Source organism: Schistocerca gregaria, chromosome 2 (assembly GCF_023897955.1).
Source record: "Schistocerca gregaria isolate iqSchGreg1 chromosome 2, iqSchGreg1.2, whole genome shotgun sequence".
Classification (NCBI taxonomy): domain Eukaryota; kingdom Metazoa; phylum Arthropoda; class Insecta; order Orthoptera; family Acrididae; genus Schistocerca; species Schistocerca gregaria.
In genome coordinates, this window is record NC_064921.1 from 6,938,297 (window position 1) to 7,082,475 (window position 144,179).

A 144,179-nucleotide genomic window follows, 5' to 3' on the forward strand; every position below is an offset into this window, starting at 1 on the left:
CACCTCCTATAATTGCAAATACTGCTCCTATAGATAATACATAATGAAAGTGGGCTACTACATAATATGTATCATGTAATACAATATCAAGTGATGAATTTGCTAATACTAATCCTGTTAATCCACCAATTGTAAATAGGAAAATAAATCCTAGAGCTCATAATAATGGTGGATTGAACTTGAATTTAGTTCCATATAATGTAGCTAATCATCTAAATACCTTAATTCCTTTAGGTACAGCAATAATTATTGTTGCTGATGTAAAATATGCTCGTGTGTCAACATCCATTCCTACTGTAAATATATGATGTGCTCATACAATAAATCCTATTAGTCCAATTGATAGTATAGCATAAATTATACCTAATGTTCCAAATGATTCAATTTTTCCTCTTTCTTGACATACAATATGTGAAATAATTCCAAACCCCGGTAGAATTAAAATATAAACTTCTGGGTGTCCAAAGAATCAAAATAGATGTTGATATAGAATTGGGTCACCCCCTCCTGCAGGGTCAAAGAATGATGTATTTAAATTTCGATCTGTTAATAATATAGTAATAGCTCCTGCTAAAACTGGAAGTGAAAGAAGGAGAAGTAATGCTGTAATAGCTACAGATCATACAAATAAAGGTGTTTGATCTAAAGTTATACTTTCTGATCGTATATTAATTGCTGTTGTAATGAAATTCACTGCACCAAGAATAGATGATACACCTGCTAAGTGCAGTGAAAAAATAGCTAGATCTACAGATGCACCCCCGTGTGCAATAGCTCCTGCTAGAGGAGGGTAAACTGTTCATCCTGTACCAGCACCATTATCTACTATAGAAGATGTAAGAAGAAGGGTTAGTGAAGGTGGTAGTAATCAAAAACTTATATTATTTATTCGTGGAAATGCTATATCTGGTGCACCAATTATTAGTGGAACAAGTCAATTACCAAATCCACCAATTATAATAGGTATTACTATAAAGAAAATTATTACGAATGCGTGAGCTGTAATAATAACATTATAAATCTGGTCATCCCCAATTAGAGATCCGGGTTGGCCAAGTTCAGCACGAATAAGTATTCTTATTGATGTTCCTACTATTCCTGCTCATGCTCCAAATATGAAGTATAAAGTACCAATGTCCTTATGGTTTGTTGAGAATAATCATTTTTGCGGTAAGATGGCTGAATTTTAGGTGGTAGACTGTAAATCTACTTATGAGATGTTTTCTCTCTTATCATATTTAGGTCTTATATTCAATTATGATTCTAGACTGCAATTCTAGAGGTGTAAAATTTTACTAAGGCCTAAAAGATTATTCTTTTAATTATAACTTTGAAGGTTATTAGTTTGATTAACTTAAGTCCTTAGTATAATGAAATTAAGGTTGATGTTGAAATCAATCCTATTGTTGAAATTATTACTGTTATAGGAAGAATGATTCTTGATTTTTGGGACTTTATCTTTATAGATCACGAATTTTCTGTGTATGATATAATTAGAGCTGAGAATCTAATACGTATATAGTAGTAGAGTGTAATTGTAGTTAATACAACTATAATAGTTATAATAGTTGTTATATTGTTTTCTATTAATGATTGTATTACAATTCATTTTGGTAAGAATCCAAGGAATGGTGGTAGTCCACCTAAAGATAATAAAGATAAGAATATTATGAATTTAATTTCGGTTTTTATATTTCTGGCTGAATAAATTTGATTTATGAAAAATAAATTTATTTGCTTAAATAATAAAACTATAATTAATCTTAATAGTGAGTAAATAATGAAGTATAGTTCTCAGATGTTTTCTCTGACTGTTAATGATCTAATTATTCAACCTAGATGTCTGATTGATGAATATGCTAAAAGTTGTCGTAAGGATGTTTGATTTAAACCTCCTATTGCCCCAATAATAATTCTTAAGATAATAATTGTTCAAATAAAAGTTCTTAATTGAATACAATAAGATAAGTCCATTATTGGGGCGATTTTTTGTCATGTTATTAATGTTAAACAATTATTTCATCTTGATGCTCCTATAACTTCTGGAAATCAGAAATGGAAAGGTGCAGCTCCAATCTTTAATAATAGTCTAGATCTAATTATTATTGATGGGATAAATTCTGTTTCCCATCCCATGGGATATTTTATTTGAATCAGCAAAATTGAAAATAATAATATTGTCGATGCTATTGCTTGGACAATAAAATATTTAATTGATGATTCATTTATTATTATATTTTTATTTCTTGTTAGGAGCGGAATAAATGAAAGTAAGTTGATCTCAAGTCCTATTCAAACCCCAAATCAGGAATTTGATGAAATGGACAGGATCGTTCCTATCATTAATGTTGATAGGAAGAGAAGTTTTGTAGAGTTGTTGGTCATTAAAAAGGAGAGGATTGATACCTCTATAAATGGGGTATGAACCCATTAGCTTGTTTAGCTTACCTTTTTACATTAAGGTGTATGATGCACGTTAGTTTTTGATACCAAAGGAGGTAGTTTAATTCTATCTTATGTAATTTTAATGAAGGTAATTTTATTTACTTTATTTACCCTATCAAGGTAACCCTTTAATCAGGCACTTCATTTATTTAATATATAAATCGAAAGATTTTTTTTGAAATTCTTTTATGTATTATTTTGTTTAATTAGGATTAATTTATCCTGCTCATTTTATTTTTTTTATATATATATATAATAAATAATTTATATTAATATATTACATTTAATTGAAATTAAAGTATTATAAGTTCATCTTACCATTATCAATTGATTATTTTAATGCAATTATTTACCTAGGATTATAGCTACTTATGTTTTTAGCTTAAAATAGGTTATTATAATATAATATATATAATAATATGTAATATAATTTTTAATATTATTATAATTGGATATAATAAATAAAATTATTAATTTAAATATAAAATATTATAATTAATATAAATAATTCTAATAATTATAATAATATAATTATGTAAATTATCTATAATTAGATTATTTAACTAATATATATGAAAGTTAACTTAATATAAAAAAAGAATTCATATTAATAACATATTATATTAAATTACATAATTGTATAAAATATATTTATTATATTATTTAATCTTTCTTTATTTATTAGTGAAAAGAAAGGTTAAATAAGAAAGAATATAATACATTTATTGCTATACATGTTCCATATTAATCTTTAATTATATATAATACAGAAGTTGTTGTGGTCATACATAGGGGCGTTTCTTTTTTTTGTTAATGTTTGTGGTTTTTTTCTTTTTTTTTCTTTAAATATTTGAATCTTTTATTTTTTCCTGAATTAATAGATTTAAAATTTTCTTATTTTTTATTTTTAAAAGTTTTATTCTTGCTTGTTTATTCACTTTTTCTTTGTATTATATATAAGTTTTGTTAGACTAAATGTTCTTTTTGCAGTAATTTGATTTAATTATCAAGTGATTTTGGATTTAGCAATTGATTTAGTATCGGCATAATTCGTGCCAGCAGCCGCGGTTATACGATTGATACAAGTGAATATTATTGGTTAAAACAGTTGTTTATATTATTAGGGTTGAAATATAAATTTGTAAGGTGAAATGTTAAAATTTATTTGTGGCCCTTTTTATGAATCTGTGAAATTTAAATAATAAACTAGGATTAGATACCCTATTATTTTAAATGTTAATTATATTTACCAGGGTACTATTAGTTAAGGTCTTTAAACCCAAAGAATTTGGCGGTATCTCATTCCATTCAGAGGAACCTACCCCATGATTGATAATACACGATTTACTCTACTTAATTTATTTGTTTGTATATCTCCGTTATCAGAGAATCTTTTTAGAGTTATAATTCTCAAGATTTATAATTATAAAATATTTCAGGTCAAGGTGCAGCTTATAGTTAAGAGGAGGTGGGTTACAATAGATTTTTGTTTATAACGGATTTGATAGTGAAATACTGTTAATGAAGGTGGATTTGATAGTAATTTAATTTATTTAATTTAACTGATATTGGCTCTGAGATGTGTACACATCGCCCATCGCTCTCATTATTGATTATTCTATTTTATTTTAAAGTAGCTTCAATTTAGATGAGATAAGTCGTAACGTAGTAGATGTACTGGAAAGTGTATCTAGGAAGAGTTTCAAGATATAACTTATTAGTAAAGTGTTTCATTTACACTGAAAATTTTTCTGTGCAAATCAGGATATCTTGATTATTTATTTTATTATATTTATTTTTTGGTTATTTAATTATTTAATATAAATAATTTTATTGTATTTTTGTCTTAGTATATTTTATACAATTGATTTTTTAAATTATAGTTTATTGGTAATGTAAGTGTTTTATGAAATATTATTTTACATTTTTTTAAGTAGATTTTATTTATTGTACCTTTTGTATCAGGGTTTATCAAAATTTTAGTATTTATTTTACTTGTCTCGATTTGGGTTGATTTATAAATAACTTATAGTTAATGTATCATAATTATTATTAAATTATTTATAGAAATGAGATGTTAATCGTTTCCCAAGATATCTAGTTTCTTAAGAAAAAATTTAATTTTTTAAAGTTATTTGTTTTTATTTAATTTTTTAAGTAAAAATATTAACTTATTTATTCTTTAAGGGATAAGCTTTGAAGTTAATAACCTATAATTTATTTTATAGAAATATAATAGTAAGCTTTAAACCAGCTATCTTTAAGATTACGTTTTAGTTCATTATTTTTTATTTTGATTTTATAAATATTTTAGGTTTTTTATTAAGATTATTAATTTAATTTTAAAATTTTTGTAATAATGATAGAATTAGTATATTTATTTGTATGAAATTTTTACCTTGTGAACTTATTATAAGGAACTAGGCAAAATTGATTTCCGCCTGTTTATCAAAAACATGTCCTCTTGTTTATATTTTGAGGTCTGGCCTGCTCACTGAGCGTATTTTTAAAGAGCCGCGGTATTTTGACCGTGCAAAGGTAGCATAATCATTAGTCTCTTAATTAGTGGCTGGAATGAATGGCTTGACGAGAAATCAACTGTCTCTTAATAAATTTTTGAATTTAACTTTTGAGTCAAAAGGCTTAAATTCTTCTTTAGGACGAGAAGACCCTATAGAGCTTGACATTTTACTTTTATATAGTTTTTTGTTTGTCTTTCTATATTTAATGATGATGTTTTGTTGGGGTGACATGAAGAATAGATAAACTCTTCATTATTATATCATTTATTTATGTTTGTTATTTTGATCCATAATTTATGATCATAAGATTAAGTTACCTTAGGGATAACAGCGTAATTGTTTTTGAGAGCTCATATCGACAAAGCAGATTGCGACCTCGATGTTGGATTAAGAAAAATTTTGGGTGCAGGAGCCCAATGATTAGGTCTGTTCGACCTTTAAATTCTTACATGATCTGAGTTCAGACCGGCGTGAGCCAGGTCGGTTTCTATCCTTAGATTGTTAATCCATATTAGTACGAAAGGACCATATGGTTAAAATATTTTTTGTTATATTGATTAATATTAATTTATTTACTATTTTGACAGATTAATGTGTTGAATTTAGAATTCATTTATGTAGATTTTTTCTACAAATAGTATTGATACTTTATGATTTATTTATATTTATTTTGAATTTTCTTTTATTGGTTATTTGTGTTTTAATTAGTGTTGCCTTTTTAACTTTATTAGAGCGTAAGGTTTTAGGTTATATTCAGATTCGAAAGGGTCCAAATAAGGTAGGTTTTGTTGGAATTCCTCAGCCATTTAGAGATGCTATTAAGTTAATTTGTAAGGAGCAGCCAATTCCTATTATATCTAATTACCTACTTTATTATTTTTCCCCTGTTTTTAATTTAATGATTTCTTTAGCCGTTTGAGTAATTTTTCCTTATTTAACTTATATGTGTTCTTTTTCTTATGGATTTTTATTTTTTTTATGTTGTACTAGATTAGGTGTTTATACTGTTATAATTGCTGGTTGATCTTCTAATTCAAATTATTCATTATTAGGTTCTCTTCGTTCTGTTGCTCAAACAATTTCTTATGAAGTTAGTTTAGCTTTAATTTTATTGTCTTTAATTATTTTAATTGGTAGTTTTAATATGTTTGATTTTATAAACTATCAGCTTTATTGTGATTTATTATTATTTCTTTTCCTTTAGCTTTAGCTTGTTTTGCTTCTTGCTTAGCTGAAACTAATCGTACTCCTTTTGATTTTGCTGAAGGGGAATCTGAGTTAGTTTCAGGATTTAATATTGAGTATGGTGCGGGTGGTTTTACTTTAATTTTTTTAGCTGAATATACTATAATTGTCTTCATAAGAATGTTATTGGCTTTAATTTTTTTGGGCGGTGATTTTTATTCTTTTATATTTTTTATTAAGCTTGCTATTATATCTTTTGGTTTTATTTGGGTTCGTGGAACATTACCACGGTTCCGTTATGATAAATTAATGTACTTAGCTTGAAAAAGTTTTTTACCTTTATCTTTGAATTTTTTTATTTTCTATGTTGGTTTAAAGATTTTATTTATCTCATTTGTTTAGTGAAATTTTTTGAGAAAAGTTAATAGAAGAGTTAAACTTCTAATTTTATGTTTTCAAAACATATGCTTTTCCTAAGCTAATTAACTTTATTCCTTAATTAATTTATCTCATGCGTTTGCGACATGGACATTAATTAAGAAATATGTGAAGTAAATAATTGTTAAGATATGACCTGTTATAATATAAGGTTCTTCAACAGGTCGTTTACCAATTCACGTTAGTAAGCATACAACAACTACTATAATTCAGAATAAAATTTGATTGATAGGGTAAAATTGAATGCCTCGGAATGGTGTTTTATTATAAAATGGTAAAATTATTAAGATTCCAATTGATAAAAATAATGCAATAACACCTCCTAACTTATTAGGGATAGATCGTAGAATTGCATATGCAAATAGGAAATATCATTCTGGTTGAATGTGAACTGGTGTTACTAATGGGTTGGCAGGTACAAAGTTATCTGGATCTCCTAATAGGTAAGGATTAATTAAACATAGTATAATTAATAATGATGTTATTATTACAAATGTAATAGAATCCTTAAAGGTAAAGTATGGATGGAATGGAATTTTTTCAATATCTCCATTTAGTCCAAGAGGATTATTAGATCCTGTTTGGTGAAGAAAAAATAAATGAATTGCTGCTATAGCAGCAATAATAAATGGTAATACAAAATGGAATGTGAAGAATCGATTTAATGTTGCATTATCAACAGCGAATCCTCCTCATACTCATTGGACTAAATCTGTTCCTAAGTATGGGATTGCTGATAATAAATTAGTAATTACTGTTGCACCTCAAAAAGATATTTGGCCTCAGGGTAAGACATATCCTATAAATGCAGTTGCTGTAACTAAAAATAAAATCACTGTACCAATTATTCAGGTATGTATATATATATAAGATCCATAGTAAATTCCCCGTCCTACATGTAAGTAAATACAAATAAAAAATATAGATGCTCCATTTGCGTGTAAGGTTCGGATAATTCAACCATTATTTACGTCTCGGCAGATGTGTACTACACTACTGAATGCTATTTCAATATTTGATGTATAATGTATAGCTAAAAATAGTCCAGTTACGATTTGAATTACCAAACATAACCCTAATAGGGATCCAAAATTTCATCAAAATGAAATATTTGTTGGGGCAGGTAAGTCAATTAAAGAGTTATTAATAATTTTAATTAAAGGATGTCTTAATCGTAAGGATTTATTCATTAGTAATTATCTTATTTTACGAATAGGTCCCTGATTAATATTGGTGATTTTAACAACTGCTAGTAGTGCTAAAAATAAATAAATTATTATTATTATTGTAATAATGAATGTTGGTCTATTATATAATTTTTCTAAAGATATTGTTATTTCTTGATAATTGATTGAATTATCAATATTTATAGTTTCGGTGTTTTTGAAAAAGTCTATAAATATAGATATATCTAGAATAATTAATATTAATATGATAAATACTCACATTATTAATGTAATAATTATAGTGATTGATTTAGGCTGAAATATTTCGTTTGATGCAATTCTTGTAATGTAAATAAATAATACTAGTATACCACCAAGAAATGTTAAAAATAAAATATATGATAATCAATATCTTTCTATTATTGTTCCTGTTATTAATCCAACTAGGAAGGTTTGAAGGATAATAAAAAGCATTATTGATATTGGGTGTCTTAATTTAATAAAATTAATATTTATTACATTTGATAATTATATAATTATTATTTTGATCATTTCAGGGGTTAGTTTATTTAAAATACCAGTTTTGGGGACCGATGTTGGAAGCTTTTCCACCTCTGAAGTTTTAAAAGTGGGGGCTGGACTTATTTCCGGTTTACAAGACCGGCGTTTTTTTTAAACTATTAAAACTAATGTTTATATTCTCTATTTTTACTTCTTTATTGATTTATTTTGCTGGTGTTTATGTTTTTTCTTCTAAACGTAAACATTTATTAATGGTTCTTTTGAGATTAGAATATATTGTTCTTTCTTTATTTATGTTAGTTATTGTTTTTCTTATTGAGTTTGATTATGATTATTTTTTTCCTGTTATTTTTTTAGTTTTTTCTGTTTGTGAGGGTGCTTTAGGTCTTTCTATTTTAGTTTCAATAATTCGTTCTCATGGTAATGATTTTTTTAATTCTTTTGGTTTATCTTTATGTTAAAGTATTTATTTATAACTATTTTTTTGATCCCTCTTTGTTTATTAAATAATTGTTGATGGTTGGTTCATTCTTTAATGTTTCTGTCGGGTTTTGTTTTTATAATTTGTGTTTATTCATATGCTGATTTGAATATAATTAGATATTATTTTGGTATTGATTATTTTTCTTTTAGTTTAATTTTACTTAGTTTTTGGATTTGTTCTTTAATAATCACTGCTAGAGGTTCAGTTTATTTAAGTTCATATCATTCTAATTTTTTTGTTTTTATGGTTTTGATTTTAATAATTATGCTTTATTGTTCATTTGCTAGATTAAGTCTTCTTTCTTTTTATATTTTTTTTGAGGCTAGATTAGTTCCTACTTTACTTTTAATTTTGGGTTGGGGTTATCAACCTGAGCGTTTGCAGGCTGGTGTTTATTTAATTTTTTATACTTTGGTTGCTAGATTACCTTTATTATTAGTTTTATTTAAGGTTTATGACTTTTCTAATACTTTATATTTTCCTTTATTGGTTGATTTTGGTTCTTATTATTTTATGTTTTATGTATTTATAATTTTGGCTTTTTTAGTAAAGATACCTATGTTTTTGGTTCATTTATGACTTCCTAAGGCTCATGTAGAGGCCCCTATTTCAGGTAGAATAATTCTTGCTGGTGTTTTATTAAAGTTAGGTGGTTATGGTATTTTTCGTGTTATAAAGGTTATTTCTTATTTGGGTTTAAAGTTAAGTTATTTTTGATTGTCTTTAGGTTTATCTGGGGGTGTTATTGTAAGATTTATTTGTTTTCGTCAGGTTGATTTAAAGTCTTTAATTGCATATTCTTCTGTTGCTCATATAAGAATGGTTATTGGTGGATTGATGACTATGAATTGATGAGGTTGTGTAGGTTCTCTTTCTCTAATGGTTGGTCATGGTTTATGTTCTTCTGGTTTATTTTGTTTATCTAATATTATTTATGAACGTTTAGGTAGACGAAGATTATTAATTAACAAGGGTATAATTAATTTGATGCCAAGAATGGCTTTATGATGATTTCTTTTAAGATCATCAAATATGGCTGCTCCTCCTTCTTTAAATTTGGTAGGTGAAATTAGATTATTAAATAGAATTATATCTTGATCTTCTTTTAGAATCTTTGCTTTGATTTTTTTATCTTTTTTTAGAGCTGTTTATACTTTGTATATATATTCTTATTCTCAGCATGGGAATTATTATTCTGGTGTTTATACTTGTTCTCTTGGTTATTTTCGTGAATATCATCTTTTACTTTTACATTGATTGCCTTTAAATATTCTCTGTTTAAAGGGTGAATATTTCTTTGTTTAGTTTGCTTAAGTATTTTAATTAAAAATATTGTTTTGTGGAATCAATGATATGAAGTTTTTCATCTTAGGCCGTGAATTTATTTTCTATTTGTTCTTTGAGTTTTTTTTCTTTGTTTATTTCGAGAACTATAATTTTTATTTTAGGTATTTATTATTTAATAATTGATTATAGAGTTTTTGTTGAGTGAGAGCTTTTCAATTTAAATGGTTCTATAGTTGTTATAACTTTAATTTTGGATTGAATATCTCTTATTTTTATATCTTTTGTTATATATATTTCTTCTTTGGTTATTTATTATAGAGAGGATTATATATCTGGTGAAAAGAATATAAATCGTTTTATTATTATTGTTTTAATATTTATTCTTTCTATAGGTTTTTTAATTATTAGTCCTAATTTAATTAGAATTTTATTAGGTTGAGATGGTTTAGGTTTAGTTTCTTATTGTTTAGTTATTTATTATCAAAATGTAAAATCTTATAGTGCTGGTATATTAACTGCACTTTCTAATCGTATTGGTGATGTTGCTATTTTAATTTCTATTGCATGAATGTTAAATTTTGGTGGTTGAAATTATATTTATTATTATGATTTTATTTCTAATTCTTTCGAAATAAAGCTCATTACTATATTAATTGTTTTAGCAGCTATAACTAAGAGAGCTCAGATTCCGTTCTCTTCATGACTTCCTGCTGCTATAGCAGCTCCTACTCCTGTTTCTGCTTTAGTTCATTCTTCTACTCTTGTTACTGCTGGTGTTTATTTATTAATTCGTTTTAGACCAATATTGGATACTTATAATTGTGGTTGATTTTTACTTTTAATTGGTTGTATACCTATATTTATGGCTGGATTGGGCGCTAATTTTGAGTTTCATTTAAAGAAGATTATTGCTCTTTCTACTTTAAGACAACTTGGTTTAATAATAAGAATTTTGGCTATAGGTTATCCAAAGCTTGCATTTTTTCATTTATTGGCTCATGCTTTATTTAAGGCATTATTATTTATATGTGCAGGTTCAATAATTCATAATTTGAAGGATTCTCAGGATATTCGTTTTATAGGATCAATTGTTAATTTCATACCTTTAACTTCAGTTTGTTTTAATGTTTCTAGTTTATCTTTGTGTGGAATACCTTTTTTAGCGGGATTTTATTCAAAGGATTTAATTCTTGAGATGGTTTGTTTAAGATGAATTAATTGTTTAATTTTTTTTCTTTATTTTTTTTCTACTGGTTTAACTGCTTCTTATTCTTTTCGTTTGTTTTATTATTCAATATCTGGTGATAATAACTTTTATTCTAGATTTTCTTTTGATGATAAGGGTTATTATATTTCATTTGGAATAATTGGTCTATTGTTTGTTGCTGTTTTTGGTGGTAGTCTTTTATCTTGATTAATTTTTCCTATTCCTCATGTGATTGCTTTACCTTATTATTTAAAGTTTTTAACTATTACAGTTGTTATTTTAGGTGCTTATTTAGGTTATCTTATTTCTAATTTTGATTTTTCTCATAATTTATTTTCTTTAAGTATACTTTCTTTTGTTAGATTTGCTGGTTCTATATGATTTATACCTTTTCTTTCAACTAAGTTTATTAGATATATTCCTTTAAAAATAGGTTATTATTCATCTAAGTCATTTGATTATGGTTGAGGTGAATTACTTGGTGGTCAAGGTTTATATAGATTATTTATTTATTTAATTGGTTATATTCAAGGTTGATATGATTCTAATTTCAAGATTTATCTTTTAACTTTTATTTTTTGAATATTTATTTTGGTAATATTGTTTTTCGTTTACTTAAATAGCTTATAATTAGAGCGTGACACTGAAGATGTTAAGGAAGTATTTTTACTTTTAAGTATTTATAAATATAGATATATTATTTTTACAGTGAAAATGTAATGTTTTATTTAAACTATATAAATTTTAGAAATGTTAACGGAGTTTAACCGCTAATATAAAAAGTTAGCAGCTTTCATATTGGCTTTACATTACCTTAATTGGAACTATTATAGTTCAATTATATTATTAACAGTAATACGCCTCTTTTTGGCTTCAATTAATAAGAATAAGGGTAGTACATACCAATCTTCCAGGTCGAAACTGACTGCAATTTTTCGCTTCTTATTCTATTTAAGGTTGATTGATAATATCAATACTTTTTGAATGCAACCAAAATGTTATATTTAACTACAACCCTTTATTCTGCTCATTGTAATGCTCCTTGGTTTCATTCATGGTATAGTCCTCCTAATAGAACTAGAATAAAAAATATTGTTGATACTGTTCAGATTATAATGTCTGAAGTTTTAAAAATAATTACAATTGGTAGAATTAGTGCAATTTCTACATCAAAAATTAAAAAGATTACTGCGATTAGGAAGAATCGTATTGACAATGGTATTCGTGCTGATCTTTTTGGATCAAACCCACATTCAAATGGTGATCTTTTTTCTCGATCATTAATTAATTTTTTTGATAGTGTTGTTGCCAGGATTATAACAATTATTGGAATAATAAATCTAATGAAAACTCTTGTTGATAGAATTAGAATTGTTTTTCTTGATTTATATCAAGATTTCTGATTGGAAGTCAAATGTACTATTTATACTAGAGAAACAATTATCTACCTCATCAATAAATAGAGATATATAAGAATAATCATACTACGTCTACGAAGTGTCAGTATCATGCTGCTGCTTCAAATCCAAAGTGATGTCTTGGTGAAAATTGATTTATTGAGTGTCGAAGTAGACATGTTGATAAAAAGATTGTTCCAATAATTACGTGTAAACCATGGAATCCTGTTGCAACAAAGAATGTTGATCCAAAAACTGCATCTGCAATGGTAAAAGGTGCTTCTCAATATTCATATGCTTGAAGTATTGTAAAGTATAGTCCTAATAACACTGTGAAGAATAATCCTTGTAGTGCTTGAGTACGATTAGATTCCATTAAACTATGATGTGCTCATGTTACTGTTACTCCTGATGCTAAAAGAATAGCTGTATTATGTAATGGAATTTGTATAGGGTTAAAGGGTTGAATTCCTATTGGAGGTCATAGTATTCCTAGTTCAATTGTTGGTGCTAATCTTCTTCTAAAGAATGCTCTAAAAAAAGAAACGAAAAATAATACCTCTGATGCAATAAATAAAATTATTCCTCATCGTAATCCAATTGATACAAATCCTGTATGTAATCCTTGATATGTTCCTTCTCGTACTACATCTCGTCATCATTGAATTATAGTTAGTAGGGTAATTCCAAATCCAATTATGAATAAGTTAATATTAAATAGGTGGAATCATTTTGCTAGTCCTGATACTAGGACTATTGCTCCAATTGCTCCTGTTAATGGTCAAGGTCTATAGTCTACTAAGTGGAATGGGTGGTTTGAGTGAGTTGTTAACATAGGTTTAATATACTTCTCTAGAATATAGAGTTCTTAGAATTGAGAAAACATAGGCTTGAATTATTGCTACTGCTGATTCTAGAATTAATAGAAGTATTTGTCCAATAATTAGTAATGAGATTAAGTTTATTGCTATAGATGGTCCTGTGTTTCCTAATAAGGTTAATAATAAGTGTCCTGCAATTATATTTGCTGCCAACCGTACTGCTAATGTACCTGGTCGAATAACATTACTAATTGTTTCAATTAGTACTATAAATGATATTAATGCAGGCGGTGTACCTTGTGGTACAAGGTGTGTAAATATATGATTAGTATGGTTAATTCATCCAAATAATATAAATCTTAGCCATATAGGTAGGGCAATTGCAAATGTTAATGCTAAATGTCTTGTTCTAGTAAAAATATAAGGGAATAATCCTATAAAATTGTTAAATAATATTATAATAAAAATTGAGATGAAAATGAATGTTGTTCCATTAAATGATTTTGGTCCAAGAAGTGTTTTAAATTCATTATGTAAGGTTAAATTTAGTTTATTTCAGATAATGTTAATTCGTGATGGTGTAAGTCAAAATAGTGATGGGATTAATAATAGTCCTAGAAATGTTCTAGTTCAATTTAATGATAAATTAAAGATGTTAGTTGATGGGTCAAATGTTGAGAATAGATTTGTTATCATTTTCACTTTAAGTTTTTTATTTCAATTGTTCCTTTTTCTGCTCTTTTAATAAGGTTAGGTTTAAATGAGAAGAAGTTTATTTGATCAAACAAGATTAATGTAGCTGAAAATATAATGAATAGTGAGAATCATATAAGAGGGGATATTTGAGGGATTTGGATATAATTTCCCCATCAGAAGTAGTCGTTAATTTACTATTATTTGGTTTAAGAGACCATTACTTACTTTCAGTCATCTGATGAATTTCAAGGTGTACTAATTTTTTTTAGTTACTTTAGATTGACACTCTAATGTTATTTATTTTAACTAACTCCTTAAATTATCTTAGATAATCACTTAATAAATAAATTTACTGAAGTTCTTTCAATTACAATTGGTATAAATCTGTGGTTTGCTCCACAGATTTCTGAGCATTGTCCAAAGAATAATCCAGGTCGATTTATTGTGAATGTTCCTTGATTTAACCGACCTGGCGTTGCATCAATTTTAACCCCTAATGCAGGAACTGCTCATGAGTGTAGAACATCTGATGCTCTTGTTAATACTCGTACTTCTGTATTTATTGGTAGGATTGTTCGGTTATCTACATCTAGTAGTCGGAATCCATCATTTTCTAGGTCTTGTTCTGGTGTTATATAAGTGTCAAATTCTACGTCTATGAAGTCTGAATATTCATATCTTCAATATCATTGTCGTCCAATGGTTTTAATTGTAATTATTGCATCTACTGAATCATCAAGTAAATATAATAGTCGTAATGATGGAAGGGCAATAAAAATTAATGTAATTGCTGGTAAAGCTGTTCAGATTGTTTCAATTAAATGTCCATGAAGTATATTACGGTTAGTATAGGCAATAAATAATATATAACTTAGGGCATAACCTACAATTACTGTAATTAATAATAATACGACCATAGTATGATCATGAAAGAATGATAATTGCTCCATTAATGGTGAAGCTCCATCTTGAAGAGATAAATTTGATCATGTTGCCATTAATAAATATATTCTAATAAAAGGTCAAACCTTTATTTGTAGAGCTTAAATCTACTGCACTAATCTGCCATATTAGAATCTAGAGATTAATGGTAATTCTGAGTAACTATGTTCTGCAGGAGGGTTATTTTGTAGTCATTCTGTTGATCTTCTTATGTTAGCTCTAAATATAGTTGCTCGGTTTGTAATCATTCTTTCTCATATAATTACAATGAATATAATGATTCCTACAATAGAAATTGTAGACCCAATTCTTGATACTACGTTTCATGATGTATATGCGTCTGGGTAGTCAGAGTATCGTCGAGGTATTCCTGCTAATCCTAGGAAGTGTTGAGGAAAGAATGTTAAATTTACTCCAATGAATATAATTGTAAATTGGATTTTTAATCATGTATTATTTATAGTTAATCCTGTAAATAGTGGATATCATTGAATGACACCTCCTATAATTGCAAATACTGCTCCTATAGATAATACATAATGAAAGTGGGCTACTACATAATATGTATCATGTAATACAATATCAAGTGATGAATTTGCTAATACTAATCCTGTTAATCCACCAATTGTAAATAGGAAAATAAATCCTAGAGCTCATAATAATGGTGGATTGAACTTGAATTTAGTTCCATATAATGTAGCTAATCATCTAAATACCTTAAGTCCTGTAGGTACAGCAATAATTATTGTTGCTGATGTAAAATATGCTCGTGTGTCAACATCCATTCCTACTGTAAATATATGATGTGCTCATACAATAAATCCTATTAGTCCAATTGATAGTATAGCATAAATTATACCTAATGTTCCAAATGATTCAATTTTTCCTCTTTCTTGACATACAATATGTGAAATAATTCCGAACCCTGGTAGAATTAAAATATAAACTTCTGGGTGTCCAAAGAATCAAAATAGATGTTGATATAGAATTGGGTCACCCCCTCCTGCAGGGTCAAAGAATGATGTATTTAAATTTCGATCTGTTAATAATATAGTAATAGCTCCTGCTAAAACTGGAAGTGAAAGAAGGAGAAGTAATGCTGTAATAGCTACAGATCATACAAATAAAGGTGTTTGATCTAAAGTTATACTTTCTGATCGTATATTAATTGCTGTTGTAATGAAATTCACTGCACCAAGAATAGATGATACACCTGCTAAGTGCAGTGAAAAAATAGCTAGATCTACAGATGCACCCCCGTGTGCAATAGCTCCTGCTAGAGGAGGGTAAACTGTTCATCCTGTACCAGCACCATTATCTACTATAGAAGATGTAAGAAGAAGGGTTAGTGAAGGTGGTAGTAATCAAAAACTTATTTTATTTATTCGTGGAAATGCTATATCTGGTGCACCAATTATTAGTGGAACAAGTCAATTACCAAATCCACCAATTATAATAGGTATTACTATAAAGAAAATTATTACGAATGCGTGAGCTGTAATAATAACATTATAAATCTGGTCATCCCCAATTAGAGATCCGGGTTGGCCAAGTTCAGCACGAATAAGTATTCTTATTGATGTTCCTACTATTCCTGCTCATGCTCCAAATATGAAGTATAAAGTACCAATGTCCTTATGGTTTGTTGAGAATAATCATTTTTGCGGTAAGATGGCTGAATTTTAGGTGGTAGACTGTAAATCTACTTATGAGATGTTTTCTCTCTTATCATATTTAGGTCTTATATTCAATTATGATTCTAGACTGCAATTCTAGAGGTGTAAAATTTTACTAAGGCCTAAAAGATTATTCTTTTAATTATAACTTTGAAGGTTATTAGTTTGATTAACTTAAGTCCTTAGTATAATGAAATTAAGGTTGATGTTGAAATCAATCCTATTGTTGAAATTATTACTGTTATAGGAAGAATGATTCTTGATTTTTGGGACTTTATCTTTATAGATCACGAATTTTCTGTGTATGATATAATTAGAGCTGAGAATCTAATACGTATATAGTAGTAGTGTGTAATTGTAGTTAATACAACTATAATAGTTATAATAGTTGTTATATTGTTTTCTATTAATGATTGTATTACAATTCATTTTGGTAAGAATCCAAGGAATGGTGGTAGTCCACCTAAAGATAATAAAGATAAGAATATTATGAATTTAATTTCGGTTTTTATATTTCTGGCTGAATAAATTTGATTTATGAAAAATAAATTTATTTGCTTAAATAATAAAACTATAATTAATCTTAATAGTGAGTAAATAATGAAGTATAGTTCTCAGATGTTTTCTCTGACTGTTAATGATCTAATTATTCAACCTAGATGTCTGATTGATGAATATGCTAAAAGTTGTCGTAAGGATGTTAGATTTAAACCTCCTATTGCCCCAATAATAATTCTTAAGATAATAATTGTTCAAATAAAAGTTCTTAATTGAATACAATAAGATAAGACCATTATTGGGGCGATTTTTTGTCATGTTATTAATGTTAAACAATTATTTCATCTTGATGCTCCTATAACTTCTGGAAATCAGAAATGGAAAGGTGCAGCTCCAATCTTTAATAATAGTCTAGATCTAATTATTATTGATGGGATAAATTCTGTTTCCCATCCCATGGGATATTTTATTTGAATCAGCAAAATTGAAAATAATAATATTGTCGATGCTATTGCTTGGGCAGTAAAATATTTAATTGATGATTCATTTATTATTATATTTTTATTTCTTGTTAGGAGCGGAATAAATGAAAGTAAGTTGATCTCAAGTCCTATTCAAACCCCAAATCAGGAATTTGATGAAATGGACAGGATCGTTCCTATCATTAATGTTGATAGGAAGAGAAGTTTTGTAGAGTTGTTGGTCATAAAAAAGGAGAGGATTGATACCTCTATAAATGGGGTATGAACCCATTAGCTTGTTTAGCTTACCTTTTTACATTAAGGTGTATGATGCACATTAGTTTTTGATACTAAAGGAGGTAGTTTAATTCTATCTTATGTAATTTTAATGAAGGTAATTTTATTTACTTTATTTACCCTATCAAGGTAACCCTTTAATCAGGCACTTCATTTATTTAATATATAAATCGAAAGTTTTTTTTGAAATTCTTTTATGTATTATTTTGTTTAATTAGGATTAATTTATCCTGCTCATTTTATTTTTTTTATATATATATATAATAAATAATTTATATTAATATATTACATTTAATTGAAATTAAAGTATTATAAGATCATCTTACCATTATCAATTGATTATTTTAATGCAATTATTTACCTAGGATTATAGCTACTTATGTTTTTAGCTTAAAATAGGTTATTATAATATAATATATATAATAATATGTAATTTAATATTGAATATTATTATAATTGGATATAATAAATAAAATTATTAATTTAAATATAAAATATTATAATTAATATAAATAATTATACTAATTATAATAATATAATTATGTAAATTATCTATAATTAGATTATTTAACTAATATATATGAAAGTTAACTTAATATAAAAAAAAGAATTCATATTAATAACATATTATATTAAATTACATAATTGTATAAAATATATTTATTATATTATTTAATCTTTCTTTTTTTGAAATATTTGTTATGGCAGGTAAGTCAATTAAAGAGTTATTAATAATTTTAATTAAAGGATGTCTTAATCTTAAGGGTTTATTCATTAGTAATTATCTTATTTTACGAATAGGTCCCTGATTAATATTGGTGATTTTAACAACTGCTAGTAGTGCTAAAAATAAATAAATTATTATTATTATTGTAATAATCAATGTTGGTCTATTATATAATTTTTCTAAAGATATTGTTATTTCTTGATAATTGATTGAATTATCAATATTTATAGTTTCGGTGTTTTTGAAAAAGTCTATAAATATAGATATATCTAGAATAATTAATATTAATATGATAAATACTCACATTATTAATGTAATAATTATAGTGATTGATTTAGGCTGAAATATTTCGTTTGATGCAATTCTTGTAATGTAAATAAATAATACTAGTATACCACCAAGAAATGTTAAAAATAAAATATATGATAATCAATATCTTTCTATTATTGTTCCTGTTATTAATCCAACTAGGAAGGTTTGAAGGATAATAAAAAGCATTATTGGTATTGGGTGTCTTAATTTAATAAAATTAATATTTATTACATTTGATAATGATATAATTATTATTTTGATCATTTCAGGGGTTAGTTTATTTAAAATACCGGTTTTGGGGAGCTTTGGAAGCTTTTCCACCTCTGAAGTTTTAAAAGTGGGGGCTGGACTTATTTCCGGTTTACAAGACCGGCGTTTTTTTTAAACTATTAAAACTAATGTTTATATTCTCTATTTTTACTTCTTTATTGATTTATTTTGCTGGTGTTTATGTTTTTTCTTCTAAACGTAAACATTTATTAATGGTTCTTTTGAGATTAGAATATATTGTTCATTCTTTATTTATGTTAGTTATTGTTTTTCTTATTGAGTTTGATTATGATTATTTTTTTCCTGTTATTTTTTTAGTTTTTTCTGTTTGTGAGGGTGCTTTAGGTCTTTCTATTTTAGTTTCAATAATTCGTTCTCATGGTAATGATTTTTTTAATTCTTTTGGTTTATCTTTATGTTAAAGTATTTATTTATAACTATTTTTTTGATCCCTCTTTGTTTATTAAATAATTGTTGATGGTTGGTTCATTCTTTAATGTTTCTGTCGGGTTTTGTTTTTATAATTTGTGTTTATTCATATGCTGATTTGAATATAATTAGATATTATTTTGGTATTGATTATTTTTCTTTTAGTTTAATTTTACTTAGTTTTTGGATTTGTTCTTTAATAATCACTGCTAGAGGTTCAGTTTATTTAAGTTCATATCATTCTAATTTTTTGTTTTTATGGTTTTGATTTTAATAATTATGCTTTATTGTTCATTTGCTAGATTAAGTCTTCTTTCTTTTTATATTTTTTTTGAGGCTAGATTAGTTCTTACTTTACTTTTAATTTTGGGTTGGGGTTATCAACCTGAGCGTTTGCAGGCTGGTGTTTTTTTAATTTTTTATACTTTGGTTGCTAGATTACCTTTATTATTAGTTTTATTTAAGGTTTATGATTTTTCTAATACTTTATATTTTCCTTTATTGGTTGATTTTGGTTCTTATTATTTTATGTTTTATGTATTTATAATTTTGGCTTTTTTAGTTAAGATACCTATGTTTTTGGTTCATTTATGACTTCCTAAGGCTCATGTAGAGGCCCCTATTTCAGGTAGAATAATTCTTGCTGGTGTTTTATTAAAGTTAGGTGGTTATGGTATTTTTCGTGTTATAAAGGTTATTTCTTATTTGGGTTTAAAGTTTAATTATTTTTGATTGTCTTTAGGTTTATCTGGGGGTGTTATTGTAAGATTTATTTGTTTTCGTCAGGTTGATTTAAAGTCTTTAATTGCATATTCTTCTGTTGCTCATATAAGAATGGTTATTGGTGGATTGATGACTATGAATTGATGAGGTTGTGTAGGTTCTCTTTCTCTAATGGTTGGTCATGGTTTATGTTCTTCTGGTTTATTTTGTTTATCTAATATTATTTATGAACGTTTAGGTAGACGAAGATTATTAATAAACAAGGGTATAATTAATTTGATGCCAAGAATGGCTTTATGATGATTTCTTTTAAGATCATCAAATATGGCTGCTCCTCCTTCTTTAAATTTGGTAGGTGAAATTAGATTATTAAATAGAATTATATCTTGATCTTCTTTTAGATTCTTTGCTTTGATTTTTTTATCTTTTTTTAGAGCTGTTTATACTTTGTATATATATTCTTATTCTCAGCATGGGAATTATTATTCTGGTGTTTATACTTGTTCTCTTGGTTATTTTCGTGAATATCATCTTTACTTTTACATTGATTGCCTTTAAATATTCTCTGTTTAAAGGGTGAATATTTCTTTGTTTAGTTTGCTTAAGTATTTTAATTAAAAATATTGTTTTGTGGAATCAATGATATGAAGTTTTTCATCTTAGGCCGTGAATTTATTTTCTATTTGTTCTTTGAGTTTTTTTTCTTTGTTTATTTCGAGAACTATAATTTTTATTTTAGGTATTTATTATTTAATAATTGATTATAGAGTTTTTGTTGAGTGAGAGCTTTTCAATTTAAATGGTTCTATAGTTGTTATAACTTTAATTTTGGATTGAATATCTCTTATTTTTATATCTTTTGTTATATATATTTCTTCTTTGGTTATTTATTATAGAGAGGATTATATATCTGGTGAAAAGAATATAAATCGTTTTATTATTATTGTTTTAATATTTATTCTTTCTATAGGTTTTTTAATTATTAGTCCTAATTTAATTAGAATTTTACTAGGTTGAGATGGTTTAGGTTTAGTTTCTTATTGTTTAGTTATTTATTATCAAAATGTAAAATCTTATAGTGCTGGTATATTAACTGCACTTTCTAATCGTATTGGTGATGTTGCTATTTTAATTTCTATTGCATGAATGTTAAATTTTGGTGGTTGAAATTATATTTATTATTATGATTTTATTTCTAATTCTTTTGAAATAAAGCTCATTACTATATTAATTGTTTTAGCAGCTATAACTAAGAGAGCTCAGATTCCTTTCTCTTCATGACTTCCTGCTGCTATAGCAGCTCCTACTCCTGTTTCTGCTTTAGTTCATTCTTCTACTCTTGTTACTGCTGGTGTTTATTTATTAATTCGTTTTAGACCAATATTGGATACTTATAATTGTGGTTGATTTTTACTTTTAATTGGTTGTATAACTATATTTATGGCTGGATTGGGCGCTAATTTTGAGTTTCATTTAAAGAAGATTATTGCTCTTTCTACTTTAAGACAACTTGGTTTAATAATAAGAATTTTGGCTATAGGTTATCCAAAGCTTGCATTTTTTCATTTATTGGCTCATGCTTTATTTAAGGCATTATTATTTATATGTGCAGGTTCAATAATTCATAATTTGAAGGATTCTCAGGATATTCGTTTTATAGGATCAATTGTTAATTTCATACCTTTAACTTCAGTTTGTTTTAATGTTTCTAGTTTATCTTTGTGTGGAATACCTTTTTTAGCGGGATTTTATTCAAAGGATTTAATTCTTGAGATGGTTTGTTTAAGATGAATTAATTGTTTAATTTTTTTTCTTTATTTTTTTTCTACTGGTTTAACTGCTTCTTATTCTTTTCGTTTGTTTTATTATTCAATATCTGGTGATAATAATTTTTATTCTAGATTTTCTTTTGATGATAAGGGTTATTATATTTCATTTGGAATAATTGGTCTATTGTTTGTTGCTGTTTTTGGTGGTAGTCTTTTATCTTGATTAATTTTTCCTATTCCTCATGTGATTGCTTTACCTTATTATTTAAAGTTTTTAACTATTACAGTTGTTATTTTAGGTGCTTATTTAGGTTATCTTATTTCTAATTTTGATTTTTCTCATAATTTATTTTCTTTAAGTATACTTTCTTTTGTTAGATTTGCTGGTTCTATATGATTTATACCTTTTCTTTCAACTAAGTTTATTAGATATATTCCTTTAAAAATAGGTTATTATTCATCTAAGTCATTTGATTATGGTTGAGGTGAATTACTTGGTGGTCAAGGTTTATATAGATTATTTATTTATTTAATTGGTTATATTCAAGGTTGATATGATTCTAATTTCAAGATTTATCTTTTACTTTTATTTTTTGAATATTTATTTTGGTAATATTGTTTTTCGTTTACTTAAATAGCTTATAATTAGAGCGTGACACTGAAGATGTTAAGGAAGTATTTTTACTTTTAAGTATTTATAAATATAGATATATTATTTTTACAGTGAAAATGTAATGTTTTATTTAAACTATATAAATTTTAGAAATGTTAACGGAGTTTAACCGCTAATATAAAAAGTTAGCAGCTTTCATATTGGCTTTACATTACCTTAATTGGAACTATTATAGTTCAATTATATTATTAACAGTAATACGCCTCTTTTTGGCTTCAATTAATAAGAATAAGGGTAGTACATACCAATCTTCCAGGTCGAAACTGACTGCAATATTTCGCTTCTTATTCTATTTAAGGTTGATTGATAATATCAATACTTTTTGAATGCAACCCAAATGTTATATTTAACTACAACCCTTTATTCTGCTCATTGTAATGCTCCTTGGTTTCATTCATGGTATAGTCCTCCTAATAGAACTAGAATAAAAAATATTGTTGATACTGTTCAGATTATAATGTCTGAAGTTTTAAAAATAATTACAATTGGTAGAATTAGTGCAATTTCTACATCAAAAATTAAAAAGATTACTGCGATTAGGAAGAATCGTATTGACAATGGTATTCGTGCTGATCTTTTTGGATCAAACCCACATTCAAATGGTGATCTTTTTTCTCGATCATTAATTAATTTTTTTGATAGTGTTGTTGCCAGGATTATAACAATTATTGGAATAATAAATCTAATGAAAACTCTTGTTGATAGAATTAGAATTTTTTTCTTGATTTATATCAAGCTTTCTGATTGGAAGTCAAATGTACTATTTATACTAGAGAAACAATTATCTACCTCATCAATAAATAGAGATATATAAGAATAATCATACTACGTCTACGAAGTGTCAGTATCATGCTGCTTCTTCAAATCCAAAGTGATGTCTTGGTGAAAATTGATTTATTGAGTGTCGAAGTAGACATGTTGATAAAAAGATTGTTCCAATAATTACGTGTAAACCATGGAATCCTGTTGCAACAAAGAATGTTGATCCATAAACTGCATCTGCAATGGTAAAAGGTGCTTCTCAATATTCATATGCTTGAAGTATTGTAAAGTATAGTCCTAAAAACACTGTGAAGAATAATCCTTGTAGTGCTTGAGTATGATTAGATTCCATTAAACTATGATGTGCTCATGTTACTGTTACTCCTGATGCTAAAAGAATAGCTGTATTAAGTAATGGAATTTGTATAGGGTTAAAGGGTTGAATTCCTATTGGAGGTCATAGTATTCCTAGTTCAATTGTTGGTGCTAATCTTCTTCTAAAGAATGCTCAAAAAAAAGAAACGAAAAATAATACCTCTGATGCAATAAATAAAATTATTCCTCATCGTAATCCAATTGATACAAATCCTGTATGTAATCCTTGATATGTTCCTTCTCGTACTACATCTCGTCATCATTGAATTATAGTTAGTAGGGTAATTCCAAATCCAATTATGAATAAGTTAATATTAAATAGGTGGAATCATTTTGCTAGTCCTGATACTAGGACTATTGCTCCAATTGCTCCTGTTAATGGTCAAGGTCTATAGTCTACTAAGTGGAATGGGTGGTTTGAGTGAGTTGTTAACATAGGTTTAAAATACTTCTCTAGAAAATAGAGTTCTTAGAATTGAGAAAACATAGGCTTGAATTATTGCTACTGCTGATTCTAGAATTAATAGAAGTATTTGTCCAATAATTAGTAATGAGATTAAGTTTATTGCTATAGATGGTCCTGTGTTTCCTAATAAGGTTAATAATAAGTGTCCTGCAATTATATTTGCTGCCAACCGTACTGCTAATGTACCTGGTCGAATAACATTACTAATTGTTTCAATTTGTACTATAAATGATATTAATGCAGGCGGTGTACCTTGTGGTACAAGGTGTGTGAATATATGATTAGTATGGTTAATTCATCCAAATAATATAAATCTTAGCCATATAGGTAGGGCAATTGCAAATGTTAATGCTAAATGTCTTGTTCTAGTAAAAATATAAGGGAATAATCCTATGAAATTGTTAAATAATATTATAATAAAAATTGAGATGAAAATGAATGTTGTTCCATTAAATGATTTTGGTCCAAGAAGTGTTTTAAATTCATTATGTAAGGTTAAATTTAGTTTATTTCAGATAATGTTAATTCGTGATGGTGTAAGTCAAAATAGTGATGGGATTAATAATAGTCCTAGAAATGTTCTAGTTCAATTTAATGATAAATTAAAGATGTTAGTTGATGGGTCAAATGTTGAGAATAGATTTGTTATCATTTTCAATTTAAGTTTTTTATTTCAATTGTTCCTTTTTCTGCTCTTTTAATAAGGTTAGGTTTAAATGAGAAGAAGTTTATTTGATTAAACAAGATTAATGTAGCTGAAAATATAATGAATAGTGAGAATCATATAAGAGGGGATATTTGAGGGATTTGGATATAATTTCCCCATCAGAAGTAGTCGTTAATTTACTATTATTTGGTTTAAGAGACCATTACTTACTTTCAGTCATCTGATGAATTTCAAGGTGTACTAATTTTTTTTAGTTACTTTAGATTGACACTCTAATGTTATTTATTTTAACTAACTCCTTAAATTATCTTAGATAATCACTTAATAAATAAATTTACTGAAGTTCTTTCAATTACAATTGGTATAAATCTGTGGTTTGCTCCACAGATTTCTGAGCATTGTCCAAAGAATAATCCAGGTCGATTTATTGTGAATGTTCCTTGATTTAACCGACCTGGCGTTGCATCAATTTTAACCCCTAATGCAGGAACTGCTCATGAGTGTAGAACATCTGATGCTCTTGTTAATACTCGTACTTCTGTATTTATTGGTAGGATTGTTCGGTTATCTACATCTAGTAGTCGGAATCCATCATTTTCTAGGTCTTGTTCTGGTGTTATATAAGTGTCAAATTCTACGTCTATGAAGTCTGAATATTCATATCTTCAATATCATTGTCGTCCAATGGTTTTAATTGTAATTATTGCATCTACTGAATCATCAAGTAAATATAATAGTCGTAATGATGGAAGGGCAATAAAAATTAATGTAATTGCTGGTAAAGCTGTTCAGATTGTTTCAATTAAATGTCCATGAAGTATATTACGGTTAGTATAGGCAATAAATAATATATAACTTAGGGCATAACCTACAATTACTGTAATTAATAATAATACGACCATAGTATGATTATGAAAGAATGATAATTGCTCCATTAATGGTGAAGCTCCATCTTGAAGAGATAAATTTGATCATGTTGCCATTAATAAATATATTCTAATAAAAGGTCAAACCTTTATTTGTAGAGCTTAAATCTACTGCACTAATCTGCCATATTAGAATCTAGAGATTAATGGTAATTCTGAGTAACTATGTTCTGCAGGAGGGTTATTTTGTAGTCATTCTGTTGATCTTCTTATGTTAGCTCTAAATATAGTTGCTCGGTTTGTAATCATTCTTTCTCATATAATTACAATGAATATAATGATTCCTACAATAGAAATTGTAGACCCAATTCTTGATACTACGTTTCATGATGTATATGCGTCTGGGTAGTCAGAGTATCGTCGAGGTATTCCTGCTAATCCTAGGAAGTGTTGAGGAAAGAATGTTAAATTTACTCCAATGAATATAATTGTAAATTGGATTTTTAATCATGTATTATTTATAGTTAATCCTGTAAATAGTGGATATCATTGAATGACACCTCCTATAATTGCAAATACTGCTCCTATAGATAATACATAATGAAAGTGGGCTACTACATAATATGTATCATGTAATACAATATCAAGTGATGAATTTGCTAATACTAATCCTGTTAATCCACCAATTGTAAATAGGAAAATAAATCCTAGAGCTCATAATAATGGTGGATTGAACTTGAATTTAGTTCCATATAATGTAGCTAATCATCTAAATACCTTAAGTCCTGTAGGTACAGCAATAATTATTGTTGCTGATGTAAAATATGCTCGTGTGTCAACATCCATTCCTACTGTAAATATATGATGTGCTCATACAATAAATCCTATTAGTCCAATTGATAGTATAGCATAAATTATACCTAATGTTCCAAATGATTCAATTTTTCCTCTTTCTTGACATACAATATGTGAAATAATTCCGAACCCTGGTAGAATTAAAATATAAACTTCTGGGTGTCCAAAGAATCAAAATAGATGTTGATATAGAATTGGGTCACCCCCTCCTGCAGGGTCAAAGAATGATGTATTTAAATTTCGATCTGTTAATAATATAGTAATAGCTCCTGCTAAAACTGGAAGTGAAAGAAGGAGAAGTAATGCTGTAATAGCTACAGATCATACAAATAAAGGTGTTTGATCTAAAGTTATACTTTCTGATCGTATATTAATTGCTGTTGTAATGAAATTCACTGCACCAAGAATAGATGATACACCTGCTAAGTGCAGTGAAAAAATAGCTAGATCTACAGATGCACCCCCGTGTGCAATAGCTCCTGCTAGAGGAGGGTAAACTGTTCATCCTGTACCAGCACCATTATCTACTATAGAAGATGTAAGAAGAAGGGTTAGTGAAGGTGGTAGTAATCAAAAACTTATATTATTTATTCGTGGAAATGCTATATCTGGTGCACCAATTATTAGTGGAACAAGTCAATTACCAAATCCACCAATTATAATAGGTATTACTATAAAGAAAATTATTACGAATGCGTGAGCTGTAATAATAACATTATAAATCTGGTCATCCCCAATTAGAGATCCGGGTTGGCCAAGTTCAGCACGAATAAGTATTCTTATTGATGTTCCTACTATTCCTGCTCATGCTCCAAATATGAAGTATAAAGTACCAATGTCCTTATGGTTTGTTGAGAATAATCATTTTTGCGGTAAGATGGCTGAATTTTAGGTGGTAGACTGTAAATCTACTTATGAGATGTTTTCTCTCTTATCATATTTAGGTCTTATATTCAATTATGATTCTAGACTGCAATTCTAGAGGTGTAAAATTTTACTAAGGCCTAAAAGATTATTCTTTTAATTATAACTTTGAAGGTTATTAGTTTGATTAACTTAAGTCCTTAGTATAATGAAATTAAGGTTGATGTTGAAATCAATCCTATTGTTGAAATTATTACTGTTATAGGAAGAATGATTCTTGATTTTTGGGACTTTATCTTTATAGATCACGAATTTTCTGTGTATGATATAATTAGAGCTGAGAATCTAATACGTATATAGTAGTAGAGTGTAATTGTAGTTAATACAACTATAATAGTTATAATAGTTGTTATATTGTTTTCTATTAATGATTGTATTACAATTCATTTTGGTAAGAATCCAAGGAATGGTGGTAGTCCACCTAAAGATAATAAAGATAAGAATATTATGAATTTATTTCGGTTTTTATATTTTTGGCTGAATAAATTTGATTTATGAAAAATAAATTTATTTGCTTAAATAATAAAACTATAATTAATCTTAATAGTGAGTAAATAATGAAGTATAGTTCTCAGATGTTTTCTCTGACTGTTAATGATCTAATTATTCAACCTAGATGTCTGATTGATGAATATGCTAAAAGTTGTCGTAAGGATGTTTGATTTAAACCTCCTATTGCCCCAATAATAATAATTAAGATAATAATTGTTCAAATAAAAGTTCTTAATTGAATACAATAAGATAATTCCATTATTGGGGCGATTTTTTGTCATGTTATTAATGTTAAACAATTATTTCATCTTGATGCTCCTATAACTTCTGGAAATCAGAAATGGAAAGGTGCAGCTCCAATCTTTAATAATAGTCTAGATCTAATTATTATTGATGGGATAAATTCTGTTTACCATCCCATGGGATATTTTATTTGAATCAGCAAAATTGAAAATAATAATATTGTCGATGCTATTGCTTGGACAATAAAATATTTAATTGATGATTCATTTATTATTATATTTTTATTTCTTGTTAGGAGCGGAATAAATGAAAGTAAGTTGATCTCAAGTCCTATTCAAACCCCAAATCAGGAATTTGATGAAATGGACAGGATCGTTCCTATCATTAATGTTGATAGGAAGAGAAGTTTTGTAGAGTTGTTGGTCATTAAAAAGGAGAGGATTGATACCTCTATAAATGGGGTATGAACCCATTAGCTTGTTTAGCTTACCTTTTTACATTAAGGTGTATGATGCACGTTAGTTTTTGATACTAAAGGAGGTAGATTAATTCTATCTTATGTAATTTTAATGAAGGTAATTTTATTTACTTTATTTACCCTATCAAGGTAACCCTTTAATCAGGCACTTCATTTATTTAATATATAAATCGAAAGTTTTTTTTTGAAATTCTTTTATGTATTATTTTGTTTAATTAGGATTAATTTATCCTGCTCATTTTATTTTTTTTATATATATATATAATAAATAATTTATATTAATATATTACATTTAATTGAAATTAAAGTATTATAAGATCATCTTATCATTATCAATTGATTATTTTAATGCAATTATTTACCTAGGATTATAGCTACTTATGTTTTTAGCTTAAAATAGGTTATTATAATATAATATATATAATAATATGTAATTTAATATTTAATATTATTATAATTGGATATAATAAATAAAATTATTAATTTAAATATAAAATATTATAATTAATAAAATAATTATAATAATTATAATAATATAATTATGTAAATTATCTATAATTAGATTATTTAACTAATATATATGAAAGTTAACTTAATATAAAAAAAGAATTCATATTAATAACATATTATATTAAATTACATAATTGTATAAAATATATTTATTATATTATTTAAACTTTCTTTATTTATTAGTGAAAAGAAAGATAAAATAAGAAAGAATATAATACATTTATTGCTATACATGTTCCAAATTAATCTTTAATTATATATAATAGAGAAGTTGTTGTGGTCATACATAGGGGCGTTTCTTTTTTTTTGTTAATGTTTGTGGTTTTCTTCTTTTTTTTTCTTTAAATATTTGAATCTTTTATTTTTTCCTGAATTAATAGATTTAAAATTATCTTATTTTTTATTTTTAAAAGTTTTATTCTTGCTTGTTTATTCACTTTTTCTTTGTATTATATGTAAGTTTTGTTAGACTAAATGTTCTTTTTGCAGTAATTTGATTTAATTATCAAGTGATTTTGGATTTAGCAATTGATTTAGTATTGGCATAATTCGTGCCAGCAGTTCACGGTTATACGATTGATACAAGTGAATATTATTGGTTGTTTATATTATTAGGGTTGAAATATAAATTTGTAAGGTGAAATGTTAAAATTTATTTGTGGCCCTTTTTATGAATCTGTGAAATTTAAATAATAAACTAGGATTAGATACCCTATTATTTTAAATGTTAATTATATTTACCAGGGTACTATTAGTTAAGGTCTTTAAACCCAAAGAATTTGGTGGTATCTCATTCCATTCAGAGGAACCTACCCCATGATTGATAATACACGATTTACTCTACTTAATTTATTTGTTTGTATATCTCCGTTATCAGAGAATCTTTTTAGAGTTATAATTCTCAAGATTTATAATTATAAAATATTTCAGGTCAAGGTGCAGCTTATAGTTAAGAGGAGGTGGGTTACAATAGATTTTTGTTTATAACGGATTTGATAGTGAAATACTGTTAATGAAGGTGGATTTGATAGTAATTTAATTTATTTAATTTAACTGTTATTGGCTCTGAGACGTGTACACATCGCCCGTCGCTCTCATTATTGATTATTCTATTTTATTTTAAAGTAGCTTCAATTTAGATGAGATAAGTCGTAACATAGTAGATGTACTGGAAAGTGTATCTAGGAAGAGTTTCAAGATATAACTTATTAGAAAAGTGTTTCATTTACACTGAAAATTTTTCTGTGCAAATCAGGATATCTTGATTATTTATTTTATTATATTTATTTTTTGGTTATTTAATTATTTAATATAAATAATTTTATTGTATTTTTGTCTTAGTATATTTTATAGAATTGATTTTTTAAATTATAGTTTATTGGTAATGTAAGTGTTTTATGAAATATTATTTTACATTTTTTTAAGTAGATTTTATTTATTGTACCTTTTGTATCAGGGTTTATCAAAATTTTAGTATTTATTTTACTTGTCTCGATTTGGGTTGATTTATAAATAATTTATAGTTAATGTATCATAATTATTATTAAATTATTTATAGAAATGAGATGTTAATCGTTTCCCAAGATATCTAGTTTCTTAAGAAATAATTTAATTTTTTAAAGTTATTTGTTTTTATTTAATTTTTTAAGTAAAAATATTAACTTATTTATTCTTTAAGGGATAAGCTTTGAAGTTAATAACCTATAATTTATTTTATAGAAATATAATAGTAAGCTTTAAACCAGCTATCTTTAAGATTACGTTTTAGTTCATTATTTTTTATTTTGATTTTATAAATATTTTAGGTTTTTTATTAAGATTATTAATTTAATTTTAAAATTTTTGTAATAATGTTGAATTAGTATATTTATTTGTATGAAATTTTTACCCTGTGAACTTATTATAAGGAACTAGGCAAAATTGATTTCCGCCTGTTTATCAAAAACATGTCCTCTTGTTTATATTTTGAGGTCTGGCCTGCTCACTGAGCGTATTTTTAAAGAGCCGCGGTATTTTGACCGTGCAAAGGTAGCATAATCATTAGTCTCTTAATTAGTGGCTGGAATGAATGGCTTGACGAGAAATCAACTGTCTCTTAATAAATTTTTGAATTTAACTTTTGAGTCAAAAGGCTTAAATTCTTCTTTAGGACGAGAAGACCCTATAGAGCTTGACATTTTACTTTTATATAGTTTTTTGTTTGTCTTTCTATATTTAATGATGATGTTTTGTTGGGGTGACATGAAGAATAGATAAACTCTTCATTATTATATCATTTATTTATGTTTGTTATTTTGATCCATAATTTATGATCATAAGATTAAGTTACCTTAGGGATAACAGCGTAATTGTTTTTGAGAGCTCATATCGACAAAGCAGATTGCGACCTCGATGTTGGATTAAGAAAAATTTTGGGTGCAGGAGCCCAATGATTAGGTCTGTTCGACCTTTAAATTCTTACATGATCTGAGTTCAGACCGGCGTGAGCCAGGTCGGTTTCTATCCTTAGATTGTTAATCCATATTAGTACGAAAGGACCATATGGTTAAAATATTTTTTGTTATATTGATTAATATTAATTTATTTACTATTTTGACAGATTAATGTGTTGAATTTAGAATTCATTTATGTAGATTTTTTCTACAAATAGTATTGATACTTTATGATTTATTTATATTTATTTTGAATTTTCTTTTATTGGTTATTTGTGTTTTAATTAGTGTTGCCTTTTTAACTTTATTAGAGCGTAAGGTTTTAGGTTATATTCAGATTCGAAAGGGTCCAAATAAGGTAGGTTTTGTTGGAATTCCTCAGCCATTTAGAGATGCTATTAAGTTAATTTGTAAGGAGCAGCCAATTCCTATTATATCTAATTACCTACTTTATTATTTTCCCCTGTTTTTAATTTAATGATTTCTTTAGCCGTTTGAGTAATTTTTCCATATTTAACTTATATGTGTTCTTTTTCTTATGGATTTTTATTTTTTTTATGTTGTACTAGATTAGGTGTTTATACTGTTATAATTGCTGGTTGATCTTCTAATTCAAATTATTCATTATTAGGTTCTCTTCGTTCTGTTGCTCAAACAATTTCTTATGAAGTTAGTTTAGCTTTAATTTTATTGTCTTTAATTATTTTAATTGGTAGTTTTAATATGTTTGATTTTATAAACTATCAGCTTTTTGTTGATTTATTATTATTTCTTTTCCTTTAGCTTTAGCTTGTTTTGCTTCTTGCTTAGCTGAAACTAATCGTACTCCTTTTGATTTTGCTGAAGGGGAATCTGAGTTAGTTTCAGGATTTAATATTGAGTATGGTGCGGGTGGTTTTACTTTAATTTTTTTAGCTGAATATACTAGAATTGTCTTCATAAGAATGTTATTGGCTTTAATTTTTTTGGGCGGTGATTTTTATTCTTTTATATTTTTTATTAAGCTTGCTATTATATCTTTTGGTTTTATTTGGGTTCGTGGAACATTACCATGGTTCCGTTATGATAAATTAATGTACTTAGCTTGAAAAAGTTTTTTACCTTTATCTTTGAATTTTTTTATTTTCTTTGTTGGTTTAAAGATTTTATTTATCTCATTTGTTTAGTGAAATTTTTTGAGAAAAGTTAATAGAAGAGTTAAACTTCTAATTTTATGTTTTCAAAACATATGCTTTTCCTAAGCTAATTAACTTTATTCCTTAATTAATTTATCTCATGCGTTTGCGACATGGACATTAATTAAGAAATATGTGAAGTAAATAATTGTTAAGATTTGACCTGTTATAATATAAGGTTCTTCAACAGGTCGTTTACCAATTCACGTTAGTAAGCATACAACAACTACTATAATTCAGAATAAAATTTGATTAATAGGTTAAAATTGAATGCCTCGGAATGGTGTTTTATTATAAAATGGTAAAATTATTAAGATTCTAATTGATAAAAATAATGCAATAACACCTCCTAACTTATTAGGGATAGATCGTAGAATTGCATATGCAAATAGGAAATATCATTCTGGTTGAATGTGAACTGGTGTTACTAATGGGTTGGCAGGTACAAAGTTATCTGGATCTCCTAATAGGTAAGGATTTATTAAACATAGTATAATTAATAATGATGTTATTATTACAAATGTAATAGAATCCTTAAAGGTAAAGTATGGATGGAATGGAATTTTTTCAATATCTCCATTTAGTCCAAGAGGATTATTAGATCCTGTTTGGTGAAGAAAAAATAAATGAATTGCTGCTATAGCAGCAATAATAAATGGTAATACAAAATGGAATGTGAAGAATCGATTTAATGTTGCATTATCAACAGCGAATCCTCCTCATACTCATTGGACTAAATCTGTTCCTAAGTATGGGATTGCTGATAATAAATTAGTAATTACTGTTGTACCTCAAAAAGATATTTGGCCTCAGGGTAAGACATATCCTATAAATGCAGTTGCTATAACTAAAAATAAAATCACTGTACCAATTATTCAGGTATGTATATATATATATATAAGATCCATAGTAAATTCCCCGTCCTACATATAAGTAAATACAAATAAAAAATATAGATGCTCCATTTGCGTGTAAGGTTCGGATAATTCAACCATTATTTACGTCTCGGCAGATGTGTACTACACTACTGAATGCTATTTCAATATTTGATGTATAATGTATAGCTAAAAATAGTCCAGTTACGATTTGAATTACCAAACATAACCCTAATAGGGATCCAAAATTTCATCAAAATGAAATATTTGTTGGGGCAGGTAAGTCAATTAAAGAGTTATTAATAATTTTAATTAAGGATGTCTTAATCGTAAGGGTTTATTCATTAGTAATTATCTTATTTTACGAATAGGTCCCTGATTAATATTGGTGATTTTAACAACTGCTAGTAGAGCTAAAAATAAATAAATTATTATTATTATTGTAATAATGAATGTAGGTCTATTATATAATTTTTCTAAAGATATTGTTATTTCTTGATAATTGATTGAATTATCAATATTTATAGTTTCGGTGTTTTTGAAAAAGTCTATAAATATAGATATATCTAGAATAATTAATATTAATATGATAAATACTCACATTATTAATGTAATAATTATAGTGATTGATTTAGGCTGAAATATTTCGTTTGATGCAATTCTTGTAATGTAAATAAATAATACTAGTATACCACCAAGAAATGTTAAAAATAAAATATATGATAATCAATATCTTTCTATTATTGTTCCTGTTATTAATCCAACTAGGAAGGTTTGAAGGATAATAAAAAGCATTATTGATATTGGGTGTCTTAATTTAATAAAATTAATATTTATTACATTTGATAATGATATAATTATTATTTTGATCATTTCAGGGGTTAGTTTATTTAAAATACCGGTTTTGGGGACCGATGATGGAAGCTTTTCCACCTCTGAAGTTTTAAAAGTGGGGGCTGGACTTATTTCCGGTTTACAAGACCGGCGTTTTTTTTAAACTATTAAAACTAATGTTTATATTCTCTATTTTTACTTCTTTATTGATTTATTTTGCTGGTGTTTATGTTTTTTCTTCTAAACGTAAACATTTATTAATGGTTCTTTTGAGATTAGAATATATTGTTCTTTCTTTATTTATGTTAGTTATTGTTTTTCTTATCGAGTTTGATAATGATTATTTTTTTCCTGTTATTTTTTTAGTTTTTTCTGTTTGTGAGGGTGCTTTAGGTCTTTCTATTTTAGTTTCAATAATTCGTTCTCATGGTAATGATTTTTTTAATTCTTTTGGTTTATCTTTATGTTAAAGTATTTATTTATAACTATTTTTTTGATCCCTCTTTGTTTATTAAATAATTGTTGATGGTTGGTTCATTCTTTAATGTTTCTGTCGGGTTTTGTTTTTATAATTTGTGTTTATTCATATGCTGATTTGAATATAATTAGATATTATTTTGGTATTGATTATTTTTCTTTTAGTTTAATTTTACTTAGTTTTTGGATTTGTTCTTTAATAATCACTGTAGAGGTTCAGTTTATTTAAGTTCATATCATTCTAATTTTTTTGTTTTTATGGTTTTGATTTTAATAATTATGCTTTATTGTTCATTTGCTAGATTAAGTCTTCTTTCTTTTTATATTTTTTTTTTGAGGCTAGATTAGTTCCTACTTTACTTTTAATTTTGGGTTGGGGTTATCAACCTGAGCGTTTGCAGGCTGGTGTTTATTTAATTTTTTATACTTTGGTTGCTAGATTACCTTTATTATTAGTTTTATTTAAGGTTTATGATTTTTCTAATACTTTATATTTTCCTTTATTGGTTGATTTTGGTTCTTATTATTTTATGTTTTATGTATTTATAATTTTGGCTTTTTTAGTTAAGATACCTATGTTTTTGGTTCATTTATGACTTCCTAAGGCTCATGTAGAGGCCCCTATTTCAGGTAGAATAATTCTTGCTGGTGTTTTATTAAAGTTAGGTGGTTATGGTATTTTTCGTGTTATAAAGGTTATTTCTTATTTGGGTTTAAAGTTTAATTATTTTTGATTGTCTTTAGGTTTATCTGGGGGTGTTATTGTAAGATTTATTTGTTTTCGTCAGGTTGATTTAAAGTCTTTAATTGCATATTCTTCTGTTGCTCATATAAGAATGGTTATTGGTGGATTGATGACTATGAATTGATGAGGTTGTGTAGGTTCTCTTTCTCTAATGGTTGGTCATGGTTTATGTTCTTCTGGTTTATTTTGTTTATCTAATATTATTTATGAACGTTTAGGTAGACGAAGATTATTAATTAACAAGGGTATAATTAATTTGATGCCAAGAATGGCTTTATGATGATTTCTTTTAAGATCATCAAATATGGCTGCTCCTCCTTCTTTAAATTTGGTAGGTGAAATTAGATTATTAAATAGAATTATATCTTGATCTTCTTTTAGATTCTTTGCTTTGATTTTTTTATCTTTTTTTAGAGCTGTTTATACTTTGTATATATATTCTTATTCTCAGCATGGGAATTATTATTCTGGTGTTTATACTTGTTCTTTTGGTTATTTTCGTGAATATCATCTTTTACTTTTACATTGATTGCCTTTAAATATTCTCTGTTTAAAGGGTGAATATTTCTTTGTTTAGTTTGCTTAAGTATTTTAATTAAAAATATTGTTTTGTGGAATCAATGATATGAAGTTTTTCATCTTAGGCCGTGAATTTATTTTCTATTTGTTCTTTGAGTTTTTTTCTTTGTTTATTTCGAGAACTATAATTTTTATTTTAGGTATTTATTATTTAATAATTGATTATAGAGTTTTTGTTGAGTGAGAGCTTTTCAATTTAAATGGTTCTATAGTTGTTATAACTTTAATTTTGGATTGAATATCTCTTATTTTTATATCTTTTGTTATATATATTTCTTCTTTGGTTATTTATTATAGAGAGGATTATATATCTGGTGAAAAGAATATAAATCGTTTTATTATTATTGTTTTAATATTTATTCTTTCTATAGGTTTTTTAATTATTAGTCCTAATTTAATTAGAATTTTATTAGGTTGAGATGGTTTAGGTTTAGTTTCTTATTGTTTAGTTATTTATTATCAAAATGTAAAATCTTATAGTGCTGGTATATTAACTGCATTTTCTAATCGTATTGGTGATGTTGCTATTTTAATTTCTATTGCATGAATGTTAAATTTTGGTGGTTGAAATTATATTTATTATTATGATTTTATTTCTAATTCTTTTGAAATAAAGCTCATTACTATATTAATTGTTTTAGCAGCTATAACTAAGAGAGCTCAGATTCCGTTCTCTTCATGACTTCCTGCTGCTATAGCAGCTCCTACTCCTGTTTCTGCTTTAGTTCATTCTTCTACTCTTGTTACTGCTGGTGTTTATTTATTAATTCGTTTTAGACCAATATTGGATACTTATAATTGTGGTTGATTTTTACTTTTAATTGGTTGTATAACTATATTTATGGCTCGATTGGGCGCTAATTTTGAGTTTGATTTAAAGAAGATTATTGCTCTTTCTACTTTAAGACAACTTGGTTTAATAATAAGAATTTTGGCTATAGGTTATCCAAAGCTTGCATTTTTTCATTTATCGGCTCATGCTTTATTTAAGGCATTATTATTTATATGTGCAGGTTCAATAATTCATAATTTGAAGGATTCTCAGGATATTCGTTTTATAGGATCAATTGTTAATTTCATACCTTTAACTTCAGTTTGTTTTAATGTTTCTAGTTTATCTTTGTGTGGAATACCTTTTTTAGCGGGATTTTATTCAAAGGATTTAATTCTTGAGATGGTTTGTTTAAGATGAATTAATTGTTTAATTTTTTTTCTTTATTTTTTTTCTACTGGTTTAACTGCTTCTTATTCTTTTCGTTTGTTTTATTATTCAATATCTGGTGATAATAATTTTTATTCTAGATTTTCTTTTGATGATAAGGGTTATTATATTTCATTTGGAATAATTGGTCTATTGTTTGTTGCTGTTTTTGGTGGTAGTCTTTTATCTTGATTAATTTTTCCTATTCCTCATGTGATTGCTTTACCTTATTATTTAAAGTTTTTAACTATTACAGTTGTTATTTTAGGTGCTTATTTAGGTTATCTTATTTCTAATTTTGATTTTTCTCATAATTTATTTTCTTTAAGTATACTTTCTTTTGTTAGATTTGCTGGTTCTATATGATTTATACCTTTTCTTTCAACTAAGTTTATTAGATATATTCCTTTAAAAATAGGTTATTATTCATCTAAGTCATTTGATTATGGTTGAGGTGAATTACTTGGTGGTCAAGGTTTATATAGATTATTTATTTATTTAATTGGTTATATTCAAGGTTGATATGATTCTAATTTCAAGATTTATCTTTTAACTTTTATTTTTTGAATATTTATTTTGGTAATATTGTTTTTCGTTTACTTAAATAGCTTATAATTAGAGTGTGACACTGAAGATGTTAAGGAAGTATTTTTACTTTTAAGTATTTATAAATATAGATATATTATTTTTACAGTGAAAATGTAATGTTTTATTTAAACTATATAAATTTTAGAAATGTTAACGGAGTTTAACCGCTAATATAAAAAGTTAGCAGCTTTCATATTGGCTTTACATTTCCTTAATTGGAACTATTATAGTTCAATTATATTATTAACAGTAATACGCCTCTTTTTGGCTTCAATTAATAAGAATAAGGGTAGTACATACCAATCTTCCAGGTCGAAACTGACTGCAATATTTCGCTTCTTATTCTATTTAAGGTTGATTGATAATATCAATACTTTTTGAATGCAACCCAAATGTTATATTTAACTACAACCCTTCATTCTGCTCATTGTAATGCTCCTTGGTTTCATTCATGGTATAGTCCTCCTAATAGAACTAGAATAAAAAATATTGTTGATACTGTTCAGATTATAATGTCTGAAGTTTTAAAAATAATTACAATTGGTAGAATTAGTGCAATTTCTACATCAAAAATTAAAAAGATTACTGCGATTAGGAAGAATCGTATTGACAATGGTATTCGTGCTGATCTTTTTGGATCAAACCCACATTCAAATGGTGATCTTTTTTCTCGATCATTAATTAATTTTTTTGATAGTGTTGTTGCCAGGATTATAACAATTATTGGAATAATAAATCTAATGAAAACTCTTGTTGATAGAATTAGAATTGTTTTTCTTGATTTATATCAAGCTTTCTGATTGGAAGTCAAATGTACTATTTATACTAGAAAAACAATTATCTACCTCATCAATAAATAGAGATATATAAGAATAATCATACTACGTCTACGAAGTGTCAGTATCATGCTGCTGCTTCAAATCCAAAGTGATGTCTTGGTGAAAATTGATTTATTGAGTGTCGAAGTAGACATGTTGATAAAAAGATTGTTCCAATAATTACGTGTAAACCATGGAATCCTGTTGCAACAAAGAATGTTGATCCATAAACTGCATCTGCAATGGTAAAAGGTGCTTCTCAATATTCATATGCTTGAAGTATTGTAAAGTATAGTCCTAATAACACTGTGAAGAATAATCCTTGTAGTGCTTGAGTATGATTAGATTCCATTAAACTATGATGTGCTCATGTTACTGTTACTCCTGATGCTAAAAGAATAGCTGTATTAAGTAATGGAATTTGTATAGGGTTAAAGGGTTGAATTCCTATTGGAGGTCATAGTATTCCTAGTTCAATTGTTGGTGCTAATCTTCTTCTAAAGAATGCTCAAAAAAAAAGAAACGAAAAATAATACCTCTGATGCAATAAATAAAATTATTCCTCATCGTAATCCAATTGATACAAATCCTGTATGTAATCCTTGATATGTTCCTTCTCGTACTACATCTCGTCATCATTGAATTATAGTTAGTAGGGTAATTCCAAATCCAATTATGAATAAGTTAATATTAAATAGGTGGAATCATTTTGCTAGTCCTGATACTAGGACTATTGCTCCAATTGCTCCTGTTAATGGTCAAGGTCTATAGTCTACTAAGTGGAATGGGTGGTTTGAGTGAGTTGTTAACATAGGTTTAATATACTTCTCTAGAATATAGAGTTCTTAGAATTGAGAAAACATAGGCTTGAATTATTGCTACTGCTGATTCTAGAATTAATAGAAGTATTTGTCCAATAATTAGTAATGAGATTAAGTTTATTGCTATAGATGGTCCTGTGTTTCCTAATAAGGTTAATAATAAGTGTCCTGCAATTATATTTGCTGCCAACCGTACTGCTAATGTACCTGGTCGAATAACATTACTAATTGTTTCAATTAGTACTATAAATGATATTAATGCAGGCGGTGTACCTTGTGGTACAAGGTGTGTAAATATATGATTAGTATGGTTAATTCATCCAAATAATATAAATCTTAGCCATATAGGTAGGGCAATTGCAAATGTTAATGCTAAATGTCTTGTTCTAGTAAAAATATAAGGGAATAATCCTATGAAATTGTTAAATAATATTATAATAAAAGTTGAGACGAAAATGAATGTGGTTCCATTAAATGATTTTGGTCCAAGAAGTGTTTTAAATTCATTATGTAAGGTTAAATTTAGTTTATTTCAGATAATGTTAATTCGTGATGGTGTAAGTCAAAATAGTGATGGGATTAATAATAGTCCTAGAAATGTTCTAGTTCAATTTAATGATAAATTAAAGATGTTAGTTGATGGGTCAAATGTTGAGAATAGATTTGCTATCATTTTCAATTTAAGTTTCTTATTTCAATTGTTCCTTTTTCTGCTCTTTTAATAAGGTTAGGTTTAAATGAGAAGAAGTTTATTTGATTAAACAAGATTAATGTAGCTGAAAATATAATGAATAGTGAGAATCATATAAGAGGGGATATTTGAGGGATTTGGATATAATTTCCCCATCAGAAGTAGTCGTTAATTTACTATTATTTGGTTTAAGAGACCATTACTTACTTTCAGTCATCTGATGAATTTCAAGGTGTACTAATTTTTTTAGTTACTTTAGATTGACACTCTAATGTTATTTATTTTAACTAACTCCTTAAATTATCTTAGATAATCACTTAATAAATAAATTTACTGAAGTTCTTTCAATTACAATTGGTATAAATCTGTGGTTTGCTCCACAGATTTCTGAGCATTGTCCAAAGAATAATCCAGGTCGATTTATTGTGAATGTTCCTTGATTTAACCGACCTGGCGTTGCATCAATTTTAACCCCTAATGCAGGAACTGCTCATGAGTGTAGAACATCTGATGCTCTTGTTAATACTCGTACTTCTGTATTTATTGGTAGGATTGTTCGGTTATCTACATCTAGTAGTCGGAATCCATCATTTTCTAGGTCTTGTTCTGGTGTTATATAAGTGTCAAATTCTACGTCTATGAAGTCTGAATATTCATATCTTCAATATCATTGTCGTCCAATGGTTTTAATTGTAATTATTGCATCTACTGAATCATCAAGTAAATATAATAGTCGTAATGATGGAAGGGCAATAAAAATTAATGTAATTGCTGGTAAAGCTGTTCAGATTGTTTCAATTAAATGTCCATGAAGTATATTACGGTTAGTATAGGCAATAAATAATATATAACTTAGGGCATAACCTACAATTACTGTAATTAATAATAATACGACCATAGTATGATCATGAAAGAATGATAATTGCTCCATTAATGGTGAAGCTCCATCTTGAAGAGATAAATTTGATCATGTTGCCATTAATAAATATTTTCTAATAAAAGGTCAAACCTTTATTTGTAGAGCTTAAATCTACTGCACTAATCTGCCATATTAGAATCTAGAGATTAATGGTAATTCTGAGTAACTATGTTCTGCAGGAGGGTTATTTTGTAGTCATTCTGTTGATCTTCTTATGTTAGCTCTAAATATAATTGCTCGGTTTGTAATCATTCTTTCTCATATAATTACAATGAATATAATGATTCCTACAATAGAAATTGTAGACCCAATTCTTGATACTACGTTTCATGATGTATATGCGTCTGGGTAGTCAGAGTATCGTCGAGGTATTCCTGCTAATCCTAGGAAGTGTTGAGGAAAGAATGTTAAATTTACTCCAATGAATATAATTGTAAATTGGATTTTTAATCATGTATTATTTATAGTTAATCCTGTAAATAGTGGATATCATTGAATGACACCTCCTATAATTGCAAATACTGCTCCTATAGATAATACATAATGAAAGTGGGCTACTACATAATATGTATCATGTAATACAATATCAAGTGATGAATTTTCTAATACTAATCCTGTTAATCCACCTATTGTAAATAGGAAAATAAATCCTAGAGCTCATAATAATGGTGGATTGAACTTGAATTTAGTTCCATATAATGTAGCTAATCATCTAAATACCTTAATTCCTGTAGGTACAGCAATAATTATTGTTGCTGATGTAAAATATGCTCGTGTGTCAACATCCATTCCTACTGTAAATATATGATGTGCTCATACAATAAATCCTATTAGTCCAATTGATAGTATAGCATAAATTATACCTAATGTTCCAAATGATTCAATTTTTCCTCTTTCTTGACATACAATATGTGAAATAATTCCGAACCCCGGTAGAATTAAAATATAAACTTCTGGGTGTCCAAAGAATCAAAATAGATGTTGATATAGAATTGGGTCACCCCCTCCTGCAGGGTCAAAGAATGATGTATTTAAATTTCGATCTGTTAATAATATAGTAATAGCTCCTGCTAAAACTGGAAGTGAAAGAAGGAGAAGTAATGCTGTAATAGCTACAGATCATACAAATAAAGGTGTTTGATCTAATGTTATACTTTCTGATCGTATATTAATTGCTGTTGTAATGAAATTCACTGCACCAAGAATAGATGATACACCTGCTAAGTGCAGTGAAAAAATAGCTAGATCTACAGATGCACCCCCGTGTGCAATAGCTCCTGCTAGAGGAGGGTAAACTGTTCATCCTGTACCAGCACCATTATCTACTATAGAAGATGTAAGAAGAAGGGTTAGTGAAGGTGGTAGTAATCAAAAACTTATATTATTTATTCGTGGAAATGCTATATCTGGTGCACCAATTATTAGTGGAACAAGTCAATTACCAAATCCACCAATTATAATAGGTATTACTATAAAGAAAATTATTACGAATGTGTGAGCTGTAATAATAACATTATAAATCTGGTCATCCCCAATTAGAGATCCGGGTTGGCCAAGTTCAGCACGAATAAGTATTCTTATTGATGTTCCTACTATTCCTGCTCATGCTCCAAATATGAAGTATAAAGTACCAATGTCCTTATGGTTTGTTGAGAATAATCATTTTTGCGGTAAGATGGCTGAATTTTAGGTGGTAGACTGTAAATCTACTTATGAGATGTTTTCTCTCTTATCATATTTAGGTCTTATATTCAATTATGATTCTAGACTGCAATTCTAGAGGTGTAAAATTTTACTAAGCCCTAAAAGATTATTCTTTTAATTATAACTTTGAAGGTTATTAGTTTGATTAACTTAAGTCCTTAGTATAATGAAATTAAGGTTGATGTTGAAATCAATCCTATTGTTGAAATTATTACTGTTATAGGAAGAATGATTCTTGATTTTTGGGACTTTATCTTTATAGATCACGAATTTTCTGTGTATGATATAATTAGAGCTGAGAATCTAATACGTATATAGTAGTAGAGTGTAATTGTAGTTAATACAACTATAATAGTTATAATAGTTGTTATATTGTTTTCTATTAATGATTTATTACAATTCATTTTGGTAAGAATCTAAAAGAAGATCAAGATATAATTCTATTTAATAATCTAATTTCACCTACCAAATTTAAAGAAGGAGGAGCAGCCATATTTGATGATCTTAAAAGAAATCATCATAAAGCCATTCTTGGCATCAAATTAATTATACCCTTGTTAATTAATAATCTTCGTCTACCTAAACGTTCATAAATAATATTAGATAAACAAAATAAACCAGAAGAACATAAACCATGACCAACCATTAGAGAAAGAGAACCTACACAACCTCATCAATTCATAGTCATCAATCCACCAATAACCATTCTTATATGAGCAACAGAAGAATATGCAATTAAAGACTTTAAATCAACCTGACGAAAACAAATAAATCTTACAATAACACCCCCAGATAAACCTAAAGACAATCAAAAATAATTAAACTTTAAACCCAAATAAGAAATAACCTTTATAACACGAAAAATACCATAACCACCTAACTTTAATAAAACACCAGCAAGAATTATTCTACCTGAAATAGGGGCCTCTACATGAGCCTTAGGAAGTTATAAATGAACCAAAATCATAGGTATCTTAACTAAAAAAGCCAAAATTATAAATACATAAAACATAAAATAATAAGAACCAAAATCAACCAATAAAGGAAAATATAAAGTATTAGAAAAATCATAAACCTTAAATAAAACTAATAATAAAGGTAATCTAGCAACCAAAGTATAAAAAATTAAATAAACACCAGCCTGCAAACGCTCAGGTTGATAACCCCAACCCAAAATTAAAAGTAAAGTAGGAACTAATCTAGCCTAAAAAAAAATATAAAAAGAAAGAAGACTTAATCTAGCAAATGAACAATAAAGCATAATTATTAAAATCAAAACCATAAAAACAAAAAAATTAGAATGATATGAACTTAAATAAACTGAACCTCTAGCAGTGATTATTAAAGAACAAATCCAAAAACTAAGTAAAATTAAACTAAAAGAAAAATAATCAATACCAAAATAATATCTAATTATATTCAAATCAGCATATGAATAAACACAAATTATAAAAACAAAACCCGACAGAAACATTAAAGAATGAACCAACCATCAACAATTATTTAATAAACAAAGAGGGATCAAAAAAATAGTTATAAATAAATACTTTAACATAAAGATAAACCAAAAGAATTAAAAAAATCATTACCATGAGAACGAATTATTGAAACTAAAATAGAAAGACCTAAAGCACCCTCACAAACAGAAAAAACTAAAAAAATAACAGGAAAAAAATAATCATAATCAAACTCAATAAGAAAAACAATAACTAACATAAATAAAGAAAGAACAATATATTCTAATCTCAAAAGAACCATTAATAAATGTTTACGTTTAGAAGAAAAAACATAAACACCAGCAAAATAAATCAATAAAGAAGTAAAAATAGAGAATATAAACATTAGTTTTAATAGTTTAAAAAAAACGCCGGTCTTGTAAACCGGAAATAAGTCCAGCCCCCACTTTTAAAACTTCAGAGGTGGAAAAGCTTCCATCATCGGTCCCCAAAACCGGTATTTTAAATAAACTAACCCCTGAAATGGTCAAAATAATAATTATATCATTATCAAATGTAATAAATATTAATTTTATTAAATTAAGACACCCAATATCAATAATGCTTTTTATTATCCTTCAAACCTTCCTAGTTGGATTAATAACAGGAACAATAATAGAAAGATATTGATTATCATATATTTTATTTTTAACATTTCTTGGTGGTATACTAGTATTATTTATTTACATTACAAGAATTGCATCAAACGAAATATTTCAGCCTAAATCAATCACTATAATTATTACATTAATAATGTGAGTATTTATCATATTAATATTAATTATTCTAGATTTATCTATATTTATAGACTTTTTCAAAAACACCGAAACTATAAATATTGATAATTCAATCAATTATCAAGAAATAACAATATCTTTAGAAAAATTATATAATAGACCAACATTCATTATTACAATAATAATAATAATTTATTTATTTTTAGCACTACTAGCAGTTGTTAAAATCACCAATATTAATCAGGGACCTATTCGTAAAATAAGATAATTACTAATGAATAAACCCTTACGATTAAGACATCCTTTAATTAAAATTATTAATAACTCTTTAATTGACTTACCTGCCCCAACAAATATTTCATTTTGATGAAATTTTGGATCCCTACTAAGGTTATGTTTGGTAATTCAAATCGTAACTGGACTATTTTTAGCTATACATTATACATCAAATATTGAAATAGCATTCAGTAGTGTAGTACACATCTGCCGAGACGTAAATAATGGTTGAATTATCCGAACCTTACACGCAAATGGAGCATCTATATTTTTTATTTGTATTTACTTACATGTAGGACGGGGAATTTACTATGGATCTTATATATATATATATATACATAACTGAATAATTGGTACAGTGATTTTATTTTTAGTTATAGCAACTGCATTTATAGGATATGTCTTACCCTGAGGCCAAATATCTTTTTGAGGTGCAACAGTAATTACTAATTTATTATCAGCAATCCCATACTTAGGAACAGATTTAGTCCAATGAGTATGAGGAGGATTCGCTGTTGATAATGCAACATTAAATCGATTCTTCACATTCCATTTTGTATTACCATTTATTATTGCTGCTATAGCAGCAATTCATTTATTTTTTCTTCACCAAACAGGATCTAATAATCCTCTTGGACTAAATGGAGATATTGAAAAAATTCCATTCCATCCATACTTTACCTTTAAGGATTCTATTACATTTGTAATAATAACATCATTGTTAATTATACTATGTTTAATTAATCCTTACCTATTAGGAGATCCAGATAACTTTGTACCTGCCAACCCATTAGTAACACCAGTTCACATTCAACCAGAATGATATTTCCTATTTGCATATGCAATTCTACGATCTATCCCTAATAAGTTAGGAGGTGTTATTGCATTATTTTTATCAATTAGAATCTTAATAATTTTACCATTTTATAATAAAACACCATTCCGAGGCATTCAATTTTACCCTATTAATCAAATTTTATTCTGAATTATAGTAGTTGTTGTATGCTTACTAACGTGAATTGGTAAACGACCTGTTGAAGAACCTTATATTATAACAGGTCAAATCTTAACAATTATTTACTTCACATATTTCTTAATTAATGTCCATGTCGCAAACACATGAGATAAATTAATTAAGGAATAAAGTTAATTAGCTTAGGAAAAGCATATGTTTTGAAAACATAAAATTAGAAGTTTACCTCTTCTATTAACTTTTCTCCAAAAATTTCACTAAACAAATGAGATAAATAAAATCTTTAAACCAACAAAGAAAATAAAAAAATTCAAAGATAAAGGTAAAAAACTTTTTCAAGCTAAGTACATTAATTTATCATAACGGAACCGTGGTAATGTTCCACGAACCCATTTAAAACCAAAAGATATAATAGCAAGCTTAATAAAAAATATAAAAGAATAAAAATCACCGCCCAAAAAAATTAAAGCCAATAACATTCTTATGAAGGCAATTCTAGTATATTCAGCTAAAAAAATTAAAGTAAAACCACCCGCACCATACTCAATATTAAATCCTGAAACTAACTCAGATTCCCCTTCAGCAAAATCAAAAGGAGTACGATTAGTTTCAGCTAAGCAAGAAGCAAAACAAGCTAAAGCTAAAGGAAAAGAAATAATAATAAATCAACAAAAAGCTGATAGTTTATAAAATCAAACATATTAAAACTACCAATTAAAATAATTAAAGACAATAAAATTAAAGCTAAACTAACTTCATAAGAAATTGTTTGAGCAACAGAACGAAGAGAACCTAATAATGAATAATTTGAATTAGAAGATCAACCAGCAATTATAACAGTATAAACACCTAATCTAGTACAACATAAAAAAAATAAAAATCCATAAGAAAAAGAACACATATAAGTTAAATAAGGAAAAATTACTCAAACGGCTAAAGAAATCATTAAATTAAAAACAGGGGAAAAATAATAAAGTAGGTAATTAGATATAATAGGAATTGGCTGCTCCTTACAAATTAACTTAATAGCATCTCTAAATGGCTGAGGAATTCCAACAAAACCTACCTTATTTGGACCCTTTCGAATCTGAATATAACCTAAAACCTTACGCTCTAATAAAGTTAAAAAGGCAACACTAATTAAAACACAAATAACCAATAAAAGAAAATTCAAAATAAATATAAATAAATCATAAAGTATCAATACTATTTGTAGAAAAAATCTACATAAATGAATTCTAAATTCAACACATTAATCTGTCAAAATAGTAAATAAATTAATATTAATCAATATAACAAAAAATATTTTAACCATATGGTCCTTTCGTACTAATATGGATTAACAATCTTAGGATAGAAACCGACCTGGCTCACGCCGGTCTGAACTCAGATCATGTAAGAATTTAAAGGTCGAACAGACCTAATCATTGGGCTCCTGCACCCAAAATTTTTCTTAATCCAACATCGAGGTCGCAATCTGCTTTGTCGATATGAGCTCTCAAAAACAATTACGCTGTTATCCCTAAGGTAACTTAATCTTATGATCATAAATTATGGATCAAAATAACAAACATAAATAAATGATATAATAATGAAGAGTTTATCTATTCTTCATGTCACCCCAACAAAACATCATCATTAAATATAGAAAGACAAACAAAAAACTATATAAAAGTAAAATGTCAAGCTCTATAGGGTCTTCTCGTCCTAAAGAAGAATTTAAGCCTTTTGACTCAAAAGTTAAATTCAAAAATTTATTAAGAGACAGTTGATTTCACGTCAAGCCATTCATTCCAGCCACTAATTAAGAGACTAATGATTATGCTACCTTTGCACGGTCAAAATACTGCGGCTCTTTAAAAATACGCTCAGTGAGCAGGCCAGACCTCAAAATATAAACAAGAGGACATGTTTTTGATAAACAGGCGGAAATCAATTTTGCCTAGTTCCTTATAATAAGTTCACAAGGTAAAAATTTCATACAAATAAATATACTAATTCTATCATTATTACAATAATTTTAAAATTAAATTAATAATCTTAATAAAAAACCTAAAATATTTATAAAATCAAAATAAAAAATAATGAACTAAAACGTAATCTTAAAGATAGCTGGTTTAAAGCTTACTATTATATTTCTATAAAATAAATTATAGGTTATTAACTTCAAAGCTTATCCCTTAAAGAATAAATAAGTTAATATTTTTACTTAAAAAATTAAATAAAAACAAATAACTTTAAAAAATTAAATTTTTTCTTAAGAAACTAGATATCTTGGGAAACGATTAACATCTCATTTCTATAAATAATTTAATAATAATTATGATACATTAACTATAAATTATTTATAAATCAACCCAAATCGAGACAAGTAAAATAAATACTAAAATTTTGATAAACCCTGATACAAAAGGTACAATAAATAAAATCTACTTAAAAAAATTTAAAATAATATTTCATAAAACACTTACATTACCAATAAACTATAATTTAAAAAATCAATTCTATAAAATATACTAAGACAAAAATACAATAAAATTATTTATATTAAATAATTAAATAAACAAAAAATAAATATAATAAAATAAATAATCAAGATATCCTGATTTGCACAGAAAAATTTTCAGTGTAAATGAAACACTTTACTAATAAGTTATATCTTGAAACTCTTCCTAGATACACTTTCCAGTACATCTACTATGTTATGACTTATCTCATCTAAATTGAAGCTACTTTAAAATAAAATAGAATAATCAATAATGAGAGCGACGGGCGATGTGTACACATCTCAGAGCCAATATCAGTTAAATTAAATAAATTAAATTACTATCAAATCCACCTTCATTAACAGTATTTCACTATCAAATCCGTTATAAACAAAAATCTATTGTAACCCACCTCCTCTTAACTATAAGCTGCACCTTGACCTGAAATATTTTATAATTATAAATCTTGAGAATTATAACTCTAAAAAGATTCTCTGATAACGGAGATATACAAACAAATAAATTAAGTAGAGTAAATCGTGTTTTATCAATCATGGGGTAGGTTCCTCTGAATGGAATGAGATTCCGCCAAATTCTTTGTGTTTAAAGACCTTAACTAATAGTACCCTGGTAAATATAATTTACATTTAAAATAATAGGGTATCTAATCCTAGTTTATTATTTAAATTTCACAGATTCATAAAAAGGGCCACAAATAAATTTTAACATTTCACCTTACAAATGTATATTTCAACCCTAATAATATAAACAACTGTTTTAACCAATAATATTCACTTGTATCAATCGTATAACCGCGGCTGCTGGCACGAATTATGCCGATACTAAATCAATTGCTAAATCCAAAATCACTTGATAATTAAATCAAATTAATGCAAAAAGAACATTTAGTCTAACAAAACCTACATATAATACAAAGAAAAAGTGAATAAACAAGCAAGAATAAAACTTTTAAAAATAAAAAATAAGAAAATTTTAAATCTATTAATTCAGGAAAAAATAAAAGATTCAAATATTTAAAGAAAAAAAAAGAAAAAAACCACAAACATTAACAAAAAAAACAGAAACGCCCCTATGTATGACCACAACAACTTCTCTATTATATATAATTAAAGATTAATATGGAACATGTATAGCAATAAATGTATTATATTCTTTCTTATTTAATCTTTCTTTTCACTAATAAATAATCGTAATCCAATTGATACAAATTATAATTATATACCATTTATATACCTATTATAATTGGTGGATTTGGTAATTGACTTGTTCCACTAATAATTGGTGCACCAGATATAGCATTTCCACGAATAAATAATATAAGTTTTTGATTACTACCACCTTCACTAACCCTTCTTCTTACATCTTCTATAGTAGATAATGGTGCTGGTACAGGATGAACAGTTTACCCTCCTCTAGCAGGAGCTATTGCACACGGGGGTGCATCTGTAGATCTAGCTATTTTTTCACTGCACTTAGCAGGTGTATCATCTATTCTTGGTGCAGTGAATTTCATTACAACAGCAATTAATATACGATCAGAAAGTATAACTTTAGATCAAACACCTTTATTTGTATGATCTGTAGCTATTACAGCATTACTTCTCCTTCTTTCACTTCCAGTTTTAGCAGGAGCTATTACTATATTATTAACAGATCGAAATTTAAATACATCATTCTTTGACCCTGCAGGAGGGGGTGACCCAATTCTATATCAACATCTATTTTGATTCTTTGGACACCCAGAAGTTTATATTTTAATTCTACCAGGGTTCGGAATTATTTCACATATTGTATGTCAAGAAAGAGGAAAAATTGAATCATTTGGAACATTAGGTATAATTTGTGCTATACTATCAATTGGACTAATAGGATTTATTGTATGAGCACATCATATATTTACAGTAGGAATGGATGTTGACACACGAGCATATTTTACATCAGCAACAATAATTATTGCTGTACCTACAGGAATTAAGGTATTTAGATGATTAGCTACATTATATGGAACTAAATTCAAGTTCAATCCACCATTATTATGAGCTCTAGGATTTATTTTCCTATTTACAATTGCTGGATTAACAGGATTAGTATTAGCAAATTCATCACTTGATATTGTATTACATGATACATATTATGTAGTAGCCCACTTTCATTATGTATTATCTATAGGAGCAGTATTTGCAATTATAGGAGGTGTCATTCAATGATATCCACTATTTACAGGATTAACTATAAATAATACATGATTAAAAATCCAATTTACAATTATATTCATTGGAGTAAATTTAACATTCTTTCCTCAACACTTCCTAGGATTAGCAGGAATACCTTGACGATACTCTGACTACCCAGACGCATATACATCATGAAACGTAGTATCAAGAATTGGGTCTACAATTTCTATTGTAGGAATCATTATATTCATTGTAATTATATGAGAAAGAATGATTACAAACCGAGCAATTATATTTAGAGCTAACATAAGAAGATCAACAGAATGACTACAAAATAACCCTCCTGCAGAACATAGTTACTCAGAATTACCATTAATCTCTAGATTCTAATATGGCAGATTAGTGCAGTAGATTTAAGCTCTACAAATAAAGGTTTGACCTTTTATTAGAAAATATTTATTAATGGCAACATGATCAAATTTATCTCTTCAAGATGGAGCTTCACCATTAATGGAGCAATTATCATTCTTTCATGATAATACTATGGTCATATTATTATTAATTACAGTAATTGTAGGTTATGCCCTAAGTTGTATATTATTTATTGCCTATACTAACCGTAATATACTTCATGGACATTTAATTGAAACAATCTGAACAGCTTTACCAGCAATTACATTAATTTTTATTGCCCTTCCATCATTACGACTATTATATTTACTTGATGATTCAGTAGATGCAATAATTACAATTAAAACCATTGGACGACAATGATATTGAAGATATGAATATTCAGACTTCATAGACGTAGAATTTGACACTTATATAACACCAGAACAAGACCTAGAAAATGATGGATTCCGACTACTAGATGTAGATAACCGAACAATCCTACCAATAAATACAGAAGTACGAGTATTAACAAGAGCATCAGATGTTCTACACTCATGAGCAGTTCCTGCATTAGGGGTTAAAATTGATGCAACGCCAGGTCGGTTAAATCAAGGAACATTCACAATAAATCGACCTGGATTATTCTTTGGACAATGCTCAGAAATCTGTGGAGCAAACCACAGATTTATACCAATTGTAATTGAAAGAACTTCAGTAAATTTATTTATTAAGTGATTATCTAAGATAATTTAAGGAGTTAGTTGAAATAAATAACATTAGAGTGTCAATCTAAAGTAACTAAAAAAAATTAGTACACCTTGAAATTCATCAGATGACTGAAAGTAAGTAATGGTCTCTTAAACCAAATTATAGTAAATTAACGACTACTTCTGATGGGGAAATTATATCCAAATCCCTCAAATATCCCCTCTTATATGATTCTCACTATTCATTATATTTTCAGCTACATTAATCTTGTTTAATCAAATAAACTTCTTCTCATTTAAACCTAACCTTATTAAAAGAGCAGAAAAAGGAACAATTGAAATAAAAAACTTAAATTGAAAATGATAACAAATCTATTCTCAACATTTGACCCATCAACTAACATCTTTAATTTATCATTAAATTGAACTAGAACATTTCTAGGACTATTATTAATCCCATCACTATTTTGACTTACACCATCACGAATTAACATTATCTGAAATAAACTAAATTTAACCTTACCTAATGAATTTAAAACACTTCTTGGACCAAAATCATTTAATGGAACAACATTCATTTTCATCTCAATTTTTATTATAATATTATTTAACTATTTCATAGGATTATTCCCTTATATTTTTACTAGAACAAGACATTTAGCATTAACATTTGCAATTGCCCTACCTATATGGCTAAGATTTATATTATTTGGATGAATTAACCATACTAATCATATATTTACACACCTTGTACCACAAGGTACACCGCCTGCATTAATATCATTTATAGTACTAATTGAAACAATTAGTAATGTTATTCGACCAGGTACATTAGCAGTACGGTTGGCAGCAAATATAATTGCAGGACACTTATTATTAACCTTATTAGGAAACACAGGACCATCTATAGCAATAAACTTAATCTCATTACTAATTATTGGACAAATACTTCTATTAATTCTAGAATCAGCAGTAGCAATAATTCAAGCCTATGTTTTCTCAATTCTAAGAACTCTATATTCTAGAGAAGTATATTAAACCTATGTTAACAACTCACTCAAACCACCCATTCCACTTAGTAGACTATAGACCTTGACCATTAACAGGAGCAATTGGAGCAATAGTCCTAGTATCAGGACTAGCAAAATGATTCCACCTATTTAATATTAACTTATTCATAATTGGATTTGGATTTACCCTACTAACTATAATTCAATGATGATGAGATGTAGTACGAGAAGGAACATATCAAGGATTACATACAGGATTTGTATCAATTGGATTACGATGAGGAATAATTTTATTTATTGCATCAGAGGTATTATTTTTCGTTTCTTTTTTTTGAGCATTCTTTAGAAGAAGATTAGCACCAACAATTGAACTAGGAATACTATGACCTTCAATAGGAATTCAACCCTTTAACCCTATACAAATTCCATTACTTAATACAGCTATTCTTTTAGCATCAGGAGTAACAGTAACATGAGCACATCATAGTTTAATGGAATCTAATCATACTCAAGCACTACAAGGATTATTCTTCACAGTGTTATTAGGACTATACTTTACAATACTTCAAGCATATGAATATTGAGAAGCACCTTTTACCATTGCAGATGCAGTTTATGGATCAACATTCTTTGTTGCAACAGGATTCCATGGTTTACACGTAATTATTGGAACAATCTTTTTATCAACATGTCTACTTCGACACTCAATAAATCAATTTTCACCAAGACATCACTTTGGATTTGAAGCAGCAGCATGATACTGACACTTCGTAGACGTAGTATGATTATTCTTATATATCTCTATTTATTGATGAGGTAGATAATTGTTTTTCTAGTATAAATAGTACATTTGACTTCCAATCAGAAAGCTTGATATAAATCAAGAAAAACAATTCTAATTCTATCAACAAGAGTTTTCATTAGATTTATTATTCCAATAATTGTTATAATCCTGGCAACAACACTATCAAAAAAATTAATTAATGATCGAGAAAAAAGATCACCATTTGAATGTGGGTTTGATCCAAAAAGATCAGCACGAATACCATTCTCAATATGATTCTTCCTAATCGCAGTAATCTTTTTAATTTTTGATGTAGAAATTGCACTAATTCTACCAATTGTAATTATTTTTAAAACTTCAGACATTATAATCTGAACAGTATCAACAATATTTTTTATTCTAGTTCTATTAGGAGGACTATACCATGAATGAAACCAAGGAGCATTACAATGAGCAGAATAAAGGGTTGTAGTTAAATATAACATTTGGGTTGCATTCAAAAAGTATTGATATTATCAATCAACCTTAAATAGAATAAGAAGCGAAATATTGCAGTCAGTTTCGACCTGGAAGATTGGTATGTACTACCCTTATTCTTATTAATTGAAGCCAAAAAGAGACGTATTACTGTTAATAATATAATTGAACTATAATAGTTCCAATTAAGGAAATGTAAAGCCAATATGAAAGCTGCTAACTTTTTATATTAGCGGTTAAACTCCGTTAACATTTCTAAAATTTATATAGTTTAAATAAAACATTACATTTTCACTGTAAAAATAATATATCTATATTTATAAATACTTAAAAGTAAAAATACTTCCTTAACATCTTCAGTGTCACGCTCTAATTATAAGCTATTTAAGTAAACGAAAAACAATATTACCAAAATAAATATTCAAAAAATAAAAGTTAAAAGATAAATCTTGAAATTAGAATCATATCAACCTTGAATATAACCAATTAAATAAATAAATAATCTATATAAACCTTGACCACCAAGTAATTCACCTCAACCATAATCAAATGACTTAGATGAATAATAACCTATTTTTAAAGGAATATATCTAATAAACTTAGTTGAAAGAAAAGGTATAAATCATATAGAACCAGCAAATCTAACAAAAGAAAGTATACTTACAGAAAATAAATTATGAGAAAAATCAAAATTAGAAATAAGATAACCTAAATAAGCACCTAAAATAACAACTGTAATAGTTAAAAACTTTAAATAATAAGGTAAAGCAATCACATGAGGAATAGGAAAAATTAATCAAGATAAAAGACTACCACCAAAAACAGCAACAAACAATAGACCAATTATTCCAAATGAAATATAATAACCCTTATCATCAAAAGAAAATCTAGAATAAAAATTATTATCACCAGATATTGAATAATAAAACAAACGAAAAGAATAAGAAGCAGTTAAACCAGTAGAAAAAAAATAAAGAAAAAATTAAACAATTAATTCATCTTAAACAAACCATCTCAAGAATTAAATCCTTTGAATAAAATCCCGCTAAAAAAGGTATTCCACACAAAGATAAACTAGAAACATTAAAACAAACTGAAGTTAAAGGTATGAAATTAACAATTGATCCTATAAAACGAATATCCTGAGAATCCTTCAAATTATGAATTATTGAACCTGCACATATAAATAATAATGCCTTAAATAAAGCATGAGCCAATTAATGAAAAAATGCAAGCTTTGGATAACCTATAGCCAAAATTCTTATTATTAAACCAAGTTGTCTTAAAGTAGAAAGAGCAATAATCTTCTTTAAATCAAACTCAAAATTAGCGCCCAATCCAGCCATAAATATAGTTATACAACCAATTAAAAGTAAAAATCAACCACAATTATAAGTATCCAATATTGGTCTAAAACGAATTAATAAATAAACACCAGCAGTAACAAGAGTAGAAGAATGAACTAAAGCAGAAACAGGAGTAGGAGCTGCAATAGCAGCAGGAAGTCATGAAGAGAAAGGAATCTGAGCTCTCTTAGTTATAGCTGCTAAAACAATTAATATAGTAATGAGCTTTATTTCAAAAGAATTAGAAATAAAATCATAATAATAAATATAATTTCAACCACCAAAATTTAACATTCATGCAATAGAAATTAAAATAGCAACATCACCAATACGATTAGAAAGTGCAGTTAATATACCAGCACTATAAGATTTTACATTTTGATAATAAATAACTAAACAATAAGAAACTAAACCTAAACCATCTCAACCTAATAAAATTCTAATTAAATTAGGACTAATAATTAAAAAACCTATAGAAAGAATAAATATTAAAACAATAATAATAAAACGATTTATATTCTTTTCACCAGATATATAATCCTCTCTATAATAAATAACCAAAGAAGAAATATATATAACAAAAGATATAAAAATAAGAGATATTCAATCCAAAATTAAAGTTATAACAACTATAGAACCACTTAAATTGAAAAGCTCTCACTCAACAAAAACTCTATAATCAATTATTAAATAATAAATACCTAAAATAAAAATTATAGTTCTCGAAATAAACAAAGAAAAAAACTCAAAGAACAAATAGAAAATAAATTCACGGCCTAAGATGAAAAACTTCATATCATTGATTCCACAAAACAATATTTTTAATTAAAATACTTAAGCAAACTAAACAAAGAAATATTCACCCTTTAAACAGAGAATATTTAAAGGCAATCAATGTAAAAGTAAAAGATGATATTCACGAAAATAACCAAGAGAATAAGTATAAACACCAGAATAATAATTCCCATGCTGAGAATAAGAATATATATACAAAGTATAAACAGCTCTAAAAAAAGATAAAAAAATCAAAGCAAAGAATCTAAAAGAAGATCAAGATATAATTCTATTTAATAATCTAATTTCACCTACCAAATTTAAAGAAGGAGGAGCAGCCATATTTGATGATCTTAAAAGAAATCATCATAAAGCCATTCTTGGCATCAAATTAATTATACCCTTGTTAATTAATAATCTTCGTCTACCTAAACGTTCATAAATAATATTAGATAAACAAAATAAACCAGAAGAACATAAACCATGACCAACCATTAGAGAAAGAGAACCTACACAACCTCATCAATTCATAGTCATCAATCCACCAATAACCATTCTTATATGAGCAACAGAAGAATATGCAATTAAAGACTTTAAATCAACCTGACGAAAACAAATAAATCTTACAATAACACCCCCAGATAAACCTAAAGACAATCAAAAATAATTAAACTTTAAACCCAAATAAGAAATAACCTTTATAACACGAAAAATACCATAACCACCTAACTTTAATAAAACACCAGCAAGAATTATTCTACCTGAAATAGGGGCCTCTACATGAGCCTTAGGAAGTCATAAATGAACCAAAAACATAGGTATCTTAACTAAAAAAGCCAAAATTATAAATACATAAAACATAAAATAATAAGAACCAAAATCAACCAATAAAGGAAAATATAAAGTATTAGAAAAATCATAAACCTTAAATAAAACTAATAATAAAGGTAATCTAGCAACCAAAGTATAAAAAATTAAATAAACACCAGCCTGCAAACGCTCAGGTTGATAACCCCAACCCAAAATTAAAAGTAAAGTAGGAACTAATCTAGCCTCAAAAAAAATATAAAAAGAAAGAAGACTTAATCTAGCAAATGAACAATAAAGCATAATTATTAAAATCAAAACCATAAAAACAAAAAAATTAGAATGATATGAACTTAAATAAACTGAACCTCTAGCAGTGATTATTAAAGAACAAATCCAAAAACTAAGTAAAATTAAACTAAAAGAAAAATAATCAATACCAAAATAATATCTAATTATATTCAAATCAGCATATGAATAAACACAAATTATAAAAACAAAACCCGACAGAAACATTAAAGAATGAACCAACCATCAACAATTATTTAATAAACAAAGAGGGATCAAAAAAATAGTTATAAATAAATACTTTAACATAAAGATAAACCAAAAGAATTAAAAAAATCATTACCATGAGAACGAATTATTGAAACTAAAATAGAAAGACCTAAAGCACCCTCACAAACAGAAAAAACTAAAAAAATAACAGGAAAAAAATAATCATAATCAAACTCAATAAGAAAAACAATAACTAACATAAATAAAGAAAGAACAATATATTCTAATCTCAAAAGAACCATTAATAAATGTTTACGTTTAGAAGAAAAAACATAAACACCAGCAAAATAAATCAATAAAGAAGTAAAAATAGAGAATATAAACATTAGTTTTAATAGTTTAAAAAAAACGCCGGTCTTGTAAACCGGAAATAAGTCCAGCCCCCACTTTTAAAACTTCAGAGGTGGAAAAGCTTCCAAAGCTCCCCAAAACCGGTATTTTAAATAAACTAACCCCTGAAATGGTCAAAATAATAATTATATCATTATCAAATGTAATAAATATTAATTTTATTAAATTAAGACACCCAATATCAATAATGCTTTTTATTATCCTTCAAACCTTCCTAGTTGGATTAATAACAGGAACAATAATAGAAAGATATTGATTATCATATATTTTATTTTTAACATTTCTTGGTGGTATACTAGTATTATTTATTTACATTACAAGAATTGCATCAAACGAAATATTTCAGCCTAAATCAATCACTATAATTATTACATTAATAATGTGAGTATTTATCATATTAATATTAATTATTCTAGATTTATCTATATTTATAGACTTTTTCAAAAACACCGAAACTATAAATATTGATAATTCAATCAATTATCAAGAAATAACAATATCTTTAGAAAAATTATATAATAGACCAACATTCATTATTACAATAATAATAATAATTTATTTATTTTTAGCACTACTAGCAGTTGTTAAAATCACCAATATTAATCAGGGACCTATTCGTAAAATAAGATAATTACTAATGAATAAACCCTTACGATTAAGACATCCTTTAATTAAAATTATTAATAACTCTTTAATTGACTTACCTGCCCCAACAAATATTTCATTTTGATGAAATTTTGGATCCCTATTAGGGTTATGTTTGGTAATTCAAATCGTAACTGGACTATTTTTAGCTATACATTATACATCAAATATTGAAATAGCATTCAGTAGTGTAGTACACATCTGCCGAGACGTAAATAATGGTTGAATTATCCGAACCTTACACGCAAATGGAGCATCTATATTTTTTATTTGTATTTACTTACATGTAGGACGGGGAATTTACTATGGATCTTATATATATATATACATACCTGAATAATTGGTACAGTGATTTTATTTTTAGTTATAGCAACTGCATTTATAGGAGGCCAAATATCTTTTTGAGGTGCAACAGTAATTACTAATTTATTATCAGCAATCCCATACTTAGGAACAGATTTAGTCCAATGAGTATGAGGAGGATTCGCTGTTGATAATGCAACATTAAATCGATTCTTCACATTCCATTTTGTATTACCATTTATTATTGCTGCTATAGCAGCAATTCATTTATTTTTTCTTCACCAAACAGGATCTAATAATCCTCTTGGACTAAATGGAGATATTGAAAAAATTCCATTCCATCCATACTTTACCTTTAAGGATTCTATTACATTTGTAATAATAACATCATTATTAATTATACTATGTTTAATTAATCCTTACCTATTAGGAGATCCAGATAACTTTGTACCTGCCAACCCATTAGTAACACCAGTTCACATTCAACCAGAATGATATTTCCTATTTGCATATGCAATTCTACGATCTATCCCTAATAAGTTAGGAGGTGTTATTGCATTATTTTTATCAATTAGAATCTTAATAATTTTACCATTTTATAATAAAACACCATTCCGAGGCATTCAATTTTACCCTATTAATCAAATTTTATTCTGAATTATAGTAGTTGTTGTATGCTTACTAATGTGAATTGGTAAACGACCTGTTGAAGAACCTTATATTATAACAGGTCAAATCTTAACAATTATTTACTTCACATATTTCTTAATTAATGTCCATGTCGCAAATGCATGAGATAAATTAATTAAGGAATAAAGTTAATTAGCTTAGGAAAAGCATATGTTTTGAAAACATAAAATTAGAAGTTTAACTCTTCTATTAACTTTTCTCAAAAAATTTCACTAAACAAATGAGATAAATAAAATCTTTAAACCAACAAAGAAAATAAAAAAATTCAAAGATAAAGGTAAAAAACTTTTTCAAGCTAAGTACATTAATTTATCATAACGGAACCGTGGTAATGTTCCACGAACCCAAATAAAACCAAAAGATATAATAGCAAGCTTAATAAAAAATATAAAAGAATAAAAATCACCGCCCAAAAAAATTAAAGCCAATAACATTCTTATGAAGACAATTCTAGTATATTCAGCTAAAAAAATTAAAGTAAAACCACCCGCACCATACTCAATATTAAATCCTGAAACTAACTCAGATTCCCCTTCAGCAAAATCAAAAGGAGTACGATTAGTTTCAGCTAAGCAAGAAGCAAAACAAGCTAAAGCTAAAGGAAAAGAAATAATAATAAATCAACAATAAAGCTGATAGTTTATAAAATCAAACATATTAAAACTACCAATTAAAATAATTAAAGACAATAAAATTAAAGCTAAACTAACTTCATAAGAAATTGTTTGAGCAACAGAACGAAGAGAACCTAATAATGAATAATTTGAATTAGAAGATCAACCAGCAATTATAACAGTATAAACACCTAATCTAGTACAACATAAAAAAAATAAAAATCCATAAGAAAAAGAACACATATAAGTTAAATAAGGAAAAATTACTCAAAAGGCTAAAGAAATCATTAAATTAAAAACAGGGGAAAAATAATAAAGTAGGTAATTAGATATAATAGGAATTGGCTGCTCCTTACAAATTAACTTAATAGCATCTCTAAATGGCTGAGGAATTCCAACAAAACCTACCTTATTTGGACCCTTTCAAATCTGAATATAACCTAAAACCTTACGCTCTAATAAAGTTAAAAAGGCAACACTAATTAAAACACAAATAACCAATAAAAGAAAATTCAAAATAAATATAAATAAATCATAAAGTATCAATACTATTTGTAGAAAAAATCTACATAAATGAATTCTAAATTCAACACATTAATCTGTCAAAATAGTAAATAAATTAATATTAATCAATATAACAAAAAATATTTTAACCATATGGTCCTTTCGTACTAATATGGATTAACAATCTTAGGATAGAAACCGACCTGGCTCACGCCGGTCTGAACTCAGATCATGTAAGAATTTAAAGGTCGAACAGACCTAATCATTGGGCTCCTGCACCCAAAATTTTTCTTAATCCAACATCGAGGTCGCAATCTGCTTTGTCGATATGAGCTCTCAAAAACAATTACGCTGTTATCCCTAAGGTAACTTAATCTTATGATCATAAATTATGGATCAAAATAACAAACATAAATAAATGATATAATAATGAAGAGTTTATCTATTCTTCATGTCACCCCAACAAAACATCATCATTAAATATAGAAAGACAAACAAAAAACTATATAAAAGTAAAATGTCAAGCTCTATAGGGTCTTCTCGTCCTAAAGAAGAATTTAAGCCTTTTGACTCAAAAGTTAAATTCAAAAATTTATTAAGAGACAGTTGATTTCTCGTCAAACCATTCATTCCAGCCACTAATTAAGAGACTAATGATTATGCTACCTTTGCACGGTCAAAATACCGCGGCTCTTTAAAAATACGCTCAGTGAGCAGGCCAGACCTCAAAATATAAACAAGAGGACATGTTTTTGATAAACAGGCGGAAATCAATTTTGCCTAGTTCCTTATAATAAGTTCACAAGGTAAAAATTTCATACAAATAAATATACTAATTCTATCATTATTACAAAAATTTTAAAATTAAATTAATAATCTTAATAAAAAACCTAAAATATTTATAAAATCAAAATAAAAAATAATGAACTAAAACGTAATCTTAAAGATAGCTGGTTTAAAGCTTACTATTATATTTCTATAAAATAAATTATAGGTTATTAACTTCAAAGCTTTTCCCTTAAAGAATAAATAAGTTAATATTTTTACTTAAAAAATTAAATAAAAACAAATAACTTTAAAAAATTAAATTTTTTCTTAAGAAACTAGATATCTTGGGATACGATTAACATCTCATTTCTATAAATAATTTAATAATAATTATGATACATTAACTATAAATTATTTATAAATCAACCCAAATCGAGACAAGTAAAATAAATACTAAAATTTTGATAAACCCTGATACAAAAGCTACAATAAATAAAATCTACTTTAAAAAATTTAAAATAATATTTCATAAAACACTTACATTACCAATAAACTATAATTTAAAAAATCAATTCTATAAAATATACTAAGACAAAAATACAATAAAATTATTTATATTAAATAATTAAATAAACAAAAAATAAATATAATAAAATAAATAATCAAGATATCCTGATTTGCACAGAAAAATTTTCAGTGTAAATGAAACACTTTAATAATAAGTTATATCTTGAAACTCTTCCTAGATACACTTTCCAGTACATCTACTATGTTACGACTTATCTCATCTAAATTGAAGCTACTTTAAAATAAAATAGAATAATCAATAATGAGAGCGACGGGCGATGTGTACACATCTCAGAGCCAATATCAGTTAAATTAAAAAAATTAAATTACTATCAAATCCACCTTCATTAACAGTATTTCACTATCAAATCCGTTATAAACAAAAATCTATTGTAACCCACCTCCTCTTAACTATAAGCTGCACCTTGACCTGAAATATTTTATAATTATAAATCTTGAGAATTATAACTCTAAAAAGATTCTCTGATAACGGAGATATACAAACAAATAAATTAAGTAGAGTAAATCGTGTATTATCAATCATGGGGTAGTTTCCTCTGAATGGAATGAGATTCCGCCAAATTCTTTGGGTTTAAAGACCTTAACTAATAGTACCCTGGTAAATATAATTAACATTTAAAATAATAGGGTATCTAATCCTAATTTATTATTTAAATTTCACAGATTCATAAAAAGGGCCACAAATAAATTTTAACATTTCACCTTACAAATTTATATTTCAACCCTTATAATATAAACAACTGTTTTAACCAATAATATTCACTTGTATCAATCGTATAACCGCGGCTGCTGGCACGAATTATGCCGATACTAAATCAATTGCTAAATCCAAAATCACTTGATAATTAAATCAAATTACTGCAAAAAGAACATTTAGTCTAACAAAACTTACATATAATACAAAGAAAAAGTGAATAAACAAGCAAGAATAAAACTTTTAAAAATAAAAAATAAGAAAATTTTAAATCTATTAATTCAGGAAAAAATAAAAGATTCAAATATTTAAAGAAAAAAAAAGAAAAAAACCACAAACGTTAACAAAAAAAAGAAACGCCCCTATGTATGACCACAACAACTTCTCTATTATATATAATTAAAGATTAATATGGAACATGTATAGCAATAAATGTATTATATTCTTTCTTATTTAATCTTTCTTTTCACTAATAAATAAAGAAAGATTAAATAATATAATAAATATATTTTATACAATTATGTAATTTAATATAATATGTTATTAATATGAATTCTTTTTTATATTAAGTTAACTTTCATATATATTAGTTAAATAATCTAATTATAGATAATTTACATAATTATATTATTATAATTAATATAATTATTTATATTAATTATAATATTTTATATTTAAATTAATAATTTTATTTATTATATCCAATTATAATAATATTAAATATTAAATTACATATTATTATATATATTATATTATAATAACCTATTTTAAGCTAAAAACATAAGTAGCTATAATCCTAGGTAAATAATTGCATTAAAATAATCAATTGATAATGGTAAGATGATCTTATAATACTTTAATTTCAATTAAATGTAATATATTAATATAAATTATTTATTATATATATATATATAAAAAATAAAACTAGCACGATAAGTTAATCCTAATTAAACAAAATAATACATAAAAGAATTTCAAAAAAAAACTTTCGATTTATATATTAAATAAATGAAGTGCCTGATTAAAGGGTTACCTTGATAGGGTAAATAAAGTAAATAAAATTACCTTCATTAAAATTACATAAGATAGAATTAAACTACCTCCTTTAGTATCAAAAACTAACGTGCATCATACACCTTAATGTAAAAAGGTAAGCTAAACAAGCTAATGGGTTCATACCCCATTTATAGAGGTATCAATCCTCTCCTTTTTAATGACCAACAACTCTACAAAACTTCTCTTGCTATCAACATTAATGATAGGAACGATCCTGTCCATTTCATCAAATTCCTGATTTGGGGTTTGAATAGGACTTGAGATCAACTTACTTTCATTTATTCCGCTCCTAACAAGAAATAAAAATATAATAATAAATGAATCATCAATTAAATATTTTATTGTCCAAGCAATAGCATCGACAATATTATTATTTTCAATTTTGCTGATTCAAATAAAATATCCCATGGGATGGGAAACAGAATTTATCCCATCAATAATAATTAGATCTAGACTGTTATTAAAGATTGGAGCTGCACCTTTCCATTTCTGATTTCCAGAAGTTATAGGAGCATCAAGATGAAATAATTGTTTAACATTAATAACATGACAAAAAATCGCCCCAATAATGGTCTTATCTTATTGTATTCAATTAAGAACTTTTATTTGAACAATTATTACCTTAAGAATTATTATTGGGGCAATAGGAGGTTTATTTCAAACATCCTTACGACAACTTTTAGCATATTCATCAATCAGACATCTAGGTTGAATAATTAGATCATTAACAGTCAGAGAAAACATCTGAGAACTATACTTCATTATTTACTCACTATTAAGATTAATTATAGTTTTATTATTTAAGCAAATAAATTTATTTTTCATAAATCAAATTTATTCAGCCAGAAATATAAAAACCGAAATTAAATTCATAATATTCTTATCTTTATTATCTTTAGGTGGACTACCACCATTCCTTGGATTCTTACCAAAATGAATTGTAATACAATCATTAATAGAAAACAATATAACAACTATTATAACTGTATTAATCTTTAATTATATATAATAGAGATGTTGTTGTGGTCATACATAGGGGCGTTTCTTTTTTTTGTTAATGTTTGTGGTTTTTTTCTTTTTTTTTCTTTAAATATTTGAATCTTTTATTTTTTCCTGAATTAATAGATTTAAAATTTTCTTATTTTTTATTTTTAAAAGTTTTATTCTTGCTTGTTTATTCACTTTTTCTTTGTATTATATGTAAGTTTTGTTAGACTAAATGTTCTTTTTGCAGTAATTTGATTTAATTATCAAGTGATTTTGGATTTAGCAATTGATTTAGTATCGGCATAATTCGTGCCAGCAGCCGCGGTTCATTCTTTAATGTTTCTGTCGGGTTTTGTTTTTATAATTTGTGTTTATTCATATGCTGATTTGAATATAATTAGATATTATTTTGGTATTGATTATTTATCGTTTAGTTTAATTTTACTTAGTTTTTGGATTTGTTCTTTAATAATCACTGCTAGAGGTTCAGTTTATTTAAGTTCATATCATTCTAATTTTTTTGTTTTTATGGTTTTGATTTTAATAATTATGCTTTATTGTTCATTTGCTAGATTAAGCCTTCTTTCTTTTTATATTTTTTTTGAGGCTAGATTAGTTCCTACTTTACTTTTAATTTTGGGTTGGGGTTATCAACCTGAGCGTTTGCAGGCTGGTGTTTACTTAATTTTTTATACTTTGGTTGCTAGATTACCTTTATTATTAGTGTTATTTAAGGTTTTTTGATTTTTCTAATACTTTATATTTTCCTTTATTGGTTGATTTTGGTTCTTATTATTTTATGTTTTATGTATTTATAATTTTGGCTTTTTTAGTTAAGATACCTATGTTTTTGGTTCATTTATGACTTCCTAAGGCTCATGTAGAGGCCCCTATTTCAGGTAGAATAATTCTTGCTGGTGTTTTATTAAAGTTAGGTGGTTATGGTATTTTTCGTGTTATAAAGGTTATTTCTTATTTGGGTTTAAAGTTTAATTATTTTTGATTGTCTTTAGGTTTATCTGGGGGTGTTATTGTAAGATTTATTTGTTTTCGTCAGGTTGATTTAAAGTCTTTAATTGCATATTCTTCTGTTGCTCATATAAGAATGGTTATTGGTGGATTGATGACTATGAATTGATGAGGTTGTGTAGGTTCTCTTTCTCTAATGGTTGGTCATGGTTTATGTTCTTCTGGTTTATTTTGTTTATCTAATATTATTTATGAACGTTTAGGTAGACGAAGATTATTAATTAACAAGGGTATAATTAATTTGATACCAAGAATGGCTTTATGATGATTTCTTTTAAGATCATCAAATATGGCTGCTCCTCCTTCTTTAAATTTGGTAGGTGAAATTAGATTATTAAATAGAATTATATCTTGCTCTTCTTTTAGATTCTTTGCTTTGATTTTTTTATCTTTTTTTAGAGCTGTTTATACTTTGTATATACATTCTTATTCTCAGCATGGGAATTATTATTCTGGTGTTTATACTTGTTCTCTTGGTTATTTTCGTGAATATCATCTTTTACTTTTACATTGATTGCCTTTAAATATTCTCTGTTTAAAGGGTGAATATTTCTTTGTTTAGTTTGCTTAAGTATTTTAATTAAAAATATTGTTTTGTGGAATCAACGATATGAAGTTTTTCATCTTAGGCCGTGAATTTATTTTCTATTTGTTCTTTGAGTTTTTTTTCTTTGTTTATTTCGAGAACTATAATTTTTATTTTAGGTATTTATTATTTAATAATTGATTATAGAGTTTTTGTTGAGTGAGAGCTTTTCAATTTAAATGGTTCTATAGTTGTTATAACTTTAATTTTGGATTGAATATCTCTTATTTTTATATCTTTTGTTATATATATTTCTTCTTTGGTTATTTATTATAGAGAGGATTATATATCTGGTGAAAAGAATATAAATCGTTTTATTATTATTGTTTTAATATTTATTCTTTCTATAGGTTTTTTAATTATTAGTCCTAATTTAATTAGAATTTTATTAGGTTGAGATGGTTTAGGTTTAGTTTCTTATTGTTTAGTTATTTATTATCAAAATGTAAAATCTTATAGTGCTGGTATATTAACTGCACTTTCTAATCGTATTGGCGATGTTGCTATTTTAATTTCTATTGCATGAATGTTAAATTTTGGTGGTTGAAATTATATTTATTATTATGATTTTATTTCTAATTCTTTTGAAATAAAGCTCATTACTATATTAATTGTTTTAGCAGCTATAACTAAGAGAGCTCAGATTCCTTTCTCTTCATGACTTCCTGCTGCTATAGCAGCTCCTACTCCTGTTTCTGCTTTAGTTCATTCTTCTACTCTTGTTACTGCTGGTGTTTATTTATTAATTCGTTTTAGACCAATATTGGATACTTATAATTGTGGTTGATTTTTACTTTTAATTGGTTGTATAACTATATTTATGGCTGGATTGGGCGCTAATTTTGAGTTTCATTTAAAGAAGATTATTGCTCTTTCTACTTTAAGACAACTTGGTTTAATAATAAGAATTTTGGCTATAGGTTATCCAAAGCTTGCATTTTTTCATTTATTGGCTCATGCTTTATTTAAGGCATTATTATTTATATGTGCAGGTTCAATAATTCATAATTTGAAGGATTCTCAGGATGTTCGTTTTATAGGATCAATTGTTAATTTCATACCTTTAACTTCAGTTTGTTTTAATGTTTCTAGTTTATCTTTGTGTGGAATACCTTTTTTAGCGGCATTTTATTCAAAGGATTTAATTCTTGAGATGGTTTGTTTAAGATGAATTAATTGTTTATTTTTTTTCTTTATTTTTTTTTCTACTGGTTTAACTGCTTCTTATTCTTTTCGTTTGTTTTATTATTCAATATCTGGTGATAATAACTTTTATTCTAGATTTTCTTTTGATGATAAGGGTTATTATATTTCATTTGGAATAATTGGTCTATTGTTTGTTGCTGTTTTTCTTGGTAGTCTTTTATCTTGATTAATTTTTCCTATTCCTCATGTGATTGCTTTACCTTATTATTTAAAGTTTTTAACTATTACAGTTGTTATTTTAGGTGCTTATTTAGGTTATCTTATTTCTAATTTTGATTTTTCTCATAATTTATTTTCTTTAAGTATACTTTCTTTTGTTAGATTTGCTGGTTCTATATGATTTATACCTTTTCTTTCAACTAAGTTTATTAGATATATTCCTTTAAAAATAGGTTATTATTCATCTAAGTCATTTGATTATGGTTGAGGTGAATTACTTGGTGGTCAAGGTTTATATAGATTATTTATTTATTTAATTGGTTATATTCAAGGTTGATATGATTCTAATTTCAAGATTTATCTTTTAACTTTTATTTTTTGAATATTTATTTTGGTAATATTGTTTTTCGTTTACTTAAATAGCTTATAATTAGAGCGTGACACTGAAGATGTTAAGGAAGTATTTTTACTTTTAAGTATTTATAAATATAGATATATTATTTTTACAGTGAAAATTTAATGTTTTATTTAAACTATATAAATTTTAGAAATGTTAACGGAGTTTAACCGCTAATATAAAAAGTTAGCAGCTTTCATATTGGCTTTACATTTCCTTAATTGGAACTATTATAGTTCAATTATATTATTAACAGTAATACGTCTCTTTTTGGCTTCAATTAATAAGAATAAGGGTAGTACATACCAATCTTCCAGGTCGAAACTGACTGCAATATTTCGCTTCTTATTCTATTTAAGGTTGATTGATAATATCAATACTTTTTGAATGCAACCCAAATGTTATATTTAACTACAACCCTTTATTCTGCTCATTGTAATGCTCCTTGGTTTCATTCATGGTATAGTCCTCCTAATAGAACTAGAATAAAAAATATTGTTGATACTGTTCAGATTATAATGTCTGAAGTTTTAAAAATAATTACAATTGGTAGAATTAGTGCAATTTCTACATCAAAAATTAAAAAGATTACTGCGATTAGGAAGAATCGTATTGAGAATGGTATTCGTGCTGATCTTTTTGGATCAAACCCACATTCAAATGGTGATCTTTTTTCTCGATCATTAATTAATTTTTTTGATAGTGTTGTTGCCAGGATTATAACAATTATTGGAATAATAAATCTAATGAAAACTCTTGTTGATAGAATTAGAATTGTTTTTCTTGATTTATATCAAGCTTTCTGATTGGAAGTCAAATGTACTATTTATACTAGAAAAACAATTATCTACCTCATCAATTAATAGAGATATATAAGAATAATCATACTACATCTACGAAGTGTCAGTATCATGCTGCTGCTTCAAATCCAAAGTGATGTCTTGGTGAAAATTGATTTATTGAGTGTCGAAGTAGACATGTTGATAAAAAGATTGTTCCAATTATTACGTGTAAACCATGGAATCCTGTTGCAACAAAGAATGTTGATCCATAAACTGCATCTGCAATGGTAAAAGGTGCTTCTCAATATTCATATGCTTGAAGTATTGTAAAGTATAGTCCTAATAACACTGTGAAGAATAATCCTTGTAGTGCTTGAGTATGATTAGATTCCATTAAACTATGATGTGCTCATGTTACTGTTACTCCTGATGCTAAAAGAATAGCTGTATTAAGTAATGGAATTTGTATAGGGTTAAAGGGTTGAATTCCTATTGGAGGTCATAGTATTCCTAGTTCAATTGTTGGTGCTAATCTTCTTCTAAAGAATGCTCAAAAGAAAGAAACGAAAAATAATACCTCTGATGCAATAAATAAAATTATTCCTCATCGTAATACAATTGATACAAATCCTGTATGTAATCCTTGATATGTTCCTTCTCGTACTACATCTCGTCATCATTGAATTATAGTTAGTAGGGTAATTCCAAATCCAATTATGAATAAGTTAATATTAAATAGGTGGAATCATTTTGCTAGTCCTGATACTAGGACTATTGCTCCAATTGCTCCTGTTAATGGTCAAGGTCTATAGTCTACTAAGTGGAATGGGTGGTTTGAGTGAGTTGTTAACATAGGTTTAATATACTTCTCTAGAATATAGAGTTCTTAGAATTGAGAAAACATAGGCTTGAATTATTGCTACTGCTGATTCTAGAATTAATAGAAGTATTTGTCCAATAATTAGTAATGAGATTAAGTTTATTGCTATAGATGGTCCTGTGTTTCCTAATAAGGTTAATAATAAGTGTCCTGCAATTATATTTGCTGCCAACCGTACTGCTAATGTACCTGGTCGAATAACATTACTAATTGTTTCAATTAGTACTATAAATGATATTAATGCAGGCGGTGTACCTTGTGGTACAAGGTGTGTAAATATATGATTAGTATGGTTAATTCATCCAAATAATATAAATCTTAGCCATATAGGTAGGGCAATTGCAAATGTTAATGCTAAATGTCTTGTTCTAGTAAAAATATAAGGGAATAATCCTATGAAATTGTTAAATAATATTATAATAAAAATTGAGATGAAAATGAATGTTGTTCCATTAAATGATTTTGGTCCAAGAAGTGTTTTAAATTCATTATGTAAGGTTAAATTTAGTTTATTTCAGATAATGTTAATTCGTGATGGTGTAAGTCAAAATAGTGATGGGATTAATAATAGTCCTAGAAATGTTCTAGTTCAATTTAATGATAAATTAAAGATGTTAGTTGATGGGTCAAATGTTGAGAATAGATTTGTTATCATTTTCAATTTAAGTTTTTTATTTCAATTGTTCCTTTTTCTGCTCTTTTAATAAGGTTAGGTTTAAATGAGAAGAAGTTTATTTGATTAAACAAGATTAATGTAGCTGAAAATATAATGAATAGTGAGAATCATATAAGAGGGGATATTTGAGGGATTTGGATATAATTTCCCCATCAGAAGTAGTCGTTAATTTACTATTATTTGGTTTAAGAGACCATTACTTACTTTCAGTCATCTGATGAATTTGAAGGTGTACTAATTTTTTTAGCTACTTTAGATTGACACTCTAATGTTATTTATTTTAACTAACTCCTTAAATTACCTTAGATAATCACTTAATAAATAAATTTACTGAAGTTCTTTCAATTACAATTGGTATAAATCTGTGGTTTGCTCCACAGATTTCTGAGCATTGTCCAAAGAATAATCCAGGTCGATTTATTGTGAATGTTCCTTGATTTAACCGACCTGGCGTTGCATCAATTTTAACCCCTAATGCAGGAACTGCTCATGAGTGTAGAACATCTGATGCTCTTGTTAATACTCGTACTTCTGTATTTATTGGTAGGATTGTTCGGTTATCTACATCTAGTAGTCGGAATCCATCATTTTCTAGGTCTTGTTCTGGTGTTATATAAGTGTCAAATTCTACGTCTATGAAGTCTGAATATTCATATCTTCAATATCATTGTCGTCCAATGGTTTTAATTGTAATTATTGCATCTACTGAATCATCAAGTAAATATAATAGTCGTAATGATGGAAGGGCAATAAAAATTAATGTAATTGCTGGTAAAGCTGTTCAGATTGTTTCAATTAAATGTCCATGAAGTATATTACGGTTAGTATAGGCAATAAATAATATATAACTTAGGGCATAACCTACAATTACTGTAATTAATAATAATACGACCATAGTATGATCATGAAAGAATGATAATTGCTCCATTAATGGTGAAGCTCCATCTTGAAGAGATAAATTTGATCATGTTGCCATTAATAAAAATTTTCTAATAAAAGGTCAAACCTTAATTTGTAGAGCTTAAATCTACTGCACTAATCTGCCATATTAGAATCTAGAGATTAATGGTAATTCTGAGTAACTATGTTCTGCAGGAGGGTTATTTTGTAGTCATTCTGTTGATCTTCTTATGTTAGCTCTAAATATAATTGCTCGGTTTGTAATCATTCTTTCTCATATAATTACAATGAATATAATGATTCCTACAATAGAAATTGTAGACCCAATTCTTGATACTACGTTTCATGATGTATATGCGTCTGGGTAGTCAGAGTATCGTCGAGGTATTCCTGCTAATCCTAGGAAGTGTTGAGGAAAGAATGTTAAATTTACTCCAATGAATATAATTGTAAATTGGATTTTTAATCATGTATTATTTATAGTTAATCCTGTAAATAGTGGATATCATTGAATGACACCTCCTATAATTGCAAATACTGCTCCTATAGATAATACATAATGAAAGTGGGCTACTACATAATATGTATCTTGTAATACAATATCAAGTGATGAATTTGCTAATACTAATCCTGTTAATCCACCAATTGTAAATAGGAAAATAAATCCTAGAGCTCATAATAATGGTGGATTGAACTTGAATTTAGTTCCATATAATGTAGCTAATCATCTAAATACCTTAATTCCTGTAGGTACAGCAATAATTATTGTTGCTGATGTAAAATATGCTCGTGTGTCAACATCCATTCCTACTGTAAATATATGATGTGCTCATACAATAAATCCTATTAGTCCAATTGATAGTATAGCATAAATTATACCTAATGTTCCAAATGATTCAATTTTTCCTCTTTCTTGACATACAATATGTGAAATAATTCCGAACCCCGGTAGAATTAAAATATAACCTTCTGGGTGTCCAAAGAATCAAAATAGATGTTGATATAGAATTGCGTCACCCCCTCCTGCAGGGTCAAAGAATGATGTATTTAAATTTCGATCTGTTAATAATATAGTAATAGCTCCTGCTAAAACTGGAAGTGAAAGAAGGAGAAGTAATGCTGTAATAGCTACAGATCATACAAATAAAGGTGTTTGATCTAAAGTTATACTTTCTGATCGTATATTAATTGCTGTTGTAATGAAATTCACTGCACCAAGAATAGATGATACACCTGCTAAGTGCAGTGAAAAAATAGCTAGATCTACAGATGCACCCCCGTGTGCAATAGCTCCTGCTAGAGGAGGGTAAACTGTTCATCCTGTACCAACACCATTACCTACTATAGAAGATGTAAGAAGAAGGGTTGGCCAAGTCCAGCACGAATAAGTATTCTTATTGATGTTCCTACTATTCCTGCTCATGCTCCAAATATGAAGTATAAAGTACCAATGTCCTTATGGTTTGTTGAGAATAATCATTTTTGCGGTAAGATGGCTGAATTTTAGGTGGTAGACTGTAAATCTACTTATGAGATGTTTTCTCTCTTATCATATTTAGGTCTTATATTCAATTATGATTCTAGACTACAATTCTAGAGGTGTAAAATTTTACTAAGGCCTAAAAGATTATTCTTTTAATTATAACTTTGAAGGTTATTAGTTTGATTAACTTAAGTCCTTAGTATAATGAAATTAAGGTTGATGTTGAAATCAATCCTATTGTTGAAATTATTACTGTTATAGGAAGAATGATTCTTGATTTTTGGGACTTTATCTTTATAGATCACGAATTTTCTGTGTATGATATAATTAGAGCTGAGAATCTAATACGTATATAGTAGTAGAGTGTAATTGTAGTTAATACAACTATAATAGTTATAATAGTTGTTATATTGTTTTCTATTAATGATTGTATTACAATTCATTTTGGTAAGAATCCAAGGAATGGTGGTAGTCCACCTAAAGATAATAAAGATAAGAATATTATGAATTTAATATCGGTTTTTATGTTTCTGGCTGAATAAATTTGATTTATGAAAAATAAATTTATTTGCTTAAATAATAAAACTATAATTAATCTTAATAGTGAGTAAATAATGAAGTATAGTTCTCAGATGTTTTCTCTGACTGTTAATGATCTAATTATTCAACCTAGATGTCTGATTGATGAATATGCTAAAAGTTGTCGTAAGGATGTTTGATTTAAACCTCCTATTGCCCCAATAATAATTCTTAAGATAATAATTGTTCAAATAACAGTTCTTAATTGAATACAATAAGATAAGACCATTATTGGGGCGATTTTTTGTCATGTTATTATTGTTAAACAACTATTTCATCTTGATGCTCCTATAACTTCTGGAAATCAGAAATGGAAAGGTGCAGCTCCAATCTTTAATAATAGTCTAGATCTAATTATTATTGATGGGATAAATTCTGTTTCCCATCCCATGGGATATTTTATTTGAATCAGCAAAATTGAAAATAATAATATTGTCGATGCTATTGCTTGGACAATAAAATATTTAATTGATGATTCATTTATTATTATATTTTTATTTCTTGTTAGGAGCGGAATAAATGAAAGTAAGTTGATCTCAAGTCCTATTCAAACCCCAAATCAGGAATTTGATGAAATGGACAGGATCGTTCCTATCATTAATGTTGATAGCAAGAGAAGTTTTGTAGAGTTGTTGGTCATTAAAAAGGAGAGGATTGATACCTCTATAAATGGGGTATGAACCCATTAGCTTGTTTAGCTTACCTTTTTACATTAAGGTGTATGATGCACGTTAGTTTTTGATACTAAAGGAGGTAGTTTAATTCTATCTTATGTAATTTTAATGAAGGTAATTTTATTTACTTTATTTACCCTATCAAGGTAACCCTTTAATCAGGCACTTCATTTATTTAATATATAAATCGAAAGATTTTTTTTTAAATTCTTTTATGTATTATTTTGTTTAATTAGGATTAATTTATCCTGCTCATTTTTTTTATATATATATAATAAATAATTTATATTAATATATTACATTTAATTGAAATTAAAGTATTATAAGTTCGTCTTACCATTATCAATTGATTATTTTAATGCAATTATTTACCTAGGATTATAGCTACTTATGTTTTTAGCTTAAAATAGGTTATTATAATATAATATATATAATAATATGTAATTTAATATTTAATATTATTATAATTGGATATAATAAATAAAATTATTAATTTAAATACAAAATATTATAATTAATATAAATAATAATATTAATTATAATAATATAATTATGTAAATTATCTATAATTACATTATTTAACTAATATATATGAAAGTTAATTTAATATAAAAAAGAATTCATATTAATAACATATTATATTAAATTACATAATTGTATAAAATATATTTATTATATTATTTAATCTTTCTTTATTTATTAGTGAAAAGAAAGATTAAATAAGAAAGAATATAATACATTTATTGCTATACATGTTCCATATTAATCTTTAATTATATATAATAGAGAAGTTGTTGTGGTCATACATAGGGGCGTTTCTTTTTTTTTTTGTTAATGTTTGTGGTTTTTTTCTTTTTTTTTCTTTAAATATTTGAATCTTTTATTTTTTCCTGAATTAATAGATTTAAAATTTTCTTATTTTTTATTTTTAAAAGTTTTATTCTTGCTTGTTTATTCACTTTTTCTTTGTATTATATGTAAGTTTTGTTAGACTAAATGTTCTTTTTGCAGTAATTTGATTTAATTATCAAGTGATTTTGGATTTAGCAATTGATTTAGTATCGGCATAATTCGTGCCAGCAGCCGCGGTTATACGATTGATACAAGTGAATATTATTGGTTAAAACAGTTGTTTATATTATTAGGGTTGAAATATAAATTTGTAAGGTGAAATGTTAAAATTTATTTGTGGCCCTTTTTATGAATCTGTGAAATTTAAATAATAAACTAGGATTAGGTACCCTATTATTTTAAATGTTAATTATATTTACCAGGGTACTATTAGTTAAGGTCTTTAAACCCAAAGAATTTGGCAGTATCTCATTCCATTCAGAGGAACCTACCCCATGATTGATAATACACGATTTACTCTACTTAATTTATTTGTTTGTATATCTCCGTTATCAGAGAATCTTTTTAGAGTTATAATTCTCAAGATTTATAATTATAAAATATTTCAGGTCAAGGTGCAGCGTATAGTTAAGAGGAGGTGGGTTACAATAGATTTTTGTTTATAACGGATTTGATTGTGAAATACTGTTAATGAAGGTGGATTTGATAGTAATTTAATTCATTTAATTTAACTGATATTGGCTCTGAGATGTGTACACATCGCCCGTCGCTCTCATTATTGATTATTCTATTTTATTTTAAAGTAGCTTCAATTTAGATGAGATAAGTCGTAACATAGTAGATGTACTGGAAAGTGTATCTAGGAAGAGTTTCAAGATATAACTTATTAGTAAAGTGTTTCATTTACACTGAAAATTTTTCTGTGCAAATCAGGATATCTTGATTATTTATTTTATTATATTTATTTTTTGTTTATTTAATTATTTAATATAAATAATTTTATTGTATTTTTGTCTTAGTATATTTTATAGAATTGATTTTTTAAATTATAGTTTATTGGTAATGTAAGTGTTTTATGAAATATTATTTTAAATTTTTTTAAGTAGATTTTATTTATTGTACCTTTTGGATCAGGGTTTATCAAAATTTTAGTATTTATTTTACTTGTCTCGATTTGGGTTGATTTATAAATAATTTATAGTTAATGTATCATAATTATTATTAAATTATTTATAGAAGTGATATGTTAATCGTTTCCCAAGATATCTAGTTTCTTAAGAAAAAATTTAATTTTTTAAAGTTATTTGTTTTTATTTAATTTTTTAAGTAAAAATATTAACTTATTTATTCTTTAAGGGATAAGCTTTGAAGTTAATAACCTATAATTTATTTTATAGAAATATAATAGTAAGCTTTAAACCAGCTATCTTTAAGATTACGTTTTAGTTCATTATTTTTTATTTTGATTTTATAAATATTTTAGGTTTTTTATTAAGATTATTAATTTAATTTTAAAATTATTGTAATAATGATAGAATTAGTATATTTATTTGTATGAAATTTTTACCTTGTGAACTTATTATAAGGAACTAGGCAAAATTGATTTCCGCCTGTTTATCAAAAACATGTCCTCTTGTTTATATTTTGAGGTCTGGCCTGCTCACTGAGCGTATTTTTAAAGAGCCGCGGTATTTTGACCGTGCAAAGGTAGCTTAATCATTAGTCTCTTAATTAGTGGCTGGAATGAATGGCTTGACGAGAAATCAACTGTCTCTTAATAAATTTTTGAATTTAACTTTTGAGTCAAAAGGCTTAAATTCTTCTTTAGGACGAGAAGACCCTATAGAGCTTGACATTTTACTTTTTATAGTTTTTTGTTTGTCTTTCTATATTTAATGATGATGTTTTGTTGGGGTGACATGAAGAATAGATAAACTCTTCATTATTATATCATTTATTTATGTTTGTTATTTTGATCCATAATTTATGATCATAAGATTAAGTTACCTTAGGGATAACAGCGTAATTGTTTTTGAGAGCTCATATCGACAAAGCAGATTGCGACCTCGATGTTGGATTAAGAAAAATTTTGGGTGCAGGAGCCCAATGATTAGGTCTGTTCGACCTTTAAATTCTTACATGATCTGAGTTCAGACCGGCGTGAGCCAGGTCGGTTTCTATCCTAAGATTGTTAATCCATATTAGTACGAAAGGACCATATGGTTAAAATATTTTTTGTTATATTGATTAATATTAATTTATTTACTATTTTGACAGATTAATGTGTTGAATTTAGAATTCATTTATGTAGATTTTTTCTACAAATAGTATTGATACTTTATGATTTATTTATATTTATTTTGAATTTTCTTTTATTGGTTATTTGTGTTTTAATTAGTGTTGCCTTTTTAACTTTATTAGAGAGTAAGGTTTTAGGTTATATTCAGATTCGAAAGGGTCCAAATAAGGTAGGTTTTGTTGGAATTCCTCAGCCATTTAGAGATGCTATTAAGTTAATTTGTAAGGAGCAGCCAATTCCTATTATATCTAATTACCTACTTTATTATTTTTCCCCTGTTTTTAATTTAATGATTTCTTTAGCCGTTTGAGTAATTTTTCCTTATTTAACTTATATGTGTTCTTTTTCTTATGGATTTTTATTTTTTTTATGTTGTACTAGATTAGGTGTTTATACTGTTATAATTGCTGGTTGATCTTCTAATTCAAATTATTCATTATTAGGTTCTCTTCGTTCTGTTGCTCAAACAATTTCTTATGAAGTTAGTTTAGCTTTAATTTTATTGTCTTTAATTATTTTAATTGGTAGTTTTAATATGTTTGATTTTATAAACTATCAGCTTTATTGTTGATTTATTATTATTTCTTTTCCTTTAGCTTTAGCTTGTTTTGCTTCTTGCTTAGCTGAAACTAATCGTACTCCTTTTGATTTTGCTGAAGGGGAATCTGAGTTAGTTTCAGGATTTAATATTGAGTATGGTGCGGGTGGTTTTACTTTAATTTTTTTAGCTGAATATACTAGAATTGTCTTCATAAGAATGTTATTGGCTTTAATTTTTTTGGGCGGTGATTTTTATTCTTTTATATTTTTTATTAAGCTTGCTATTATATCTTTTGGTTTTATTTGGGTTCGTGGAACATTACCACGGTTCCGTTATGATAAATTAATGTACTTAGCTTGAAAAAGTTTTTTACCTTTATCTTTGAATTTTTTTATTTTCTTTGTTGGTTTAAAGATTTTATTTATCTCATTTGTTTAGTGAAATTTTTTGAGAAAAGTTAATAGAAGAGTTAAACTTCTAATTTTATGTTTTCAAAACATATGCTTTTCCTAAGCTAATTAACTTTATTCCTTAATTAATTTATCTCATGCGTTTGCGACATGGACATTAATTAAGAAATATGTGAAGTAAATAATTGTTAAGATTTGACCTGTTATAATATAAGGTTCTTCAACAGGTCGTTTACCAATTCACATTAGTAAGCATACAACAACTACTATAATTCAGAATAAAATTTGATTAATAGGGTAAAATTGAATGCCTCGGAATGGTGTTTTATTATAAAATTGTAAAATTATTAAGATTCTAATTGATAAAAATAATGCAATAACACCTCCTAACTTATTAGGGATAGATCGTAGAATTGCATATGCAAATAGGAAATATCATTCTGGTTGAATGTGAACTGGTGTTACTAATGGGTTGGCAGGTACAAAGTTATCTGGATCTCCTAATAGGTAAGGATTAATTAAACATAGTATAATTAATAATGATGTTATTATTACAAATGTAATAGAATCCTTAAAGGTAAAGTATGGATGGAATGGAATTTTTTCAATATCTCCATTTAGTCCAAGAGGATTATTAGATCCTGTTTGGTGAAGAAAAAATAAATGAATTGCTGCTATAGCAGCAATAATAAATGGTAATACAAAATGGAATGTGAAGAATCGATTTAATGTTGCATTATCAACAGCGAATCCTCCTCATACTCATTGGACTAAATCTGTTCCTAAGTATGGGATTGCTGATAATAAATTAGTAATTACTGTTGCACCTCAAAAAGATATTTGGCCTCAGGGTAAGACATATCCTATAAATGCAGTTGCTATAACTAAAAATAAAATCACTGTACCAATTATTCAGGTATGTATATATATATAAGATCCATAGTAAATTCCCCGTCCTACATGTAAGTAAATACAAATAAAAAATATAGATGCTCTATTTGCGTGTAAGGTTCGGATAATTCAACCATTATTTACGTCTCGGCAGATGTGTACTACACTACTGAATGCTATTTCAATATTTGATGTATAATGTATAGCTAAAAATAGTCCAGTTACGATTTGAATTACCAAACATAACCCTAATAGGGATCCAAAATTTCATCAAAATGAAATATTTGTTGGGGCAGGTAAGTCAATTAAAGAGTTATTAATAATTTTAATTAAAGGATGTCTTAATCGTAAGGGTTTATTCATTAGTAATTATCTTATTTTACGAATAGGTCCCTGATTAATATTGGTGATTTTAACAACTGCTAGTAGTGCTAAAAATAAATAAATTATTATTATTATTGTAATAATGAATGTTGGTCTATTATATAATTTTTCTAAAGATATTGTTATTTCTTGATAATTGATTGAATTATCAATATTTATAGTTTCGGTGTTTTTGAAAAAGTCTATAAATATAGATATATCTAGAATAATTAATATTAATATGATAAATACTCACATTATTAATGTAATAATTATAGTGATTGATTTAGGCTGAAATATTTCGTTTGATGCAATTCTTGTAATGTAAATAAATAATACTAGTATACCACCAAGAAATGTTAAAAATAAAATATATGATAATCAATATCTTTCTATTATTGTTCCTGTTATTAATCCAACTAGGAAGGTTTGAAGGATAATAAAAAGCATTATTGATATTGGGTGTCTTAATTTAATAAAATTAATATTTATTACATTTGATAATGATATAATTATTATTTTGATCATTTCAGGGGTTAGTTTATTTAAAATACCGGTTTTGGGGACCGATGATGGAAGCTTTTCCACCTCTGAAGTTTTAAAAGTGGGGGCTGGACTTATTTCCGGTTTACAAGACTCGCGTTTTTTTTAAACTATTAAAACTAATGTTTATATTCTCTATTTTTACTTCTTTATTGATTTATTTTGCTGGTGTTTATGTTTTTTCTTCTAAACGTAAACATTTATTAATGGTTCTTTTGAGATTAGAATATATTGTTCTTTCTTTATTTATGTTAGTTATTGTTTTTCTTATTGAGTTTGATTATGATTATTTTTTTCCTGTTATTTTTTTAGTTTTTTCTGTTTGTGAGGGTGTTTTAGGTCTTTCTATTTTAGTTTCAATAATTCGTTCTCATGGTAATGATTTTTTTAATTCTTTTGGTTTATCTTTATGTTAAAGTATTTATTTATAACTATTTTTTGATCCCTCTTTGTTTATTAAATAATTGTTGATGGTTGGTTCATTCTTTAATGTTTCTGTCGGGTTTTGTTTTTATAATTTGTGTTTATTCATATGCTGATTTGAATATAATTAGATATTATTTTGGTATTGATTATTTTTCTTTTAGTTTAATTTTACTTAGTTTTTGGATTTGTTCTTTAATAATCACTGCTAGAGGTTCAGTTTATTTAAGTTCATATCATTCTAATTTTTTTGTTTTTATGGTTTTGATTTTAATAATTATGCTTTATTGTTCATTTGCTAGATTAAGTCTTCTTTCTTTTTATATTTTTTTGAGGCTAGATTAGTTCCTACTTTACTTTTAATTTTGGGTTGGGGTTATCAACCTGAGCGTTTGCAGGCTGGTGTTTATTTAATTTTTTATACTTTGGTTGCTAGATTACCTTTATTATTAGTTTTATTTAAGGTTTATGATTTTTCTAATACTTTATATTTTCCTTTATTGGTTGATTTTGGTTCTTATTATTTTATGTTTTATGTATTTATAATTTTGGCTTTTTTAGTTAAGATACCTATGTTTTTGGTTCATTTATGACTTCCTAAGGCTCATGTAGAGGCCCCTATTTCAGGTAGAATAATTCTTGCTGGTGTTTTATTAAAGTTAGGTGGTTATGGTATTTTTCGTGTTATAAAGGTTATTTCTCATTTGGGTTTAAAGTTTAATTATTTTTGATTGTCTTTAGGTTTATCTGGGGGTGTTATTGTAAGATTTATTTGTTTTCGTCAGGTTGATTTAAAGTCTTTAATTGCATATTCTTCTGTTGCTCATATAAGAATGGTTATTGGTGGATTGATGACTATGAATTGATGAGGTTGTGTAGGTTCTCTTTCTCTAATGGTTAGTCATGGTTTATGTTCTTCTGGTTTATTTTGTTTATCTAATATTATTTATGAACGTTTAGGTAGACGAAGATTATTAATTAACAAGGGTATAATTAATTTGATGCCAAGAATGGCTTTATGATGATTTCTTTTAAGATCATCAAATATGGCTGCTCCTCCTTCTTTAAATTTGGTAGGTGAAATTAGATTATTAAATAGAATTATATCTTGATCTTCTTTTAGATTCTTTGCTTTGATTTTTTTATCTTTTTTTAGAGCTGTTTATACTTTGTATATATATTCTTATTCTCAGCATGGGAATTATTATTCTGGTGTTTATACTTGTTCTCTTGGTTATTTTCGTGAATATCATCTTTTACTTTTACATTGATTGCCTTTAAATATTCTCTGTTTAAAGGGTGAATATTTCTTTGTTTAGTTTGCTTAAGTATTTTAATTAAAAATATTGTTTTGTGGAATCAACGATATGAAGTTTTTCATCTTAGGCCGTGAATTTATTTTCTATTTGTTCTTTGAGTTTTTTTTCTTTGTTTATTTCGAGAACTATAATTTTTATTTTAGGTATTTATTATTTAATAATTGATTATAGAGTTTTTGTTGAGTGAGAGCTTTTCAATTTAAATGGTTCTATAGTTGTTATAACTTTAATTTTGGATTGAATATCTCTTATTTTTATATCTTTTGTTATATATATTTCTTCTTTGGTTATTTATTATAGAGAGGATTATATATCTGGTGAAAAGAATATAAATCGTTTTATTATTATTGTTTTAATATTTATTCTTTCTATAGGTTTTTTAATTATTAGTCCTAATTTAATTAGAATTTTATTAGGTTGAGATGGTTTAGGTTTAGTTTCTTATTGTTTAGTTATTTATTATCAAAATGTAAAATCTTATAGTGCTGGTATATTAACTGCACTTTCTAATCGTATTGGTGATGTTGCTATTTTAATTTCTATTGCATGAATGTTAAATTTTGGTGGTTGAAATTATATTTATTATTATGATTTTATTTCTAATTCTTTTGAAATAAAGCTCATTACTATATTAATTGTTTTAGCAGCTATAACTAAGAGAGCTCAGATTCCTTTCTCTTCATGACTTCCTGCTGCTATAGCAGCTCCTACTCCTGTTTCTGCTTTAGTTCATTCTTCTACTCTTGTTACTGCTGGTGTTTATTTATTAATTCGTTTTAGACCAATATTGGATACTTATAATTGTGGTTGATTTTTACTTTTAATTGGTTGTATAACTATATTTATGGCTGGATTGGGCGCTAATTTTGAGTTTGATTTAAAGAAGATTATTGCTCTTTCTACTTTTAGACAACTTGGTTTAATAATAAGAATTTTGGCTATAGGTTATCCAAAGCTTGCATTTTTTCATTTATTGGCTCATGCTTTATTTAAGGCATTATTATTTATATGTGCAGGTTCAATAATTCATAATTTGAAGGATTCTCAGGATGTTCGTTTTATAGGATCAATTGTTAATTTCATACCTTTAACTTCAGTTTGTTTTAATGTTTCTAGTTTATCTTTGTGTGGAATACCTTTTTTAGCGGCATTTTATTCAAAGGATTTAATTCTTGAGATGGTTTGTTTAAGATGAATTAATTGTTTATTTTTTTTCTTTATTTTTTTTCTACTGGTTTAACTGCTTCTTATTCTTTTCGTTTGTTTTATTATTCAATATCTGGTGATAATAATTTTTATTCTAGATTTTCTTTTGATGATAAGGGTTATTATATTTCATTTGGAATAATTGGTCTATTGTTTGTTGCTGTTTTTGGTGGTAGTCTTTTATCTTGATTAATTTTTCCTATTCCTCATGTGATTGCTTTACCTTATTATTTAAAGTTTTTAACTATTACAGTTGTTATTTTAGGTGCTTATTTAGGTTATCTTATTTCTAATTTTGATTTTTCTCATAATTTATTTTCTTTAAGTATACTTTCTTTTGTTAGATTTGCTGGTTCTATATGATTTATGCCTTTTCTTTCAACTAAGTTTATTAGATATATTCCTTTAAAAATAGGTTATTATTCATCTAAGTCATTTGATTATGGTTGAGGTGAATTACTTGGTGGTCAAGGTTTATATAGATTATTTATTTATTTAATTGGTTATATTCAAGGTTGATATGATTCTAATTTCAAGATTTATCTTTTAACTTTTATTTTTTGAATATTTATTTTGGTAATATTGTTTTTCGTTTACTTAAATAGCTTATAATTAGAGCGTGACACTGAAGATGTTAAGGAAGTATTTTTACTTTTAAGTATTTATAAATATAGATATATTATTTTTACAGTGAAAATGTAATGTTTTATTTAAACTATATAAATTTTAGAAATGTTAACGGAGTTTAACCACTAATATAAAAAGTTAGCAGCTTTCATTTTGGCTTTACATTTCCTTAATTGGAACTATTATAGTTCAATTATATTATTAACAGTAATACGCCTCTTTTTGGCTTCAATTAATAAGAATAAGGGTAGTACATACCAATCTTCCAGGTCGAAACTGACTGCAATATTTCGCTTCTTATTCTATTTAAGGTTGATTGATAATATCAATACTCTTTGAATGCAACCCAAATGTTATATTTAACTACAACCCTTTATTCTGCTCATTGTAATGCTCCTTGGTTTCATTCATGGTATAGTCCTCCTAATAGAACTAGAATAAAAAATATTGTTGATACTGTTCAGATTATAATGTCTGAAGTTTCAAAAATAATTACAATTGGTAGAATTAGTGCAATTTCTACATCAAAAATTAAAAAGATTACTGCGATTAGGAAGAATCGTATTGAGAATGGTATTCGTGCTGATCTTTTTGGATCAAACCCACATTCAAATGGTGATCTTTTTTCTCGATCATTAATTAATTTTTTTGATAGTGTTGTTGCCAGGATTATAACAATTATTGGAATAATAAATCTAATGAAAACTCTTGTTGATAGAATTAGAATTGTTTTTCTTGATTTATATCAAGCTTTCTGATTGGAAGTCAAATGTACTATTTATACTAGAAAAACAATTATCTACCTCATCAATAATAGAGATAAATAAGAATAATCATACTACGTCTACGAAGTGTCAGTATCATGCTGCTGCTTCAAATCCAAAGTGATGTCTTGGTGAAAATTGATTTTTTGAGTGTCGAAGTAGACATGTTGATAAAAAGATTGTTCCAATAATTACGTGTAAACCATGGAATCCTGTTGCAACAAAGAATGTTGATCCATAAACTGCATCTGCAATGGTAAAAGGTGCTTCTCAATATTCATATGCTTGAAGTATTGTAAAGTATAGTCCTAATAACACTGTGAAGAATAATCCTTGTAGTGCTTGAGTATGATTAGATTCCATTAAACTATGATGTGCTCATGTTACTGTTACTCCTGATGCTAAAAGAATAGCTGTATTAAGTAATGGAATTTGTATAGGGTTAAAGGGTTGAATTCCTATTGGAGGTCATAGTATTCCTAGTTCAATTGTTGGTGCTAATCTTCTTCTAAAGAATGCTCAAAAAAAAGAAACGAAAAATAATACCTCTGATGCAATAAATAAAATTATTCCTCATCGTAATCCAATTGATACAAATCCTGTATGTAATCCTTGATATGTTCCTTCTCGTACTACATCTCGTCATCATTGAATTATAGTTAGTAGGGTAATTCCAAATCCAATTATGAATAAGTTAATATTAAATAGGTGGAATCATTTTGCTAGTCCTGATACTAGGACTATTGCTCCAATTGCTCCTGTTAATGGTCAAGGTCTATAGTCTACTAAGTGGAATGGGTGGTTTGAGTGAGTTGTTAACATAGGTTTAATATACTTCTCTAGAATATAGAGTTCTTAGAATTGAGAAAACATAGGCTTGAATTATTGCTACTGCTGATTCTAGAATTAATAGAAGTATTTGTCCAATAATTAGTAATGAGATTAAGTTTATTGCTATAGATGGTCCTGTGTTTCCTAATAAGGTTAATAATAAGTGTCCTGCAATTATATTTGCTGCCAACCGTACTGCTAATGTACCTGGTCGAATAACATTACTAATTGTTTCAATTAGTACTATAAATGATATTAATGCAGGCGGTGTACCTTGTGGTACAAGGTGTGTAAATATATGATTAGTATGGTTAATTCATCCAAATAATATAAATCTTAGCCATATAGGTAGGGCAATTGCAAATGTTAATGCTAAATGTCTTGTTCTAGTAAAAATATAAGGGAATAATCCTATGAAATTGTTAAATAATATTATAATAAAAATTGAGATGAAAATGAATGTTGTTCCATTAAATGATTTTGGTCCAAGAAGTGTTTTAAATTCATTATGTAAGGTTAAATTTAGAGCTTAAATCTACTGCACTAATCTGCCATATTAGAATCTAGAGATTAATGGTAATTCTGAGTAACTATGTTCTGCAGGAGGGTTATTTTGTAGTCATTCTGTTGATCTTCTTATGTTAGCTCTAAATATAATTGCTCGGTTTGTAATCATTCTTTCTCATATAATTACAATGAATATAATGATTCCTACAATAGAAATTGTAGACCCAATTCTTGATACTACGTTTCATGATGTATATGCGTCTGGGTAGTCAGAGTATCGTCGAGGTATTCCTGCTAATCCTAGGAAGTGTTGAGGAAAGAATGTTAAATTTACTCCAATGAATATAATTGTAAATTGGATTTTTAATCATGTATTATTTATAGTTAATCCTGTAAATAGTGGATATCATTGAATGACACCTCCTATAATTGCAAATACTGCTCCTATAGATAATACATAATGAAAGTGGGCTACTACATAATATGTATCATGTAATACAATATCAAGTGATGAATTTGCTAATACTAATCCTGTTAATCCACCAATTGTAAATAGGAAAATAAATCCTAGAGCTCATAATAATGGTGGATTGAACTTGAATTTAGTTCCATATAATGTAGCTAATCATCTAAATACCTTAATTCCTGTAGGTACAGCAATAATTATTGTTGCTGATGTAAAATATGCTCGTGTGTCAACATCCATTCCTACTGTAAATATATGATGTGCTCATACAATAAATCCTATTAGTCCAATTGATAGTATAGCATAAATTATACCTAATGTTCCAAATGATTCAATTTTTCCTCTTTCTTGACATACAATATGTGAAATAATTCCAAACCCCGGTAGAATTAAAATATAAACTTCTGGGTGTCCAAAGAATCAAAATAGATGTTGATATAGAATTGGGTCACCCCCTCCTGCAGGGTCAAAGAATGATGTATTTAAATTCCGATCTGTTAATAATATAGTAATAGCTCCTGCTAAAACTGGAAGTGAAAGAAGGAGAAGTAATGCTGTAATAGCTACAGATCATACAAATAAAGGTGTTTGATCTAAAGTTATACTTTCTGATCGTATATTAATTGCTGTTGTAATGAAATTCACTGCACCAAGAATAGATGATACACCTGCTAAGTGCAGTGAAAAAATAGCTAGATCTACAGATGCACCCCCGTGTGCAATAGCTCCTGCTAGAGGAGGGTAAACTGTTCATCCTGTACCAGCACCATTATCTACTATAGAAGATGTAAGAAGAAGGGTTAGTGAAGGTGGTAGTAATCAAAAACTTATATTATTTATTCGTGGAAATGCTATATCTGGTGCACCAATTATTAGAGGAACAAGTCAATTACCAAATCCACCAATTATAATAGGTATTACTATAAAGAAAATTATTACGAATGCGTGAGCTGTAATAATAACATTATAAATCTAATCATCCCCAATTAGAGATCCGGGTTGGCCAAGTTCAGCACGAATAAGTATTCTTATTGATGTTCCTACTATTCCTGCTCAGGCTCCAAATATGAAGTATAAAGTACCAATGTCCTTATGGTTTGTTGAGAATAATCATTTTTGCGGTAAGATGGCTGAATTTTAGGTGGTAGACTGTAAATCTACTTATGAGATGTTTTCTCTCTTATCATATTTAGGTCTTATATTCAATTATGATTCTAGACTGCAATTCTAGAGGTGTAAAATTTTACTAAGGCCTAAAAGATTATTCTTTTAATTATAACTTTGAAGGTTATTAGTTTGATTAACTTAAGTCCTTAGTATAATGAAATTAAGGTTGATTTTGAAATCAATCCTATTGTTGAAATTATTACTGTTATAGGAAGAATGATTCTTGATTTTTGGGACTTTATCTTTATAGATCACGAATTTTCTGTGTATGATATAATTAGAGCTGAGAATCTAATACGTATATAGTAGTAGAGTGTAATTGTAGTAAATACAACTATAATAGTTATAATAGTTGTTATATTGTTTTCTATTAATGATTGTATTACAATTCATTTTGGTAAGAATCCAAGGAATGGTGGTAGTCCACCTAAAGATAAGAATATTATGAATTTAATTTCGGTTTTTATATTTCTGGCTGAATAAATTTGATTTATGAAAAATAAATTTATTTGCTTAAATAATAAAACTATAATTAATCTTAATAGTGAGTAAATAATGAAGTATAGTTCTCAGATGTTTTCTCTGACTGTTAATGATCTAATTATTCAACCTAGATGTCTGATTGATGAATATGCTAAAAGTTGTCGTAAGGATGTTTGATTTAAACCTCCTATTGCCCCAATAATAATTCTTAAGGTAATAATTGTTCAAATAAAAGTTCTTAATTGAATACAATAAGATAAGACCATTATTGGGGCGATTTTTTGTCATGTTATTATTGTTAAACAATTATTTCATCTTGATGCTCCTATAACTTCTGGAAATCAGAAATGGAAAGGTGCAGCTCCAATCTTTAATAATAGTCTAGATCTAATTATTATTGATGGGATAAATTCTGTTTCCCATCCCATGGGATATTTTATTTGAATCAGCAAAATTGAAAATAATAATATTGTCGATGCTATTGCTTGGACAATAAAATATTTAATTGATGATTCATTTATTATTATATTTTTATTTCTTGTTAGGAGCGGAATAAATGAAAGTAAGTTGATCTCAAGTCCTATTCAAACCCCAAATCAGGAATTTGATGAAATGGACAGGATCGTTCCTATCATTAATGTTGATAGGAAGAGAAGTTTTGTAGAGTTGTTGGTCATTAAAAAGGAGAGGATTGATACCTCTATAAATGGGGTATGAACCCATTAGCTTGTTTAGCTTACCTTTTTACATTAAGGTGTATGATGCACGTTAGTTTTTGATACTAAAGGAGGTAGTTTAATTCTATCTTATGTAATTTTAATGAAGGTAATTTTATTTACTTTATTTACCCTATCAAGGTAACCCTTTAATCAGGCACTTCATTTATTTAATATATAAATCGAAAGTTTTTTTTGAAATTCTTTTATGTATTATTTTGTTTAATTAGGATTAATTTATCCTGCTCATTTTATTTTTTTTATATATATATATAATAAATAATTTATATTAATATATTACATTTAATTGAAATTAAAGTATTATAAGTTCATCTTACCATTATCAATTGATTATTTTAATGCAATTATTTACCTAGAATTATAGCTACTTATGTTTTTAGCTTAAAATAGGTTATTATAATATAATATATATAATAATATGTAATTTAATATTTACTATTATTATAATTGGATATAATAAATAAAATTATTAATTTAAATATAAAATATTATAATTAATATAAATAATTATATTAATTATAATAATATAATTATGTAAATTATCTATAATTAGATTATTTAACTAATATATATGAAAGTTAACTTAATATAAAAAAAGAATTCATATTAATAACATATTATATTAAATTACATAATTGTATAAAATATATTTATTATATTATTTAATCTTTCTTTATTCATTAGTGAAAAGAAAGATTAAATAAGAAAGAATATAATACCATTATTGCTATACATGTTCCATATTAATCTTTAATTATATATAATAGAGAAGTTGTTGTGGTCATACATAGGGGCGTTTCTTTTTTTTTTGTTAATGTTTGTGGTTTTTTTCTTTTTTTTTCTTTAAATATTTGAATCTTTTATTTTTTCCTGAATTAATAGATTTAAAATTTTCTTATTTTTTATTTTTAAAAGTTTTATTCTTGCTTGTTTATTCACTTTTTCTTTGTATTATATGTAAGTTTTGTTAGACTAAATGTTCTTTTTGCAGTAATTTGATTTAATTATCAAGTGATTTTGGATTTAGCAATTGATTTAGTATCGGCATAATTCGTGCCAGCAGCCGCGGTTATACGATTGATACAAGTGAATATTATTGGTTAAAACAGTTGTTTATATTATTAGGGTTGAAATATAAATTTGTAAGGTGAAATGTTAAAATTTATTTGTGGCCCTTTTTATGAATCTGAAATTTAAATAATAAACTATGATTAGATACCCTATTATTTTAAATGTTAATTATATTTACCAGGGTACTATTAGTTAAGGTCTTTAAACCCAAAGAATTTGGCGGTATCTCATTCCATTCAGAGGAACCTACCCCATGATTGATAATACACGATTTACTCTACTTAATTTATTTGTTTGTATATCTCCGTTATCAGAGAATCTTTTTAGAGTTATAATTCTCAAGATTTATAATTATAAAATATTTCAGGTCAAGGTGCAGCTTATAGTTAAGAGGAGGTGGGTTACAATAGATTTTTGTTTATAACGGATTTGATAGTGAAATACTGTTAATGAAGGTGGATTTGATAGTAATTTAATTTATTTAATTTAACTGATATTGGCTCTGAGATGTGTACACATCGCCCGTCGCTCTCATTATTGATTATTCTATTTTATTTTAAAGTAGCTTCAATTTAGATGAGATAAGTCGTAACATAGTAGATGTACTGGAAAGTGTATCTAGGAAGAGTTTCAAGATATAACTTATTAGTAAAGTGTTTCATTTACACTGAAAATTTTTCTGTGCAAATCAGGATATCTTGATTATTTATTTTATTATATTTATTTTTTGTTTATTTAATTATTTAATATAAATAATTTTATTGTATTTTTGTCTTAGTATATTTTATAGAATTGATTTTTTAAATTATAGTTTATTGGTGATGTAAGTGTTTTATGAAATATTATTTTAAATTTTTTTAAGTAGATTTTATTTATTGTACCATTTGTATCAGGGTTTATCAAAATTTTAGTATTTATTTTACTTGTCTCGATTTGGGTTGATTTATAAATAATTTATAGTTAATGTATCATAATTATTATTAAATTATTTATAGAAATGAGATGTTAATCGTATCCAAAGATATCTAGTTTCTTAAGAAAAAATTTAATTTTTCAAATTTATTTGTTTTTATTTAATTTTTTAAGTAAAAATATTAACTTATTTATTCTTTAAGGGATAAGCTTTGAAGTTAATAACCTATAATTTATTTTATAGAAATATAATAGTAAGCTTTAAACCAGCTATCTTTAAGATTACGTTTTAGTTCATTATTTTTTATTTTGATTTTATAAATATTTTAGGTTTTTTATTAAGATTATTAATTTAATTTTAAAATTTTTGTAATAATGATAGAATTAGTATATTTATTTGTATGAAATTTTTACCTTGTGAACTTATTATAAGGAACTAGGCAAAATTGATTTCCGCCTGTTTATCAAAAACATGTCCTCTTGTTTATATTTTGAGGTCTGGCCTGCTCACTGAGCGTATTTTTAAAGAGCCGCGGTATTTTGACCGTGCAAAGGTAGCATAATCATTAGTCTCTTAATTAGTGGCTGGAATGAATGGCTTGACGAGAAATCAACTGTCACTTAATAAATTTTTGAATTTAACTTTTGAGTCAAAAGGCTTAAATTCTTCTTTAGGACGAGAAGACCCTATAGAGCTTGACATTTTACTTTTATATAGTTTTTTGTTTGTCTTTCTATATTTAATGATGATGTTTTGTTGGGGTGACATGAAGAATAGATAAACTCTTCATTATTATATCATTTATTTATGTTTGTTATTTTGATCCATAATTTATGATCATAAGATTAAGTTACCTTAGGGATAACAGCGTAATTGTTTTTGAGAGCTCATATCGACAAAGCAGATTGCGACCTCGATGTTGGATTAAGAAAAATTTTGGGTGCAGGAGCCCAATGATTAGGTCTGTTCGACCTTTAAATTCTTACATGATCTGAGTTCAGACCGGCGTGAGCCAGGTCGGTTTCTATCCTAAGATTGTTAATCCATATTAGTACGAAAGGACCATATGGTTAAAATATTTTTTGTTATATTGATTAATATTAATTTATTTACTATTTTGACAGATTAATGTGTTGAATTTAGAATTCATTTATGTAGATTTTTTCTACAAATAGTATTGATACTTTATGATTTATTTATATTTATTTTGAATTTTCTTTTATTGGTTATTTGTGTTTTAATTAGTGTTGCCTTTTTAACTTTATTAGAGCGTAAGGTTTTAGGTTATATTCAGATTCGAAAGGGTCCAAATAAGGTAGGTTTTGTTGGAATTCCTCAGCCATTTAGAGATGCTATTAAGTTAATTTGTAAGGAGCAGCCAATTCCTATTATATCTAATTACCTACTTTATTATTTTTCCCCTGTTTTTAATTTAATGATTTCTTTAGCCGTTTGAGTAATTTTTCCTTATTTAACTTATATGTGTTCTTTTTCTTATGGATTTTTATTTTTTTTATGTTGTACTAGATTAGGTGTTTATACTGTTATAATTGCTGGTTCTCTTCTAATTCAAATTATTCATTATTAGGTTCTCTTCGTTCTGTTGCTCAAACAATTTCTTATGAAGTTAGTTTAGCTTTAATTTTATTGTCTTTAATTATTTTAATTGGTAGTTTTAATATGTTTGATTTTATAAACTATCAGCTTTATTGTTGATTTATTATTATTTCTTTTCCTTTAGCTTTAGCTTGTTTTGCTTCTTGCTTAGCTGAAACTAATCGTACTCCTTTTGATTTTGCTGAAGGGGAATCTGAGTTAGTTTCAGGATTTAATATTGAGTATGGTGCGGGTGGTTTTACTTTAATTTTTTTAGCTGAAAATACTAGAATTGTCTTCATAAGAATGTTATTGGCTTTAATTTTTTTGGGCGGTGATTTTTATTCTTTTATATTTTTTATTAAGCTTGCTATTATATCTTTTGGTTTTATTTGGGTTCGTGGAACATTACCACGGTTCCGTTATGATAAATTAATGTACTTAGCTTGAAAAAGTTTTTTACCTTTATCTTTGAATTTTTTTATTTTCTTTGTTGGTTTAAAGATTTTATTTATCTCATTTGGTTAGTGAAATTTTTTGAGAAAAGTTAATAGAAGAGTTAAACTTCTAATTTTATGTTTTCAAAACATATGCTTTTCCTAAGCTAATTAACTTTATTCCTTAATTAATTTATCTCATGTGTTTGCGACATGGACATTAATTAAGAAATATGTGAAGTAAATAATTGTTAAGATTTGACCTGTTATAATATAAGGTTCTTCAACAGGTCGTTTACCAATTCACGTTAGTAAGCATACAACAACTACTATAATTCAGAATAAAATTTGATTAATAGGGTAAAATTGAATGCCTCAGAATGGTGTTTTATTATAAAATGGTAAAATTATTAAGATTCTAATTGATAAAAATAATGCAATAACACCTCCTAACTTATTAGGGATAGATCGTAGAATTGCATATGCAAATAGGAAATATCATTCTGGTTGAATGTGAACTGGTGTTACTAATGGGTTGGCAGGTACAAAGTTATCTGGATCTCCTAATAGGTAAGGATTAATTAAACATAGTATAATTAATAATGATGTCATTATTACAAATGTAATAGAATCCTTAAAGGTAAAGTATGGATGGAATGGAATTTTTTGCTGATAATAAATTAGTAATTACTGTTGCACCTCAAAAAGATATTTGGCCTCAGGGTAAGACATATCCTATAAATGCAGTTGCTATAACTAAAAATAAAATCACTGTACCAATTATTCAGGTATGTATATATATATAAGATCCATAGTAAATTCCACGTCCTACATGTAAGTAAATACAAATAAAAAATATAGATGCTCCATTTGCGTGTAAGGTTCGGATAATTCAACCATTATTTACGTCTCGGCAGATGTGTACTACACTACTGAATGCTATTTCAATATTTGATGTATAATGTATAGCTATAAATAGTCCAGTTACGATTTGAATTACCAAACATAACCCTAATAGGGATCCAAAATTTCATCAAAATGAAATATTTGTTGGGGCAGGTAAGTCAATTAAAGAGTTATTAATAATTTTAATTAAAGGATGTCTTAATCGTAAGGGTTTATTCATTAGTAATTATCTTATTTTACGAATAGGTCCCTGATTAATATTGGTGATTTTAACAACTGCTAGTAGTGCTAAAAATAAATAAATTATTATTATTATTGTAATAATGAATGTTGGTCTATTATATAATTTTTCTAAAGATATTGTTATTTCTTGATAATTGATTGAATTATCAATATTTATAGTTTCGGTGTTTTTGAAAAAGTCTATAAATATAGATATATCTAGAATAATTAATATTAATATGATAAATACTCACATTATTAATGTAATAATTATAGTGATTGATTTAGGCTGAAATATTTCGTTTGATGCAATTCTTGTAATGTAAATAAATAATACTAGTATACCACCAAGAAATGTTAAAAATAAAATATATGATAATCAATATCTTTCTATTATTGTTCCTGTTATTAATCCAACTAGGAAGGTTTGAAGGATAATAAAAAGCATTATTGATATTGGGTGTCTTAATTTAATAAAATTAATATTTATTACATTTGATAATGATATAATTATTATTTTGATCATTTCAGGGGTTAGTTTATTTAAAATACCGGTTTTGGGGACCGATGATGGAAGCTTTTCCACCTCTGAAGTTTTAAAAGTGGGGGCTGGACTTATTTCCGGTTTACAAGACCGGCGTTTTTTTTAAACTATTAAAACTAATGTTTATATTCTCTATTTTTACTTCTTTATTGATTTATTTTGCTGGTGTTTATGTTTTTTCTTCTAAACGTAAACATTTATTAATGGTTCTTTTGAGATTAGAATATATTGTTCTTTCTTTATTTATGTTAGTTATTGTTTTCTTATTGAGTTTGATTATGATTATTTTTTTCCTGTTATTTTTTTAGTTTTTTCTGTTTGTGAGGGTGCTTTAGGTCTTTCTATTTTAGTTTCAATAATTCGTTCTCATGGTAATGATTTTTTTAATTCTTTTGGTTTATCTTTATGTTAAAGTATTTATTTATAACTATTTTTTGATCCCTCTTTGTTTATTAAATAATTGTTGATGGTTGGTTCATTCTTTAATGTTTCTGTCGGGTTTTGTTTTTATAATTTGTGTTTATTCATATGCTGATTTGAATATAATTAGATATTATTTTGGTATTGATTATTTTTCTTTTAGTTTAATTTTACTTAGTTTTTGGATTTGTTCTTTAATAATCACTGCTAGAGGTTCAGTTTATTTAAGTTCATATCATTCTAATTTTTTTGTTTTTATGGTTTTGATTTTAATAATTATGCTTTATTGTTCATTTGCTAGATTAAGTCTTCTTTCTTTTTATATTTTTTTTGAGGCTAGATTAGTTCCTACTTTACTTTTAATTTTGGGTTGGGGTTATCAACCTGAGCGTTTGCAGGCTGGTGTTTATTTAATTTTTTATACTTTGGTTGCTAGATTACCTTTATTATTAGTTTTATTTAAGGTTTATGATTTTTCTAATACTTTATATTTTCCTTTATTGGTTGATTTTGGTTCTTATTATTTTATGTTTTATGTATTTATAATTTTGGCTTTTTTAGTTAAGATACCTATGTTTTTGGTTCATTTATGACTTCCTAAGGCTCATGTAGAGGCCCCTATTTCAGGTAGAATAATTCTTGCTGGTGTTTTATTAAAGTTAGGTGGTTATGGTATTTTTCGTGTTATAAAGGTTATTTCTTATTTGGGTTTAAAGTTTAATTATTTTTGATTGTCTTTAGGTTTATCTGGGGGTGTTATTGTAAGATTTATTTGTTTTCGTCAGGTTGATTTAAAGTCTTTAATTGCATATTCTTCTGTTGCTCATATAAGAATGGTTATTGGTGGATTGATGACTATGAATTGATGAGGTTGTGTAGGTTCTCTTTCTCTAATGGTTGGTCATGGTTTATGTTCTTCTGGTTTATTTTGTTTATCTAATATTATTTATGAACGTTTAGGTAGACGAAGATTATTAATTAACAAGGGTATAATTAATTTGATGCCAAAATGGCTTTATGTTGATTTCTTTTAAGATCATCAAATATGGCTGCTCCTCCTTATTTAAATTTGGTAGGTGAAATTAGATTATTAAATAGAATTATATCTTGATCTTCTTTTAGATTCTTTGCTTTGATTTTTTTATCTTTTTTTAGAGCTGTTTATACTTTGTATATATATTCTTATTCTCAGCATGGGAATTATTATTCTGGTGTTTATACTTGTTCTCTTGGTTATTTTCGTGAATATCATCTTTTACTTTTACATTGATTGCCTTTAAATATTCTCTGTTTAAAGGATGAATATTTCTTTGTTTAGTTTGCTTAAGTATTTTAATTAAAAATATTGTTTTGTGGAATCAATGATATGAAGTTTTTCATCTTAGGCCGTGAATTTATTTTCTATTTGTTCTTTGAGTTTTTTTTCTTTGTTTATTTCGAGAACTATAATTTTTATTTTAGGTATTTATTATTTAATAATTGATTATAGAGTTTTTGTTGAGTGAAAGCTTTTCAATTTAAATGGTTCTATAGTTGTTATAACTTTAATTTTGGATTGAATATCTCTTATTTTTATATCTTTTGTTATATATATTTCTTCTTTGGTTATTTATTATAGAGAGGATTATATATCTGGTGAAAAGAATATAAATCGTTTTATTATTATTGTTTTAATATTTATTCTTTCTATAGGTTTTTTAATTATTAGTCCTAATTTAATTAGAATTTTATTAGGTTGAGATGGTTTAGGTTTAGTTTCTTATTGTTTAGTTATTTATTATCAAAATGTAAAATCTTATAGTGCTGGTATATTAACTGCACTTTCTAATCGTATTGGTGATGTTGCTATTTTAATTTCTATTGCATGAATGTTAAATTTTGGTGGTTGAAATTATATTTATTATTATGATTTTATTTCTAATTCTTTTGAAATAAAGCTCATTACTATATTAATTGTTTTAGCAGCTATAACTAAGAGAGCTCTGATTCCTTTCTATTCATGACTTCCTGCTGCTATAGCAGCTCCTACTCCTGTTTCTGCTTTAGTTCATTCTTCTACTCTTGTTACTGCTGGTGTTTATTTATTAATTCGTTTTAGACCAATATTGGATACTTATAATTGTGGTTGATTTTTACTTTTAATTGGTTGTATAACTATATTTATGGCTGGATTGGGCGCTAATTTTGAGTTTGATTTAAAGAAGATTATTGCTCTTTCTACTTTAAGACAACTTGGTTTAATAATAAGAATTTTGGCTATAGGTTATCCAAAGCTTGCATTTTTTCATTTTTTGGCTCATGCTTTATTTAAGGCATTATTATTTATATGTGCAGGTTCAATAATTCATAATTTGAAGGATTCTCAGGATATTCGTTTTATAGGATCAATTGTTAATTTCATACCTTTAACTTCAGTTTGTTTTAATGTTTCTAGTTTATCTTTGTGTGGAATACCTTTTTTAGCGGGATTTTATTCAAAGGATTTAATTCTTGAGATGGTTTGTTTAAGATGAATTAATTGTTTAATTTTTTTTCTTTATTTTTTTTCTACTGGTTTAACTGCTTCTTATTCTTTTCGTTTGTTTTATTATTCAATATCTGGTGATAATAATTTTTATTCTAGATTTTCTTTTGATGATAAGGGTTATTATATTTCATTTGGAATAATTGGTCTATTGTTTGTTGCTGTTTTTGGTGGTAGTCTTTTATCTTGATTAATTTTTCCTATTCCTCATGTGATTGCTTTACCTTATTATTTAAAGTTTTTAACTATTACAGTTGTTATTTTAGGTGCTTATTTAGGTTATCTTATTTCTAATTTTGATTTTTCTCATAATTTATTTTCTTTAAGTATACTTTCTTTTGTTAGATTTGCTGGTTCTATATGATTTATACCTTTTCTTTCAACTAAGTTTATTAGATATATTCCTTTAAAAATAGGTTATTATTCATCTAAGTCATTTGATTATGGTTGAGGTGAATTACTTGGTGGTCAAGGTTTATATAGATTATTTATTTATTTAATTGGTTATATTCAAGGTTGATATGATTCTAATTTCAAGATTTATCTTTTAACTTTTATTTTTTGAATATTTATTTTGGTAATATTGTTTTTCGTTTACTTAAATAGCTTATAATTAGAGCGTGACACTGAAGATGTTAAGGAAGTATTTTTACTTTTAAGTATTTATAAATATAGATATATTATTTTTACAGTGAAAATGTAATGTTTTATTTAAACTATATAAATTTTAGAAATGTTAACGGAGTTTAACCGCTAATATAAAAAGTTAGCAGCTTTCATATTGGCTTTACATTTCCTTAATTGGAACTATTATAGTTCAATTATATTATTAACAGTAATACGCCTCTTTTTGGCTTCAATTAATAAGAATAAGGGTAGTACATACCAATCTTCCAGGTCGAAACTGACTGCAATATTTCGCTTCTTATTCTATTTAAGGTTGATTGATAATATCAATACTTTTTGAATGCAACCCAAATGTTATATTTAACTACAACCCTTTATTCTGCTCATTGTAATGCTCCTTGGTTTCATTCATGGTATAGTCCTCCTAATAGAACTAGAATAAAAAATATTGTTGATACTGTTCAGATTATAATGTCTGAAGTTTTAACAATATTTACAATTGGTAGAATTAGTGCAATTTCTACATCAAAAATTAAAAAGATTACTGCGATTAGGAAGAATCGTATTGAGAATGGTATTCGTGCTGATCTTTTTGGATCAAACCCACATTCAAATGGTGATCTTTTTTCTCGATCATTAATTAATTTTTTTGATAGTGTTGTTGCCAGGATTATAACAATTATTGGAATAATAAATCTAATGAAAACTCTTGTTGATAGAATTAGAATTGTTTTTCTTGATTTATATCAAGCTTTCTGATTGGAAGTCAAATGTACTATTTATACTAGAAAAACAATTATCTACCTCATCAATAAATAGAGATATATAAGAATAATCATACTACGTCTATGAAGTGTCAGTATCATGCTGCTGCTTCAAATCCAAAGTGATGTCTTGGTGAAAATTGATTTATTGAGTGTCGAAGTAGACATGTTGATAAAAAGATTGTTCCAATAATTACGTGTAAACCATGGAATCCTGTTGCAACAAAGAATGTTGATCCATAAACTGCATCTGCAATGGTAAAAGGTGCTTCTCAATATTCATATGCTTGAAGTATTGTAAAGTATAGTCCTAATAACACTGTGAAGAATAATCCTTGTAGTGCTTGAGTATGATTAGATTCCATTAAACTATGATGTGCTCATGTTACTGTTACTCCTGATGCTAAAAGAATAGCTGTATTAAGTAATGGAATTTGTATAGGGTTAAAGGGTTGAATTCCTATTGGAGGTCATAGTATTCCTAGTTCAATTGTTGGTGCTAATCTTCTTCTAAAGAATGCTCAAAAAAAAGAAACGAAAAATAATACCTCTGATGCAATAAATAAAATTATTCCTCATCGTAATCCAATTGATACAAATCCTGTATGTAATCCTTGATATGTTCCTTCTCGTACTACATCTCATCATCATTGAATTATAGTTAGTAGGGTAATTCCAAATCCAATTATGAATAAGTTAATATTAAATAGGTGGAATCATTTTGCTAGTCCTGATACTAGGACTATTGCTCCAATTGCTCCTGTTAATGGTCAAGGTCTATAGTCTACTAAGTGGAATGGGTGGTTTGAGTGAGTTGTTAACATAGGTTTAATATACTTCTCTAGAATATAGAGTTCTTAGAATTGAGAAAACATAGGCTTGAATTATTGCTACTGCTGATTCTAGAATTAATAGAAGTATTTGTCCAATAATTAGTAATGAGATTAAGTTTATTGCTATAGATGGTCCTGTGTTTCCTAATAAGGTTAATAATAAGTGTCCTGCAATTATATTTGCTGCCAACCGTACTGCTAATGTACCTGGTCGAATAACATTACTAATTGTTTCAATTAGTACTATAAATGATATTAATGCAGGCGGTGTACCTTGTGGTACAAGGTGTGTAAATATATGATTAGTATGGTTAATTCATCCAAATAATATAAATCTTAGCCATATAGGTAGGGCAATTGCAACTGTTAATGCTAAATGTCTTGTTCTAGTAAAAATATAAGGGAATAATCCTATAAAATTGTTAAATAATATTATAATAAAAATTGAGATGAAAATGAATGTTGTTCCATTAAATGATTTTGGTCCAAGAAGTGTTTTAAATTCATTATGTAAGGTTAAATTTAGTTTATTTCAGATAATGTTAATTTGTGATGGTGTAAGTCAAAATAGTGATGGGATTAATAATAGTCCTAGAAATGTTCTAGTTCAATTTAATGATAAATTAAAGATGTTAGTTGATGGGTCAAATGTTGAGAATAGATTTGTTATCATTTTCAATTTAAGTTTTTTATTTCAATTGTTCCTTTTTCTGCTCTTTTAATAAGGTTAGGTTTAAATGAGAAGAAGTTTATTTGATTAAACAAGATTAATGTAGCTGAAAATATAATGAATAGTGAGAATCATATAAGAGGGGATATTTGAGGGATTTGGATATAATTTCCCCATCAGAAGTAGTCGTTAATTTACTATTATTTGGTTTAAGAGACCATTACTTACTTTCAGTCATCTGATGAATTTCAAGGTGTACTAATTTCTTTAGTTACTTTAGATTGACACTCTAATGTTATTTATTTTAACTAACTCTTTAAATTATCTTAGATAATCACTTAATAAATAAATTTACTGAAGTTCTTTCAATTACAATTGGTATAAATCTGTGGTTTGCTCCACAGACTTCTGAGCATTGTCCAAAGAATAATCCAGGTCGATTTATTGTGAATGTTCCTTGATTTAACCGACCTGGCGTTGCATCAATTTTAACCCCTAATGCAGGAACTGCTCATGAGTGTAGAACATCTGATGCTCTTGTTAATACTCGTACTTCTGTATTTATTGGTAGGATTGTTCGGTTATCTACATCTAGTAGTCGGAATCCATCATTTTCTAGGTCTTGTTCTGGTGTTATATAAGTGTCAAATTCTACGTCTATGAAGTCTGAATATTCATATCTTCAATATCATTGTCGTCCAATGGTTTTAATTGTAATTATTGCATCTACTGAATCATCAAGTAAATATAATAGTCGTAATGATGGAAGGGCAATAAAAATTAATGTAATTGCTGGTAAAGCTGTTCAGATTGTTTCAATTAAATGTCCATGAAGTATATTACGGTTAGTATTGGCAATAAATAATATATAACTTAGGGCATAACCTACAATTACTGTAATTAATAATAATACGACCATAGTATGATCATGAAAGAATGATAATTGCTCCATTAATGGTGAAGCTCCATCTTGAAGAGATAAATTTGATCATGTTGCCATTAATAAATATTTTCTAATAAAAGGTCAAACCTTTATTTGTAGAGCTTAAATCTACTGCACTAATCTGCCATATTAGAATCTAGAGATTAATGGTAATTCTGAGTAACTATGTTCTGCAGGAGGGTTATTTTGTAGTCATTCTGTTGATCTTCTTATGTTAGCTCTAAATATAATTGCTCGGTTTGTAATCATTCTTTCTCATATAATTACAAAGAATATAATGATTCCTACAATAGAAATTGTAGACCCAATTCTTGATACTACGTTTCATGATGTATATGCGTCTGGGTAGTCAGAGTATCGTCGAGGTATTCCTGCTAATCCTAGGAAGTGTTGAGGAAAGAATGTTAAATTTACTCCAATGAATATAATTGTAAATTGGATTTTTAATCATGTATTATTTATAGTTAATCCTGTAAATAGTGGATATCATTGAATGACACCTCCTATAATTGCAAATACTGCTCCTATAGATAATACATAATGAAAGTGGGCTACTACATAATATGTATCATGTAATACAATATCAAGTGATGAATTTGCTAATACTAATCCTGTTAATCCACCAATTGTAAATAGGAAAATAAATCCTAGAGCTCATAATAATGGTGGATTGAACTTGAATTTAGTTCCATATAATGTAGCTAATCATCTAAATACCTTAATTCCTGTAGGTACAGCAATAATTATTGTTGCTGATGTAAAATATGCTCGTGTGTCAACATCCATTCCTACTGTAAATATATGATGTACTCATACAATAAATCCTATTAGTCCAATTGATAGTATAGCATAAATTATACCTAATGTTCCAAATGATTCAATTTTTCCTCTTTCTTGACATACAATATGTGAAATAATTCCGAACCCCGGTAGAATTAAAATATAAACTTCTGGGTGTCCAAAGAATCAAAATAGATGTTGATATAGAATTGGGTCACCCCCTCCTGCAGGGTCAAAGAATGATGTATTTAAATTTCGATCTGTTAATAATATAGTAATAGCTCCTGCTAAAACTGGAAGTGAAAGAAGGAGAAGTAATGCTGTAATAGCTACAGATCATACAAATAAAGGTGTTTGATCTAAAGTTATACTTTCTGATCGTATATTAATTGCTGTTGTAATGAAATTCACTGCACCAAGAATAGATGATACACCTGCTAAGTGCAGTGAAAAAATAGCTAGAGGGTCAAAGAATGATGTATTTAAATTTCGATCTGTTAATAATATAGTAATAGCTCCTGCTAAAACTGGAAGTGAAAGAGGGAGAAGTAATGCTGTAATAGCTACAGATCATACAAATAAAGGTGTTTGATCTAAAGTTATACTTTCTGATCGTATATTAATTGCTGTTGTAATGGAATTCACTGCACCAAGAATAGATGATACACCTGCTAAGTGCAGTGAAAAAATAGCTAGATCTACAGATGCACCCCCATGTGCAATAGCTCCTGCTAGAGGAGGGTAAACTGTTCATCCTGTACCAGCACCATTATCTACTATAGAAGATGTAAGAAGAAGGGTTAGTGAAGGTGGTAGTAATCAAAAACTTATTTTATTTATTCGTGGAAATGCTATATCTGGTGCACCAATTATTAGTGGAACAAGTCAATTACCAAATCCACCAATTATAATAGGTATTACTATAAAGAAAATTATTACGAATGTGTGAGCTGTAATAATAACATTATAAATCTGGTCATCCCCAATTAGAGATCTGGGTTGGCCAAGTTCAGCACGAATAAGTATTCTTATTGATGTTCCTACTATTCCTGCTCATGCTCCAAATATGAAGTATAAAGTACCAATGTCCTTATGGTTTGTTGAGAATAATCATTTTTGCGGTCAGATGGCTGAATTTTAGGTGGTAGACTGTAAATCTACTTATGAGATGTTTTCTCTCTTATCATATTTAGGTCTTATATTCAATTATGATTCTAGACTGCAATTCTAGAGGTGTAAAATTTTACTAAGGCCTAAAAGATTATTCTTTTAATTATAACTTTGAAGGTTATTAGTTTGATTAACTTAAGTCCTTAGTATAATGAAATTAAGGTTGATGTTGAAATCAATCCTATTGTTGAAATTATTACTGTTATAGGAAGAATGATTCTTGATTTTTGGGACTTTATCTTTATAGATCACGAATTTTCTGTGTATGATATAATTAGAGCTGAGAATCTAATACGTATATAGTAGTAGAGTGTAATTGTAGTTAATACAACTATAATAGTTATAATAGTTGTTATATTGTTTTCTATTAATGATTGTATTACAATTCATTTTGGTAAGAATCCAAGGAATGGTGGTAGTCCATCTAAAGATAATAAAGATAAGAATATTATGAATTTAATTTCGGTTTTTATATTTCTGGCTGAATAAATTTGATTTATGAAAAATAAATTTATTTGCTTAAATAATAAAACTATAATTAATCTTAATAGTGAGTAAATAATGAAGTATAGTTCTCAGATGTTTTCTCTGACTGTTAATGATCTAATTATTCAACCTAGTTGTCTGATTGATGAATATGCTAAAAGTTGTCGTAAGGATGTTTGATTTAAACCTCCTATTGCCCCAATAATAATTCTTAAGATAATAATTGTTCAAATAAAAGTTCTTAATTGAATACAATAAGATAAGACCATTATTGGGGCGATTTTTTGTCATGTTATTAATGTTAAACAATTATTTCATCTTCATGCTCCTATAACTTCTGGAAATCAGAAATGGAAAGGTGCAGCTCCAATCTTTAATAATAGTCTAGATCTAATTATTATTGATGGGATAAATTCTGTTTCCCATCCCATGGGATATTTTATTTGAATCAGCAAAATTGAAAATAATAATATTGTCGATGCTATTGCTTGGACAATAAAATATTTAATTGATGATTCATTTATTATTATATTTTTATTTCTTGTTAGGAGCGGAATAAATGAAAGTAAGTTGATCTCAAGTCCTATTCAAACCCCAAATCAGGAATTTGATGAAATGGACAGGATCGTTCCTATCATTAATGTTGATAGGAAGAGAAGTTTTGTAGAGTTGTTGGTCATTAAAAAGGAGAGGATTGATACCTCTATAAATGGGGTATGAACCCATTAGCTTGTTTAGCTTACCTTTTTACATTAAGGTGTATGATGCACGTTAGTTTTTGATACTAAAGGAGGTAGTTTAATTCTATCTTATGTAATTTTAATGAAGGTAATTTTATTTACTTTATTTACCCTATCAAGGTAACCCTTTAATCAGGCACTTCATTTGTTTAATATATAAATCGAAAGTTTTTTTTTGAAATTCTTTTATGTATTATTTTGTTTAATTAGGATTTATTTATCCTATCATTTTATTTTTTTTATATATATATATAATAAATAATTTATATTAATATATTACATTTAATTGAAATTAAAGTATTATAAGTTCATCTTACCATTATCAATTGATTATTTTAATGCAATTATTTACGTAGGATTATAGCTACTTATGTTTTTAGCTTAAAATAGGTTATTATAATATAATATATATAATAATATGTAATTTAATATTTAATATTATTATAATTGGATATAATAAATAAAATTATTAATTTAAATATAAAATATTATAATTAATATAAATAATTATATTAATTATAATAATATAATTATGTAAATTATCTATAATTAGATTATTTAACTAATATATATGTAAGTTAACTTAATATAAAAAAAGAATTCATATTAATAACATATTATATTAAATTACATAATTGTATAAAATATATTTATTATATTATTTAATCTTTCTTTATTTATTAGTGAAAAGAAAGATTAAATAAGAAAGAATATAATACATTTATTGCTATACATGTTCCATATTAATCTTTAATTATATATAATAGAGAAGTTGTTGTGGTCATACATAGGGGCGTTTCTTTTTTTTTGTTAATGTTTGTGGTTTTTTTCTTTTTTTTTCTTTAAATATTTGAATCTTTTATTTTTTCCTGAATTAATAGATTTAAAATTTTCTTATTTTTTATTTTTAAAATTTTTATTCTTGCTTGTTTATTCACTTTTTCTTTGTATTATATGTAAGTTTTGTTAGACTAAATGTTCTTTTTGCAGTAATTTGATTTAATTATCAAGTGATTTTGGATTTAGCAATTGATTTAGTATCGGCATAATTCGTGCCAGCAGCCGCGGTTATACGATTGATACAAGTGAATATTATTGGTTAAAACAGTTGTTTATATTATTAGGGTTGAAATATAAATTTGTAAGGTGAAATGTTAAAATTTATTTGTGGCCCTTTTTATGAATCTGTGAAATTTAAATAATAAACTAGGATTAGATACCCTATTATTTTAAATGTTAATTATATTTACCAGGGTACTATTAGTTAAGGTCTTTAAACCCAAAGAATTTGGCGGTATCTCATTCCATTCAGAGGAACCTACCCCATGATTGATAATACACGATTAACTCTACTTAATTTATTTGTTTGTATATCTCCGTTATCAGAGAATCTTTTTAGAGTTATAATTCTCAAGATTTATAATTATAAAATATTTCAGGTCAAGGTGCAGCTTATAGTTAAGAGGAGGTGGGTTACAATAGATTTTTGTTTATAACGGATTTGATAGTGAAATACTGTTAATGAAGGTGGATTTGATAGTAATTTAATTTATTTAATTTAACTGATATTGGCTCTGAGATATGTACACATCGCCCGTCACTCTCATTATTGATTATTCTATTTTATTTTAAAGTAGCTTCAATTTAGATGAGATAAGTCGTAACATAGTAGATGTACTGGAAAGTGTATCTAGGAAGAGTTTCAAGATATAACTTATTAGTGAAGTGTTTCATTTACACAGAAAATTTTTCTGTGCAAATCAGGATATCTTGATTATTTATTTTATTATATTTATTTTTTGTTTATTTAATTATTTAATATAAATAATTTTATTGTATTTTTGTCTTAGTATATTTTATAGAATTGATTTTTTAAATTATAGTTTATTGGTAATGTAAGTGTTTTATGAAATATTATTTTAAATTTTTTTAAGTAGATTTTATTTATTGTACCTTTTGTATCAGGGTTTATCAAAATTTTAGTATTTATTTTACTTGTCTCGATTTGGGTTGATATATAAATAATTTATAGTTAATGTATCATAATTATTATTAAATTATTTATAGAAATGAGATGTTAATCGTTTCCCAAGATATCTAGTTTCTTAAGAAAAAATTTAATTTTTTAAAGTTATTTGTTTTTATTTAATTTTTAAGTAAAAATATTAACTTATTTATTCTTTAAGGGATAAGCTTTGAAGTTAATAACCTATAATTTATTTTATAGAAATATAATAGTAAGCTTTAAACCAGCTATCTTTAAGATTACGTTTTAGTTCATTATTTTTTATTTTGATTTTATAAATATTTTAGGTTTTTTATTAAGATTATTAATTTAATTTTAAAATTTTTGTAATAATGATAGAATTAGTATATTTATTTGTATGAAATTTTTACCTTGTGAACTTATTATAAGGAACTGGGCAAAATTGATTTCCGCCTGTTTATCAAAAACATGTCCTCTTGTTTATATTTTGAGGTCTGGCCTGCTCACTGAGCGTATTTTTAAAGAGCCGCGGTATTTTGACCGTGCAAAGGTAGCATAATCATTAGTCTCTTAATTAGTGGCTGGAATGAATGGCTTGACGAGAAATCAACTGTCTCTTAATAAATTTTTGAATTTAACTTTTGAGTCAAAAGGCTTAAATTCTTCTTTAGGACGAGAAGACCCTATAGAGCTTGACATTTTACTTTTATATAGTTTTTTGTTTGTCTTTCTATATTTAATGATGATGTTTTGTTGGGGTGACATGAAGAATAGATAAACTCTTCATTATTATATCATTTATTTATGTTTGTTATTTTGATCCATAATTTATGATCATAAGATTAAGTTACCTTAGGGATAACAGCGTAATTGTTTTTGAGAGCTCATATCGACAAAGCAGATTGCGACCTCGATGTTGGATTAAGAAAAATTTTGGGTGCAGGAGCCCAATGATTAGGTCTGTTCGACCTTTAAATTCTTACATGATCTGAGTTCAGACCGGCGTGAGCCAGGTCGGTTTCTATCCTAAGATTGTTAATCCATATTAGTACGAAAGGACCATATGGTTAAAATATTTTTTGTTATATTGATTAATATTAATTTATTTACTATTTTGACAGATTAATGTGTTGAATTTAGAATTCATTTATGTAGATTTTTTCTACAAATAGTATTGATACTTTATGATTTATTTATATTTATTTTGAATTTTCTTTTATTGGTTATTTGTGTTTTAATTAGTGTTGCCTTTTTAACTTTATTAGAGCGTAAGGTTTTAGGTTATATTCAGATTCGAAAGGGTCCAAATAAGGTAGGTTTTGTTGGAATTCCTCAGCCATTTAGAGATGCTATTAAGTTAATTTGTAAGGAGCAGCCAATTCCTATTATATCTAATTACCTACTTTATTATTTTTCCCCTGTTTTTAATTTAATGATTTCTTTAGCCGTTTGAGTAATTTTTCCTTATTTAACTTATATGTGTTCTTTTTCTTATGGATTTTTATTTTTTTTTATGTTGTACTAGATTAGGTGTTTATACTGTTATAATTGCTGGTTGATCTTCTAATTCAAATTATTCATTATTAGGTTCTCTTCGTTCTGTTGCTCAGACAATTTCTTATGAAGTTAGTTTAGCTTTAATTTTATTGTCTTTAATTATTTTAATTGGTAGTTTTAATATGTTTGATTTTATAAACTATCAGCTTTATTGTTGATTTATTATTATTTCTTTTCCTTTAGCTTTAGCTTGTTTTGCTTCTTGCTTAGCTGAAACTAATCGTACTCCTTTTGATTTTGCTGAAGGGGAATCTGAGTTAGTTTCAGGATTTAATATTGAGTATGGTGCGGGTGGTTTTACTTTAATTTTTTTAGCTGAATATACTAGAATTGTCTTCATAAGAATGTTATTGGCTTTAATTTTTTTGGGCGGTGATTTTTATTCTTTTATATTTTTTATTAAGCTTGCTATTATATCTTTTGGTTTTATTTGGGTTCGTGGAACATTACCACGGTTCCGTTATGATAAATTAATGTACTTAGCTTGAAAAAGTTTTTTACCTTTATCTTTGAATTTTTTTATTTTCTTTGTTGGTTTAAAGATTTTATTTATCTCATTTGTTTAGTGAAATTTTTTGAGAAAAGTTAATAGAAGAGTTAAACTTCTAATTTTATGTTTTCAAAACATATGCTTTTCCTAAGCTAATTAACTTTATTCCTTAATTAATTTATCTCATGCGTTTGCGACATGGACATTAATTAAGAAATATGTGAAGTAAATAATTGTTAAGATTTGACCTGTTATAATATAAGGTTCTTCAACAGGTCGTTTACCAATTCACGTTAGTAAGCATACAACAACTACTATAATTCAGAATAAAATTTGATTAATAGGGTAAAATTGAATGCCTCGGAATGGTGTTTTATTATAAAATGGTAAAATTATTAAGATTCTAATTGATAAAAATAATGCAATAACACCTCCTAACTTATTAGGGATAGATCGTAGAATTGCATATGCAAATAGGAAATATCATTCTGGTTGAATGTGAACTGGTGTTACTAATGGGTTGGCAGGTACAAAGTTATCTGGATCTCCTAATAGGTAAGCATTAATTAAACATAGTATAATTAATAATGATGTTATTATTACAAATGTAATAGAATCCTTAAAGGTAAAGTATGGATGGAATGGAATTTTTTCAATATCTCCATTTAGTCCAAGAGGATTATTAGATCCTGTTTGGTGAAGAAAAAATAAATGAATTGCTGCTATAGCAGCAATAATAAGTGGTAATACAAAATGGAATGTGAAGAATCGATTTAATGTTGCATTATCAACAGCGAATCCTCCTCATACTCATTGGACTAAATCTGTTCCTAAGTATGGGATTGCTGATAATAAATTAGTAATTACTGTTGCACCTCAAAAAGATATTTGGCCTCAGGGTAAGACATATCCTATAAATGCAGTTGCTATAACTAAAAATAAAATCACTGTACCAATTATTCAGGTATGTATATATATATAAGATCCATAGTAAATTCCCCGTCCTACATGTAAGTAAATACAAATAAAAAATATAGATGCTCCATTTGCGTGTAAGGTTCGGATAATTCAACCATTATTTACGTCTCGGCAGATGTGTACTACACTACTGAATGCTATTTCAATATTTGATGTATAATGTATAGCTAAAAATAGTCCAGTTACGATTTGAATTACCAAACATAACCCTAATAGGGATCCAAAATTTCATCAAAATGAAATATTTGTTGGGGCAGGTAAGTCAATTAAAGAGTTATTAATAATTTTAATTAAAGGATGTCTTAATCGTAAGGGTTTATTCATTAGTAATTATCTTATTTTACGAATAGGTCCCTGATTAATATTGGTGATTTTAACAACTGCTAGTAGTGCTAAAAATAAATAAATTATTATTATTATTGTAATAATGAATGTTGGTCTATTATATAATTTTTCTAAAGATATTGTTATTTCTTGATAATTGATTGAATTATCAATATTTATAGTTTCGGTGTTTTTGAAAAAGTCTATAATTATAGATATATCTAGAATAATTAATATTAATATGATAAATACTCACATTATTAATGTAATAATTATAGTGATTGATTTAGGCTGAAATATTTCGTTTGATGCAATTCTTGTAATGTAAATAAATAATACTAGTATACCACCAAGAAATGTTAAAAATAAAATATATGATAATCAATATCTTTCTATTATTGTTCCTGTTATTAATCCAACTAGGAAGGTTTGAAGCATAATAAAAAGCATTATTGATATTGGGTGTCTTAATTTAATCAATAATTATATTATTTAACTAATATATATGAAAGTTAACTTAATATAAAAAAAGAATACATATTAATAACATATTATATTAAATTACATAATTGTATAAAATATATTTATTATATTATTTAATCTTTCTTTATTTTTTAGTGAAAAGAAAGATTAAATAAGAAAGAATATAATACATTTATTGCTATACATGTTCCATAATAATCTTTAATTATATATAATAGAGAAGTTTTTGTGGTCATACATAGGGGCGTTTCTTTTTTTTTTGTTAATGTTTGTGGTTTTATTCTTTTTTTTTCTTTAAATATTTGAATCTTTTATTTTTTCCTGAATTAATAGATTTAAAATTTTATTTTTTTTATTTTTAAAAGTTTTATTCTTGCTTGTTTATTCACTTTTTCTTTGTATTATATGTAAGTTTTGTTAGACTAAATGTTCTTTTTGCAGTAATTTGATTTAATTATCAAGTGATTTTGGATTTAGCAATTGATTTAGTATCGGCATAATTCGTGCCAGCAGCCGCGGTTATACGATTGATACAAGTGAATATTATTGGTTAAAACAGTTGTTTATATTATTAGGGTTGAAATATAAATTTGTAAGGTGAAATGTTAAAATTTATTTGTGGCCCTTTTTATGAATCTGTGAAATTTAAATAATAAACTAGGATTAGATACCCTATTATTTTAGATGTTAATTATATTTACCAGGGTACTATTAGTTAAGGTCTTTAAACCCAAAGAATTTGGCGGTATCTCATTCCATTCAGAGGAACCTAGCCCATGATTGATAATACACGATTTACTCTACTTAATTTATTTGTTTGTATATCTCCGTTATCAGAGAATCTTTTTAGAGTTATAATTCTCAAGATTTATAATTATAAAATATTTCAGGTCAAGGTGCAGCTTATAGTTAAGAGGAGGTGGGTTACAATAGATTTTTGTTTATAACGGATTTGATAGTGAAATACTGTTAATGAAGGTGGATTTGATAGTAATTTAATTTCTTTAATTTAACTGATATTGGCTCTGAGATGTGTACACATCGCCCGTCGCTCTCATTATTGATTATTCTATTTTATTTTAAAGTAGCTTCAATTTAGATGAGATAAGTCGTAACATAGTAGATGTACTGGAAAGTGTATCTAGGAAGAGTTTCAAGATATAACTTATTAGTAAAGTGTTTCATTTACACTGAAAATTTTTCTGTGCAAATCAGGATATCTTGATTATTTATTTTATTATATTTATTTTTTGTTTATTTAATTATTTAATATAAATAATTTTATTGTATTTTTGTCTTAGTATATTTTATAGAATTGATTTTTTAAATTATAGTTTATTGGTAATGTAAGTGTTTTATGAAATATTATTTTAAATTTTTTTAAGTAGATTTTATTTATTGTACCTTTTGTATCAGGGTTTATCAAAATTTTAGTATTTATTTTACTTGTCTCGATTTGGGTTGATTTATAAATAATTTATAGTTAATGTATCATAATTATTATTAAATTATTTATAGAAATGTGTTTATTTAATTTTTTATACTTTGGTTGCTAGATTACCTTTATTATTAGTTTTATTTAAGGTTTATGATTTTTCTAATACTTTATATTTTCCTTTATTGGTTGATTTTGGTTCTTATTATTTTATGTTTTATGTATTTATAATTTTGGCTTTTTTAGTTGAGATACCTATGTTTTTGGTTCATTTATGACTTCCTAAGGCTCATGTAGAGGCCCCTATTTCAGGTAGAATAATTCTTCCTGGTGTTTTATTAAAGTTAGGTGGTTATGGTATTTTTCGTGTTATAAAGGTTATTTCTTATTTGGGTTTAAAGTTTAATTATTTTTGATTGTCTTTAGGTTTATCTGGGGGTGTTATTGTAAGATTTATTTGTTTTCGTCAGGTTGATTTAAAGTCTTTAATTGCATATTCTTCTGTTGCTCATATAAGAATGGTTATTGGTGGATTGATGACTATGAATTGATGAGGTTGTGTAGGTTCTCTTTCTCTAATGGTTGGTCATGGTTTATGTTCTTCTGGTTTATTTTGTTTATCTAATATTATTTATGAACGTTTAGGTAGACGAAGATTATTAATTAACAAGGGTATAATTAATTTGATGCCAAGAATGGCTTTATGATGATTTCTTTTAAGATCATCAAATATGGCTGCTCCTCCTTCTTTAAATTTGGTAGGTGAAATTAGATTATTAAATAGAATTATATCTTGATCTTCTTTTAGATTCTTTGCTTTGATTTTTTTATCTTTTTTTAGAGCTGTTTATACTTTGTATATATATTCTTATTCTCAGCATGGGAATTATTATTCTGGTGTTTATACTTGTTCTCTTGGTTATTTTCGTGAATATCATCTTTTACTTTTACATTGATTGCCTTTAAATATTCTCTGTTTAAAGGGTGAATATTTCTTTGTTTAGTTTGCTTAAGTATTTTAATTAAAAATATTGTTTTGTGGAATCAATGATATGAAGTTTTTCATCTTAGGCCGTGAATTTATTTTCTATTTGTTCTTTGAGTTTTTTTTCTTTGTTTATTTCGAGAACTATAATTTTTATTTTAGGTATTTATTATTTAATAATTGATTATAGAGTTTTTGTTGAGTGAGAGCTTTTCAATTTAAATGGTTCTATAGTTGTTATAACTTTAATTTTGGATTGAATATCTCTTATTTTTATATCTTTTGTTATATATATTTCTTCTTTGGTTATTTATTATAGAGAGGATTATATATCTGGTGAAAAGAATATAAATCGTTTTATTATTTACGTTTTAATATTTATTCTTTCTATAGGTTTTTTAATTATTAGTCCTAATTTAATTAGAATTTTATTAGGTTGAGATGGTTTAGGTTTAGTTTCTTATTGTTTAGTTATTTATTATCAAAATGTAAAATCTTATAGTGCTGGTATATTAACTGCACTTTCTAATCGTATTGGTGATGTTGCTATTTTAATTTCTATTGCATGAATGTTAAATTTTGGTGGTTGAAATTATATTTATTATTATGATTTTATTTGTAATTCTTTTGAAATAAAGCTCATTACTATATTAATTGTTTTAGCAGCTATAACTAAGAGAGCTCAGATTCCTTTCTCTTCATGACTTCCTGCTGCTATAGCAGCTCCTACTCCAGTTTCTGCTTTAGTTCATTCTTCTACTCTTGTTACTGCTGGTGTTTATTTATTAATTCGTTTTAGACCAATATTGGATACTTATAATTGTGGTTGATTTTTACTTTTAATTGGTTGTATAACTATATTTATGGATGGATTGGGCGCTAATTTTGAGTTTGATTTAAAGAAGATTATTGCTCTTTCTACTTTAAGACAACTTGGTTTAATAATAAGAATTTTGGCTATAGGTTATCCAAAGCTTGCATTTTTTCATTTATTGGCTCATGCTTTATTTAAGGCATTATTATTTATATGTGCAGGTTCAATAATTCATAATTTGAAGGATTCTCAGGATATTCGTTTTATAGGATCAGTTGTTAATTTCATACCATTAACTTCAGTTTGTTTTAATGTTTCTAGTTTATCTTTGTGTGGAATACCTTTTTTAGCGGGATTTTATTCAAAGGATTTAATTCTTGAGATGGTCTGTTTAAGATGAATTAATTGTTTAATTTTTTTTCTTTATTTTTTTCTACTGGTTTAACTGCTTCTTATTCTTTTCGTTTGTTTTATTATTCAATATCTGGTGATAATAATTTTTATTCTAGATTTTCTTTTGATGATAAGGGTTATTATATTTCATTTGGAATAATTGGTCTATTGTTTGTTGCTGTTTTTGGTGGTAGTCTTTTATCTTGATTAATTTTTCCTATTCCTCATGTGATTGCTTTACCTTATTATTTAAAGTTTTTAACTATTACAGTTGTTATTTTAGGTGCTTATTTAGGTTATCTTATTTCTAATTTTGATTTTTCTCATAATTTATTTTCTTTAAGTATACTTTCTTTTGTTAGATTTGCTGGTTCTATATGATTTATACCTTTTCTTTCAACTAAGTTTATTAGATATATTCCTTTAAAAATAGGTTATTATTCATCTAAGTCATTTGATTATGGTTGAGGTGAATTACTTGGTGGTCAAGGTTTATATAGATTATTAATTTATTTAATTGGTTATATTCAAGGTTGATATGATTCTAATTTCAAGATTTATCTTTTAACTTTTATTTTTTGAATATTTATTTTGGTAATATTGTTTTTCGTTTACTTAAATAGCTTATAATTAGAGCGTGACACTGAAGATGTTAAGGAAGTATTTTTACTTTTAAGTATTTATAAATATAGATATATTATTTTTACAGTGAAAATGTAATGTTTTATTTAAACTATATAAATTTTAGAAATGTTAACGGAGTTTAACCGCTAATATAAAAAGTTAGCAGCTTTCATATTGGCTTTACATTTCCTTAATTGGAACTATTATAGTTCAATTATATTATTAACAGTAATACGCCTCTTTTTGGCTTCAATTAATAAGAATAAGGGTAGTACATACCAATCTTCCAGGTCGAAACTGACTGCAATATTTCGCTTCTTATTCTATTTAAGGTTGATTGATAATATCAATACTTTTTGAATGCAACCCAAATGTTATATTTAACTACAACCCTTTATTCTGCTCATTGTAATGCTCCTTGGTTTCATTCATGGTATAGTCCTCCTAATAGAACTAGAATAAAAAATATTGTTGATACTGTTCAGATTATAATGTCTGAAGTTTTAAAAATAATTACAATTGGTAGAATTAGTGCAATTTCTACATCAAAAATTAAAAAGATTACTGCGATTAGGAAGAATCGTATTGAGAATGGTATTCGTGCTGATCTTTTTGGATCAAACCCACATTCAAATGGTGATCTTTTTTCTCGATCATTAATTAATTTTTTTGATAGTGTTGTTGCCAGGATTATAACAATTATTGGAATAATAAATCTAATGAAAACTCTTGTTGATAGAATTAGAATTGTTTTTCTTGATTTATATCAAGCTTTCTGATTGGAAGTCAAATGTACTATTTATACTAGAAAAACAATTATCTACCTCATCAATTAATAGAGATATATAAGAATAATCATACTACGTCTACGAAGTGTCAGTATCATGCTGCTGCTTCAAATCCAAAGTGATGTCTTGGTGAAAATTGATTTATTGAGTGTCGAAGTAGACATGTTGATAAAAAGATTGTTCCAATAATTACGTGTAAACCATGGAATCCTGTTGCAACAAAGAATGTTGATCCATAAACTGCATCTGCAATGGTAAAAGGTGCTTCTCAATATTCATATGCTTGAAGTATTGTAAAGTATAGTCCTAATAACACTGTGAAGAATAATCCTTGTAGTGCTTGAGTATGATTAGATTCCATTAAACTATGATGTGCTCATGTTACTGTTACTCCTGATGCTAAAAGAATAGCTGTATTAAGTAATGGAATTTGTATAGGGTTAAAGGGTTGAATTGCTATTGGAGGTCATAGTATTCCTAGTTCAATTGTTGGTGCTAATCTTCTTCTAAAGAATGCTCAAAAAAAAGAAACGAAAAATATTACCTCTGATGCAATAAATAAAATTATTCCTCATCGTAATCCAATTGATACAAATCCTGTATGTAATCCTTGATATGTTCCTTCTCGTACTACATCTCGTCATCATTGAATTATAGTTAGTAGGGTAATTCCAAATCCAATTATGAATAAGTTAATATTAAATAGGTGGAATCATTTTGCTAGTCCTGATACTAGGACTATTGCTCCAATTGCTCCTGTTAATGGTCAAGGTCTATAGTCTACTAAGTGGAATGGGTGGTTTGAGTGAGTTGTTAACATAGGTTTAATATACTTCTCTAGAATATAGAGTTCTTAGAATTGAGAAAACATAGGCTTGAATTATTGCTACTGCTGATTCTAGAATTAATAGAAGTATTTGTCCAATAATTAGTAATGAGATTAAGTTTATTGCTATAGATGGTCCTGTGTTTCCTAATAAGGTTAATAATAAGTGTCCTGCAATTATATTTGCTGCCAACTGTACTGCTAATGTACCTGGTCGAATAACATTACTAATTGTTTCAATTAGTACTATAAATGATATTAATGCAGGCGGTGTACCTTGTGGTACAAGGTGTGTAAATATATGATTAGTATGGTTAATTCATCCAAATAATATAAATCTTAGCCATATAGGTAGGGCAATTGCAAATGTTAATGCTAAATGTCTTGTTCTAGTAAAAATATAAGGGAATAATCCTATGAAATTGTTAAATAATATTATAATAAAAATTGAGATGAAAATGAATGTTGTTCCATTACATGATTTTGGTCCAAGAAGTGTTTTAAATTCATTATGTAAGGTTAAATTTAGTTTATTTCAGATAATGTTAATTCGTGATGGTGTAAGTCAAAATAGTGATGGGATTAATAATAGTCCTAGAAATGTTCTAGTTCAATTTAATGATAAATTAAAGATGTTAGTTGATGGGTCAAATGTTGAGAGTAGATTTGTTATCATTTTCAATTTAAGTTTTTTATTTCAATTGTTCCTTTTTCTGCTCTTTTAATAAGGTTAGGTTTAAATGAGAAGAAGTTTATTTGATTAAACAAGATTAATGTAGCTGAAAATATAATGAATAGTGAGAATCATATAAGAGGGGATATTTGAGGGATTTGGATATAATTTCCCCATCAGAAGTAGTCGTTAATTTACTATTATTTGGTTTAAGAGACCATTACTTACTTTCAGTCATCTGATGAATTTCAAGGTGTACTAATTTTTTTTAGTTACTTTAGATTGACACTCTAATGTTATTTATTTTAACTAACTCCTTAAATTATCTTAGATAATCACTTAATAAATAAATTTACTGAAGTTCTTTCAATTACAATTGGTATAAATCTGTGGTTTGCTCCACAGATTTCTGAGCATTGTCCAAAGAATAATCCAGGTCGATTTATTGTGAATGTTCCTTGATTTAACCGACCTGGCGTTGCATCAATTTTAACCCCTAATGCAGGAACTGCTCATGAGTGTAGAACATCTGATGCTCTTGTTAATACTCGTACTTCTGTATTTATTGGTAGGATTGTTCGGTTATCTACATCTAGTAGTCGGAATCCATCATTTTCTAGGTCTTGTTCTGGTGTTATATAAGTGTCAAATTCTACGTCTATGAAGTCTGAATATTCATATCTTCAATATCATTGTCGTCCAATGGTTTTAATTGTAATTATTGCATCTACTGAATCATCAAGTAAATATAATAGTCGTAATGATGGAAGGGCAATAAAAATTAATGTAATTGCTGGTAAAGCTGTTCAGATTGTTTCAATTAAATGTCCATGAAGTATATTACGGTTAGTATAGGCAATAAATAATATATAACTTAGGGCATAACCTACAATTACTGTAATTAATAATAATACGACCATAGTATGATCATGAAAGAATGATAATTGCTCCATTAATGGTGAAGCTCCATCTTGAAGAGATAAATTTGATCATGTTGCCATTAATAAATAAATTCTAATAAAAGGTCAAACCTTTATTTGTAGAGCTTAAATCTACTGCACTAATCTGCCATATTAGAATCTAGAGATTAATGGTAATTCTGAGTAACTATGTTCTGCAGGAGGGTTATTTTGTAGTCATTCTGTTGATCTTCTTATGTTAGCTCTAAATATAATTGATCGGTTTGTAATCATTCTTTCTCATATAATTACAATGAATATAATGATTCCTACAATAGAAATTGTAGACCCAATTCTTGATACTACGTTTCATGATGTATATGCGTCTGGGTAGTCAGAGTATCGTCGAGGTATTCCTGCTAATCCTAGGAAGTGTTGAGGAAAGAATGTTAAATTTACTCCAATGAATATAATTGTAAATTGGATTTTTAATCATGTATTATTTATAGTTAATCCTGTAAATAGTGGATATCATTGAATGACACCTCCTATAATTGCAAATACTGCTCCTATAGATAATACATAATGAAAGTGGGCTACTACATAATATGTATCATGTAATACAATATCAAGTGATGAATTTGCTAATACTAATCCTGTTAATCCACCAATTGTAAATAGGAAAATAAATCCTAGAGCTCATAATAATGGTGGATTGAACTTGAATTTAGTTCCATATAATGTAGCTAATCATCTAAATACCTTAAGTCCTGTAGGTACAGCAATAATTATTGTTGCTGATGTAAAATATGCTTGTGTGTCAACATCCATTCCTACTGTAAATATATGATGTGCTCATACAATAAATCCTATTAGTCCAATTGATAGTATAGCATAAATTATACCTAATGTTCCAAATGATTCAATTTTTTCTCTTTCTTGACATACAATATGTGAAATAATTCCAAACCCCGGTAGAATTAAAATATAAACTTCTGGGTGTCCAAAGAATCAAAATAGATGTTGATATAGAATTGGGTCACCCCCTCCTGCAGGGTCAAAGAATGATGTATTTAAATTTCGATCTGTTAATAATATAGTAATAGCTCCTGCTAAAACTGGAAGTGAAAGAAGGAGAAGTAATGCTGTAATAGCTACAGATCATACAAATAAAGGTGTTTGATCTAAAGTTATACTTTCTGATCGTATATTAATTGCTGTTGTAATGAAATTCACTGCACCAAGAATAGATGATACACCTGCTAAGTGCAGTGAAAAAATAGCTAGATCTACAGATGCACCCCCGTGTGCAATAGCTCCTGCTAGAGGAGGGTAAACTGTTCATCCTGTACCAGCACCATTATCTACTATAGAAGATGTAAGAAGAAGGGTTAGTGAAGGTGGTAGTAATCAAAAACTTATATTATTTATTCGTGGAAATGCTATATCTAGTGCACCAATTATTAGTGGAACAAGTCAATTACCAAATCCACCAATGATAATAGGTATTACTATAAAGAAAATTATTACGAATGCGTGAGCTGTAATAATAACATTATAAATCTGGTCATCCCCAATTAGAGATCCGGGTTGGCCAAGTTCAGCACGAATAAGTATTCTTATTGATGTTCCTACTATTCCTGCTCATGCTCCAAATATGAAGTATAAAGTACCAATGTCCTTATGGTTTGTTGAGAATAATCATTTTTGCGGTAAGATGGCTGAATTTTAGGTGGTAGACTGTAAATCTACTTATGAGATGTTTTCTCCCTTATCATATTTAGGTCTTATATTCAATTATGATTCTAGACTGCAATTCTAGAGGTGTAAAATTTTACTAAGGCCTAAAAGATTATTCTTTTAATTATAACTTTGAAGGTTATTAGTTTGATTAACTTAAGTCCTTAGTATAATGAAATTAAGGTTGATGTTGAAATCAATCCTATTGTTGAAATTATTACTGTTATAGGAAGAATGATTCTTGATTTTTGGGACTTTATCTTTATAGATCACGAATATTCTGTGTATGATATAATTAGAGCTGAGAATCAAATACGTATATAGTAGTAGAGTGTAATTGTAGTTAATACAACTATAATAGTTATAATAGTTGTTATATTGTTTTCTATTAATGATTGTATTACAATTCATTTTGGTAAGAATCCAAGGAATGGTGGTAGTCCACCTAAAGATAATAAAGATAAGAATATTATGAATTTAATTTCGGTTTTTATATTTCTGGCTGAATAAATTTGATTTATGAAAAATAAATTTATTTGCTTAAATAATAAAACTATAATTAATCTTAATAGTGAGTAAATAATGAGGTATAGTTCTCAGATGTTTTCTCTGACTGTTAATGATCTAATTATTCAACTTAGATGTCTGATTGATGAATATGCTAAAAGTTGTCGTAAGGATGTTTGATTTAAACCTCCTATTGCCCCAATAATAATTCTTAAGATAATAATTGTTCAAATAAAAGTTCTTAATTGAATACAATAAGATAAGACCATTATTGGGGCGATTTTTTGTCATGTTATTAATGTTAAACAATTATTTCATCTTGATGCTCCTATAACTTCTGGAAATCAGAAATGGAAAGGTGCAGATCCAATCTTTAATAATAGTCTAGATCTAATTATTATTGATGGGATAAATTCTGTTTCCCATCCCATGGGATATTTTATTTGAATCAGCAAAATTGAAAATAATAATATTGTCGATGCTATTGCTTGGACAATAAAATATTTAATTGATGATTCATTTATTATTATATTTTTATTTCTTGTTAGGAGCGGAATAAATGAAAGTAAGTTGATCTCAAGTCCTATTCAAACCCCAATTCAGGAATTTGATGAAATGGACAGGATCGTTCCTATCATTAATGTTGATAGGAAGAGAAGTTTTGTAGAGTTGTTGGTCATTAAAAAGGAGAGGATTGATACCTCTATAAATGGGGTATGAACCCATTAGCTTGTTTAGCTTACCTTTTTACATTAAGGTGTATGATGCACGTTAGTTTTTGATACTAAAGGAGGTAGTTTAATTCTATCTTATGTAATTTTAATGAAGGTAATTTTATTTACTTTATTTACCCTATCAAGGTAACCCTTTAATCAGGCACTTCATTTATTTAATAGATAAATCGAAAGTTTTTTTTGAAATTCTTTTATGTATTATTTTGTTTAATTAGGATTAATTTATCCTGCTCATTTTATTTTTTATATATATATATATATATAATAAATAATTTATATTAATATATTACATTTAATTGAAATTAAAGTATTATAAGTTCATCTTACCATTATCAATTGATTATTTTAATGCAATTATTTACCTAGGATTATAGCTACTTATGTTTTTAGCTTAAAATAGGTTATTATAATATAATATATATAATAATATGTAATTTAATATTTAATATTATTATAATTGGATATAATAAATAAAATTATTAATTTAAATATAAAATATTATAATTAATATAAATAATTATATTAATTATAATAATATAATTATGTAAATTATCTATAATTAGATTATTTAACTAATATATATGAAAGTTAACTTAATATAAAAAAAAAGAATTCATATTAATAACAAATTATATTAAATTACATAATTATATAAAATATATTTATTATAATATTTAATCTTTATTTATTTATTAGTGAAAAGAAAGATTAAATAAGAAAGAATATAATACATTTATTGCTATACATGTTCCATATTAATCTTTAATTATATATAATAGAGAAGTTGTTGTGGTCATACATAGGGGCGTTTCTTTTTTTTTTGTTAATGTTTGTGGTTTTTTTCTTTTTTTTTCTTTAAATATTTGAATCTTTTATTTTTTCCTGAATTAATAGATTTAAAATTTTCTTATTTTTTATTTTTAAAAGTTTTATTCTTGCTTGTTTATTCACTTTTTCTTTGTATTATATGTAAGTTTTGTTAGACTAAATGTTCTTTTTGCAGTAATTTGATTTAATTATCAAGTGATTTTGGATTTAGCAATTGATTTAGTATCGGCATAATTCGTGCCAGCAGCCGCGGTTATACGATTGATACAAGTGAATATTATTGGTTAAAACAGTTGTTTATATTATTAGGGTTGAAATATAAATTTGTAAGGTGAAATGTTAAAATTTATTTGTGGCCCTTTTTATGAATCTGTGAAATTTAAATAATAAACTAGGATTAGATACCTTATTATTTTAAATGTTAATTATATTTACCAGGGTACTATTAGTTAAGGTCTTTAAACCCAAAGAATTTGGCGGTATCTCATTCCATTCAGAGGAACCTACCCCATGATTGATAATACACGATTTACTCTACTTAATTTATTTGTTTGTATATCTCCGTTATCAGAGAATCTTTTTAGAGTTATAATTCTCAAGATTTATAATTATAAAATATTTCAGGTCAAGGTGCAGCTTATAGTTAAGAGGAGGTGGGTTACAATAGATTTTTGTTTATAACGGATTTGATAGTGAAATACTGTTAATGAAGGTGGATTTGATAGTAATTTAATTTATTTAATTTAACTGATATTGGCTCTGAGATGTGTACACATCGCCCGTCGCTCTCATTATTGATTATTCTATTTTATTTTAAAGTAGCTTCAATTTAGATGAGATAAGTCGTAACATAGTAGATGTACTGGAAAGTGTATCTAGGAAGAGTTTCAAGATATAACTTATTAGTAAAGTGTTTCATTTACACTGAAAATTTTTCTGTGCAAATCAGGATATCTTGATTATTTATTTTATTATATTTATTTTTTGTTTATTTAATTATTTAATATAAATAATTTTATTGTATTTTTGTCTTAGTATATTTTATAGAATTGATTTTTTAAATTATAGTTTATTGGTGTAATGTAAGTGTTTTATGAAATATTATTTTAAATTTTTTTAAGTAGATTTTATTTATTGTACCTTTTGTATCAGGGTTTATCAAAATTTTAGTATTTATTTTACTTGTCTCGATTTGGGTTGATTTATAAATAATTTATAGTTAATGTATCATAATTATTATTAAATTATTTATAGAAATGAGATGTTAATCGTTTCCCAAGATATCTAGTTTCTTAAGAAAAAATTTAATTTTTTAAAGTTATTTGTTTTTATTTAATTTTTTAAGTAAAAATATTAACTTATTTATTCTTTAAGGGATAAGCTTTGAAGTTAATAACCATTAATTTATTTTATAGAAATATAATAGTAAGCTTTAAACCAGCTATCTTTAAGATTACGTTTTAGTTCATTATTTTTTATTTTGATTTTATAAATATTTTAGGTTTTTTATTAAGATTATTAATTTAATTTTAAAATTTTTGTAATAATGATAGAATTAGTATATTTATTTCTATGAAATTTTTACCTTGTGAACTTATTATAAGGAACTAGGCAAAATTGATTTCCGCCTGTTTATCAAAAACATGTCCTCTTGTTTATATTTTGAGGTCTGGCCTGCTCACTGAGCGTATTTTTAAAGAGCCGCGGTATTTTGACCGTGCAAAGGTAGCATAATCATTAGTCTCTTAATTAGTGGCTGGAATGAATGGCTTGACGAGAAATCAACTGTCTCTTAATAAATTTTTGAATTTAACTTTTGAGTCAAAAGGCTTAAATTCTTCTTTAGGACGAGAAGACCATATAGAGCTTGACATTTTACTTTTATATAGTTTTTTGTTTGTCTTTCTATATTTAATGATGATGTTTTGTTGGGGTGACATGAAGAATAGATAAACTCTTCATTATTATATCATTTATTTATGTTTGTTATTTTGATCCATAATTTATGATCATAAGATTAAGTTACCTTAGGGATAACAGCGTAATTGTTTTTGAGAGCTCATATCGACAAAGCAGATTGCGACCTCGATGTTGGATTAAGAAAAATTTTTGGTGCAGGAGCCCAATGATTAGGTCTGTTCGACCTTTAAATTCTTACATGATCTGAGTTCAGACCGGCGTGAGCCAGGTCGGTTTCTATCCTAAGATTGTTAATCCATATTAGTACGAAAGGACCATATGGTTAAAATATTTTTTGTTATATTGATTAATATTAATTTATTTACTATTTTGACAGATTAATGTGTTGAATTTAGAATTCATTTATGTAGATTTTTTCTACAAATAGTATTGATACTTTATGATTTATTTATATTTATTTTGAATTTTCTTTTATTGGTTATTTGTGTTTTAATTAGTGTTGCCTTTTTAACTTTATTAGAGCGTAAGGTTTTAGGTTATATTCAGATTCGAAAGGGTCCAGATAAGGTAGGTTTTGTTGGAATTCCTCAGCCATTTAGAGATGCTATTAAGTTAATTTGTAAGGAGCAGCCAATTCCTATTATATCTAATTACCTACTTTATTATTTTTCCCCTGTTTTTAATTTAATGATTTCTTTAGCCGTTTGAGTAATTTTTCCCTATTTAACTTATATGTGTTCTTTTTCTTATGGATTTTTATTTTTTTTATGTTGTACTAGATTAGGTGTTTATACTGTTATAATTGCTGGTTGATCTTCTAATTCAAATTATTCATTATTAGGTTCTCTTCGTTCTGTTGCTCAAACAATTTCTTATGAAGTTAGTTTAGCTTTAATTTTATTGTCTTTAATTATTTTAATTGGTAGTTTTAATATGTTTGATTTTATAATCTATCAGCTTTATTGTTGATTTATTATTATTTCTTTTCCTTTAGCTTTAGCTTGTTTTGCTTCTTGCTTAGCTGAAACTAATCGTACTCCTTTTGATTTTGCTGAAGGGGAATCTGAGTTAGTTTCAGGATTTAATATTGAGTATGGTGCGGGTGGTTTTACTTTAATTTTTTTAGCTGAATATACTAGAATTGTCTTCATAAGAATGTTATTGGCTTTAATTTTTTTGGGTGGTGATTTTTATTCTTTTATATTTTTTATTAAGCTTGCTATTATATCTTTTGGTTTTATTTGGGTTCGTGGAACATTACCACGGTTCCGTTATGATAAATTAATGTACTTAGCTTGAAAAAGTTTTTTACCTTTATCTTTGAATTTTTTTATTTTCTTTGTTGGTTTAAAGATTTTATTTATCTCATTTGTTTAGTGAAATTTTTTGAGAAAAGTTAATAGAAGAGTTAAACTTCTAATTTTATGTTTTCAAAACATATGCTTTTCCTAAGCTAATTAACTTTATTCCTTAATTAATTTATCTCATGCGTTTGCGACATGGACATTAATTAAGAAATATGTGAAGTAAATAATTGTTAAGATTTGACCTGTTATAATATAAGGTTCTTCAACAGGTCGTTTACCAATTCACGTTAGTAAGCATACAACAACTACTATAATTCAGAATAAAATTTGATTAATAGGGTAAAATTGAATGCCTCGGAATGGTGTTTTATTATAAAATGGTAAAATTATTAAGATTCTAATTGATAAAAATAATGCAATAACACCTCCTAACTTATTAGGGATAGATCGTAGAATTGCATATGCAAATAGGAAATATCATTCTGGTTGAATGTGAACTGGTGTCACTAATGGGTTGGCAGGTACAAAGTATTCTGGATCTCCTATTAGGTAAGGATTAATTAAACATAGTATAATTAATAATGATGTTATTATTACAAATGTAATAGAATCCTTAAAGGTAAAGTATGGATGGAATGGAATTTTTTCAATATCTCCATTTAGTCCAAGAGGATTATTAGATCCTGTTTGGTGAAGAAAAAATAAATGAATTGCTGCTATAGCAGCAATAATAAATGGTAATACAAAATGGAATGTGAAGAATCGATTTAATGTTGCATTATCAACAGCGAATCCTCCTCATACTCATTGGACTAAATCTGTTCCTAAGTATGGGATTGCTGATAATAAATTAGTAATTACTGTTGCACCTCAAAAAGATATTTGGCCTCAGGGTAAGACATATCCTATAAATGCAGTTGCTATAACTAAAAATAAAATCACTGTACCAATTATTCAGGTATGTATATATATATAAGATCCATAGTAAATTCCCCGTCCTACATGTAAGTAAATACAAATAAAAAATATAGATGCTCCATTTGCGTGTAAGGTTCGGATAATTCAACCATTATTTACGTCTCGGCAGATGTGTACTACACTACTGAATGCTATTTCAATATTTGATGTATAATGTATAGCTAAAAATAGTCCAGTTACGATTTGAATTACCAAACATAACCCTAATAGGGATCCAAAATTTCATCAAAATGAAATATTTGTTGGGGCAGGTAAGTCAATTAAAGAGTTATTAATAATTTTAATTAAAGGATGTCTTAATCGTAAGGGTTTATTCATTAGTAATTATCTTATTTTACGAATAGGTCCCTGATTAATATTGGTGATTTTAACAACTGCTAGTAGTGCTAAAAATAAATAAATTATTATTATTATTGTAATAATGAATGTTGGTCTATTATATAATTTTTCTAAAGATATTGTTATTTCTTGATAATTGATTGAATTATCAATATTTATAGTTTCGGTGTTTTTGAAAAAGTCTATAAATATAGATATATCTAGAATAATTAATATTAATATGATAAATACTCACATTATTAATGTAATAATTATAGTGATTGATTTAGGCTGAAATATTTCGTTTGATGCAATTCTTGTGATGTAAATAAATAATACTAGTAGACCACCAAGAAATGTTAAAAATAAAATATATGATAATCAATATCTTTCTATTATTGTTCCTGTTATTAATCCAACTAGGAAGGTTTGAAGGATAATAAAAAGCATTATTGATATTGGGTGTCTTAATTTAATAAAATTAATATTTATTACATTTGATAATGATATAATTATTATTTTGATCATTTCAGGGGTTAGTTTATTTAAAATACCGGTTTTGGGGACCGATGATGGAAGCTTTTCCACCTCTGAAGTTTTAAAAGTGGGGGCTGGACTTATTTCCGGTTTACAAGACCGGCGTTTTTTTTAAACTATTAAAACTAATGTTTATATTCTCTATTTTTACTTCTTTATTGATTTATTTTGCTGGTGTTTATGTTTTTTCTTCTAAATGTAAACATTTATTAATGGTTCTTTTGAGATTAGAATATATTGTTCTTTCTTTATTTATGTTAGTTATTGTTTTTCTTATTGAGTTTGATTATGATTATTTTTTTCCTGTTATTTTTTTAGTTTTTTCTGTTTGTGAGGGTGCTTTAGGTCTTTCTATTTTAGTTTCAACAATTCGTTCTCATGGTAATGATTTTTTTAATTCTTTTGGTTTATCTTTATGTTAAAGTATTTATTTATAACTATTTTTTTGATCCCTCTTTGTTTATTAAATAATTGTTGATGGTTGGTTCATTCTTTAATGTTTCTGTCGGGTTTTGTTTTTATAATTTGTGTTTATTCATATGCTGATTTGAATATAATTAGATATTATTTTGGTATTGATTATTTTTCTTTTAGTTTAATTTTACTTAGTTTTTGGATTTGTTCTTTAATAATCACTGCTAGAGGTTCAGTTTATTTAAGTTCATATCATTCTAATTTTTTTGTTTTTATGGTTTTGATTTTAATAATTATGCTTATTTGTTCATTTGCTAGATTAAGTCTTCTTTCTTTTTATATTTTTTTTGAGGCTAGATTAGTTCCTACTTTACTTTTAATTTTGGGTTGGGGTTATCAACCTGAGCGTTTGCAGGCTGGTGTTTATTTAATTTTTTATACTTTGGTTGCTAGATTACCTTTATTATTAGTTTTATTTAAGGTTTATGATTTTTCTAATACTTTATATTTTCCTTTATTGGTTGATTTTGGTTCTTATTATTTTATGTTTTATGTATTTATAATTTTGGCTTTTTTAGTTAAGATACCTATGTTTTTGGTTCATTTATGACTTCCTAAGGCTCATGTAGAGGCCCCTATTTCAGGTAGAATAATTCTTGCTGCTGTTTTATTAAAGTTAGGTGGTTATGGTATTTTTCGTGTTATAAAGGTTATTTCTTATTTGGGTTTAAAGTTTAATTTTTTTTGATAGTCTTTAGGTTTATCTGGGGGTGTTATTGTAAGATTTATTTGTTTTCGTCAGGTTGATTTAAAGTCTTTAATTGCATATTCTTCTGTTGCTCATATAAGAATGGTTATTGGTGGATTGATGACTATGAATTGATGAGGTTGTGTAGGTTCCCTTTCTCTAATGGTTGGTCATGGTTTATGTTCTTCTGGTTTATTTTGTTTATCTAATATTATTTATGAACGTTTAGGTAGACGAAGATTATTAATTAACAAGGGTATAATTAATTTGATGCCAAGAATGGCTTTATGATGATTTCTTTTAAGATCATCAAATATGGCTGCTCCTCCTTCTTTAAATTTGGTAGGTGAAATTAGATTATTAAATATAATTATATCTTGATCTTCTTTTAGATTCTTTGCTTTGATTTTTTTATCTTTTTTTAGAGCTGTTTATACTTTGTATATATATTCTTATTCTCAGCATGGGAATTATTATTCTGGTGTTTATACTTGTTCTCTTGGTTATTTTCGTGAATATCATCTTTTACTTTTACATTGATTGCCTTTAAATATTCTCTGTTTAAAGGGTGAATATTTCTTTGTTTAGTTTGCTTAAGTATTTTAATTAAAAAAATTGTTTTGTGGAATCAATGATATGAAGTTTTTCATCTTAGGCCGTGAATTTATTTTCTATTTGTTCTTTGAGTTTTTTTTCTTTGTTTATTTCGAGAACTATAATTTTTATTTTAGGTATTTATTATTTAATAATTGATTATAGAGTTTTTGTTGAGTGAGAGCTTTTCAATTTAAATGGTTCTATAGTTGTTATAACTTTAATTTTGGATTGAATATCTCTTATTTTTATATCTTTTGTTATATATATTTCTTCTTTGGTTATTTATTATAGAGAGGATTATATATCTGGTGAAAAGAATATAAATCGTTTTATTATTATTGTTTTAATATTTATTCTTTCTATAGGTTTTTTAATTATTAGTCCTAATTTAATTAGAATTTTATTAGGTTGAGATGGTTTAGGTTTAGTTTCTTATTGTTTAGTTATTTATTATCAAAATGTAAAATCTTATAGTGCTGGTATATTAACTGCACTTTCTAATCGTATTGGTGATGTTGCTATTTTAATTTCTATTGCATGAATGTTAAATTTTGGTGGTTGAAATTATATTTATTATTATGATTTTATTTCTAATTCTTTTGAAATAAAGCTCATTACTATATTAATTGTTTTAGCAGCTATAACTAAGAGAGCTCAGATTCCTTTCTCTTCATGACTTCCTGCTGCTATAGCAGCTCCTACTCCTGTTTCTGCTTTAGTTCATTCTTCTACTCTTGTTACTGCTGGTGTTTATTTATTAATTCGTTTTAGACCAATATTGGATACTTATAATTGTGGTTGATTTTTACTTTTAATTGGTTGTATAACTATATTTATGGCTGGATTGGGCGCTAATTTTGAGTTTCATTTAAAGAAGATTATTGCTCTTTCTACTTTAAGACAACTTGGTTTAATAATAAGAATTTTGGCTATAGGTTATCCAAAGCTTGCATTTTTTCATTTATTGGCTCATGCTTTATTTAAGGCATTATTATTTATATGTGCAGGTTCAATAATTCATAATTTGAAGGATTCTCAGGATATTCGTTTTATAGGATCAATTGTTAATTTCATACCTTTAACTTCAGTTTGTTTTAATGTTTCTAGTTTATCTTTATGTGGAATACCTTTTTTAGCGGCATTTTATTCAAAGGATTTAATTCTTGAGATGGTTTGTTTAAGATGAATTAATTGTTTAATTTTTTTTCTTTATTTTTTTTCTACTGGTTTAACTGCTTCTTATTCTTATCGTTTGTTTTATTATTTAATATCTGGTGATAATAATTTTTATTCTAGATTTTCTTTTGATGATAAGGGTTATTATATTTCATTTGGAATAATTGGTCTATTGTTTGTTGCTGTTTTTGGTGGTAGTCTTTTATCTTGATTAATTTTTCCTATTCCTCATGTGATTGCTTTACCTTATTATTTAAAGTTTTTAACTATTACAGTTGTTATTTTAGGTGCTTATTTAGGTTATCTTATTTCTAATTTTGATTTTTCTCATAATTTATTTTCTTTAAGTATTCTTTCTTTTGTTAGATTTGCTGGTTCTATATGATTTATACCTTTTCTTTCAACTAAGTTTATTAGATATATTCCTTTAAAAATAGGTTATTATTCATCTAAGTCATTTGATTATGGTTGAGGTGAATTACTTGGTGGTCAAGGTTTATATAGATTATTTATTTATTTAATTGGTTATATTCAAGGTTGATATGATTCTAATTTCAAGATTTATCTTTTAACTTTTATTTTTTGAATATTTATTTTGGTAATATTGTTTTTCGTTTACTTAAATAGCTTATAATTAGAGCATGACACTGAAGATGTTAAGGAAGTATTTTTACTTTTAAGTATTTATAAATATAGACATATTATTTTTACAGTGAAAATGTAATGTTTTATTTAAACTATATAAATTTTAGAAATGTTAATGGAGTTTAACCGCTAATATAAAAAGTTAGCAGCTTTCATATTGGCTTTACATTTCCTTAATTGGAACTATTATAGTTCAATTATATTATTAACAGTAATATGCCTCTTTTTGGCTTCAATTAATAAGAATAAGGGTAGTACATACCAATCTTCCAGGTCGAAACTGACTGCAATATTTCGCTTCTTATTCTATTTAAGGTTGATTGATAATATCAATACTTTTTGAATGCAACCCAAATGTTATATTTAACTACAACCCTTTATTCTGCTCATTGTAATGCTCCTTGGTTTCATTCATGGTATAGTCCTCCTAATAGAACTAGAATAAAAAATATTGTTGATACTGTTCAGATTATAATGTCTGAAGTTTTAAAAATAATTAAAATTGGTAGAATTAGTGCAATTTCTACATCAAAAATTAAAAAGATTACTGCGATTAGGAAGAATCGTATTGAGAATGGTATTCGTGCTGATCTTTTTGGATCAAACCCACATTCAAATGGTGATCTTTTTTCTCGATCATTAATTAATTTTTTTGATAGTGTTGTTGCCAGGATTATAACAATTATTGGAATAATAAATCTAATGAAAACTCTTGTTGATAGAATTAGAATTGTTTTTCTTGATTTATATCAAGCTTTCTGATTGGAAGTCAAATGTACTATTTATACTAGAAAAACAATTATCTACCTCATCAATAAATAGAGATATATAAGAATAATCATACTACGTCTACGAAGTGTCAGTATCATGCTGCTGCTTCAAATCCAAAGTGATGTCTTGGTGAAAATTGATTTATTGAGTGTCGAAGTAGACATGTTGATAAAAAGATTGTTCCAATAATTACGTGTAAACCATGGAATCCTGTTGCAACAAAGAATGTTGATCCATAAACTGCATCTGCAATGGTAAAAGGTGCTTCTCAATATTCATATGCTTGAAGTATTGTAAAGTATAGTCCTAATAACACTGTGAAGAATAATCCTTGTACTGCTTGAGTATGATTAGATTCCATTAAACTATGATGTGCTCATGTTACTGTTACTCCTGATGCTAAAAGAATAGCTGTATTAAGTAATGGAATTTGTATAGGGTTAAAGGGTTGAATTCCTATTGGAGGTCATAGTATTCCTAGTTCAATTGTTGGTGCTAATCTTCTTCTAAAGAATGCTCAAGAAAAAGAAACGAAAAATAATACCTCTGATGCAATAAATAAAATTATTCCTCATCGTAATCCAATTGATACAAATCCTGTATGTAATCCTTGATATGTTCCTTCTCGTACTACATCTCGTCATCATTGAATTATAGTTAGTAGGGTAATTCCAAATCCAATTATGAATAAGTTAATATTAAATAGGTGGAATCATTTTGCTAGTCCTGATACTAGGACTATTGCTCCAATTGCTCCTGTTAATGGTCAAGGTCTATAGTCTACTAAGTGGAATGGGTGGTTTGAGTGAGTTGTTAACATAGGTTTAATATACTTCTCTAGAATATAGAGTTCTTAGAATTGAGAAAACATAGGCTTGAATTATTGCTACTGCTGATTCTAGAATTAATAGAAGTATTTGTCCAATAATTAGTAATGAGATTAAGTTTATTGCTATAGATGGTCCTGTGTTTCCTAATAAGGTTAATAATAAGTGTCCTGCAATTATATTTGCTGCCAACCGTACTGCTAATGTACCTGGTCGAATAACATTACTAATTGTTTCAATTAGTACTATAAATGATATTAATGCAGGCGGTGTACCTTGTGGTACAAGGTGTGTAAATATATGATTAGTATGGTTAATTCATCCAAATAATATAAATCTTAGCCATATAGGTAGGGCAATTGCAAATGTTAATGCTAAATGTCTTGTTCTATTAAAAATATAAGGGAATAATCCTATGAAATTGTTAAATAATATTATAATAAAAATTGAGATGAAAATGAATGTTGTTCCATTAAATGATTTTGGTCCAAGAAGTGTTTTAAATTCATTATGTAAGGTTAAATTTAGTTTATTTCAGATAATGTTAATTCGTGATGGTGTAAGTCAAAATAGTGATGGGATTAATAATAGTCCTAGAAATGTTCTAGTTCAATTTAATGATAAATTAAAGATGTTAGTTGATGGGTCAAATGTTGAGAATAGATTTGTTATCATTTTCAATTTAAGTTTTTTATTTCAATTGTTCCTTTTTCTGCTCTTTTAATAAGGTTAGGTTTAAATGAGAAGAAGTTTATTTGATTAAACAAGATTAATGTAGCTGAAAATATAATGAATAGTGAGAATCATATAAGAGGGGATATTTGAGGGATTTGGATATAATTTCCCCATCAGAAGTAGTCGTTAATTTACTATTATTTGGTTTAAGAGACCATTACTTACTTTCAGTCATCTGATGAATTTCAAGGTGTACTAATTTTTTTTAGTTACTTTAGATTGACACTCTAATGTTATTTATTTTAACTAACTCCTTAAATTATCTTAGATAATCACTTAATAAATAAATTTACTGAAGTTCTTTCAATTACAATTGGTATAAATCTGTGGTTTGCTCCACAGATTTCTGAGCATTGTCCAAAGAATAATCCAGGTCGATTTATTGTGAATGTTCCTTGATTTAACCGACCTGGCGTTGCATCAATTTTAACCCCTAATGCAGGAACTGCTCATGAGTGTAGAACATCTGATGCTCTTGTTAATACTCGTACTTCTGTATTTATTGGTAGGATTGTTCGGTTATCTACATCTAGTAGTCGGAATCCATCATTTTCTAGGTCTTGTTCTGGTGTTATATAAGTGTCAAATTCTACGTCTATGAAGTCTGAATATTCATATCTTCAATATCATTGTCGTCCAATGGTTTTAATTGTAATTATTGCATCTACTGAATCATCAAGTAAATATAATAGTCGTAATGATGGAAGGGCAATAAAAATTAATGTAATTGCTGGTAAAGCTGTTCAGATTGTTTCAATTAAATGTCCATGAAGTATATTACGGTTAGTATAGGCAATAAATAATATATAACTTAGGGCATAACCTACAATTACTGTAATTAATAATAATACGACCATAGTATGATCATGAAAGAATGATAATTGCTCCATTAATGGTGAAGCTCCATCTTGAAGAGATAAATTTGATCATGTTGCCATTAATAAATATTTTCTAATAAAAGGTCAAACCTTTATTTGTAGAGCTTAAATCTAATGCACTAATCTGCCATATTAGAATCTAGAGATTAATGGTAATTCTGAGTAACTATGTTCTGCAGGAGGGTTATTTTGTAGTCATTCTGTTGATCTTCTTATCTTAGCTCTAAATATAATTGCTCGGTTTGTAATCGTTCTTTCTCATATAATTACAATGAATATAATGATTCCTACAATAGAAATTGTAGACCCAATTCTTGATACTACGTTTCATGATGTATATGCGTCTGGGTAGTCAGAGTATCGTCGAGGTATTCCTGCTAATCCTAGGAAGTGTTGAGGAAAGAATGTTATATTTACTCCAATGAATATAATTGTAAATTGGATTTTTAATCATGTATTATTTATAGTTAATCCTGTAAATAGTGGATATCATTGAATGACACCTCCTATAATTGCAAATACTGCTCCTATAGATAATACATAATGAAAGTGGGCTACTACATAATATGTATCATGTAATACAATATCAAGTGATGAATTTGCTAATACTAATCCTGTTAATCCACCAATTGTGAATAGGAAAATAAATCCTAGAGCTCATAATAATGGTGGATTGAACTTGAATTTAGTTCCATATAATGTAGCTAATCATCTAAATACCTTAATTCATGTAGGTACAGCAATAATTATTGTTGCTGATGTAAAATATGCTCGTGTGTCAACATCCATTCCTACTGTAAATATATGATGTGCTCATACAATAAATCCTATTAGTCCAATTGATAGTATAGCATAAATTATACCTAATGTTCCAAATGATTCAATTTTTCCTCTTTCTTGACATACAATATGTGAAATAATTCCGAACATCGGTAGAATTAAAATATAAACTTCTGGGTGTCCAAAGAATCAAAATAGATGTTGATATAGAATTGGGTCACCCCCTCCTGTAGGGTCAAAGAATGATGTATTTAAATTTCGATCTGTTAATAATATAGTAATAGCTCCTGCTAAAACTGGAAATGAAAGAAGGAGAAGTAATGCTGTAATAGCTACAGATCATACAAATAAAGGTGTTTGATCTAAAGTTATACTTTCTGATCGTATATTAATTGCTGTTGTAATGAAATTCACTGCACCAAGAATAGATGATACACCTGCTAAGTGCAGTGAAAAAATAGCTAGATCTACAGATGCACCCCCGTGTGCAATAGCTCCTGCTAGAGGAGGGTAAACTGTTCATCCTGTACCAGCACCATTATCTACTATAGAAGATGTAAGAAGAAGGGTTAGTGAAGGTGGTAGTAATCAAAAACTTATATTATTTATTCGTGGAAATGCTATATCTGGTGCACCAATTATTAGTGGAACAAGTCAATTACCAAATCCACCAATTATAATAGGTATTACTATAAAGAAAATTATTACGAATGCGTGAGCTGTAATAATAACATTATAAATCTGGTCATCCCCAATTAGAGATCCGGGTTGGCCAAGTTCAGCACGAATAAGTATTCTTATTGATGTTCCTACTATTCCTGCTCATGCTCCAAATATGAAGTATAAAGTACCAATGTCCTTATGGTTTGTTGAGAATAATCATTTTTGCGGTAAGATGGCTGAATTTTAGGTGGTAGACTGTAAATCTACTTATGAGATGTTTTCTCTCTTATCATATTTAGGTCTTATATTCAATTATGATTCTAGACTGCAATTCTAGAGGTGTAAAATTTTACTAAGGCCTAAAAGATTATTCTTTTAATTATAACTTTGAAGGTTATTAGTTTGATTAACTTAAGTCCTTAGTATAATGAAATTAAGGTTGATGTTGAAATCAATCCTATTGTTGAAATTATTACTGTTATAGGAAGAATGATTCTTGATTTTTGGGACTTTATCTTTATAGATCACGAATTTTCTGTGTACGATATAATTAGAGCTGAGAATCTAATACGTATATAGTAGTAGAGTGTAATTGTAGTTAATACAACTATAATAGTTATAATAGTTGTTATATTGTTTTCTATTAATGATTGTATTACAATTCATTTTGGTAAGAATCCAAGGAATGGTGGTAGTCCACCTAAAGATAATAAAGATAAGAATATTATGAATTTAATTTCGGTTTTTATATTTCTGGCTGAATAAATTTGATTTATGAAAAATAAATTTATTTGCTTAAATAATAAAACTATAATTAATCTTAATAGTGAGTAAATAATGAAGTATAGTTCTCAGATGTTTTCTCTGACTGTTAATGATCTAATTATTCAACCTAGATGTCTGATTGATGAATATGCTAAAAGTTGTCGTAAGGATGTTTGATTTAAACCTCCTATTGCCCCAATAATAATTCTTAAGATAATAATTGTTCAAATAAAAGTTCTTAATTGAATACAATAAGATAAGACCATAATTGGGGCGATTTTTTGTCATGTTATTAATGTTAAACAATTATTTCATCTTGATGCTCCTATAACTTCTGGAAATCAGAAATGGAAAGGTGCAGCTCCAATCTTTAATAATAGTCTAGATCTAATTATTATTGATGGGATAAATTCTGTTTCCCATCCCATGGGATATTTTATTTGAATCAGCAAAATTGAAAATAATAATATTGTCGATGCTATTGCTTGGACAATAAAATATTTAATTGATGATTCATTTATTATTATATTTTTATTTCTTGTTAGGAGCGGAATAAATGAAAGTAAGTTGATCTCAAGTCCTATTCAAACCCCAAATCAGGAATTTGATGAAATGGACAGGATCGTTCCTATCATTAATGTTGATAGGAAGAGAAGTTTTGTAGAGTTGTTGGTCATTAAAAAGGAGAGGATTGATACCTCTATAAATGGGGTATGAACCCATTAGCTTGTTTAGCTTACCTTCTTACATTAAGGTGTATGATGCACGTTAGTTTTTGATACTAAAGGAGGTAGTTTAATTCTATCTTATGTAATTTTAATGAAGGTAATTTTATTTACTTTATTTACCCTATCAAGGTAACCCTTTAATCAGGCACTTCATTTATTTAATATATAAATCGAAAGTTTTTTTTTGAAATTCTTTTATGTATTATTTTGTTTAATTAGGATTAATTTATCCTGCTCATTTTATTTTTTATATATATATATATATAATAAATAATTTATATTAATATATTACAAATAATTGAAATTAAAGTATTATAAGTTCATCTTACCATTATCAATTGATTATTTTAATGCAATTATTTACCTAGGATTATAGCTACTTATGTTTTTAGCTTAAAATAGGTTATTATAATATAATATTTATAATAATATGTAATTTAATATTTAATATTATTATAATTGGATATAATAAATAAAATTATTAATTTAAATATAAAATATTATAATTAATATAAATAATTATATTAATTATAATTATATAATTATGTAAATTATCTATAATTAGATTATTTAACTAATATATATGAAAGTTAACTTAATATAAAAAAGAATTCATATTAATAACATATTATATTAAATTACATAATTGTATAAAATATATTTATTATATTATTTAATCTTTCTTTATTTATTAGTGAAAAGAAAGATTAAATAAGAAAGAATATAATACATTTATTGCTATACATGTTCCATATTAATCTTTAATTATATGTAATAGAGAAGTTGTTGTGGTCATACATAGGGACGTTTCTTTTTTTTTTTTTAATGTTTGTGGTTTTTTTCTTTTTTTTTCTTTAAATATTTGAATCTTTTATTTTTTCCTGAATTAATAGATTTAAAATTTTCTTATTTTTTATTTTTAAAAGTTTTATTCTTGCTTGTTTATTCACTTTTTCTATGTATTATATGTAAGTTTTGTTAGACTAAATGTTCTTTTTGCAGTAATTTGATTTAATTATCAAGTGATTTTGGATTTAGCAATTGATTTAGTATCGGCATAATTCGTGCCAGCAGCCGCAGTTATACGATTGATACAAGTGAATATTATTGGTTAAAACAGTTGTTTATATTATTAGGGTTGAAATATAAATTTGCTAATCTTCTTCTAAAGAATGCTCAAAAAAAAGAAACGAAAAATAATACCTCTGATGCAATAAATAAAATTATTCCTCATCGTAATCCAATTGATACAAATCCTGTATGTAATCCTTGATATGTTCCTTCTCGTACTACATCTCGTCATCATTGAATTATAGTTAGTAGGGTAATTCCAAATCCAATTATGAATAAGTTAATATTAAATAGGTGGAATCATTTTGCTAGTCCTGATACTAGGACTATTGCTCCAATTGCTCCTGTTAATGGTCAAGGTCTATAGTCTACTAAGTGGAATGGGTGGTTTGAGTGAGTTGTTAACATAGGTTTAATATACTTCTCTAGAATATAGAGTTCTTAGAATTGAGAAAACATAGGCTTGAATTATTGCTACTGCTGATTCTAGAATTAATAGAAGTATTTGTCCAATAATTAGTAATGAGATTAAGTTTATTGCTATAGATGGTCCTGTGTTTCCTAATAAGGTTAATAATAAGTGTCCTGCAATTATATTTGCTGCCAACCGTACTGCTAATGTACCTGGTCGAATAACATTACTAATTGTTTCAATTAGTACTATAAATGATATTAATGCAGGCGGTGTACCTTGTGGTACAAGGTGTGTAAATATATGATTAGTATGGTTAATTCATCCAAATAATATAAATCTTAGCCATATAGGTAGGGCAATTGCAAATGTTAATGCTAAATGTCTTGTTCTAGTAAAAATATAAGGGAATAATCCTATGAAATTGTTAAATAATATTATAATAAAAGTTGAGATGAAAATGAATGTGGTTCCATTAAATGATTTTGGTCCAAGAAGTGTTTTAAATTCATTATGTAAGGTTAAATTTAGTTTATTTCAGATAATGTTAATTCGTGATGGTGTAAGTCAAAATAGTGATGGGATTAATAATAGTCCTAGAAATGTTCTAGTTCAATTTAATGATAAATTAAAGATGTTAGTTGATGGGTCAAATGTTGAGAATAGATTTGTCATCATTTTCAATTTAAGTTTTTATTTCAATTGTTCCTTTTTCTGCTCTTTTAATAAGATTAGGTTTATATGAGAAGAAGTTTATTTGATTAAACAAGATTAATGTAGCTGAAAATATAATGAATAGTGAGAATCATATAAGAGGGGATATTTGAGGGATTTGGATATAATTTCCCCATCAGAAGTAGTCGTTAATTTACTATTATTTGGTTTAAGAGACCATTACTTACTTTCAGTCATCTGATGAATTTCAAGGTGTACTAATTTTTTTTAGTTACTTTAGATTGACACTCTAATGTTATTTATTTTAACTAACTCCTTAAATTATCTTAGATAATCACTTAATAAATAAATTTACTGAAGTTCTTTCAATTACAATTGGTATAAATCTGTGGTTTGCTCCACAGATTTCTGAGCATTGTCCAAAGAATAATCCAGGTCGATTTATTGTGAATGTTCCTTGATTTAACCGACCTGGCGTTGCATCAATTTTAACCCCTAATGCAGGAACTGCTCATGAGTGTAGAACATCTGATGCTCTTGTTAATACTCGTACTTCTGTATTTATTGGTAGGATTGTTCGGTTATCTACATCTAGTAGTCGGAATCCATCATTTTCTAGGTCTTGTTCTGGTGTTATATAAGTGTCAAATTCTACGTCTATGAAGTCTGAATATTCATATCTTCAATATCATTGTCGTCCAATGGTTTTAATTGTAATTATTGCATCTACTGAATCATCAAGTAAATATAATAGTCGTAATGATGGAAGGGCAATAAAAATTAATGTAATTGCTGGTAAAGCTGTTCAGATTGTTTCAATTAAATGTCCATGAAGTATATTACGGTTAGTATAGGCAATAAATAATATATAACTTAGGGCATAACCTACAATTACTGTAATTAATAATAATACGACCATAGTATGATCATGAAAGAATGATAATTGCTCCATTAATGGTGAAGCTCCATCTGGAAGAGATAAATTTGATCATATTGCCATTAATAAATATTTTCTAATAAAAGGTCAAACCTTTATTTGTAGAGCTTAAATCTACTGCACTAATCTGCCATATTAGAATCTAGAGATTAATGGTAATTCTGAGTAACTATGTTCTGCAGGAGGGTTATTTTGTAGTCATTCTGTTGATCTTCTTATGTTAGCTCTAAATATAATTGCTCGGTTTGTAATCATTCTTTCTCATATAATTACAATGAATATAATGATTCCTACAATAGAAATTGTAGACCCAATTCTTGATACTACGTTTCATGATGTATATGCGTCTGGGTAGTCAGAGTATCGTCGAGGTATTCCTGCTAATCCTAGGAAGTGTTGAGGAAAGAATGTTAAATTTACTCCATTGAATATAATTGTAAATTGGATTTTTAATCATGTATTATTTTTAGTTAATCCTGTAAATAGTGGATATCATTGAATGACACCTCCTATAATTGCAAATACTGCTCCTATAGATAATACATAATGAAAGTGGGCTACTACATAATATGTATCATGTAATACAATATCAAGTGATGAATTTGCTAATACTAATCCTGTTAATCCACCAATTGTAAATAGGAAAATAAATCCTAGAGCTCATAATAATGGTGGATTGAACTTGAATTTAGTTCCATATAATGTAGCTAATCATCTAAATACCTTAAGTCCTGTAGGTACAGCAATAATTATTGTTGCTGATGTAAAATATGCTTGTGTGTCAACATCCATTCCTACTGTAAATATATGATGTGCTCATACAATAAATCCTATTAGTCCAATTGATAGTATAGCATAAATTATACCTAATGTTCCAAATGATTCAATTTTTCCTCTTTCTTGACATACAATATGTGAAATAATTCCGAACCCCGGTAGAATTAAAATATAAACTTCTGGGTGTCCAAAGAAACAAAATAGATGTTGATATAGAATTGGGTCACCCCCTCCTGCAGGGTCAAAGAATGATGTATTTAAATTTCGATCTGTTAATAATATAGTAATAGCTCCTGCTAAAACTGGAAGTGAAAGAAGGAGAAGTAATGCTGTAATAGCTACAGATCATACAAATAAAGGTGTTTGATCTAAAGTTATACTTTCTGATCGTATATTAATTGCTGTTGTAATGAAATTCACTGCACCAAGAATAGATGATACACCTGCTAAGTGCAGTGAAAAAATAGCTAGGTCTACAGATGCACCCCCGTGTGCAATAGCTCCTGCTAGAGGAGGGTAAACTGTTCATCCTGTACCAGCACCATTATCTACTATAGAAGATGTAAGAAGAAGGGTTAGTGAAGGTGGTAGTAATCAAAAACTTATATTATTTATTCGTGGAAATGCTATATCTGGTGCACCAATTATTAGTGGAACAAGTCAATTACCAAATCCACCAATTATAATAGGTATTACTATAAAGAAAATTATTACGAATGCGTGAGCTGTAATAATAACATTATAAATCTGGTCATCCCCAATTAGAGATCCGGGTTGGCCAAGTTCAGCACGAATAAGTATTCTTATTGATGTTCCTACTATTCCTGCTCATGCTCCAAATATGAAGTATAAAGTACCAATGTCCTTATGGTTTGTTGAGAATAATCATTTTTGCGGTAAGATGGCTGAATATTAGGTGGTAGACTGTAAATCTACTTATGAGATGTTTTCTCTCTTATCATATTTAGGTCTTATATTCAATTATGATTCTAGACTGCAATTCTAGAGGTGTAAAATTTTACTAAGGCCTAAAAGATTATTCTTTTAATTATAACTTTGAAGGTTATTAGTTTGATTAACTTAAGTCCTTAGTATAATGAAATTAAGGTTGATGTTGAAATCAATCCTATTGTTGAAATTATTACTGTTATAGGAAGAATGATTCTTGATTTTTGGGACTTTATCTTTATAGATCACGAATTTTCTGTGTATGATATAATTAGAGCTGAGAATCTAATACGTATATAGTAGTAGAGTGTAATTGTAGTTAATACAACTATAATAGTTATAATAGTTGTTATATTGTTTTCTATTAATGATTGTATTACAATTCATTTTGGTAAGAATCCAAGGAATGGTGGTAGTCCACCTAAAGATAATAAAGATAAGAATATTATGAATTTAATTTCGGTTTTTATATTTCTGGCTGAATAAATTTGATTTATGAAAAATAAATTTATTTGCTTAAATAATAAAACTATAATTAATCTTAATAGTGAGTAAATAATGAAGTATAGTTCTCAGATGTTTTCTCTGACTGTTAATGATCTAATTATTCAACCTAGATGTCTGATTGATGAATATGCTAAAAGTTGTCGTAAGGATGTTTGATTTAAACCTCCTATTGCCCCAATAATAATTCTTAAGATAATAATTGTTCAAATAAAAGTTCTTAATTGAATACAATAAGATAAGACCATAATTGGGGCGATTTTTTGTCATGTTATTAATGTTAAACAATTATTTCATCTTGATGCTCCTATAACTTCTGGAAATCAGAAATGGAAAGGTGCAGCTCCAATCTTTAATAATAGTCTTGATCTAATTATTATTGATGGGATAAATTCTGTTTCCCATCCCATGGGATATTTTATTTGAATCAGCAAAATTGAAAATAATAATATTGTCGATGCTATTGCTTGGACAATAAAATATTTAATTGATGATTCATTTATTATTATATTTTTATTTCTTGTTAGGAGCGGAATAAATGAAAGTAAGTTGATCTCAAGTCCTATTCAAACCCCAAATCAGGAATTTGATGAAATGGACAGGATCGTTCCTATCATTAATGTTGATAGGAAGAGAAGTTTTGTAGAGTTGTTGGTCATTAAAAAGGAGAGGATTGATACCTCTATAAATGGGGTATGAACCCATTAGCTTGTTTAGCTTACCTTCTTACATTAAGGTGTATGATGCACGTTAGTTTTTGATACTAAAGGAGGTAGTTTAATTCTATCTTATGTAATTTTAATGAAGGTAATTTTATTTACTTTATTTACCCTATCAAGGTAACCCTTTAATCAGGCACTTCATTTATTTAATATATAAATCGAAAGTTTTTTTTTGAAATTCTTTTATGTATTATTTTGTTTAATTAGGATTAATTTATCCTGCTCATTTTATTTATATATATATATATATATATATATATATATATAATAAATAATTTATATTAATATATTACATTTAATTGAAATTAAAGTATTATAAGTTCATCTTACCATTATCAATTGATTATTTTAATGCAATTATTTACCTAGGATTATAGCTACTTATGTTTTTAGCTTAAAATAGGTTATTGTAATATAATATATATAATAATATGTAATTTAATATTTAATATTATTATAATTGGATATAATAAATAAAAGTATTAATTTAAATATAAAATATTATAATTAATATAAATAATTATATTAATTATAATAATATAATTATGTAAATTATCTATAATTAGATTATTTAACTAATATATATGAAAGTTAACTTAATATAAAAAAAGAATTCATATTAATAACATATTATATTAAATTACATAATTGTATAAAATATATTTATTATATTATTTAATCTTTCTTTATTTATTAGTGAAAAGAAAGATTAAATAAGAAAGAATATAATACATTTATTGCTATACATGTTCCATATTAATCTTTAATTATATATAATAGAGAATTTGTTGTGGTCATACATAGGGGCGTTATGTAAGTTTTGTTAGACTAAATGTTCTTTTTGCAGTAATTTGATTTAATTATCAAGTGATTTTGGATTTAGCAATTGATTTAGTATCGGCATAATTCGTGCCAGCAGCCGCGGTTATACGATTGATACAAGTGAATATTATTGGTTAAAACAGTTGTTTATATTATTAGGGTTGAAATATACATTTGTAAGGTGAAATGTTAAAATTTATTTGTGGCCCTTTTTATGAATCTGTGAAATTTAAATAATAAACTAGGATTAGATACCCTATTATTTTAAATGTTAATTATATTTACCAGGGTACTATTAGTTAAGGTCTTTAAACCCAAAGAATTTGGCGGTATCTCATTCCATTCCGAGGAACCTACCCCATGATTGATA

The 144,179-nt window shown here is 26.8% G+C and overlaps 1 protein-coding gene and 4 long non-coding RNA genes across 6 annotated transcripts; 2 read left to right on the forward strand and 3 right to left on the reverse strand.

Annotated features, from left to right (window-relative positions):
• Positions 1–4,760: 4,760 nt before the first annotated feature.
• LOC126336226 (uncharacterized) lies at positions 4,761–32,166 on the reverse strand. Its single transcript, XR_007564924.1, has 2 exons — positions 31,474–32,166; positions 4,761–4,843 (listed from the first exon to the last, which is right to left on the reverse strand). It is a non-coding gene; the product is annotated as an uncharacterized LOC126336226 (long non-coding RNA).
• A 16,029-nt stretch (positions 32,167–48,195) lies between these two features.
• On the reverse strand, positions 48,196–62,975 carry LOC126336225 (uncharacterized). Its single transcript, XR_007564923.1, has 2 exons — positions 62,237–62,975; positions 48,196–48,754 (listed from the first exon to the last, which is right to left on the reverse strand). It is a non-coding gene; the product is annotated as an uncharacterized LOC126336225 (long non-coding RNA).
• Positions 62,976–72,431: 9,456 nt separating this feature from the next.
• Positions 72,432–103,150, reverse strand: LOC126336228 (uncharacterized). Of its 2 annotated transcripts, none has more exons than XR_007564926.1 (2): positions 102,862–103,150; positions 72,432–73,244 (listed from the first exon to the last, which is right to left on the reverse strand). It is a non-coding gene; the product is annotated as an uncharacterized LOC126336228 (long non-coding RNA). The 2 variants fall into 2 exon arrangements; XR_007564925.1 differs by lacking the exon at positions 102,862–103,150 and adding an exon at positions 87,459–87,744.
• LOC126336230 (uncharacterized) lies at positions 75,879–111,709 on the forward strand. The gene is made up of 2 exons (XR_007564928.1): positions 75,879–76,304; positions 111,629–111,709. It is a non-coding gene; the product is annotated as an uncharacterized LOC126336230 (long non-coding RNA).
• On the forward strand, positions 82,978–98,673 carry LOC126336223 (NADH-ubiquinone oxidoreductase chain 5-like). Its single transcript, XM_049999722.1, has 2 exons — positions 82,978–83,671; positions 97,887–98,673. Exons 1-2 carry the CDS (start codon positions 83,500–83,502, stop codon positions 98,063–98,065), a joined length of 351 nt encoding a protein of 116 aa, XP_049855679.1. The 5' UTR covers positions 82,978–83,499; the 3' UTR covers positions 98,066–98,673.
• Positions 111,710–144,179: the final 32,470 nt, after the last annotated feature.

Excerpts from the sequence above, each read along its gene's own strand:
- LOC126336223 (XM_049999722.1), top strand. The coding sequence starts at position 83,500 with ATGGCTGGATTGGGCGCTAATTTTGAGTTTGATTTAAAGAAGATTATT. Across the intron at positions 83,672-97,886 it reads ATTATTATTTATATGTGCAG|GTTCAATAATTCATAATTTG; the intron begins GTTCAATAATTC and ends TTATATGTGCAG.